The 129,501-nt window shown below is 48.5% G+C and overlaps 4 protein-coding genes across 11 annotated transcripts; 3 read left to right on the top strand and 1 right to left on the bottom strand.

Annotated features, from left to right (window-relative positions):
- Positions 1-5,261: 5,261 nt before the first annotated feature.
- CLDN5 (claudin 5) lies at positions 5,262-8,951 on the bottom strand. The gene has a single exon (XM_087754821.1). The coding sequence runs from the start codon at positions 8,871-8,873 to the stop codon at positions 8,223-8,225; it is 651 nt and encodes a 216-aa protein (XP_087610947.1). The 5' UTR covers positions 8,874-8,951; the 3' UTR covers positions 5,262-8,222.
- Positions 8,952-18,418: 9,467 nt separating this feature from the next.
- LOC104020060 (septin-2) lies at positions 18,419-57,717 on the top strand. Of its 4 annotated transcripts, none has more exons than XM_087754877.1 (13): positions 18,419-18,523; positions 24,097-24,148; positions 25,272-25,371; positions 26,433-26,519; positions 27,145-27,268; positions 32,107-32,241; positions 32,707-32,824; positions 38,466-38,567; positions 39,395-39,540; positions 40,608-40,691; positions 41,715-41,772; positions 48,779-48,872; positions 56,912-57,717. In XM_087754877.1, exons 2-12 carry the CDS (start codon positions 24,122-24,124, stop codon positions 48,845-48,847), a joined length of 1,050 nt encoding a protein of 349 aa, XP_087611003.1. In that variant the 5' UTR covers positions 18,419-18,523; positions 24,097-24,121; the 3' UTR covers positions 48,848-48,872; positions 56,912-57,717. The 4 variants fall into 4 exon arrangements, with proteins under 4 accessions (XP_087611003.1, XP_087611006.1, XP_087611002.1 ...); XM_087754880.1 differs by lacking the exon at positions 18,419-18,523 and adding an exon at positions 18,540-18,632 and having other exon boundaries at positions 56,915-57,717; XM_087754876.1 differs by lacking the exon at positions 18,419-18,523 and adding an exon at positions 18,540-18,632.
- Positions 57,718-60,655: 2,938 nt separating this feature from the next.
- Positions 60,656-106,327, top strand: SEPTIN5 (septin 5). Of its 3 annotated transcripts, none has more exons than XM_087754875.1 (11): positions 60,656-60,678; positions 95,328-95,424; positions 95,967-96,053; positions 96,615-96,738; positions 96,911-97,045; positions 97,341-97,458; positions 97,821-97,922; positions 98,830-98,926; positions 100,291-100,426; positions 102,276-102,378; positions 102,716-106,327. In XM_087754875.1, exons 2-11 carry the CDS (start codon positions 95,415-95,417, stop codon positions 102,770-102,772), a joined length of 969 nt encoding a protein of 322 aa, XP_087611001.1. In that variant the 5' UTR covers positions 60,656-60,678; positions 95,328-95,414; the 3' UTR covers positions 102,773-106,327. The 3 variants fall into 3 exon arrangements, with proteins under 3 accessions (XP_087611001.1, XP_009471694.1, XP_087611000.1); XM_009473419.2 differs by lacking the exon at positions 60,656-60,678 and adding an exon at positions 90,770-90,934; XM_087754874.1 differs by lacking the exon at positions 60,656-60,678 and adding an exon at positions 90,971-91,065.
- A 133-nt stretch (positions 106,328-106,460) lies between these two features.
- Positions 106,461-110,454, top strand: GP1BB (glycoprotein Ib platelet subunit beta). Of its 3 annotated transcripts, XM_087754881.1 has the most exons (3): positions 106,461-108,088; positions 108,790-109,621; positions 110,202-110,454. In XM_087754881.1, the coding sequence occupies exon 2, from the start codon at positions 108,958-108,960 to the stop codon at positions 109,570-109,572; it is 615 nt and encodes a 204-aa protein (XP_087611007.1). In that variant the 5' UTR covers positions 106,461-108,088; positions 108,790-108,957; the 3' UTR covers positions 109,573-109,621; positions 110,202-110,454. The 3 variants fall into 3 exon arrangements, with proteins under 3 accessions (XP_087611007.1, XP_009471684.1, XP_087611008.1); XM_009473409.2 differs by having other exon boundaries at positions 108,790-110,454; XM_087754882.1 differs by lacking the exon at positions 106,461-108,088 and adding an exon at positions 108,118-108,433 and having other exon boundaries at positions 108,790-110,454.
- The last annotated feature ends 19,047 nt before the right edge of the window (positions 110,455-129,501 follow it).

Raw genomic sequence — 129,501 nt, 5'->3', positions numbered from 1 at the left:
CTTACGGTTTACCTCCCCCTGCCACCCTGCCTTTGCTGTGGACTTGTTTTCTACACGCCGGTGGAGCTCAATACTAGCATTGCGATCTACCAAAGGGCCATTTCTGCGAGGCTATGAATACCTTTTGCAGACAGCAAGCAAGTAAAATCTACAATTTTGTGAGAGAGGCAGGAGACAAAAGGATTGTTCTGCCCACCGGTGATGATCTGCCTTTGGGACAGATGGCAGTAAGCGCTTCAGAGCGTGAAAGGAGCCCATACAGCCATCCAGGTATGAAGTCAGGATTGCTGTGCTGAACTGAAAGTGCAGGTTATAAAGAATGTAATCAGCCCTGGAGGAATCTGGGCAGGATGCCATGGATAATAGCTTTCCTTTTAGGAGGGACACTATAACGATGATATGGATGTCTTGAATAGTTGTGGTCATTAATAACCCCAAGCAGATGAGGTCTCCTTTCCGTATTATCCAACCAACAGCATTTTACCTCTACACCCGTAGTATGGTGTTGGCTGCTGGGAAAATCCAATACCTATTGTTGCAGAGCAACTGTTTTAACAACGCCTTTGTTTAGTTTCTTGCTATACAGCCCAATGGAACTAATTCTTTCTCTAAAATGGTGCTTAATCCACATCGTTACAGTAGACTAAGATTATATTTATGGGGAAACTAATTTCCATATATCTGAAAAGGTACTCTTATTAATGTGTTTTATACCTTTTTGAACAATAGCAGCTCCTCTTCCGGGGCACATGCTGCATATAAACACTGTAGGAGTTAAGAGTTTTCTAAAATTGCCAGGTAATGGGGCACATAGACATTCTCAACTGGATAAGACAATAAAATCAGGAGAAAATGGGAAAGTTGAAAAATAATTAGGGGGTCCAAGTACCTAATGGAATTCAGAGTAGATGTTAAAGTTTTAAAAATTTAACGTCTTGCATGTCAACATTTTTAAATGTCAACAGTATAACAAAAATAAAGTAGATGTAAATAGTGAAATGTATTATGTTGCTTGGGTCTTGGCAGTCACCTCCAATGAAATAATAGCAGGAAATTATAGAGAAAAAAATGGTGAAATCATTCTGCAGTCATTGGGTATTCATGTGAGTCTTCTGTGTTGAGATAACACTTGGGTTTATTTGTGTTATAGAATGAAAGATTGCTGTTATAATTGGAAACTGTTAAAGGTTTTGTAGCTCAGGCTAAAGGTTATCCAGGCTGCTGCAGCAGATATCCTAATTCTAACAAAAGATATGCAGTAAGGACAGAACGTTATAACTGGAAGAGTAATCTAAAAATATACATAGAGCAAGAATTCTGCCGTGCTAAGCACTTGTTAGAGCTGATAAGAATTGTGATTGTTGTTTTTTTCCCCAATCCTTCAAATACGTGAAAGTATATTGAAACTGAATCGTACTGTTTTGAGATTTCACATATGCTCTTGTCAAGGAGTGCCTGTTTTTCTTTCCTGAGTGATCTCTTTCGTGCCCGAGCCTAAACTCACTTAAAGTTTAACCTTCTGTGGAAGTGTTCTGATTACAAGTACCGTTAACGCTGACGAGTTGTGTATGAGTGTAACAGAGGGGAATCGATTCAGGTCAGAGTGTGTTTGGGAGCGGGAGCAGAGCCCACAGGTACCTACATACAGTTTGATTAATTGCTATGGTGCCTGGTATGAGATCGAGATGAATGTCACTCAGACCTCTGTCAGCTAACCTGGTTGGTCGAAACTTTAGGAACATGCATAGCTGAAATCCAAAACGCATTTAACGTTGCAAACTATTTTTGCTACCAGATTAAAAACATCATTGGAGGATCTGTTTTTGTGGATCTCCTAGCTTTTGGGAAATTTGCACACATGTAAATTACCTCCTTGCAGGGCTTAGCCAGCAATGAATGGTGCATAGCGATGTTGTAATCGGCACAGAGTTCACAACTTGCTCATTGGCTCAGAGTCACTTTAGAGAGGGTTATCAGTTGTTTGCCTGTAAAAATCGGCTATTTTAAACATTTACTTTTGTTCTCTGCTGTAAATAAACATGAACTGGCTTCATCTCATCTGTTACGTTTGTGTATACCAGAGCACCTCCCTGTGTCATGCAAACTCTCAGCCTGGCCGGTGCAGCCTGGAGGATCCACCAGCAGGGAACCTCCCTGGACTGGGAGCTGGGGTGTAGGAAGGAATGGATCCACCACTACTGCTGTACCTAACAGCACCGAGGCACTTCAGCCTGTCTAAACTAAGCATATTTTTGTTCCAAAAGAAATAATAACTTGTGTGAATTACACCTCAGCTGGGCTTCAGGAGCATCTTGTACCTGCTATGAATACTCTGTCAGCTGCTGCCAGGGTTTTAGTCAATGTGAATGGCCTTTGCCATTCAAGATGCTCTGAGGAGGATCAGAGTACAAGATGTAGCTTATTTTATTTTCTGCCGGTTTTCTAGTTGGTCAAAGTCCTTTTGTACTGTTCTGTACTGGGTGGTGGAGGAGGTCTTCTCTTAATTTACTCTCCTATATTAACGTCATGAGATTGGTGTGCCTTGTTGACAACTCTGTTGGTCGTGGAGTGAGGTGTATTTCTTTTTCTTCCTTTTGTAGATGGAAACCAAAACAGCTAGATAGTAGTTTCAAGGCTCACTCTTCTTTTGCTTCAAGAATATCAGTGCTGTATGTACCATTCCCCATGCTGTATGATCCCGTTGCTCTCAGAACAAAAAGCTAAAGCCTAAAGTTCAGTAAATGCATCAGTTAATTATATTCAGGCTGCTTAACATTCAAGCTCATTGATATATTCATTTTCCTAGAGAACTTTTAAAACAGACCCTTACTGATGAGTATTTTCACCATAAGTGGTAAAGTTTGTGTGATATGCTCCCCCGTTATCCTGAGCTTATTTATGTGGTACTGGTGAGAGCGACTATCGGATCTACACGGTTCAGGTGTCTGTCAAAATATGGATGTGCAATACTGCATTTATTTTGCAGGCTTGTAAAGGACTACCTGAATCTCCCTGTCTGTGCATGTATGAGTAAGGGGCAGAGAGGATGTTCGTGACGGTGCATTGAAGTAATCAAGACTGTAACATGTATAATCCGTTGTGACAATTCCTCTGCAGTTTCTGTGGGATAGGCTCGGCAAACCTTCTGGGTCCCGAGTATCTTGGGGCGATCAGCAACCCAAACAGTGGGTGCCGGTTTCAGTCAGGCAAAGCTATACTTCAGGGCGACCTCAGAGTGGCTGGGGTGCAGGTGGCATCAAGCGTGATGAGAAGATTGGCACCAGCCTTGGGCAGCTGCCTTTGACATAACACACGTGCTTCCGCGTTAAGTCCCACTACTCGCTACCTTTGCGTGCCAGGTTTTGGTTTGAAGCTACATGGTGAGCTTTGGAAGGAGGGGGAAGCTGAGTGTTGTAAACAAAATCCCAAAATGCCACAGGCAAATTGATTCATGGTAGCATGTCTCAGTCGGTGGTTAAGAAAAAGAAAAGGTGAAGCAAGGCTTGTGTGTATCCAAGCAACTGTAAAGCCTTCACTGTTGCCACGGGAGGTTTTATCAGTGACGCAGTGGTTGAAATTGTCCTTTTCTTATAACTGAAGGTTGTGGTAGGAGGAAGAAGGGGTTTTCTAGACAGAGAGCCTGTTCCTGCAGAGAATCTGCAAGAAACAGTCTGGAGCAGTCACACCCACCCACAGAGACAGGCACAAAGCTCTGATCAAAGTGAGAATGACAGAACTCGGTTACTTCCAAAATACAAATATGAGGTCCCCTTGAGGCTCTGCTTTTGGAATGATTTATCCTACTACAATCAGTCTACAGGTAAAACAAATGCAATATTTGACCTGAAAAGAGAATTCACCTGCTATCTCCCGATTAATCTAACACAGCAGCAATATTTGCTGTGTCTTACCAAGCAGACTTACAAAAGCAAATCCTCAAACACGCGTACTTAATTAATGATTTTCTTCTTTCGTGTACAAAACAAAAAAAGGATGCCTTGTGGGTATCATCTGATGCCGAATACTGCATTAATATATTGATGAATATATGTGCGAATACGGCACTTACATGTGGCGTGTGGCGCCTGACAGGCAGGGTTCTCATTGAGCGTTACAGATGTATGGCTCGGTCTCGGTTTGAGGAAAGTAGGCTTAAGAGACTATTTACCTGCATTTGTGGTTTGAAAGACAGCCAAGGAAAAAGAACGGTTTCCTTGCATAGTATTTGATCAGGGAATAGATCTACAAATAAAAATCTGGAGTTACGCTGGTTTGTCACTCCAAGAGTAAAATGTTTCGGTACGTTCCAAAGAGCAGATGCCCAGCAAACATCTTTGTACAGGAAAAGGAAATATTTCCTTAAACATCCTGCAGCAAACGTGACTGACTGAGCTTCCTTTTCCCCCTGCCTGGTGCATTTCCCTTCTTTGCACAGACAGGATCTAACCAGATTTGCAGGGTATGAACTGCAGGTTACTTTCAAATTCATAACTATGAAATGGTTCGTTTAGCAGGACAAAGGCCAAGCCGGCAGACACCCTTTTTCCAGCTCAGCATGTGCATAGCAATGGGAGGGTGGCAAGGAGCTTTTGTTAATCTCAACCCAGCTGGCAAGAATGCTGCAAAATGAAGTCTTTGAAGATGTGTTTTCTTCATTTTTAAAGCAACAGGTTGTTAGAAAAGCTTGAAAATCTTGCAAAAAAAAAAAAAAAAAATCTGCAAAATATTGAAAGACCTCCCTGGCAGTCCTATAACTTAGGCAAATTTCCCCCGTAGCAATTAGCCTCTACAGTTTCCTTTAACGGCCATTTTTTTCACAGGTTCCATTCCAATGCAACTGTGAAAGTGCTTTTCCCCCAGCTTGAATGCAGTTCTTTAAAAAACCGGGTGGCAGAAAGGATTAGGGTATCAGGTCAGGTTGGGGCTGATCCAAGCTGCAGTGGGATTTTTCTTCCTTTTAGTTTAAATGTGTAGGAATTGAAAGCTTAAAGAGCTTCATGCTTAGAGCTGTTCTCAAAATAGTTGGGACTCACAGTCCGCTTCCTAATGTGCTCACATCACAAGACCAACCGCTGCTCCTTGCTCTTTTGGCTGAGGCTCCGGCGGAGAGCTGAGGTGCTGACCGCTCTGCAAGGGGAGTCCTGGCTTCCCCAGAGGCGGCCCAGGTAAAGGTTGCCCTTTGGGCACCCATGTCCCACCCCACCTTCTTGAGCCCAAACAGTCCCATGCCTTTCACAAAAAACAGTAACCCTGTTCAGGGATGGGTTTAGATATTTTTATTTTTATGTGAAATCATAAATACAAAATAAAAATAGTAAACAAGTGCTATAGATTTCTCTTTTCATGGGGATGAGGTTCAGGCCTGGTCCTGAGCGCTTCCAAGTCTTAAAGTTCAGGACTAGGTCTTTGCTCTTGGAAAACAAAACATAGCAAAAAACAACTTAGACTTTTACCCTGAAGCCAGTGACATCAGTAACGGCATTCTCTCTGGTTGTTTTTTAAAGCACAGCCACAAGTAAGTATACTGAAGGATGAGATTAAATATAACTATTTTTGAAAACGGGCCCCCCTTCCTGCTAGTATTGCTGGGCGCTGCCTCGCTGACCTCAGCAAAGCTTTGTTACATCAGCAGCGAGTTATGTTGTTGGTAGGATGACGCTGTGTTTACGGGTATGCACGCACTTAGCACTGGCTTCTTTCAAGAGGTCTTGATGTGCAATTGTTTCAGATTTTGGTTAGAAGTGGATCCAGCCCTGCCGTGACACAAAGCTATCTGTCAAGAAGTTCGGCTGGTTAAAAAAATTTCCCTTCTAAGGTGTGGGTTTCCCTCCCGCCCCCCAAGACTCCAGTTTTGATTTGATTTTAAAGGCTAGCGATGAACTGCCCAGAAAGATTTCATCTTTCGGTCAGAGCCCAAGGCCTGCAGCACTGCTGAAGGCTCTAGGATACCTGCAGGCACGTCTGGCAGCGGGGGCTGGGTTGTAGTTCTTTAATTTGAGACAAAAGAGAGTGAGGTCCAGGATTTGGGCTAATAGCTGTTGACTTGTTTGCTAGACACAAGAGGGCTGAGTAAGGGTGTAGCATGTCTGTGGGCTGGGTGACACATACAGTTGGAAATTATCATTTAAAATAAAGTAACTGTGAAACAAATAAAGGCACCAAACCACATAACAAGCCAACTTTGGTAGATTTCTTGCAAAATAGATGCATTTAAATACATTTACAGGGTTACACTGTTAAAAAAAAAAAGTTGCAATGATGAAATACAGACTATTTCATTCTTGTACCAAAACTACATATCACATCGGAACAACATTATAGCTTTAACTTAAATGGAGACAGTATAAGAGCTGCACCTCTTTATAGAGCAGAGCTAGTTCTAGACACACTGCTCTGCTTTTGTATTGTCTGATGGGCTCAGACCCTGCAACGCAGGTGTTTAGAAAAGGAAAGCGGTTATCTTTAAAAGGGTAAATCATGTGCTCAATATTCAACACCAATATTTGCAGGGGCAGGGCTTTAGTCTCCCACTCAGGTCTGTGTGCACATCGATACCGCTGGGGCTTTAAATTTGCTAAGCAAAGCAAGAACACAGTTGATGTAAATCTGTCACAAACCTGTGGTTATGATTAGTCCATAAGTCTCGGCGTTACCAGAAACTTTGAAGAGTTAATGCTCAGGTTAGGTGTGCCCGCTATTGCTCGGTGGTTGTGAGGGACCCACGAGGTCGTAGCGTTGGCCTCCGAGGAACAGAGCCACCACGCTTCCTCACTAACTCTCGGCAGAAGCCTCCTCATGGCGACACAGGCACCGCCGCCGTCTGTAGCACAATTCTGCGTTGATTTAGAAGTACAAGTCATTCGCGTGGAAGAGTATCGCACCACCCCTTAAGCCCTCCTTTAAAAAAAGTCTGTCTCTGCAGCGGAACGGAAAGGTGGATGCCAGTGTTCCAGGCTGTGGCGAAGTTCAGCAGGTGGTGAGCTCAGCTAATGAGAGTTGTGTCGCCCAGAGCATCTTCCTTCAGTCCGCACAGCGTTACCGGGACAATAAGGAGGAGCTGGGAGCGCCGTGACTTCACGTCTCCTGATCAGCCCACATGAAGTCTCAGTCCAGATATTTGGTAAAATTCTTCTAGCAGTTTTTTTGCCCGATTTGGTAAACGAAGGAAAGCACAAGTTAACAAAGTTATGGCGGGGAGCCAACCAAGTGCACGTCCAGCTGAACACACAATTCAAAACTGGCAGCAAGCGGGGCTCGGCAAGGCGGGCACGAGAGCCGTCCACACCCCGGCCACCGGCATCCGGGGCAGTTTTTAAGGTTTCCAGTCTCCTGTAGTGCAGAGGGATGCCCCTGGAGCCAGGGCAGACGAAGATCTCCCGGGTCTCTGAATCTAGCGCTCCAGTAATTCTGGCAAGGAGTTCATATTCAAGTAAAAACAGAACAGAAGCTGATGGAGAAGCGATGAAGAACCTCAAGGGGCAGCCTAGTATAACCTGGTTTGTTCTCCACTAAAGGAGAGCAACTACCCGAAATGCCTTTCAAAGGCCTCAAAGACACACAGACCCATGCACTGCTCTGGGGGACCGAAACAACTGAAGAACATCCAACAGCCTTCTCCAAGCAGTTACCGCCTGCGGGATTAAGGACCGAGGCTGGTGTCGTGCTTTAGGTGGCAGCCCTAGTTCAGCTGCCCCGCCAGAAGAGCAGGGAAGCCCCGGCGGGAGGAGCCGGGCGCGGGGTTTCAGGAGAGAACGGAGGAGGGAAGCCGCCTCCCGGCGACAGCGCCCCGCCAACGGCCCGGTCCGTGCCCGGGGCCCCCGCGGCGGGAGCGGCCGGGGAAGCACCCGGGGGTCTCACGGCAGCGCCGGGGAAGGGCCGGGAGCTGCGGCGGGAGCCGGAGCCCGGACGGGGCGGCCCGGCAGCCGCCGCCGCGGCTCGGCCGGGCTCCTCGGTGCCCGCGAGCGCCCCGGGCCGGGGAGACGCTGGCTCGGCTGCGCCGTGCGGCCGGGGCGGGCGGCACCGGGGCCCCGGCGGCGCCGAGCGCGGCGCGGCCCGCAGCGGAGCGGCCGGACCCGCCGGGGAGCCGGGCGGCGCGGCGCTGCCCTGCCTAGGGCTGCCGCTGTACGGGGGTCCCCGTCAGGGAGAGGCGCTAGGCAGGGGAGCGCCGGAGCTCGCAGCCGCCCGCCCGGGTCCCCGCAGGGCCGGGCGGCGGGGCGGCCCGCTCAGACGTAGTTCTTCTTGTCGTACTCGCCGTTGGAGGTGGGCCGCCGCGGCGCCGAGTACTTCACGGGGAAGGAGGTCTCGTCGCGCTGGGAGCAGGAGCAGCAGCAGATGAGGCAGCCCCCGAAGAGCAGCAGGGCCGTGGCCGCCCAGCCGATGTAGAGCGCGGCCCCCATCTCCCGCTTCTGGGACGGCGGCACGGTGGGGTCGTAGAAGTCGCTGATGACGATGTTGGCGAACCAGCAGAGCGGGACGAGGACCAGGACCCCGCAGAGGATGTAGATGGCCCCGCCGGCGACCACGATGCGGGACTTGGCCTTGCCCGGCCGGATGCAGTTGGTGCACTGCGCGCCCACCACGGTCACCATCAGCGCCACCAGCCCCAGCAGCGCCACGATGACGGTGAGCGCCCGGCCCGCCTGCACCTCGGGCCGCAGCGCCAGGATGGAGTCGTACACCTTGCACTGCATCTGCCCCGTGCTCTGCACCACGCAGTTCATCCACAGCCCCTCCCAGATGGTCTGCGCCACCACGATGTTCACGTCGATGAAGGCCGACACCTGCCACATGGGCAGCCCGCAGGCCAGGATCACCCCCACCCAGCCCAGGATGCCCAGCCCCAGCCCCAGAATCTCCAGCGCCGCCGAAGTCATGCCGCTGCCGCCGCTGCCCCACCGAAGCCTCCGGAGAAAGGACGGCGCGGTGGATCTGCACCCCTCGCCCCGGGCGGCTGCCTACCGGCTCTGGGGCCGCGGCCGGCGGGCAGCGCTATATGAGAGCCGCGGGCCGCCCGCCCCCCGCCTGGCCCGGCCCCTTCCCGCGGGCGGGGGCTGGCACGGCCGCGGGCGGGCGGCAGCGGCGGGGCCGGGCCGGGCCGGGGCCGGGAGCGGGGCGGGGGCCGGGGGCTCCCCGCTCCCCGCTGCTCCCGCCGGAGCCGGGGAAACGTCCCCCTGCGCGCCCCGGCACCGTGCTCCGGGAGGAGCTCGCAGGCACGCTGCCCGCTCCCGGGAGGGTGTGGGGCTGGAGGAATCTCCTCCAGGAGTTCAGCCGCTGAGACTTCTTCCTTTTAGCGCCGTTATCTGTGTGTTTCCCGTTTACCGATAAAGTCCACAGCCAGACCTTCGGAGAGGTGCGTGACAATGCAGACACCCAGCAGCGTGGACGTCCAGCATGCTTATCAGAGCCTAACTGATCATTGCCCAGAAGGCTGAGCACGCTGACTGACCTGCGCATCTCTCGCTTGCACATCGTGACAGGCAAAAGTGTCAGCAAGCACCACCAAACGCCTTAGGAACCACCCTGAAAATGGAAGAGCTTTGAATATGGGATCTGCACATCATCGCTCAGTACCAACAGACAGAGTCTTAATTTGGTCCAGGAAGAATAATTGCTATTAGCTTACACCAGGCAGGAAACTCTGTTTGTTTTGATACTGCTGCTGAGAGCAAGACGTTCTATTCAAATATATTGCCACAAAGATTTCAGACTTCACTTTACTGTTTAATTGCTCAAGTACATTTCGAATCTTTATGGTGTGTCGATGAGTTAAGTGCCCGTATCGAAAAGAGTGTATTTGCAAGAGGTTTCGTCATCAAGCCATGCAGACGTCGTAATTGCCACCATCTCTTCATGGACCACTGGCCTCTTGGATTGTTCTTGCAAAGACACCTCGGTTCAACCCCTGCAGGCCAACAGCAGCTCACACCCCTCCAGGCTGGCGCCGGTGGTGTGAATGCTGCTGTTACAGCTGCAGCGGAAGGAGAACAGACCTCACCGGCTGCCTCCCGGCACGCGCGAGGAGCTGCGGTCCAGCGGCTTTCCACTGGGTGCCCTGAGAAACGCTCCTTTTGATTTAAACCGGGATTGTTTGGTTTATCTTAAATAAGTTTAGATGTTTTAGACAAAATTGAAAGTTATGTTCACACTGACGTTTGAACTAGTTTGGCTAGGTTTGGTTTCAGTTAGCCCAAAGTATCCTTCTAGTGTAGCGGAGATCACAGAGTTGAAAATAACACATTTCCTGCCCCTATGTAAGCGGTTTTCTCTGTTGTACGGTAATCTACAGCGTGTATTACGGCATGCAGAGATTTGTGATGGAAATGCTAGGACTGGTATGAATGCAGCGTGAATGGAAAAGTCCATAGGTGAAGCAGAGGCAGCAGAAGAAATGATAAGCAAAGGCTAAAGGAATCACATGCATCGAGAGCTGAGGACGTGACTGATGGGTGCCCTGCTTACGTCCTGGCAGAGTCACCGATGACTCTTCTGCAGAGGACCCCAGCGCTGGTGACAGGAGGGTGGCAGCCAGGGCGCACCACACCAGATGTGGCCTTTCACTTCTCTTTTTCCAACCAGAGGAAAAACTTTAGCCACAGGACACCCAAAAAAGAAAGAGAAGAACGTCAGCAGCTTGGGGAGCATCACGGTGTGGACATGCTGACATATGATGACTGCGGCCTCCCATCGATTATCTCTGCCTGAGGAGCTGTAAACATTTCTAGCATGGAAAATGTCTTCCTAACAGAGGCTGCCTGGTAAACGGAGTTAAGAGGAGTTATCTCCTCTTCCAGCTGTATGTGACATACATACAGTTTACTTCAATTATTTAAAACTGTAAATTCCAGTGTGCATGTCCAGGAGGAATGTGTGACTGGGGCTGTGCAGTCTGTCAAACTGGGGCTGCTTACAATCACTCAGAAAAGTCCCTGGTGTCAGGGAGAGGAGAATGTGCAAAAGAACCAGCCACAGAGACAGAGATGTCTCAGATGTGAACAGGAAGAAACCCAGAACACAGGCTGAAACTGAGTAACATCTGTATTTATGATGATAATAATGATTATATAGAAAACAGCACAGAAGAACAATTAAAGAAGGGGGGAGAAATGCCAGTTATCTTAGCCCGTAAGCACAGGAAAGCCCCACCCTTGCCACTTGCCTGGGAGCACGGAACTCCGAATTTCCTCCGATAAACGGCCTGTGTGTGCTGCTGTGCCGGCCGGGAGGCACTCGTGGGGCCTGCGCGGCAGCCCGGGGCCGCGGGCTGAGAAGGGAAACCAGCGCATGGCTTGTGTTACCTCTGCAGCCCTCACCCCACCTTCCCTTGCTACCTGTTACTGAGCAACTGAGTCCTACAAATCACTTAATCCAAAACAATTCTTTCTCTGGGGAAGTACATCCTTAATAATGGCAGGGTAAACCAACCTTTCTGCTTGGAGGCATTTCCATTCCTGGTATTTCACCTTTGGCTGTTTGTTTCTTTCCCTTACCCCAGATATTAGCTTTTACCCTGGCTACTGGCAACAGCCTCCGTTTTTAATTACTCTGTTCCCTGATCCTGAAAGCGAGCACTGGTGGCACAGGCCGCCCGTAATGAGCCCGTCGGTGCGAGGTGCTCGCCGGTCTGCTTACTTGACTTGCTGCTGGCTTGACTGACAGAGCTGCTGGGGCCTGAGGGCCCTGCCAGCTCCGGCACATCGTGCTTCTGGCGGTGCTAATGTCGCAACACCGGGAATTCATTTAAACTCCCAGAAATGAAAAGGTTCTAGTTTCTTAAAAGGAACCACCAAGCAGCATGATGTTTTTCTTGGGGTGTTAAGTAAAGAAAACACTACTTAATAAATTAAATCCTTGTTGGTAAAGTCTGGATTCCTTTCAATTCAAAGGCATGATGGTCTTGCAGCAAAGTAACTCGTTAACAAATGACCGTTAATGTCATTACATCTATTACGGCTCCAGCTATGTATTTATTAAATTATTCGGGGGGGATAGGTAGGGGGGCTTTGCAGCCTGTGAAAATGGGCGGAAGTGGTATTCAAGCTGAGAACAATGGCACAGAAGCCATGCTATAGCAAGAGGGGCTTTGGGATTCGAGGTGATTGTGTTTTCACTCTTTTCCTGACATAACCAGGACAAATACCAGGCGCAGTTACTGGGAGGGCTGCGAAGGGGGGTCCAGGCTCTTGCCAGCTTTGCTTGTCCTGGAGTATGAGCCCTGTGCCGTGGCACAGAAGAACTGCTGTGCCCAGGCCTCCAGTCTTGCTAGGGCTTTGCTCAGCCCCGAAGCATCCCACCAGCGATGTTTAGATAGATTTGCCTTCTGGGACCTGCAATGTAGGCTGCAGAGCACACTTGGTTTGTAACTTTGGAGTGTCGCCTACCTACGTGCTTCTGCTCCTTCTCATCCCTAAAATGTTAAGCATCTGGAAGACAGAGAAGAAAATGACATTTGGTATCAGGCTTACGCACAAACCTAGTATTGTTCGTGGGAATAAGACAGAGTACGAGTCAAAAGATGAATTAAAAGCCCAGACATCTCAAGACAGCTTACCATAATTTCCGGATCAGACATGAGCAAAGGTGAAGAATCAGGAATCCTCTTTAGAGATAGCTTTTGTACCATATTTGGTCTTCTAGTTAGTGCTGAAATAAAGGCAAGGAGATTTACAAATGCAGGGGTGTTAGGGGCTGTTCTTCATTCAGCTTAAGTTTGCTCAGTGAAGATTACTCCTTCCTGAATTATCCTTTAAAATGCAACTATTTTTCCCAAGAGAAGAGGTTTAGCTGGAGCTTGAGCGCACATACCATCTTCCCCAGTGAGACAGGCCTCCATGAAGTTCCTGCATCTCAGCAGGGCCAACATGGCTTCGGACTAGTGTGACACATCAGAAGCCTGGCACGTAGGCATGAGTCCTTGTCAAATGAGCAGGTTATTACAAAAGGAAATCGCACAATTTCACCACAGGATTTGTCTCAGGATCATTTCATTTGGAAACAAGCTGAAGTGGTTAACATGAAATTGTCACTTCCTCTCTTAGTTCATCTTTTGAAAAGCGAGAAGCAATGATTTAAAAGTCACACCAGAATTTTGCAAGACGGACCAGTAATGCTCTATGACTAGCGCTAATGATGTAGGATCCAACACCTTTTTTAGTACAAGTGCGTTGCTGCCGTTCAGGATTGAGAAGTGGATGCCCACGCTACTCCTCCCCCTCCGTGGCGAAGTGACGAGACTCCTGTAAAAGAAAGGAAGGAAACACAGTTCTGTAGTTGGAGAAACAGTGAAGGGGGTTACAGATCTGCTTCCAGCCTTCATGTATTTGCTGCCGTATATCCCTTTCCAAACGCAGTTGCCCTGGGCCTGTATCAGTCTCTGCACTTCACCCCCCCCCTCTGCCTGGCGTTTCCGTGCGAAGTGCCCGCCGGCACTGCCGGGGAGCCGGGGGCGCGGGGTGCTGCCTGCGCTGCGCACGGGGGGAATGCCGAGACAGCTTTCCTCACATAATGGGGAAATTAACTGTGCTAGACTGTCAACAGAACTGAGTTCCACACCTCCCTGCTCGAATTCCTCGCCACACCGACCTCTGGATCAGCGTTCGAAACTTCCCCTTGGTTGGAATTGATCTTCCCCTCTCCATGTCTTACTAAAGCACCCCCCTGATGGGAACATATCCAGTCACCGCCGTCAGGACCAGCCGGGCTGCGCTGGTGAGCTGCTCCGCACCTAACTCCTCAGCACCTCGTTTTCTGAATGTGGCTTTCGAGCGGATACTGCAGCGTCACCGGACAGCCATAACCCTGTGCTAACGGCGTTTCAGGGCAGTTAATGCGGTGAACGATGGCCCTTTCCCAAAGCTTCGAATGCCCCGGCTGTCGACGAGCATCTGAACAGCCTGACCATCCCACTCGCCAAGAGATCACACCGAATGTACGCTTAGGCCCTGTCACGTCCAGTGCTTCTCTTAATGCTATGGACAGCTCTTGAGAATGTATTAAGGCCTGGACAGGCGGGGGGAAAGCTGTAGGAAATATACATTGTTTCATGCCCAAGGGTCCGGTCTGTGTCATGTTTCCTATCAGGAGAATCCTAGTTTAATTTTGTCCTCTTCCGAAGTTAGCCTCCTTCCACAGATTGTGGTGTACCAGGAGCCTAGTAGATCTCTTTCCCATGTCATTGTTGGGAAATCACATCAGATGTCATTTTGTAAAGAACAGCGTCAGCAAGGACAAATGCCATTGTTTTAAATATACATTGCAGATGTTGAAAGTAATTAGTGAAGACACGACCACGAAGTTACTGAAAACTGTTCAGGGCTAGCGATGGGAAACCTACTATATTTATCTAGTGTCACAGGAAATTTGCGTTCTTGAGAACACGAGAGGTTCGGGACAACTCCTCTGACGATGAGAGCGATCAATTCTCAGCAGTGCTGTCCCTATTCTTAACGAGATACGTCTGAGACAAGCCCAGTCTTTGGGAATAGCACACATCTGTTTTGTCAATCCTGATTCCCTTCTTAAAAGTGGTTTCCAGTAAGAGGAAAGGATGGCCGCTACTGGTGAAAAGATGCAAAAGGTCTCTTATTCCAGAGAAAATTTTTAGGTTCTTCTTACTGCTTCTTCATTGCCATCTTGAAAAGGTGGTCTCGTGCGTGCTTGTAAATGCAAAAGAAACATTTCTATTCCTCTGAGACTGCTATTATTCAAACATAATCTTCATTTCCTGTGGTGTGTCACGAAAAATGTGTTTGTTTTTTTTTTTTTGCAGCAAGGGAAAATACTTATCTTTTGCAGTTTTTCTTACGGATTACTAAATAACTTGTAAAGCAGCTTGTGTCAACAAAGCCTGCTGCATCCACAGATACTGCCTTCCTGTTCGTACGCTCCCAGGGCTCCAGCTCTGAGCTGCACGCTTGAGAAGGGCGCAGCAGTGAGAGCAGCTCTCCGCGGGCCTGGCGTTCCCGATTCCCGGGGCAACATGTCTGCGAAAACACGGAAACTTTGAGACGTCAGAGTGGTTCACCCCAGTGGTGATTCCACAGATAAAGCGCCACACAGAAGAGTACATCAACCCACCAGTTTACTAAATGCTAACAGAGAATGGGAAGTTCGCCCTTAAATTTCTGTCTGTCACCACACCCAAATGCTAAAACTTTGCCCGGGGAATATCTAAATGATGGTATCCGACATTCACACCAGTTATGTTGGAAGCACTTCTTTCTCTGGTAATCCTTTAAAAGAGGATGTCACCCACAGTGTGCAGCTCTTACACAGGGATTTCTAAAAGGTTTGGCCCTGGAGCCATGTACTGTAACTTAGCAAAGCAAACACAAATATTCTGAATCAAACCAAACTCAAATTATATGGAAATGAAAAGGATTTATGCATACGCTTAAGTTGTTTAATCAGGACTTGAGTAATTTTGTCTCCAGGGGATATTGGGTGCCCAGCGCCTTACAGCAGTGGGCCAGGGTCCCCATGAATTGCTCTTACAGCGCAGCCGTTACAGCAATCGCATAATTTTAGGCTCAAATTCCACACACTCAGCTATGTGAGGAACAGACTCAACCGAAAGAAAATCAAGTTGAAAGGGACCTCATAACTGAAAGGAGACAGTTTTATTTTGTCTAAGCAGCATATCTTCTGGTTTTTTTAATGCAACAGAAATAATGCCAAGGAACATGGGTTTGTTTTATCTATCAGAACTCCATTTAGTTTTCAGTTATAGGGTGGTATTTATTTTATTCTAATCAGTATCATACCATTTTTTCTGTTGAGGAGCAGAACAAAAGATACATAAAGTCTTTTGCTGAATGGAGGAGGTATTTCTAACTTGCTAAGGCGTGACTCCACACAAAGTTAAGATTTGGATTCAAGGAAGGACACTAATTGTACTTTTGATGATGTAGCCCTAGATGTATCAGGAACTTTTAAGAAAGGCATTTGAGCTTCCAAGGGAGGGATAAACCAAAATTCTTTCAGAAATAATAATTACGGCAATGAGTGGTTCACAGTCAGACTGCCATTCACTGCATTAACATTTCTGGACTATTTAACGATTTAGGAGGAAGAGTGTTCTTCAGTACGATTTCTTTTGTTTGCACCTCTGCTAATATCAGTGCGAGAAGTAACAAATAGGCAGTACGCCTTTTGTGGGCACGCATTCTCTGGAGGCCTCTGCAACGCGGCATTTCTCAGGTACGTGCCCCGGGTAGCTCCAGTTCTGCTGCTCGCTGGTCCTGCATACTGCCGTTTCATAACCAGCTTCATAACGGGTTTCAAAAGTAACGCGAGTACATTCTCACCGAGCGCGTAAGGCACTGTAAAACTCGCTGTCACAGGATGCCCTTTAATGCCGAGAGTTGAGATGCGTTCAAAAAGCAACACGAAAAATTCATGGAAGAGAAAACCATCAAGATAAAACTTCTGGCTCAGGAAGCTGCCGAGCCCCAGATTGCCGGAAGCTGGGAGGATCCGCAGACACGGTGCTGCTTTTGTCTTCCCAAGCGCCTGCTGCCGGGCACTGCAGAGGTAGGCACTGGCTAGGACTGGCCTTTGCTCTTACCCAAAGTGCCCTTCCTTAAGGGACTTCCTGGCACGACGGGGCTGTTTTGGGAGGACTGGGACCTCCCTGGGCGTTCTGTGTGGCAGCTGGTCAGCCATCTGATTCAGCCACGGCTTGGGAAAATTACTGGTATGCCTCAATAACGAGGCGTTTGAAATTTCTGGGGAACGTTTCACCCGTTGCACTAAGCCCTGCCAAAGGAAGGAGCGACAGCCATGGGAAAGCACGAACTTCCACTAGGCTCCGTCTTGATGCCAGCCTGGAGTTTGGCATCGTCCATGCTAACCTCTCATCATTTCTTCAAGTGGTAAACAGTTATTTGTAGTAGCGGTTTATGTGTGTAAAACGCTGCGTGCGTCACAGTGTTCTAATTTAGTGAAAGAGAGAAAAATTGCCGCTGTTGTTCCTTTGGTGATAGTACAAAACACCTACATGGATATCCGTGGAATAATTTAAAGTAAGACTTTAATTTCTAAAGGCGACCGAAATGCCATCTTTTAACTCCTCTGAGAAGGTAGTGTACAACAGTACTTTGTGTTATAACATCACACTTTGTCCTAGGAAACGGAACTTGGTGGCGCTTTCATTGGCTTTTATCTTGTTCTTCCTCAGATCGCATCAATGCTGGGTTGATAATTTGAGCACAATGCGAGTTAGCAAACGGTGCCAGCCTGCCTTCAGCAGCATTTGTTTCACTTCCACGTTTTCCTGTTGTGAGCCGCAAGCTGTTTGCCTAACGGATGGACATACAGGCAAAGCCGAAATGTGCTTCTTGGTATTGAGACTGCAAGTCAAAAGATTTGCTGCTAGGTCGCACGTGCGAGCTGCCCTCTGCAGAATGTTCGGATGGATTCTAGGAACTTCCCTGAACCCGGTTCTTGCAGCTGGAAGGTGGGGAAAGCCTTCCCTGAGCTTCTGCTGACACTCCGTTTTACTTTGGCAGTGTGGTGTTGAGCGTTGGAGCTACGTAACGTTGTTTCCCCATGAGAAAGGGATCGGGTTCTGTAACCTGACTGCAGGTATCCTTTACACTCTAGGTTTGCGTCCGCTGGGGTCCCGGTAGCTCGGAGAACGTGCTGGCGAGCGTCCCGCTCACCCCCCAGCGGCGGCCCCGGCCCAGCAGAACAGCTCTCGTTAGCCAGAGGGAACGCCGCGATGACGGAGAAGACCGCCACGGTGTCGGTAAAGCGAGTACCTTGGGGTTCTGCACTATGTTTGGGAGAGAAGTTTGCCTCACAGGTGGGCGAGCAGCTGAAGACCAAACGGGCTGGTGTTACAGGCCGCGTTAGGCAAGCAGCACCAAGGCTCCCCCCGGCCCTCACACCTGCCCCGCCGACAGCCTTTCTGCGGTGAGGGCCGTCGCTGCAGGCTGCTGTGGCGGGAGGCAAGCCGCGAGCTCAGCCGCATTTGGGTAGGGAACAGGACTCCGTCTGGGACGGGGGTGTTTCAGGCAGGCCGGGCCCTGCGCTCCCTTCCCGGGGCTCAGCTCCGCGTCCCTTCGGGCGGCGGCTGCGCGGGGGGACGGGGGCCCGGCGCGCCGCGGCGGGGTGCGCGGCCGGGGCAGAGGGCAGGCTGGCCTCAGCCGGGCTCCGGCGGACGAGCCTCTCCTCGGGGGAGGCAGCGGGGTCCCGGGATGCTCGGTGTCTCGGAGCGGCGCGCCCAGGGGGCTGCGGGCCGCGGAACGCCCGGATTCCCTCCCGAGGGGACGGGGCGGCGGCGGGCGGGCGGCGCCCCGGGCAGCGGCGGAGCGGGGACGGCCGGCAGCGGCGGCGGCCCGGGGCGGGGGCAGGGAGACCCCGCGCTCGCCCGGCCCCGCCACGCGCCGGGACGCGGTGTCGCCATGGCAACGGCCCGCCGCGCGGGCGGGCGCGGGGAGACGCTCTAGCCCGCCTCTCGCTCGTCCCCGAGCCGCGCCTCGCCGCTGTGCTGGGCAGCGGCCCGGACCATAGAGTCGTGCGGAAGGTAGGTAGGCGCTCGGCCGCGGTGGCGTGTGGGATGCGGGAGGGCTCGCCGGGGGCGGTGGCGGATCGAGGCCTGGCAGCCGGCGGAAGCGGCGCAGGCTCAGGCTCAGGTAAGGGCCGGGGGCGGGCGGGCGCCTCCGCCCCCGCACCGCTCCGCATGGCCAGTGCCCGCGGCCCGCAGCCCCGCGGCCCGGCCCGGCCCGGCCCGGCCCGGCCCTGCCCTGCCTGCAGCCGCCAGCGGGGCGGCGGCACGGGCTTGGCCCAGGGCCCTGGCTCCGGCCTGCGGCCTCGGCCCGGGGCGAGGCGTTTGAAGCGGAGGTGCGAGGAGGGGGAGCCGTGTCGGGGCAGAACCCGCGGAGCCCCGCAGCCGGGCGGCGGGCCGCTTGGCGCGCACGCCTGTCTGTCTGTAAGGCCAGGCCCGCCTGGCTTCCGAGGCGCGGGGGCGGCCTCCGTGCCGCCGGGCTCAGCCCGCCGCGGTGCCGCCGGGGGTGCGGGCTGCGCGGGGCGTCCCTCGCCTTCCTGGAGCGGCAGCAGCGAGCGGGGCCCGGCGCGGGGAGCCGCGGCCGCGGGGGGAGGCAGAGCCGCGGCCGGTGGCTGGCTGGGCAGCGCGCCGAGCGGGTGCTTTACGCCCTGGGGCTTGTAGCTCTTCCATGAGCGCCCATAGGCGGGTTAGAGCCTGCACGGGATCGGGGGACTGAAGCGTGATTTGGGGGTGACTTAAAATACCGACTTATCGCTGCTTGCTATGCGTCGCCAGAACCTACAGGGTTATAGCTAAGCTTCGTGGGTGTGAGCAGAGCTGCCTGTTTCCTATGAGCGATCATGGCTGATACGTTTAGCTTTTTAATTTAAAAAAGCCCCTGCTTTTCACATTTACAGGTCTGCTTTACAGTATTTTTCTCTGATACAGTAACTCTGGGAAAATACCGTCAAAAGCTGCTTGTGTAGGAAGCATGTAATCACTAAAACTGATCATTAACTTGAGCAGTTTCATTGCTGCCTTTGCGCATTTAAGTGATTGCATTCATTGAAATAAGAGTAAGAAAGGAAGTTGTCTAGGGTAATATATTAACGCTGAAATGGCACTCTAGATAAAATCTTTAGGATTAGAGCTCTAGATTCACGCATTGCTTTTCCTAGACCTTTTGCTTTTAAGAACAGTGCTCATGTGTGGTTCTTCTCTCTTGCTTAGTCCTTGCCTCCCTTTGCTGTGGATGTGCGTGCTGTTAAGTCACAGAAACGTTGCGAGTTTTGATGAACAGCAGTGCGTTCCCAGTACTGATCTGTATGGTGCGTCATTGGTTCGAATACCTTACCAAAACGAAGCCTGCAAAACTTGTAACACTGAATAGCGATTCAAAGACAAAGCAGCGGCGTGCACTCCGCTCGGTCTATCTGCAGGTGCCGTAGCTGGGGTTTTGTTGTTGTTGCGTTCGCTGTTAAATTCTGTATTTGGTGGAAGCAATACAGTCATTTTCCTGAATAAGAGTAATGCAGGAATGTATTCAACTGTTGATGTGTAAAAGAGGATTCCTTCAGTTGGTAACATCCGTTTCTAATGAGGAAAATGGAGTCATCTGGGATTGTTGATAGAGAGGGAGTGACGCTTCTCCCTGGGAGCTCCTGGGAGGGGGTTTCCAGCCAGAGGTGAGGGCCTGCTGGAACAAAGCCTGACACACAGGACAGGCACCGCTGCACCCGCTGTTGTTTGGTAGAGTGGGGTGATTCATACACCTTTGGTAGCGTAAGCTAGCAAAAAAAAAAAAAAAAAAAGTTAACTGCTTTGCATTTGAATACCCCTATATCCAGTTTCGAATACAGCAAGGCAATTTTTAATTTTCACATACCTTCCTTGTGTCTCTGTGTGCAAGACACTTGGAGAGGTTGTAATTTTTTTTTAATTATTTATTTATGTGCCTCAGTACTTGAATCTGACATTTCTTTGTGGGTTTTTGCAGTTCTTTTTGTGAGAAACCACAAATATTGGTATTTTACTGAGATACTCTTGGTGTTTCTCTGTCTGCTTTAAGTCTGAAAACGTGACTTCAGAATGCTAATGTTGTTAGACCGTTTCCAGCACTTGGAAACCTACTTAAGTCTTTACTGCCTTCTGTGGTTCCCTGTTAGGTTATTAAATACTTTTTTTAAAGTATCAGATTTATATAATCTCAGATGGAAAGAAAGAGGCCTCGTTTGATAAATCAGGAGAGCTGTTGTGCCTGTAGAGATGGTTTGTTAAGGTCCCTCTAAAGTGATTATTTTGAAATGTTGTGTAATGTCCTTATATGGAAACACTCTTTGTACATTTTTCATAGTGTTTTCTTTGTGCTAGTTCCTATTGAGAAGCTCCCAGTCTGCCTGCTCCTAACAGTTTACTTCTCGCATCCTGACAGGAACAAAGGCAATGACCCATTTTCCTTCCCCCCTCTCTCTTTCTCGCTGGAATACTTTCCTTAGCAGGAGGCGGTAGGATGGCATGTTCCAGTCCTCTGCCTTTGCAGAGGAGGCAACCGTAGCTGAACTTGGTGGCCATCTGCTCCCTTCGCTTGCCCAGCAGCAGGTTGATCGGGATGGGAGTTTGTTGGGGTCCGAAAAGAAACTGTTAGGTTATCCACTGTTCAAAAACCGATTTGAACACCCCTGTAGCGTAGCATAGTGTCCCTTTTTTCTGCTAGACCGGCTAAATGGGGCCCGCAATTATCTACAAATAAAGTTTCACTGCTTTTTGGAAGTTAATTCAATTGTGTCTTATCTGTTCCTTTTTCTTTGAAATATTTTACGTGTGCTGCTTTGCTCATCTCAGAATGATTGAAATAGTCCTTTGAAAATCTGAAGGAAAGAGAACAGCTACGGCTTGCTCTCTTTTGCCTTAGTTGTTTTTTGTTTGTTTGTTTTTAATTTTGTTATGGAAAATTGATGAAAAATGAAGCATGACGATTTCCAGATGTGTGACTATCCAGAGTGTTGTCAGACGCTCAATTTCACGTGATTTTAATGTTTGACTCGTGTATGCAGGCGGACTTCAGGATTTCAGCAGTCACGATGCACAGTGTAGGCTGGTCCATCGACAAGTTATCACTTGTAAGCGATGCTGTAAGCGCTGTAGTTATTTGGTGCTGTAAGAAGATGTAACGTATGGTATTTTGCCAATTCTGAGGTATTGATTCGTAACGATACGGTAAAGCTTCAGGAAGACAGCTCGTGGTCATCTGGGGAAGTCGGTTGGTTGAATAATTTCCTAGAAAACCTCGTGAGGGCAGTATTATGAATTGCAAAATGCATTGAGGCTGAATAACTGAGGATTCATTTGAACCTCAGCGCCTTATTTAAGTGTTGTGGAACAGCAGTTTGGGTTGGGTTTTGGTTTGGTTTTGTTTTGGTTTTTTTTTTTTCAGCTAACTTTTAGTTAGAATATTTCTATTCTAACAAAATACAGTGGGAAATAGCTACCTGGATGCTTGTTGCACGCAGACATTTAAGCCTGCGCTGCAGTCACGATGTGATCAGAGCAGCTGTCCTGCAGCTTTGGCTACAGCAACTTTTTGGTCAGAGTAAGACACCAGGTGAATGTGGTTTGCCTGGTAGGAAACAGGCTTTGTAAGTCATTTGTGGAATGATTTATTGTAAATTTAGCTTTTTATGAGACGACAGACTAATTTTGAAGCCAGATGTGTCATAATTAGTTGACAACAATTTTGACTCTTCTGCTTTTTAACCAAGTAGCTTGGGTAATGCTACAATGGATGTGACTCTACTGTCAGTTTAGAGCAGAAGTAACTAGAGAATTTGCCGTACATATCTAAATCTTGAGTTGTTCCCCCTTCTCACCTTGAACTCTGGGCAGCTGCTCATCTGGCACTACTGTGAGAAATGGGCCGGAGGGTTCATCTGCATTAGCGCTCAGACAGTGACTGTTTATGAACTCTAAACCCTTCCGTTATGTTACTGATCTTATGGACAAGGTGACAACAGAAGTTGCCAAACGTAGAAGCAGGCTGTGGACAGAGCAGTGAGTTACGTCCGTCAGTGAGGCTGTGACTGTCTGTAAGGATCTGTAATGCTGGCTGGCTGGCGGCTGGAATGAGCCCTTGCATCATGGCCAAAGAAAAATAAGCTCTGTTTTTTCAAAACCGTTCTTAAGGGATGTTTCCCAGGCTGTTTTGAGGAATACCCAATTAGAGGCTGTCAGAAGATGATTAGGATCAGGACCTCCCTGTTTTCCAGGCAATGGATGCATTAGGCTTTCATTAGCAAGCAAATGAACTAGGTATGGGGGGAAAGTAGTTGGAGGAGGAAGAAAAACTTCCCTTGCTTACAGGGTGGCTGGTGTCTGCCCAGCTGACAGGATTTGAAATGCCTGCCTGCTTCAGGGCAAATGAAATGCCATGTGAGCTGAAGACGTGTTTTCTTTAAAACTCCGAGTTGCAATTATGCTAACTTCGACTTTTCCTTTAGTCCAAAGCTTAGTATGTCTCTGCTAGGGTTTGACCGTCAGACTGCCGGTGTCGGAAGCGGGGCTGTGTCCTGCTAGAAGGACTCCCGCTACCCAACAGGAAAGCGTTGCTGTCTGAACACGCAGGTGCCTGCACAGGTCACGTCCCCGCTTTCCCAGGGCAAGAGCTGCGCTGTCAACAGACCCAGCTGTGAAGTGCTCCTGCCACTGCTGCCTTTCCTGGCCGTGCTCTGTGGTTGCCTCACTATTGCCAGGATAACTAATCTGTAGCACAACCAACATCCTTGAGTAAAAAGATAAGGGCTTTCCAAAACCCAGCTGTTCTGGGTGTCTGAAACTGAAGAACACAGCTTTTTGATAGTCCCTGAGATCAGGGTGAGTTTTCACGTCCAGCATGGGTTACCAAGTGCCAGGGTTTGGCGGCGTTTGGTGTAGTGTTCACGTTCAGCTGTAGTACTTTGAAGTGACTGAAAATGTTACAACCTTTACCTGGAAATCCCATCGGTGTCCTGTTCTTGGGAGAATTTTTGTATGTGGTCGTAATTCTCAGCTGTCACTTTTGGACAACAGTTACGTTACAGTCACCTATTTGTGAACCATCTTTAAGAAACATATAGTTCATAAGTGGAAAGGGTGAAAATGGAAGGACCTCTTTATGCTATTCTGTATAGGGGGTTGGGAACAGAGAATATTTGAATTTCAGGTTTTATTAGCTAATTACAGAATCGGAGAAAGAAAAATTACCTCAGGAGTACCGTGCATACTCAGCATTAGCTTTCAGTAGGTATTTTTGCCTTCTTTAAAGATAGGATGGATGAAAGATCCTTAATGATACTGAATTTTAGTATTTTGAGTTTTAAAGAAATCTTTCTGTTTTAAAACTTTTAAGTATTTCAATGTAGTATTCTGGTTCTGATAATCCTGTGTAATTTCTTTCCTGTGAATAGCTTCACAGAAGCAGCCATTTTGATTATGGCTTGTTTATTCTGGTAATCTTGGAGTATGTGGCATTTCATTCTACTATAATAAAATGTGATTATTGTATGCAATTGATCAGTTTAAAATTAAAATGAATGTAATCTTCAAGTCGGCTAACATGCGCTGTGGATTTTATTTTCCAGTGTCTGAAACTCGGAGTGACGAGACATGTCTCAGTCAGGTGAAAAAGTAAAGGTAAAGAGATGGCTGCGTAGCCAAAATTTTGTTTAGAATCCATTCAACTTCTGAAAATACTTGTGGTTTTACTGAAGTGGTAAAATAGTGAATAAATGATACCTTATGGATTCAGACATGTTCCTTAAAATGAACTGTTTAGGAGAAACAGAGCTTGCATGTGATTCTAGTAACAGGCTTTCGGATGTTTGCCAGACCTGCAGTGTTTGCTTAGACATTTAGAATGGTGCCTTTACCGAAGGAAATTTCATTTGACAAACCTTCATTTCTAATGTTTTTGCCCATCTGTGTGGGTTTTAAAAGGATTGTTAGCAAATAACTAATGGCTTTGTAAGTGATTTCCCCTGTATCCCCCCACTGGAAGTATGGCATTGTGTAAAAACTGTTCTCATCAGAAACTCATTGGTGAAGAAAACATTTGGTTCCAGCTAGCTCATAGGTCCCTAAATCAAGTGGCTGCAGGTTTTATTTAGGCTCCTATTAGGTTTTCAGTCAACTGATAACAGATGGTGAAGCAGACTGCCCTTTTTATAGCCCAAATCTCTTTGATAAGTTTTTCAGACACATTTCTTTTTCCTGCTTTTGTGTTAGAAGTTAAACATTGTGAAAATAGGTGAACAGCTTAAAAAGCAGAAGATAGATCTCTGTGATTGTATCTTGGTAATCTCTGCACTACCATACAATGTTCTTGTTTTTCTACATGTGAGTGTATGCATTTATTTATTTTTATAGGAGATAGTAGCAGCAGGATACCAAATTTGAACAGATATTTTTGACCTCTAGCTTAAAATCTTTGGGATTTTTAGCTATGTTTACAGCTTAGGATTAATCATAGTCTGTTCTTGCAAGCTTGCGGATTTTTATTTTTTTTTTATCCAAGGAGAGACTTTTGTTTATGTGTAGGCCAAGGTACTTATCAGATTTCTATTTATATCAGACTGCTTGGTAAATGGGCCTGTTTCAAGGTCTGCCTTGCTATAGCAGCAAAAAATGGTTTCATTCTCTATTTTTCCATGTGCTTTATATACCTCTGCACTTTATTGTATAGAATCAACTGAACTCTGTTTCAACTTTTTAGGGGGAAGGGGATCTCATTTACACTCCACTTTTGTTTCCTTGTCAGTTTTCCGACTCAGCAGGCTATGTGGGATTCGCTAATCTGCCCAACCAGGTTCACAGGAAATCTGTGAAAAAGGGCTTTGAATTCACACTGATGGTGGTTGGTAAGTGACTTGTTTAAGTATTTGTCACTGTTAGACAGCAAGAAAAAAATTTCTTGCCCATAGACATGTATGTCTTCCTACTTAGCAACTGACCGTTACACAGAAGAAAAAGCTTTGAACCTCTATGCACTCTCTAATTAAATCTCTTACTATTTTGTCATGTGTGGTAGGAGGGAGTATTTGTAGTGATTAAAGATGATGACTTTGAGCCAACAGGACGTTCTTGTATTCCTGACTCATCATCAGATGGTAGGGATAGCTGCTTAGTCTTCTTTGACTCCCAGTTCCTCAGCTGAAGGCATGAATGCACGCGGCGAATATCTTGCTGTTGAAACGGTGGTGCTATTCTTGTGTTTTCCGCTGTGCTATACTGACTCACTCTGGTGTTGTAACTAAACTTTTGATTTGCCTGTTCTGTGAATGAGCACCTGTAGGAGTCTTTGATGGACAGTCCTTTAGGCACAAGGCTGGTTTAAGTTTAGAAGTTCTAGAATTACGGAACTTCTCAGGTGAATTTTGAATAATTTTCTTATGATTTTTCTGTGTCGTGTTTCCCAGGGTGTAGGTAGCCTAACTATAAGGGTGCGAAGCTCAACTGTTAGTTTGGGATTGCTTTATTCGTTCTCCCTCCTAACAGTGTTCTGGCTTCAATTTCTAGCTTAGGAAAATCTTAAAGCGCTCAGAAATTTTCAACAAGAGAGTTACAGCTCCTGATTTTGTAAGTTTAAGTGAAAAAAAGCTTTTCTTTCCCTGAAGTAACCTAGCTATCTCTAGATCTGTAGTCAAAGTGCTGTATGACCTTTCAGCTTTTATTATGAATTCTATTACAGTAAACCTAGCATATTCATGTAACATTTGTAAGAACACTAGAGGCTTGTTTTTCCTGTGTTTTTAAAGTGCTTAGCTGAACCTTTGATGTTTTTATCTCAAAACCTAGGGTGGATCCTGATGAACAAATTATTTTTCCTCCATCACGTGGGCTTGGGGAAAAAGGAGGTGCTTGAAAAAGCCTGGAGTAAAAGGTGTATATACTTAATAACCTGAATTGTTTTGTTTTGTAGGTGAGTCTGGCTTGGGAAAATCCACTTTAATTAACAGTCTGTTCCTGACTGATCTTTATCCAGAACGTTATATTCCTGGAGCTGCAGGTAATGTGGTTTTGCAGTTCCTCCAGCACATACCCTATGAAATTTCATGTTATTTCAGTTAACATTGCTTCATTCTGATGATAACTTCACCCATGAGACCCTTTCTTCGTGCTGTCTAGATGTATTTTAATCCTCCAAATTTTTTTTTTTTGAGCAATCATTTTCTCATTTATATTTCCTTTCAAAGACTCAGCTTTTGTTGTTTCTTTGTCAATTGTTATTAAAAAAACCAACCCCCCCAAACCTTTTAGGTGTCAGTATACCTAAATGTGGTTTTGCTGTAATCCCCATTTCCTCGAATGTTTTTTGCCTGTAATGCCTTAAATCCTGGTTAGAGGTGTAAATACTGTTTGGCAAAGAATCTAGCATGCTTCTGAGTGTTATAATTTTATTTTTGTATATTGTCATGAGTAAATCCCCTTTTTTTAGTTCATTGCTTCTTGTTTATTTACAAAAATGTGGTGTTAAATTTTTACTAGCTTGTTTGTTTTTTTTTTTTAATATTTTGTGTTATGTAGGTTACAGTACACTTCAGATTGCATTTCCTCCTCTGTTGCTCTCTCCTGCAGGGGTTTCTGCAGCAATTGATAGGCATAACAACAATCAAAATTTTCCTTTATTTTAGAGAAAATAGAGAGAACAGTTCAAATCGAAGCTTCTACAGTAGAGATAGAGGAGCGAGGGGTGAAGCTGCGTTTAACAGTAGTTGACACACCAGGATATGGAGATGCCATCAACAGCCAGGACTGGTATGTGTGTAAATACTGCTTTACTTGATAGAGTTTGTATCTTACCCAAACGCTGCTCTGGCGTGTCTGTCTCTCTGAACTGAAGTGATTCAGCTGGTGGTCTTTGCATAACTTTGATGTACTAAAGGGAAGCAACAGGTTCCTTATTCTTAACGTTAATGGGGTGTTATCTTGAATTCATGGTAGAGGGTCTTTTCTGAGCCCTTGCAGTTAAGCACAATTTTCGAAGCACTTCTGCATTCTGGGTGCTCATCTTCATATCATCAGTGCCATGATCATTTAGTTTGTGTGAGCTTTCAAATCAAGTTTCTCTTATAATTTTTGTTGCCTAAAATACATATCTCTAGTAAAACGGTATTACTTTGTACAACTTCCTGTTTCAATTTTCTAACCATTTTGTAATGTTTTTAAGGGTTTGGTTAGTGTTCTCTAGGCTGTCTGTGGTTCTCTCTCAAAACTAGTGGCCTTTCCTTCAGTAAGGTTCTCTGTGACAACTGTGGTCAACTTTGTTTCCATAGCTGTTCTGATGGGGCAGAATTCTGGTGAAGGCTGGTTTTTTTTGTTTGTCTTTGCGCCTCTGGCCCATCCAGTTTCCATGTTTTTAAGACAGTACTTTTCATTCCCTGTTCTTTATATGTACTACTAGCAATTTGGATAGAACTGCGTGGGTTTTTTCTTTATGATGGAGTTACTACTTAGCTCTCTCTGGCCTAAACATCGCTGATAATCTTTAATAATTGAAATGATTGTCTGCAGATACGCTGGACAACATACGTAATTGCTTTAGCGTAAAGATCATGAAGAAAGAAAATGGTAAAATAGCTATGAAGGAACTGGGCAGTTTGTAACAAAATTAGAATTAATAAGTTTGTTTATAAATGTAATTGTCAAATCATCATCGTCATGTACTTTAACTGTGGAAAGCTGAACTTGCGATAACATTCTTCAAATAAAGATGAGATATATTAATGTGCTTACTAGGAGGCCTGAATTATTCCAGTGCAACTAGAAGCTAAACTTTGAATTTCCACGTGGTTGTCTGTTAAGAAGTGCTAACAATGTTTGTTTTGCTTATCCATTAATTTTTGTTGACACTTTTTTTGTGGTGGTGTTGGTGGTAAGCCCAGGGCAAATGAAGTGTCACTGTGCAGAGAAAGGGAGCATAAAGCTAATGCTGGTTGATTTGAGTTCTTCAGTATAAATAAAAGATCAGGAAGGGGACAAATAGCTGATAAAATAAACATCTATAACGCTAATAGAATGTTTTGTCATCTTTTCTTGACAGAATGCTGTGTTATCTGGAGCATTCTGAAGACATTGTTATAAGACATGGGTTTTCTTTGCTTTCTATGGTGTACTGTAGAAACAGCAAAAAATGGAGGCAGTGAAGTTGTTCAATACACTAAATGAAAGTTTGAAAGTGAGATTTTTATTTTCCTCCCACTTTTCTTACTTTATTAAGTTGAAAAAATTTGAACTTTTAGAATAACACTAAGGCATCTTTCTGGATTGCAGCACCGTCTTGCTTATTTTGTGCACTGTTGACTAGAGCTTCCTTCCGCTGGAGCTCGGAGCTGTGCAGTCCGTGTATTGTGTTACATAGAGCTCTTCCTGTTGATTGTGTTCTAATGCTCTTTGTTTATTCTGCTAAGATGTTTCTTAGAGACCTACGTGTTCAGATTTTTCCCCTTTCTTTTTGGAGGCTTGCTAAATAGAGTCATTCTGTGATGATTCAGACCCAGCAGAACAATTTACTGGTTTATACTTAGCTTTCTGTGACAAATCTTAAACATCAAAATACATGACAGGAACAAATACTTACATACCAGAAAATAAAAAGATGCAATTAATTTTAATTGTCTCTCTCCAGTCCCATTTTCTCATGTCACGCAAAACGACTTCGTTTGAGGCACGACGAGCGTCATTTTGACAAAGTCTGTTAGTCTTCACAGGATGTCGCGGGGGCTTGGATGGATAGACGCTTTGTTTCCAACTGTAGTCAAGACTAACCCAGTGCAACTGCCTTCCTTCCTTGTCAGTTCAGAGGAAGCAGCAAGTTCATGTTCTTGAACTTGTGTTTGTGTTTACGAGCATTTACTGCAGTTATGGTTAACCGGTAGATGGTGCTGATCTCGATCCAAGTTTTATAAAGCACTTTTCTGGGGAAAGCTGCAATTTGTGCAGACTACCTGTTGTTCAGGATGATGTATTTTACTAAGGTTATTTTTGAACGGAGCTAAATCAAACTGGCATGATGTCCCTAGGAGGCAGCAATTGCTGCTCCTGTTTCAAATATCTTTCTCCTGAGTAGGTTTCCTAATGGCTTTCGGTTTCTGTCTTTGCATTGATGAAAGGGCTTAATTTTAGAGTTTGACTTCCAAGAATGGGAGCTGGCGTCAATTTTTGTTTTTTCCATCGCAGAAGAAGTGCTGGTAAGGAGTATGCGGTGTCAAGAGTTTGTCCAGGGGGTCTCCTGAATTGGAAGAATAACAGTGTTGGATTGGGAAATGAGTTGTTATGGGTTTAGTACAACGCATTCTTTAAAGTAGATTATTTTTTGTTTTCCAAATGCTATTGTACTTAAAACAGCCTCTAAGAAAAGGTGGATGCTAACCAAAGTTAACCATAGTGATAATTTTTTAGAGTCTGTGTGAAGCTTTCGTGCTAGCTGGAGTTCTGTATTGTAGAATCAAACTACGCCTAGGAATGCTCTTGGCATCAGCTTGGGGGTGTGTTTGGAGAATAGCAAAGTTCTTGATGGTGGGAGATTTGAAGCATGGAACGGCTCTTCCATGCGTAAAGACCTTGGGATCGCGAGAGAAGCATGTCCTCAAAGTAACATCTTTCATCAGACGGAAGAGAAAGGATCTAAGGAGAGGAGGGAAAAAACTTTGCTTCATGCACAGATTTGGGATCGAATTTGGTCTCGAAAGGATGGTTGACAAAAACAGTTTACAGATTAACTTGTTAGATATTGCTGATCCTACGCCTCGTTTCATCTTGGTTGCAGTGTCGCAGGTCATTCTTTGATAACTGCTTTCTGGCTGCTGCTAGCTTTCTTTTTTTACTGGCTTATGTTAAGTTGTATTTTGTGGTTTTTGGCAGCTTGGTAATATTGTTCATTTTCCCCCAATGGGCTTAAATGCAACGGTTGTGTTGTTTGCTGTTACAACACAGGATGTGCTATCTCCTAAGTAATGACACCACTGTGCTACAAGCCAGGTGTTTCCCGGAAGCCAGGAGGTACAGGACACTAATGCCATATTTATAGGGAAAATCATGGCTATTAAAGCTAGAAAACTGCACGTAAACTAATTACATTGCCAGAGAAATGTGTGATAGTTGCTTTCCCATTGTTTGTGCTTGGTTTCTGTCCTAATATTTGTACGTCTTCAGTCTCGTTACCTTTCACCAGCTAAGAGGAGGGTATCTAAGATCAACAGGGACATAAACCATGTTGTTCTTTTCCAACACATTTAGGTATTAAGATACTTGTTCTTAGACTTGAGTAGCTAAGGTCAAAACCCCGTGAATTTCATGTTTTGCTGTGTCATCTTCTGTAGTATGACTTAGAACAGTGCAAATCTTGCAAAGATATAAATGGGTGTATAGATACTCTACTATGATTTATTCCTCCTAGATCCAAAACCTTACTCAACTTTGGAAAATCAAATTCCCTCTAGGATCTCTTCCGTCATTCTTGTTACTTTTTCATCATCTTCATTACAGCCACGCAGCCCAGGGTTGAACTTCGCTGCCTGTCGCAGTATTTGCCAGCATTCTGTGTGTTCGTTCTCCAGATTACTGATTCTTTTTCTGTGTTCTCTTGTCTGTTTCCTCCTTAAATTTCTCTAGTCAAATTTGCAGTTTCTCAACAACAGAAATACTATTTTTCACATTAAGCTTTCTGCTCAGTCTTTCCCCAAGTAGTTTAAGATATGTTCATGACACACAATCATCTGCCTAATCTCATCTTCAGCAACGTGTTCCCTTTCCTTCCCCTGCAGTACTTAATATAAAGTGTCCTTTTATATCAATGTTGTTTGCAGGTGTCTACATGCTCTGGAATATCTTAAAACAATCTTCTCAGTAATGCATTGTGTTTTCTGTTCTCGTTCTAGTCACTGCTCTTTGTATCTGATTAATCAATTAATAATTAAATATGATCAAATTTTGTGTTCCTTTACTTCTTTGCAGGGCATATTTTAAATTGCCTTGAACTAAGTAGGAATTATTTCTCTTTGCCAACAGAAAAGGATTGTGTAAGGTAACAAAAATAGCTTAATAAATCATGTGATGCTTTAGTGCATGACTTGCAAATGTATTTATACTTAATTCAAACAGACTAGAATACCAGAAGTTTCATAGGTAACTATAGAAACCTAGCTCTAGGGTCAGGGTTGTAAATCAAGAGGATATCCGGGATATGTCATTTGTCAACTGCTTTAAAAACAAATCCTCGCCCCCTACCCCCAGAAAAAAAAAAGCAGAAGAATCCTCAGTCTTCTGTTCCCGTCTGTGGTGTCTCAGCACTAGGTGCTTTTTTTCTGAGCTTGCACTTGAACTTTTTATCCAGTGGACGGAGTAACACTTGAAAGTGGCTCTAGGCATAGATAGACACTTGGTGCTTGCTATGAAAATATCTTTTTGCAATCTCAAAATACTTCTCCTCAGTAGTAGATACAATGCTAGGAAGTTGAATTTTTGTAACAGAAATGTTCTTAATAAAAGTGTGATTCTCCTCCTTCTGTTCTTATCTTTTCATAATTCTGTTTTTATTATTTTAAAGCTGATCTAAGATGCCTCTCTTTCTGCCCCTCTCCTTACCCCCACTACAGCTTCAAAACAATTATCCAGTACATTGACAACCAGTTTGAAAGATATCTTCATGATGAGAGCGGTCTCAACAGGCGCCACATTATAGACAACAGAGTCCATTGCTGTTTTTACTTCATCTCTCCCTTTGGGCATGGGTAAGAAAAATCTCTTGAGCTCTTGTATTTTAGGGTGTTACATTGTGTTCGTAAGTCTGTTCATTGCGTGAACTGGAAACTTTAATGTTAATTGAGTTACTTCCTACACTGTCAGTTAACCGGTGCAATTAAAATGGTCTTTGGGGATTAATGCTCTCCTCCGCTTTGTCCCCTTTTTGGCATTTAATGTTCTTTTGAAGCAGTCAGTCTTATGTTGTTTATCACCCAGAAACATAAAAGCTTATAATGTCCTATTTATCTTACAGAGACAATTTAAATTGCAATTCAACCTTTACGCAACCAAGCTGATAAGCAAGTGCTCTGACTTAATTTATTCTGGAAATACTATTTATGTCAATACTTGAAATAAATAATTTTTAATACATTTGGTCTGCTAAAAACAAACAGACAAACAAAACAAACCACCCCTTTTTTTTTCTCCTTTTATTTTCCACTTGTTGGCAGGCTGAAACCATTAGATGTGGAATTCATGAAGGCTCTTCATGGAAAAGTCAACATTGTCCCTGTGATTGCCAAGGCTGACACACTGACGCTGAAGGAGAGAGAGAGGCTGAAGAGAAGAGTAGGTCTAACACTTGATCATGAGAACAATGCAACCCATACAATGTTAAAGCCAAATGTAGAGTAAATTCAAACTGAAGAGGGGTGAATGATATTGGCCAACGACCTAATCTTGAGGAAGTGTGAGGTGGGAAATCTTCACTGCAGTCTGATGTGCTTTACCAGTTACACTTGCTGAGAATCTGGCCGTTTGTGGCTTCATCTGTCTTGGCAAGCAGTGCGCCCCAAGAGAGGAGGTGTTGAGCAAAACAGTTTGTAACACGGGCTCAAATCATCCTGAAATGCATGCAGTGTTTCAGACTAGCTCTCATTTAGCCCAGTGGACTGAATGCCCATTAGTGGTGGGAGTGCCTCAGGTGTGTTCTGAGAGCGTACCTTTAGGTTTAGTTTCATCCAAAAGAAACTTGGTTTGCATACTTGAACTGTGCTGCGTGGTTTGTAGCAAATTGTGGTTAAGTTGAGGTGATTGGAAACTTGCTTAATAAGTGCACCCATGATACAAACTAAAACCCTCGTACAGAGGCAGGACAGTTGGGCTAATATATTAGCAGGATGCTCTTTGTAGCTATTGTTATGGAAAAATGTATGTTGTCTTGCATACGTGTTTTCCTACTAGGTTATCTGTTCATCTGAAATACCAGGACATACTCAGGACTGCATTGGAGAAAGACTTGCCAGACAGTGGTACTAAAATAAATCTTTTTGCATTGTAAGATTTGCTTGCTGTCTTGAATTCCTTTTTTTTGCCAAACTTTTCCAAGACAGGCCAGCCTCTGCCAAATACGACATTGTAGTGAATTCTGCAGGAATAAAGCACATATTTGTGGTTGTACAAGTCTTTTAACTTTAAATCTAACTTCCATTTAGTCTCATCATAGAATATGGCCAATGAACGTAAATATTTAATCTTTCCTGGTTTATCCTCTTTGATTCAGAATGACTTCATGCACCTTCTTAAAGAAAGAAATGGGTAGGTGGTGAGATCGTATTATGCTGAGAGGTGGTTCAGTAAAATTTGTTGAGATCACAAGCTTTTTTTCAGGTTCTATTGACTCTAACCCAGTACATTCAGTTGTAAAGTCTAACGGATTTGAACCCTACAAAGCCTGCAAATTTTTACGAGTTGGATAACTTATGCCTTGAGTAGTACAGAGATAATTAGTACTTCTAAAATGTAGTCTATACTTTGCACCAGAGATGCAGACTTTTTTTCCTGGTAAGATTATATCTTAATCTTTTATATTAATGTTAATATCATTTTATACTACCACTTTTTGATTTTCATGGAGGGCATGACAGGTGTTTTGACTGTGATGCTCTGGCTTCCGGTAGTCCTTTAGAAGGGTTATTGGATCTTTATTCCAAGGGCTTTTATGTGGGGGTATTTTTCTGTTTTGTTGAAGAGGGAATGCAGCTTTATTTAACTGGGAAAATAGTATAGTTAAAATCATGCTTACAAAACAGCACATTACCTGAACTCAACCTAAACTCAGAGGATTTGATTGGGGTTTTTTTGGGTGGGCCAGTGCCACGGTCAAAGGTGAGATGTGAGCTGCAGAGATGTGGCTGCTGATGCTGGCTTTACCGCTTCCCTTTTTCTGTGGCTGTACTGACTTGGTGAAAGATTTTTGTCTGATAGTAATAATTGTTGTGGAGCTGCTACTTTTTATAAAGAAACTGTATTTGATCTTTCAGCAGTGTACTTCAGGCTCAGTTTTCATAAGTACTTTTTTTTTTGGTTCAGCATTTGGTGGCAGAATGATGTTGAAAGATTTGAAGCAAGCATTTAAGTGGAACGTTAATTATTGGACAATATAATTCACTGGGAATCTGACTGTTCTGCTTTGTCAGTTCGAATACATAAACTGATATAAAATAGGTTCTAGCTACAGTCATCTTTCACAAAAGCAGTTCTTAGGTGAAATGCAGATGAACATACTCTTACCAGGTTTCAGTACTTGCTGTAATTGTTTTGGGACTCCTTCTTCTGTGCGCCTTTTATCTGCTGCTTGGTGGCCTCTCTGAGGGTCAAGCATAGCGTGGTGCACGTGCTGGTTGACATTCGCTTCTGCGTGTTGTTAACACTGGGTTGTAGCTGAAACGTGGCAGTAGCACAAGCAAACGTGTTTCCCAGTGTGAATTTGGAATTGCTTACTTTTCAGTACAATTGTGTAAGTGATGTTAGATTGAGCGTTTATGAGGTATGTTTATTCTGGAAGGTGGAGATGAATCCCAGTTTACATATCCTGTGATGAGCAGATTAATATACAGGCAACCTCTCTTGGCTGTATTCAGTGCTAACCCATGTCTAGTTCGTTCTAGTTTGAGCAAAGTTACTTTTAACTAACTAGTCTTTAAAGCAGTCTCGACTTACGTATGTGGACGCCACATTTACGCATTGGCTAAATATAACGAGAGGAATGGCACCTATGCTGCAGTCTGAGGGAGCGGTTAGGAAACAGGTAAACAAGTATTCGTTATTTTAGTACTGTTGGCAAAGGTCGCTCGACAAACTGAGTTTATACTAAGTCAAATGTATAATGTGGTTCCAAAGCTTTGAAAGCCTAGCTACTGTATATTGTTCTAACTCAAAGCATCTTGGCTAACAGAATCTCTAATCAAGAATAAGAATCAAAATCCTGCTTTGCTGACGCAGCTTGAAGTCTTATTTTTTTTAGATGTTTCTGCCATTTGGCCATCAATCTAAAGTAAAATGTTTTTGTTTTGCCGCTTTGGACTGAGCAGCAAGATCAGTTTGTGGTGCTTGCAAAGGAAACCCAGCTTGCAGTAATTCCTGTTTGGTCTTTCTGGAATTCAAAGTTATTTTTTAAAACTCTTGAGTGGGAAGAAATGCAAGGCAGTTTCACAAGCTGTGCCATGCAAGGCTGCTAAGGAAACCTGCTCAAAAGAATGACTTCATGAGAGGGGAACTAATATTTTGACTTTTTTTTTAATTTCCCATGGGAAGGCTAATCTTTAGGAACACAGAATCCTCGGAGGCCAATAAAATTCAGATTTGAAGAAGCAAAATGCTGTTTCATTGTTAGGACCATAAAATACAGTTTGTTTTTATTGCAATTCTTTTTCCTTTCAGGAAAGCACTAGGTTTAACAGCTGTAATATATTATTCTAGCACCCCTTGTTGTTGGCTTTCCCGTTATTGTTTCACTTGCATTTTATCTTTAAGATCTCAGCCAGGTTGAATGTGCTTTCTGGCTTCACGCAGCTACTTAAAGGCATCGCACTGCCGCGCTGCCCCACCTATCCCAGCTGTGCGTCAGTTATTATCATTTGGTGACAATTTAGTTATCTTCCATTTTGCAAAACAATAACAACATGCATTGATTTAAATGGAATTGTGCTGGCGTAACTGTTAATTGCCTCTTGGCAACACTTATTCCCAAATTTCTTTTTTCTTTTTAAAATATTGCTCTCCGTGTTGGTGGGGGCGCATAATATTTTATTCAGTGCAGGGGATGTTTGTATACCTGGCAGGAAAACGTTGTCCTGGGAATAACTGTGGTTCATACATGGTCATTCCTCTTCTAATGGTGTGAGGGATTGTTTTATTTTCAACAGCTGTTTAATAATCAAGCTCTGGTTGGACAAGTTTTATTTAAACCGTAGCTATCGGCTGTCGTCACAACAGAGGATCGGAGGAACCCAGCAGTACTAGGGGAAGGCTCGTAAGCCCTCCTCTCCTTTGGAAGTCTGGCTGCGTTTGTGTGATCACGTGCATGTCCAGTTATATCTCTAGTAGTGACAGCACAAGTCCTTAGGTGGGCTTTTCTGAATGTTTTTATGATTCCCTCAACGCTCGCTCCCCGATTTTGCCCAGACTTTGTCTGCTGTAAGAATTCATTCCTGTCGTCGTGCTGCTGCTCGGTTCGGGTGCCGGCTGTGGGCTTCCAGTTGCACTTGTTAGGGAATGCTAACCTAGGAAGTTTGCCTGGTTAACCTGCGCCTGCCGAGGCATCCAAGATCCCTTTGAAGAGAGTTATTGCGGAATCTCGGCATTCTTCATGCTCTCCTCGTACCACCACACTTTCTTTAGTGAAAGAAAATCTTGTCAGTGCATTTGATGGGATTTCTGCCTGAAATATTTTTAATAGTATGGCAGTGGCAGCATTCTCTTCAGTTTGGAAGAAAGGATTGACTTGTACCACCTTTTGAAACTGCCAAAGGCCTGGAATTATGCTAGCTGCTTACCCCTGCCGTGATTTCATTATGAAAAGAATGTATACAGGAGTACAGACAATGTGGTTTTTATGTTAATCTCGGACATTAGGGACAATAAAGAAAACTGTTTATGAATGGGTTTTGTCTTAGTGGATTTTGAATAACTTTCTCCAGTTTAAGTGGATAATAAACTTTTGTCTTTTTGATTCAAGAGACAATAGGTACTGTCTTTTAAATTTTTGTATGTATCAAATACGTAAAATATACTTGGATGTGAACTGCATGGTTTTGATGCTGTAACTAATGAATCCCTTCTACAAACTTATTGCTTTTACTTATTTTCTCATATTAACTTCACTTTGGTTTTATCTGCTTCTGTATTATGCTCCATGTGAATCTGGGTTTTTTAATTATTTACTTGCTATGTTTTTCTAAAAATCTTTTGTGCCTCTCTAAGTCTTCAAGCCTGTGTTATTTGGCACTTTGGACGTCGAGTCGAGTGCACATTTGTTAGCCTTCAAAGGGTGCTGTGCAAGAGTGCATTGTATTACAATTATTTTATTAGTTATGCAGCTAATATTCATAGCAAATAGTGTTCTAATTCTGATGTTTATTCCCCGAGTACGGCTACAGATTGTTGTCTGAAGGCCTTGATTGCATCTTGATGCGTTTATTTTAAATATTTATTTCTGCATCACTGCACAAATATATGCCGGTTAAGGTCATGTGCAAAGAGACATACATTAGGAGTGTCGCGCAGCGCATTTAGTCAGCGAGTCTGTTCCTGTGAGTGGACAGAGAGGTGAGCTGCTGTTCGTGTTCAGCCGTGTCTGATTTTGCGGACAAATAGTTTAATTCAGAGGTAATCTCAGTAAATGTTTTGGCTTTTTAAAATGCCTGTTAGTAAGCTCTTTAAAAGAGAACCTCTGTGGTCAGCAAATCTCAGCAATGTTTTTAAGATACTTCTTTTGCAATAGTAAAATAAAATCTTTAAAACCCAGCCGGTCTAGGGTAGGCTGGCTTCCTTCATTTTAAGGATGTGATTGATTTCCCGCTTAGTATTCCTTTCTTACATCGCGGAGCACGCGGGTTGCTTGCTGGGTGCTTTTATACCTTGAACTGTTCTCTCCAGGGTATTTATGGACTTGAGGTTCAAGTCTCTGTTGAATGAAGAAAAATGAAAAATGCTGGGTTTTTTTTTTCTTCATAGGTAGAATGAAATTAAGGCCATGTAAGATAGTCTGGTAGGACATAAACTAATTTGGTAGGACGGAAACCCAAAGCGCAAGTAATGGCAATTTCTGCTAATGGCTTTTTCTAAACATTGTCAAACTACTTAAAGCAGAAAAATGTTTTGAGTTTTCTAGATGTGACAGAGTAGTAAATCAGTTGTATATATTTTTAACTTATTACCTCTTCAGTGAAATACGAATTTATTATTCTTCCTTTTTTGTAAACTTCAGGTTCTGGACGAGATTTCTGAACATGGCATTAGGATTTATCAGCTCCCTGATGCAGATTCTGATGAAGATGAGGAGTTTAAAGAACAAACCAGGGTTTTAAAGGCAAGTTTCCCTCCTAATTTATTATTTTGCTGCAGTAGTTCTTTAAGCCTACGGTATGCTTACAGGTACTTTATTCCTTTATAATGTGTTGAAAATTCAAGTTTTCTTTGGATGTTGACTCTGAATTATAATCCTTTTTTTTCCAGTCTCTGCTTCATCAGAATTCCAAATGTAGCTGTGTCGTGACTTTCTTTTCTTTTCTTTTAAATGTAAGCAACTCTTCACCGAGAACTGTGATTTGCAGTCTGTTTTCTGACTCAGACCTTTTAACGTGCAAGCAGAGGGAGTGTATGCGTATTATGGTTACTGTACTAATTAACAACTTTCCTCTCATTAGAGCAGATATTAAAGGTTTTACTGAAGTAATTTTCTCTTTGTGCTGTGATACTTGCAAAGGTGCTCGAAGAACGTATCTGAAATTCTTTCTCTAGCTACTTTAATCTGTATCTGAAGTATGTTTCTGTTGGCCGTTTTCCATGCATGATGTTATGTCAGATGACACGTTATGCCCAAACTGTACTTCAACAACAGTCAAGTGTTCCTAAAGCAAAGCGTCATTTCCTTTTGTGCCTCTGTTAAGACAAACTGATCCTAACAAAGCTACGGGTGTTAATAATGGAGGTTGCATTGCCTAGAATAGGATTTGTTGGTTTTCCGATGTGGAAGGATTTTAGTAGAGGGCATTTGTCAACATTCCTTTTCCCCCCTCTCCTGTCTGTTACTTAAAAGTCTTTGTGCTTTCTTCTAAAAGAAAAACAAAACAAACCACAAAAAAAGTAACCAGTCAAAAATCAAAACAGTAACTTGTTTTGCTGTGTCTCAACTAGGCTAGCATTCCTTTTGCCGTTATTGGATCCAATCAACTTATTGAGGTGAAGGGGAAAAAAATCAGAGGCCGCCTGTATCCCTGGGGAGTTGTTGAAGTTGAAAATCCAGAGCACAATGATTTCCTTAAACTGCGCACAATGCTGGTGTGAGTAATGGTAGAATTATCCCATCTCCTGTGGTGACGTAACCGGTACAATGACTAGAGAGTTACAAGAAAATGACCTCCTTAGTTCAAAACTAGCTCTGATGGCAGTGCAGAGGGACTTTTTATTGTCTGTCCACCCCCTAAGCTTGGTTGGGTTTGGTTGTTTTTTTTTTTTTTTGCTGTAGCACTCTGATCTCTGACTTTAGAAAATATTTTCTATATTTTACGTTGTCAGATGCGTGTTTTTATGCCTTATGTGCGCTGATTTGATGGCTTTACATATAAATTGAAGTTTTCTTATAGTGCAGTGGGTGGGGCAGAGAGGCTTTTAAAATATTTCTCAAAGTGATTGATTAAACTATGAAGAGTATTGTAAAGGCACAGCTCCGTTTTCTTGGCAGCATAGGAAATCCTATGTTAAATATGATACTCTGCCCCTTTATGATTTTAGCCAATACGGATATTCTGCTTGTGTACATGGTTTTAAGTGATTTTTTTTTTTTTTTTTAATGACATCTCGGTATTGTTGGAAATGGAATTCCACTGCGTATTTCTGATTTCAGTCTCTGCTGGGCAGGGATTGCCCTCTGCTGGTCGTTGGTAGCAAGCATTTTTTTTTTTCCTTTTTTTTGACAATTGAAAATTATCAGGCAGCATCAACTGTTACGTGAGCCAAGGAGCTCCACCTAGTTCTCAGTTACAAATTATATTTAATAGCACTTTAGAGTAAAAAAAATAGTTTAGGAATTAAAGTATCTTCCTGAATAACTGTCTTTGCAAGGTTCTTAACACTGCAAAGACTGGCGTAAACAACTCCCATAAAGTAAGAGTGAACAAGAGGAGGACAGTATTCTGTGGGTCTTTGAAGAATATTGGTGGGAGGGCACTTAAGTGTGAATTAAAGAGCAATAAACATGAAAGCAGTGTTCTGGCTAGCTATATGGCGGGCTTGGTCCACAAGGATTACTTTTCCAGTAAATACATCCATTACATAAAACAAAAATAGAAGACTGTTTTTCTTCCCTTTGACAAGGACAAAGTGTTCAATAGCCCTTTGCATGTTCTAGAACACACATGCAGGACCTGCAGGAGGTGACCCAAGATTTGCACTACGAGAACTTCCGTTCGGAGAGGCTAAAACGAACTGGCAAGTAAGTGTGTGCATGCCTTTGGGCTCTGCTGCCTGCGAGTCTCTTCTTTTTCCACTGTGACATTGAACTTGCTCTTCCTCCTAACTAATCCCACCTGTAACTAATTATTTCTCATGAGATTGCGATCTATGGAGTTACTGAAGTTTGTATGAAGCACTCTTCTTGAAGAGGAGTCATATCTAGCGAAGTGCCATGCTTACAAACAGCTGTTCTTGGTTTTGTATCCGTTCCCTCTTGTCTGTGCTTCTAATTGGAATTGCATAAAGAAGTAGTGGGCTGCAAGCACAATAGGTTTTTATTTAACGATGTCTACTTGGAAAAATAAACTCTAGTGGGCACATTTAAATAGGCCCCAGCCTCTCCGATTAGGTAGGATGCTGTTTCTCCAGTTATTGCAGGACTGCTGTGGTGGCTGTTCTCTTGCTCCTTCATGTATGGCTAGAGAGAGGAGTTCAGACCAAACAATCTTTTTCTTGGTAATGTGTGTGGTTTTTGTGGGGCTTTGTTTGTTTTTTTTCATTTGTTTTTGTTTGTGTTTTTTTTTTTTTCCTTGGTAAGGTTTCTGTCCTTGGCAACTTAATGCAGAAAATCCCCATCTACCTGTGCTGCGTCTTTTTTGATAGCAACTTATTCTTGTCCTCGTTTTACTTGTTCTTTAAGTATTCAGCCAAGCATTTTGATCTTAAAGAAGAAAGGAAATAGCCTGCGCAGCTTTTTAATGGTTGATTTTTGTAGCGTGTATAGATAGTGGAGGGAATCTCTTGGTTAGAGTAAATGACAAAAAATCCCCATAGCAGTGAAGAAATCGAATTGTAAGAAACAGTGAATAACGGGAGTCCATGAGGTGAAGATGGTGTTTTACGAAAGGGAAGCATGGGTTTAAGAACATCCTAATTTCCTCTGTGCGGAAGCATGTAGACTTTGTTGTTGTTGTTATATTAGCTGAAATATGAGCCTTGAATCTGTTCTTGGAGATTATTACTTCTGTATCTTATACCATCGATGCGTTCTTTTGTTCAATAGGCCCGTTGAAGAAGAAGTGGTAGACAAGGATAGAATCCTCCAGCAGAAGGAGGCTGAGGTAAGAGGGAGCTTCTAAAACTCTTGTTCTTTAATATAACATGTTGTGTTCCGATTTCAGTATTCTATGTCAACTACTGCCTACGGAGTGTAAATTGGAATTGTGAAAAATGACAGAGCTAATCTGAACGTACGAGTTGCTCATACAAAGTGTTTTGTTTATAGTCGCTCGCGTACTGTGGATGATAGGTAGCATGTGGACTCTTGGTTGTAGGCAGGGTATTTATCACATCCAGTTTGTATGCTAATTTTCCATAAGGGTAGTTGCTATTTTTTAAGTATTGAAATCAGTTTGTTTGTCAGCTACATATGCTGCTTTAAACGTAGTATGTTGGGGTAGATTGATAGTCTAGTGTCGTTTCAGATGTGCATGGCTTACTACAAGCATGTTACCAGTAAATTTCTTCTTACGTCTAGTGGCTATGGAGTAGAAAAAGGTTGTTGAGTCTTAAAAATCCCATGTGATATAATTAATGTGTGTATTTTTTCATCTTACTGTGAATTTTGCTGTAAGTCAATATTATTTCTGTTGTACCAGTCAACTTTTGGTTGTTTTGGTGTTTTCAGTCTCTGATGTCTTGCTCTGGTTTCAAGTTATTACTAGGCCTTTCAACTTAACATTTTTATGCTGAAGTTCTGAAGATTCAGAGATTTTTAGCCTAGTATTTAAATTCTAGTAGTACACTGCCAATGCTTATGACTGCTTGCATTGTGAAAACTTAAGACTTGCTGCCAATTGGGAGATAGTGTTTTTTCTGTTTATCCTTCTTTTATCCAATTCAGCTTGGATCCAAGTCCATAAATACAGGAAGGCATGATTTAAAAAGATCAATGCATATATGCAGTGATTTGGAGTAAGAAATAAAAAAACCTACAAGCAGTTTTGTCTGCTTCTGTGGTGAAAGATTCAGACTCCCGTATATGGACATTTTTGAAATATAGTTACTTCGGTCTGTGCATTTTCTTTTTCCTTTATAGCATCAGTATTTAAAAATAGCTAACCCTGGCTAGCTATTGGCTAACTCTGGCATGTTGACATAAATAGCAAAAAACTTTCCTAAAAGGAAATGCAAGAGCAGCGATTATCACCATAACTAGTAGTTAATAATATGAATTACTGGAGATTAAATGAGTCGCATCTTTAGCGCTGTATAACTTCATTTCAGCAGCATAAGCTCACTTGATGACCACGTGCTTACGAGACTGGAACTTCTGCAAGTGTTCTGCGCGCAGGGTAACTGCCTCACATTGACTGATGTGTGTGCGAAACACAGTAGACCGTCAGCTGATAGCCAGGAATACCAGATGCTTTGAAAATGTCAAGAACGTTGTTTGCAAATATTTTGTCTTTTTTTTTTTCTTTATGCCTCCAAGATTCAGACGGTAGACTTGGAGAACTTGTTATAACCATTTCTCCTGTTGTTTGAACTATATAAATTGCACGTGTCTAGTAGTTAAGTAGAAACTTGGGTATCCTTGTAGAACAATTTGTCTTAAGGCTTACGTCTGAAAAAATTTTCCTAGAACTGTTTCCCCTGGAAACTGTTGATATGGCAGGCACATTATTATATACTGGTCTATTCTGACCCCTCTGTATGAATGTATATATAGCGTGTGTGTGTATATATGCGTGTAATGTATTTTTTTATATAATATGGCTAAAGGGATGAAGTCTTGAATTTCTTGGAGGACAGTCTCTGAAAGTTTCCCTCCGGGAGTAATAATCTCTGAATAACTGCTGCTGAAGTTGCAGAGGATTAGGTTAGAACTGGAAAAAACAAATAGGTTTTTAACTTCTGCGTTCTATTGTCCCAAAGAGATCAAGAGGCTTTGGTGAATCTTCTGTAGATAAGCCAGTATGAAATCCCTTCATCTCCATATCATCCCTAAGGTTCAGACTGGGAAAAATCTGGGGAGGGAAGAGGCACAGAGGAAATGGGCTTGCATTCCACGGCCTTCGCAGAGAAAACAAATATCCATTTCCCCTCCGGTTTTGCATTCCCATCAGTAACGGTGCTTGAAGTTCTATTTACAGTTTTGCGAGGTTTATATAACCTTGGAAGGAATGAATGCTTGGGCTAGTGCCAGGATCATCTTTATCAAGGCATCACTTTTGCTAAATGATCTTTTATTATGCCAAAGGATGTGGTCCCCAGATCAGCAATTTGGAATTGCTGATCTGTCATTTTGGATTTATTGCTCAGTCTGGTTGTGCTTTTTGCTCATTTGCAAGTGATGACCTGTTTTTCTGAGCTGGGAAGTGAAAATAAGAGTAAAGGTATCCATGTTCCTTACTATAAATATGCTGCAGTTTGGATTATTTTGATGTTGTAGTGTAAATGGGTGCGAACTTAAAATTTGTAGCGTTGTGCCATATTCTTCCTACTCTGAAAATATCTCATAATAAAAACCTTTCGAAGTTTTGAGAGGCAATACTTCCAGAAAAATGTTAAGGCCGTGATTACATGAAAACAGAAAGGAACGAGCTTCCTCTGGTTTTTCTCGTGAGCCACCCTGAGGCTTTGGCCAGATCCCTTTGCTCCACTGCCTCCGGTGGAGCTGCTCAGCAGAAGGCTGAATGCGGTGGAATTAACCCGTGTTTAAATTGTTCTCTCGCTGTCCTTCCGCTTTCTGAATGTGTTTAACCCCTTGGCAGATGAGATTAAGCACCCTGGTTTAGTATGGGAGCCAGGGGCCAGCCCGCGGCGGCGGGGCTCTAGCAGCAGCCCCATGGGCAGGGGAGGACACGATGGAGGTTGCCCGTAACCGCCTGGTACCGCAGGTATTTGCCTAAGTGCGTTCTGGAAAGAGACGGTGAAAACTCTTATGTGGAGAGACAGCATGACTGCTGACGAAGGCCTGCAGACCTGGGGAAATGAAAACAGCTCTAAGGTTTAATTTGTGGTGTGGAATGCCGTTGCCTGGTGCAGGGGGAAGGAGGCATGCTCTGTGCAGGGCGCTTCAGCCTTCCTCGTGACATGATGTAGCCTCAGTCCTGGAGACCATCATGAGGAGAAAACCCTTCGTAAGCAATTAGCAGTGGGAATCCCTTGGGAGCTGGAATGAAGAACAACTTTTTTTTTTTTTTTGTAATTGCTTTTTTTTTTGGTCCTTTTGAGTTGTTCTTTGAAGGAACAATGCTTGCTGCCCATGTAGCGTGGTGGCCGTGGCCACAGTGACTTCTGCTATTTATAATGTCAGCGTGTCCTGTGAAAGGCATTTGTCTTGATGGTAGCCCCTTTTCCAGTATAGTAGCTTTGTCAGGAGTATTTTTCTTGTCTTCAGCTAACGAGATTAGTTATACTCTTCGGTATTGGAAGTATTTTTAACCAACCACAACTGCCATGGGAACATCCTGGTGTACTAGGAAGTCCCCTGTCTACAGTTTTCCATCTTGCCCTGTTCTGTAAAGGCATGGGCAGAAATAACCATGCTTGGCGTGGGGAGGGGAGGCGTGTCGGTGGGCAGTAGATACTGTTTGGGTTTGGACGTTTCTTTTCCTGGGATATCTGTAGAGATGTCACTGAAAAGCTGCTCACCTTGTTCAGACAGGAGTAGTGCTTGTTGGTATTTTGGGCAAAACGTGCTACAGATGAAATCTTGTGGGTGAAGCAAAGCTGTGTAGCCGTGGTTTCTGGTAACGGCGTGGAAGCCATTGGGAAGCTGTATGGTTCGCTTTTAACTCTGTGACCTTAACTCCCGTTTTAAATGTTTGTTTCCTTTCTGCGTTGCTGCCGTAGCTAGTGTGTTGCTAGTGGTGTAGTCACTACCCAGTAGTTGCATGAAGTTTGAAGTGAATTTTAGTCCTGACATGGTAAGTAAGCTAAATGGAGTTTATACCAAGGTTAAGTTTACTCTTTTGATTTTTGTTATCTGGGAATTCACAGGAATTGTTTGTTTTAACAGATTTCCAAACATTGTTTCCTAGCTTCCTTTTCATCATGTGCATTGACCCTCTGCTACTACGTTGTGGTATCCTTTCTTCAGGGGATGAATGCAAGTTCCCTGCAGGATATGTTCGTGCTGCTCTTGCAAGTGGGAGGGTTTACTGCCGAGCAAGATCAAAGTCATGGTGTGCCCTTGATGCTTGCAATCCCCAGCAGCGAAGGGAACACAGATGTTGATGTGACATGAATTTCAGTCTTTTGTGTGATCTTTTACATTCACCTTTATTAAGAGGAAAGATTGTTTCTGTCTGTGCAGTAGGTCTAGTAAGGTGAAGACACACGAGTGGTTTTTAGCTTGTATTGTAATGTGTAGGAATGGTTCTTATGTCCTGTCCTCCACTTGAAGAGTTGTGGAAGAGACTTCTTAATTTTAATTTCAATGTTACACTCCAGTTGACAGCATTCTTACTGTGCACACGATTACACGATTTTCTCTCCAAGATATTTGTGTGCATTGTCCCTAAGTTCAGTTCGTTACCTCTAACTTCAGCCCTGTAGTTATGCAGCCAGGTTTTAGTGTGCAGTATTTATCATTGCTCGTAGGTTGTCTGCTACGAATTCTGTTATAAAACTGATAGTTGTGAGTTTGCTTAGAGCTCTTGAGAAGCCACAGTTTTACAGCAGAAAGCATATCAAATGCTCAACAAAAACCAAAACAAAACGCTGATGCAGCCCAGGATGCAGTGAAAAAGATAGGTGTGCTTGAGTACCTTTTTATTTTTATTTTCTTTACTTTTTTTTTTGCCAACGACTTCCCTACTAATGGCCATAGGAGACAACAGTGTGCCTAGTTTCTTTAACAGGCTTTGTGCCTGAAAGTTTTTCTGCTGAATTATGCTAAAATAGCTTCAGAAACTTTCCGCTATTTAGCTAATGGATGAGACTAACACTCCACCAGTAGATCTCAAAAACACCACATGAAAATGGAAAAGGAAAATCTTCTTACAGTCTTAATGTTAGAGCAGAGCGGGTCTCCTAGCGCTTCTGTCCTGCCTTACATTTGAGTCATGTGCAGCATCTGATTTCTTTCGTGGTGTGGGCATATTTGTATCAACTAACCTTAAGAAAATGCGGGACTCGATGCCGTATTTAAGTCTTAAAATATGATGTTGTCTATTAGCAGAATGCTGCGTCTGAGCAATCACCGTAATAAATGTGCAGCAGTATCTTCCCCTGTGATTACTGAATGGTTTCTATTTTGGGAATGTTTCATGGCTCAGCTTGGAGCGCTCTTGGGAAAGCTCAAGTAGGCGAGCTTCCAAAAAGCTAGTGTTATTCTGATGGTAAATCTGCAGAGAGGCAGTTCAAAAGACCAGGTGTCTTACATTTTTACAAGTTGGTCTTTGAAACTTTTCTCTTTTCTTGGACCATTGAATCATTGCAGCTCTCATTTCTGAGGCTTTCTGCCTTTTTTTTTTTTCCCCTCCTCCTCCCTGCCACATTATGCCATCTTTTTGGTCAGAAGCTTTTTGTTTTAAGCGTTTAGCAGAAAGACGTAGATGGGTATGTAATAATCATTACAGAGGTAGCTGTATCTCCCACTGTTCTGTGTGAATCTCCTTTTGTCGGAGCGTATCCATGCTGCAGCCGCAGGAACCTGGATTGGCCTCTGCCGAACCCTGCGGTGCACCAGCAAGAGGATGGGTGCCCGTGGCTAAGCCGCTAGCTGTAGGCAAGCTCTCCTGTCTCTGGCTGTGCCGCAAGCTCTGCGCTTCCGTTTCTTACTCTTTCCCGAGTCTGTGTCTGAGGCCAGGCAAGAAAAAGTGATATTTGCCCCTGCAGTTAGTTTGTCCCTGTTCTGTGATGTTTCTTTCAGCTTTTTTTTTTATTTTAAAAAAACAAAGAGCTCAACATCACATACGTGTAGTCAAGCATTTATCACAGATTCTTTTGTATTGAATCTGATGGAGTAACCAGTACCACAATAGCTGATGTGGCTGACTGGATGAAAATACAGTATACTTGTTTAAACATAGCAGTTCTTTTTGAGTTGAAGAGTTTCTTTCTACCCCCGCCCCGAAAATAAATGAAGGCAATTCTCTAACTACTTTTTCCTACAGGGGAAAAAAGCTGGCTATATTAAAAACTACACAGTTATTAGAATAATGAAAACTTGCTATACAAGCCTCGGATTATTACATGATCTCCAGTTTGAGATGGACTCGTGTTTTATACAATGTGCGTGGAAATTGCAGCCTATTTCTTTTCTAGTTTGTAAGATTGGGCCCTTGCAATGGTGAATGTGGGGCTTCCCCACCTGCATCTGGAAGGAAATACCTAGTCATTTGTAAACTAAATTAGAAGTATTTGCATATACATTTTGAAAATCTCTATTAGTGTTTCTTATTCTTTCTTAGGAGCATTTATTTAAATTAATGTTATTTTTTGGGGGGGAAAAAGCGTTATATATAACTGGCCTTTTGTGAGATGGAAATTAACTTTTAAGTGTTATAAGAAAATGCCTTTAAGAAAACAGTTATTTCCAGGAAAGGTCATTGTTTAGATGTAAAAATATTGGTGCTTAATATGTTTAGTCTGTCTTTCCAAATTTTGTAAACACTTTCCATTTTGCTTTTGAAGTACTTTTTAAATTCTGTCTGCATCTTCAGCTGTTACTGTTGCTAAAAGTTTGCAGTTATCTGGTTAGCCACAAGATGAGCGTTCATACATGATGATATGCTTTGAGCACTTGTATGGGAACCAAGCTGCTTCAGCTCACTCAAGCAGTGTATCTCTGTACACACGTAAAGGGCATGTTTTCTTTATTGTAGATTAAGTGTTAATTCACAGGTCTGCAAGCTTCAAAAGACTGGGATTTTATTGCTTAATTTTCATTATAAGTATTCTTACAAGTCTTTTGTGAAAGTTAGATCTAATGCATTAAAGAATCTGAGATGGGAAAACCCAGGTTTTCAATCACGTGAATTAATCTAACATTTCCAGTTTATGAAGAGGCAAATCAGATCTGCGTTCTACCATGGAAGAAAAAGATTTAAAGTTTCCTGGATTTTGGATTCCTCATGAAATTGTTTTAAACATGTGGGTGTTTTTCTCTTACAGCTGCGCCGCATGCAGGAGATGATTGCACAGATGCAAGCCCAAATGAGGATGAAGCCTGGTGATGATTAAGATGCTTAACATCTGGATGCATCAGGTATGACTTTTCTGACTTGTTTACTCTTACATAAGACTTTCACAATTATTGTTAATTTCGCACTTTGGACCTGCTTTTATGGTACTTATAGAAAAAATGGAGTGATGTTATGGGTAGACTAGAAAAAAAAAATCTATGCAGATGTTACCTTTCCAGCTGTTTTTAAGACCCGTAAACACTTACCTTCAGTGCCTTATATTTTGATCATCTGGCTTTGTTCCTGTTAGCAAAAGCGGCTCAGAAAATTAATTTGACTATATATAAACAAAAGTTAGGGTGGTTTGGGGTATGTAGGCTGCTGAATTTATAGCAGTTTTTTCAAAGAACCAAACAACATTTTGGACAAACTGGTGGTATGTACTGAATACAGACTCCCTTGGTGTCATATAGGATGTATCAGGTGGGATCAGAGTGAGAGAAGAAAAAAAAAATCTTGTAGCAAATATTCATGCTTTCTACAGAATGCAGCTCTTTTGGGATAGCTTTTCTTTTAAATGCAAGAACAAAAAAATAGAAGGATATGAGGAGTCTTATTGCTTAATACTTCAGTTTAATACTCTAGTTGTGATTGCTGGTCTTCTGGAATGTAAAGCTTGAATAAAATGGATTATATTATCCCTTATGACCTTGTGGCAGCTGCCAACATTCCAAGCCTAAAATAAGGAGATTTTTTGTTGCCTTTATTTGAACCTTCAGTCTTCCTGTTTATATTAAAAAAAAAGAAAAAAAAAAAGTCTCCTAAGGAATAAACTTATTCACTGGGTTCCTATTTAAGCAGATGGTGACGGTTTTACTGGTATGTGCACTGTGATCTTTGAGTGAAGTAGTTAAGGGGCGAAAAAGTAATTACAACTCAGGTTTCTTACTGTCACAATTCCAAGTCTTGCAGATAGAGGAGTCTTCACGTCATGTCTTCCAACTTCCATGCTAAGATATATTTTCCCAGAGTTGGAAATCTAAACACCGAGGATAATTTTGTGGCTGACCATGCAATGTATGTGATAGCAGTGTCTGACATAAAGCTCTCCCTTCCCCAGACAGGAGCTGGTAATTATGCAGCCTGTTAAATATTTCAGTCTGAACCGAAGCTCCCAAGTTTTCATGGTTGTTATCATATGGTCAAACTCTTGACCACTTGTGAAAATGGCTGTTTGCTGCAGGAAGCCTTATGTAGCGTAAATAATTATTACTATTTTTTGCAAAGGAGCTCAATTCTTTCTGTGACTTGCAAACCACATTTAATCACACGGCATCCTTTAAACTGATACTCGGTAAGAAAAAAACACCCTAAATCCAACAGGCTGGTCCATAGGTGTTGCTTGCAGAGCACGGGGTGGCAAATGATACCAATACGTTGAGAGCTCTTTCTTCAGTTCCTAGATACTGCACTTGCTGTGAAATCAGTATCTGAGGGCTAACAGGACGCAGTATTCCCACTAATGGTTAGCCAGTAATGGCGCCAGAATTCCCTGTGCTTCGCAGCTTCTGGCAATACTGGATAATGGTGTTTATAAAAACAAACGGGAGGATGGTTTGTCCCAGGCTGAATTTGCAGCCGTGGATACGTAAGTAAACAGAGTTCTGAGCATACTCGTGTGCATCCAAGTGAAATGGTATTTCGTAGATCCTTTACATTGCTAATCTGGAATACGTCTTGGACCCCTAAATGTGTTAAGCAGAAGAGTCTTGCAGATTTAACTAAGCGACCCCATGATCTTGTTGTGATTAAGTTTGAACTAAATCTTAAGAAAGTTAGTTGGTCTGAAATATTGAATGTGAACAAATTTGAGAAGGATTTGAATGAGATCATCGTATGTGGAGGTCCTGCTGTTTCTTTGGAATCTGCTAAACTACATTTCTGCAGCTGCTATTGAAATCATAGTTTGACAGATTGCTTTCAGGAAAGAATTTTGAACTTCTTTTTTGTTACCCTTGAGAGATTGATTGATAGACTTTTAGCGTAATTTGTTGCCTAATATGCACAGTCAGAACTGCAATTGCAGTCCTGCTAAACCAGAGTGGTGCTGTGTGATCCTGGCAGCATGCTGAAGTGAGTCCTCGCCTAGAACTTAGCCGTAGGGAAGTTTCTCTCATGCATGTTAACTGACTTTGCAGTTTAGGAGGAATGATGATTTCAACCTCCAGCATTCCCATCAGATGTATTTGCTGTATTTTACTGAACTCACTATTTCCAGAGAAACCAGGAAACTTGTAATTAAGACAGTAGTTAACAGGACAAAACTGCCAACAAATTTAAATACACTTGATATCAATCTTTTTGTTCTATCACAGCTTATTTTGAGCATCTCAGGTTCTAGTTTTACAAGAACTTGAAAGGATCGGCACTGCTACTGAAAGCACAGTCTCTCCTCCAATTGCTCTTTTGCACCCTTACTTTGTGCTGAGAAAAATACATAACTTTATAGATAATCTGTGTAAAAATTAATGTTTTCACTCTTTTTATTTTGGACAAATACATATTTATTGATTTTTCTTCAAAAATCCCTTAAAAATATTTTCCCCTTCATAAAGCACAGATACAAAGATGTTTTCAGGTATTTTGGGAAAAGAGAAGTATGGTGTACATACCTTCGTAGGTAAGAGCTGGAGAGTAAACAGTAGGATAATGAAATGTGGTAAGATCCAAATAGGTGAAATACTCACTTCTGGTTTCAGATGTATTTCGGGATGGGGGAAAGACTGCTGAATCCTTTGGGGTTTTCTAGAAAGAGCCTGGCATTGCATAGTGATTAAGAAGGGCTAAGCTCAAATCCTTGCCAGACAGACTGATGAGTCTGTATTATCGTGAAGTGCTACACAGATGGGGTGACTGGAAGGTCTGGTTTGCCTGATCCCTTTTGAATAGGGGCATCCTTAAAGGTTTGATGGAAAGAGCAAAGGGGAAAACGACTTCAGGCAGTTTCGTTTACTTTCAAGGCTAGAGTAAGAGAAGCATAAGGGGAGTGACAAAGGCAAAGATTAGACGCAGGGAATATGCTCAAAGTTTCCAAAGAGGATGGACAGATTTCTTGCTGTGGAGAAGCAGAAACCTGAAGGGGAATGAAGAGCAGCACTGGTGGAGACTGGGCTAGTAGTAGGAAGGGAAGATGATTTTGGAAGCAGTAGTGACCAGCGTGCCAACTGCAGTTTTTGACAAAGGGCTGTGAGTGCAGACCCGCTCTACGTGGTGGTGGTGATTAAGAGCTGTTGGGAGCAGCCCTCGCAAAGGTGTGCTGGCCTACGCTTTGGTCCGCTTCCTCTACGCGTTCCATAGCTTCTGTGTACAACCAGTGCGTGTGGAGGGGTTTGTAGCCGTCTGTGGGAAGCCTGGTGATGACTTAAGGACAAGCTTGGTTTTTTCGGATTTTTTGCTTCTAAAATGCAAGATGCTGAGTTCAAATGAGGGACTGGAGAGGAAGGAGATGGAGGGGTGGAATAAGTTACCAAAAACTAAGAGGTTTAGTTTTATTTGGATACTCCAGTACCAAATGCTTTTGAAATAAGCCTGCAGTAATTCCAACAGCATATTTACTAATTTCTCAACTTGTCCGCCTCAGATGAGCAACTATTACGAAAAGCTGGAATTATTTTTTCAAATGAAATGGTTATTAAGATGGGTGTTTCTTCCCTTTCCTTCTCTGTTTCTGAAAGTGTAGCTCTTTGCAATCTGTTTTCCTCTTGTTATTCTTATGAATCTGGATTGTCTGTCTTCCACTCAGCTTCAAGATCATACTGGGACAAACCAGTAACAGAAGCCAGGCTATGGAAAACAAATATAGCCAGCTGGAAATGTAGTTACGGTTAGGGAACTGTGTTCAGCAAAAAACCCAAGCATCTTGCACTTAAAATATCTATAGGATGTTGAAAATTCTTTTAGTATAGCTCATGATTTCCACAAGTATTTTAAAGCCTCCTGACCTCACTAACGCTGTTCTGATTCTTGATAAGAACAGCACTAAAGGAACCCAAGAGCTAGCTCTTTCTACCGATGAACTGACATCATTTAACCGAACAACACAAAGCATTGCCATAGCAACCAGCCCTCTAAAGCGGTGCTGCTGAATGCTGAATTGATCTGATGAGAAATGTCATTTGAGGAAGTGAAGATCATGTTGTAGTTTTTGGCAGCTGAAACTGAGAGCCTAGAGAATGCGAAGCTTGGGCAAATTTGTAGCGTTGGGAACAACTGCCTGGCGCTGCCAGCGGATGTTTCTCTGGCCAAAACCAGGCTAGAAGAGCGCCATCGTTCTCCAGCTCTTCTCGGCTCTTCCAGCTGTGGAGTTGCTCACCAAACCCTGCACTGATGGGCTAGCACAAGTTTTCGTTTCCCTTGGAGGGTAGACTTCTGATAGAAATAGTCGTTTTTCCTCTGCTACTGTACAACTGAAGTGCTGAACCTGTGTGGCTCCATAGGACCTCGAAGGTAGCTCGTATAGAAAGGTCTTAGCAGGGTCCTCAAGAGCCACCTTGTAGCTGGTGCCCACCTGCCCTCGTGTATAATGTGCAGAGCGCCAGATGAGAGAGTCGTGTTATGGCTTTTAATCCTTCATGACTAGAACGATAGTGCTTTCATTTGAGTTTGTTCGTCTAAGAATAGTATCTTACCTCTCCTCATTAGTCCATACTGCTCTCAGTTGGTGAAACAGTCATGTTGCCGGATTGTAAGTAGAATATAACAAAAGACGATGTTGTACTTGGACTGTGACCCTGGCTGTTCCGCGGCACCTCTGCCTGTGGCCTTTGACAGAAAATAAGTCGTGTGACTCTTCCCAATAGGAAAAATGTAGCGCTTTGTTAAAATTGTAGTCTTCAAAGCGTTGTACAGAAGAAATATGTCATTAATGTGATATGCAAGTCTGAAGTATTAGTCAGGTCTGTAAACCTCCTGTACCTAAATATTATCTGTCCTCTGGCTCTTAAAGAATCTTGCTTGGATTCTTATCTGTCTGCATTTTCTGTATGCAAAATTTCCAGGAGTTTGTCAGGACCTATTTCTATATGGAAAATTCTCTCCTAGAAATAACTGTGTATCACTTCTAGCACTGCAGGATTTATGCGTCTTGAAAAGCACGTTCCCATCGAGACCAATTTCCAGAACTGCTGTGCTTACAGAGGAGAGAGAAATGGTACCCCCAACTCCCCAAAGCCAAAACACTCTCTACTTTGCAGACTTAAAAGCTTTCCAAGGAATGACACAATGTTTGCAAAACATAAAATGAAAAAGACTGAAACACCCAACAGCAAGTTTTTCTGATATTTTCACCCAATTGCCCAAAGTGTATCTCAATAAACTTTGTCAGTAATGGCTTAATGCAAATGGGTTGAGTTTTTGCCAGGTGATCCCAGAGAATATAAAATAGAATATAAAATTCCTAACGGGTCACTGCAGAGACCTTGTTTTGTGGAGGAATGTCAGGGGTTGAGTGGACATACGTTTATCTGCTTTTCAGTCATGTGTCGATGCCTTGGGAAAGATGAAGTCCACAGTGCAGCGGCTACAGTGGCGTTCTCGATTCTTGTGAACGCGTGCGGCGGTGCCTTGCACTCTGAGAGGCTTGATTGCCCCCCAATGACCCAACGGACGTATTCCGCCTCTTCCTCTATCTCAGTGACGCGCTGCTGCGTCCAGTACGGCTGTTGGATGCACGTGGGGTGCAGGGGGCGAAGGGAGGTGCTTGCTGCCAGAATTTCTCGGGCATTAGCGGGCCTGAGGAGTGGAGTGCTCGGACCTACCAGGTCCCTGCCAAAGCCTGCTGGTATCACGGGGGGCCTGTAAATGCTTCAGGCCACCTTTTGCTAAATAATCATTTTTAGAGGAGTGTTTCTTATAGTTCTAGACCTTGGAGCCTGGTATGTATATGTGACTCAGTGGATATTAACCCTATTAGCATATTAAATTAACTGATAAGCCATTCAACTGAAAGCCATTCAAAGGCCAGTTTTGTAACTTGGCTGATGACATTTGCCATGGGAAAGTATAAGGTGCTACAGACCAGCAAAAGGAAAGGGAGCAAACTTGAAGCAGTGCAGTCAACGGAGGATGACTGAAACATCAGAAACCCCAAATATCAGGGGGGTGAGTGACAAAATGAGTCAAAGCTAGCTAACAACAAGACATCGGTGTCACCCAGTACTCTTTCTCCTTGGAAAGACACCATTTCTCAAAGTTGTTGCTAATGACTGGACACTCAAAGGGCTGGAGCTACAACACAGAATGGGTGCTGTTTGAAGAAACAGTTTAGGTCAGTGAGAAAATGTAACTGCTTATAAAACAAATTTCTCTTATTAAGAATGCAAAAGCGTACAAGGAGAGATGCCCGGTTGCCCCGCGTTGTAGCGGTGTTCTTGGAAGCAGCTGCGGGGGAGGCAAACCCGTTCCTTCCCAAGGCTTCTGGAACCTTTACAGATGCAGGGTTCTGAGCTGTCTGACCGTGAGCATCGCGGTGCAGGCGTATGGAGTGCTAGTTGCGCTACTGACTGAGCAGGCTTTGTTTTAATGGCATGCTGGAGAAACGTATCGTCTGTCTTAAATAATGGTATGAATTCCCATTGCAGATGGAGGCGTTTATTAAAGCTGTGTATTGGTGAAGGGAGTATGGGGGACTGTAAGGTTAGTCTAATAAAACTGGAGGTAAATTTGTAAAGAATGGCATCAACCTAATGTATCACAGAATATTGGAGATTAGGAAGAAAGAGAAATGAAACCAGAAATGAATCCACGCTGAAAATGCACAAAGGTACTTTGCCCAAGTGTGTTCTACGAGCATATAAAATGTGGATATCGTGTTGCTAATGCCAGTACTGTCAGTGCACAGCTGTGCTTGTAACCCGAGCCTTCATTATTTCTTGGAAATGCCAGGTTTTTCGTGAGTCTGAAACATCAGTTACCCTTTCCTCTTGAGGTGCCTTCTGTAGCAGATTAGAGTTAGGCAGGCAGTGGCAGAAATTAATTTCTCTTTCATACTCGAAGCAGCAGTGTAGCACAAAAGGTTAATTTTGAGTTTGAACATCGGATTTGGTTAGCAATGTATGGACTCTGGCTTTAAAGCCTTAATGCTGGCTTGGTTGTTCTGGGAAGTGATGGCCTCCTTAAAACGTTAAGTAGCGGTGTATTGAACAGCATTCCCGCTGTGAGAATGGCGAGGAGCAGGGGACCCTGTTGTCAGCCTTCCTTGCTCCTTGTCCCAGCTGTAGCCAGCAAGCGTAGGCTGGATGGGTGTTGTGCTGTCCCTTACAAATGAGTTGGCACAACAGTGGTTTCTCGGGTATTTCTTTCTGCCATCCAGATGCATGGTTGGATTAAGCGATTTGTTCCTGTTGGGAAGGGGTATTTTTGGGACTGGAGGATTTGAGCTGTCTCCCGAGTTCCACATCTGACCCAGCTTCTTAAGCAGGGCCCAATTTTCAGGGAAAGCTGGAATTCTGCTTTCTTTGTAGCAGCCTTTTCAATTGGCAAGTAGCTGTAGAGACATCCAAAAGGGGTAGTTAATTTTGAAATTACCGACCCGTATCCCTTCTTTCAGCCGTATGAATACTGCTGTAGCAATGCTTGGAAAAGTCTGTTTGCTTTCCTGTTTCACCTAAGCAGTGCCATGAGAGTTTGTGCGCGACATCAGGCTTGCTGCTTACCTGTAGCCCTGTTGAGATAAGTGGGTTTTGTTTTCCCCACCAGAAGGAGCGCTTCACGTACCAGGCTGGCTGAGGGGGTTTCTTGTGCGCTTTGCTGTTGAGATGAGCCGCAACGCAGTTCTCGTGTTCTTGCAGACAGAGGGGGGTGTGGGTGCTTAAGAAAGTATGTAACTAAAAATAGATTCTCATTTACGTGCTCTTATTAGGCATTTGTGATAAATATTTGGGGCCAAACTGCATCTGACTCAGCTGATGCAGTTGTAACGCAGGTCCCTGCGGTGCAGTAACTAAACGCTCTGTTCCCTGGGTTACCCTGCTCTGCTCGGAGGGGCTCGGGCTGCCCCAGATGCTCCGACGGTGCTGAGAGTTTGTCCTTCCTAATGCTCTTTGTTTTCTGCTTTTGTTCGCAGCAGCACACAGTTCTCTGAGTGGATGGGTGCTCTCTTTTCTTTGACCGAAGGGTAACGTTCAGTGCAAAGCTGGATGCTGCAGATCAAGACCTGCGCTAAAACAAACACAAAGTCTGAAGATCGTGTTGTAAAACGGCTTGTTTTATATATTCAATGTTAATCAAGTTATATTGTATCTTTTTTGATTCTTTTGGTAACACTGTCTTCATACTTATAAATGTGCTTTTATTATCCTTCCTATACCCTTTTATACCGAAACTGATGGCGTACGCTGTTTGGACTGGTCATTGTGGTGGGTTTCAGGAGTTAATTGTGTATCTGCTAGCTTATTCTGAACAGTTTCGTGGGTAATACTGCACGACTTTGTGGCCTGCTTACGGTAAAGGTATGTGTGTTTGCACGGTATCGGAACTTTCACTTGCTATTTGAAGTCATTGTGTATCGTATCAGTTTTTCCTAATTTCCTCTGTGCTTTGGTTACTTCTGAAGCTGCATCTCTGGTGGTGTATATCTGTGTGATGTATGAGAAAACGTACAAAGCACTGATGACCCACCAGTGATGCGAAGAAGCTGACTTTTCTAAATCATCGTGCCTTAACATACCATAAACACTACGCATGCCAACAACTTCGGTGGATGCCTCTGAATATTTGTCTGCAGGTCTCAAGTATCGATTGCAAGAATTTCTGTCACAGGCATTTTTATCTGTCAGCTGAGCAATGGCATGTACTGAACTTTTTATATACCATAACACTAATTTTCATTGAAGTTTTGTAATAAATTGTACAAATGTGGCAAACGTTGAATTCTGGGGCGTGTGGTGTTGTCTTTTGGATTTTGGCTTTTTTAAGCTATTCTATGAAATGCTGTAATGGTGTTGTGCACAGTGCATGTTCAAGGGAATCATGGTATTTACCTTGGGGCATGAAGGCGTTTTCTAGAATTTGTCTACATACAAACTGCTTTGCTTTCATTTCAAAACAACTTTAGAAGTGTTTTAACTGGAAGTTAGGTAGCAAGGCTTTGCACCCACTTTTTTTTTTTCCCTCAAGTTCATTAGGCACCTCCTGACATCTTTCAGGTGTGCAAATACCTTGGAAAATCTGATCGCACACCCTAGTTTATAAATTCATGAATGTTGCGGTTTCCTTTATGCCATTACTGAGCGTGTCGCGCTCTTCTGCATGCTTTTGTAGTCCTGCGTGTATTTTATATGCATAAGCATAAATTATTTTGCAGATATGGGATTGAGACACTTTGTCTTCTGTGCTAACTTGGGGTGTCTTTCATGTCATGATTAGCCCTAATTTTGCTGTCTAGCAATGAGTGTTTAACCAGGACAGGATTAGCAAATGAGTCGCATCACAGGGATGCGTATTTGGCTTGCGTTTGGAGTTGAACTGCGTACAATGGATGTCACATTGTTATCTCGGTGGCTGCCATAATGAATTTGGAAGAAGAAATGGAGTGACAGATCTGTGTTCATACAAAGTCTCTTCAGGTTTTCTGAAGATTTGAATTGTAAGCATGTCTGCCAAGAGGGCCAAGGTGAGAGATTTTACGGTAAACGCTTGCTCATGAATTGTGTGCCGTCACGTGCACCTTTCTTGTTGGTTTTCTTCCAGACTTTTGCATCATATTTTGCAACCTTCTTAAAATGGTATGCTGTCCGCTTGTGCTTGTGAAAGCCGGGACAGCCACACCCCTCCCGAGAAGCCCAGACTTTAGTTACGTACGTGAGTTACGCACTGGGCTGGCTCTCTGAGCAAAGGCAACGTGAAAGGTTCATCTTTCAAAGCAGACTAGGACGATGGGGAAGCAGGCTTTCACAACCATGGAGTCTTTAATTTTATTAAAAATGGAGCTTCCCCCCCCCCTTTCAAAGCAAGGCACCTACAGTCACTGTCACCGCTCTTGTGTGTGAAGGCTCAGTGAACAGCCCTCACTGGTGGATACGATGATTGATCGATAGACGCTGCCTCCTGCTGGCTTGGCAATTCCAGCTGGAGCGTTTCGGCTCAAAACCTGAGATCTATTTGAATAATAGCCCAAGAAGGGCTTGCAGTACTGCTGATACCATACCTGAGTGCTTTCCTTTCAACATAAGCTTACATTTTATGTCTTCTACCACTTCTTTGATGTTGTCTGATGTTAATCTTCAGTTACATTTGAACTTGGTTTTGTTAAAATATTTCACAGCCTAATGGGGGAACGTGTATTTGTTAAGGTGAGTCTTTGTTCCTGTGAAGATCTCTGGAGAGAGGACTCTGGCTAGAGCCTGATTCCTGGCCTTGCGTTCCCACTCCCGCCTGTCGGCAGGGCCGGGCCGTGGAAGAGAAGTCCCTTTGCCGAGTTCCACCCCGGCCTTCTCTAGGCTGGCTCTTTCCAGCACTGGGACAACGTGCCCACGTGTAACTCTCTTAGTGACGCTTCAGCAGGATCAAGGAGCAGGTGACTGCCGTCCTTGTGGTCTTCATCAGACTTAAAACCCTGGGGCGGATGATAGAACAACTCCTGAAAGGTTGATGGGCTTGTCAGTGCCTCTAGTTGTGGTGTGGCGTCTGTCATGGTCTGTGCCGCTCTAGCATTTAAAAACAAGCAAATACGCTGACAATGGCCCGATTTCTTTTTTTCTGATGCTTTGAATCAATGGCTAAAAGTGAACTCGGGATGAGTTAGTGGGGTTTTGAAACAGGTGCCTGGGATTGCCAACCTCTGGTCTTGGACGTGTCTCCCTCTTTTGATAAGAGGGGTGTTTTGAATGAGAAGGTGGAAGAAACGGCAAGAGAAATGCTGTGATGACTACAAGGATTTGAGACGGTAGTACTGTGGCATCCGTGTCCACGTTTTGTCCGAAGCAGGGGAGTGTCCTCGTGCCTGTGCAGCCATCGCCTTGCCAAGCTCACCCCGTCCTGTATTCAGGAGAGGTTCAAGTCTGATTATTTACCAGTCCTTCAAAGGTGGAAGACGGGACCCGCCTGTGGCTGTGGGAACGGGGGGGGGGGAGCAGGACCGGGCTGTCCCGAGGCTTCGCATCCCCCTCTCCTTGCTCCTTTGCTGTTGAGTTGAGGTTCCCATGAGCTGTTCTCAAATCGTGCGCTGCTGCTGCCTTTGGAGTGTTTGTCCTGCCTTTCCTTAAGAAGCTATACTGACAGCTTTTACCTAAAATAACTCCCCGTATTACCTCTTTACAATATTTTAATGGAAAATTCCTAGTTCGCAGGGTAGGGTCGCAGTATGATTCAGGACCTCGCCCTGCATTTTGAGATGCTGAAGCTGGAAGCACGCTTCCCATCCCTTCCCTTTGTGTGCGTTTGTGAAACGGCGCCTTCCTCCTCCCGGCTCGGGAGCGGGGGTGCTCGGGGCCCGGCTCCCCGCGGCCCGGCGGGGCTGGGGCTCGGCTCCCCGCGGCCCGGCCGGGGCTGGGGCTCCCCGGGGCTCGGCTCCCCGCGGGCGGGCGGGGCGGGGCGGGGCGGGGCGGGCTCCCGGGATGGGCGGCCCCGGCGGCGGGGCGGCCCTCGCCGCGCTCGCAGCCCCGCACAGCCGCAGCCGCGGGCAGGGCGGCGTCGGCGGCTGCGGGAGGGCAGCGCGGCCGGCGGCACCATGAGCACCGGCGTGCGGTACAAGAGCAAGCTGGGCAACCCAGGTGAGGCGGCGGGGGGCGCGGCCGCTCCGCCCCGGGGCCCGCCGCCGCCCGCGCCCCTCACTCTCTCCTCTTTTCTCTCCCCGCCGCCGGCCCCGCCGACCCGCCCGCAGAGGAGAAGCAGGTAGGTGGGCTCCCCCGCCCCGGCGCTGATGCGGCGGTGGGCCGCTGTCCCGCTACCGAGGCGCGTCAGGCTGGGTCCGTCCGCGAAACGGGCGGTTTGCCTCCTTCATCTCCCCGGGTTTGGGGCTGGGTTTCTTTTCTTTCGGTGCCCTTGGGTGTGTCGAGGGGGTTCGGATGGAGGAAGGCAGCGCCGGGGCTGGCGGAGGCGTTTCAGCATGAGGAGCACGTCTGCCCATCGCTCGCTCTTCCCTCCGCAGCACAGATGCGCAGGCACAGACCCAGTCCTGCCGCTCGCCGCTCCTCGCTGTAGCAGATCACGCCCTCGCAGGCGGCCAGGATCTGGGCGTGAGGGAACATCTGTTTTGCTTTGCAAAGCAAATAGCTATTTGGAGACATGCCTTTGGGTCCTGGAGAGAGAGGGGGGTGATGCAATCGGACGACATCGACAGGTTTTTTTGTTCACTGTTTGGTATTTGGAGGGGTTTAGGGCGTTTGGCAGGAAGAGGAATCCTTCTCTGCTGAGCTTGAATGTTTAGGTAAGGGGATATATCAGCAGGGTCCCATGCGTTCCTTAGCACCCATCATCCTGAGGTAGGCAGCGTCTGCTGCACATGGAAGAGCTTTTTTGTCTGACAAAGGTAGGAACGGAGGCGACGGTGAATGCAGCAGGGCAGTGCCGCGGGTCCCTGCAGCAGGAAGGAGTCCACCCATTCCCAGCTTGGCTTGCGCTTGCCTTTGGGTCCAGTCTTTCTCTGTTTGGGGCTCTAATTCCTTACGCAGCCAACACCTGACCTGCCGAGGCCGTGGTACCGCACAGCCTTTCTGGACCGCAGCAAAGCAGACTAGTTTTGTAGCAGCTTGGGCGTTCGCCTGGCCGCTGCATAGGTGTTTCCCTATATAATGCAGGCTTGGGCACTGTGCAAAGGCACCTGTGCGTTTTTGTGAGCTGCTGATTGCGGTGATGAGAGGAACAAAGTAAATCCAGGGGTAACAGGATAATGGGGTCATCGGGTGCATTTTTCCCAAGCTACTTAGAGTTTTGCTAGTATTTTGTAGTTATTTGTGAGTATTGCTGTTAATTCTTGTTTTATTTCTGGAGGGAAACAATCCAGAACGTGTTCTGAAATTGTAGAAAATTCAGTGTAAGCAGTGAACTGGAGAGGAGCTTTGTGACCCCCCCAGAAACGTGCTGTTGTTTAGTTCATTTGCTTTTAGATAAAGAAGGAAGCAGGTTATGTATAAGGCTCCTTTCTGCTCGTTCCCCAGAGGGAAGAAGCGCGGTAGAGATCAGAGTAGTCTGTTGTAGATGCTGTCATAATTCCTGAAGGCCCTTGTCACGCTGCATAGGCGGGAGCGGGCCGGAGTCTGCGCCCCAAGGAGTTCGTGGCTGCGGGAGGGCGCAGCGTTCTGCGGGGGCAAGGGAGGTCCTGCCTCGGACGCGCGGGTGCCGGCCCCGGCGCCCGCCCCGGTGCCCGCCTGTCTTGCGCTGAGCGTGGCGCGGGTCTTGCATGACGGAGCACAGTTCACTATGGATTTGTGCCAGCGGTGTTACTTGTGGATGGTGGAGGGAAACCAAGCTGTGAATACAAGCAATCTGTTAAAATTAAAGCGAACGTACAAAAACACAAATGATCTTTATTTAGCATCCTTTGGGAGCAGGAATTTTCTTCCTGTGCTGCCTCGTTCTCATCTACTCGCTTCTAGCAGTAGGTAACAATTGAAAAGGTTTCCTAAGGCTGTAATTCTCGCCTGAACCAATTTTTCAAAATGTATTAGAAAAGCTATTTTTTATGAATAGTTGGGAAATGAAGTGAGCTTCTGAGAGCGCAGTACAATAGACTGCATGTAAGTAGAGTAGCCTTCAGTAAAATCTTAATAATATTGATGACTTACTGAGTCCAAAAAATAGAACGACGTGGTGTCAAAGAAAGTGTCTTCAGTTTCCCTCATAGCGTAGCCGGGGCTGATGCCTTGTCTGGGTCCAGGGGATTCTGGTTTGCTGGGTGGACTCCTAAGTGCTACCATTTATGAAGAAAAAATAACGGTAGATTCTCCACCTCTCAGATTTCCAAGGAATGACCTCTTAATTGGTGTATTCGGCACCGAACTCGCGTGCCGTTGAAGTCAGTGGGGGTTTGATGCTGGTCTCCGTGTGCAGAGCATCCAGATTTCCAAGGGGAAGGGCTGTGGTTTAAGACCCTGGACTGGGGGGAGCCAGTTTCTGGTCTGAAGCTCTTTAGCAGGTTGCCTGGCTAGACCAAGCTCCTCAGTCTCACTGTACCTCAGTTCAGCACCTCTCAAAGAGGGATGGTTTCTTTCCTAGCAGTTTATATACCGCTGGAGCACTAAGAGGGATTCTCGTGGTGAAGCTGGGGAGGCCAATGAAGCAGTGAGTAACGTCCCACTTGCAGAAGAGTAGGCCCCGTGTGAGGGAAACCTAGCAATTTGTTGAAAGAGTATTGACTTGAGAACCAAACAGGGCAAGTGCAGCAGAGGGACGCTCTGCCAAAGCCCGATGCGTGGCTGTGGGAGGTGAAGCCTCCCAAATACCTGGTTGAACTGGAGTCTCCTGGCACGCTCCTGCAGAGCATGCCTCCTAGCTCGTGGTGGTGGCGTGCGTTTGGTTGGGGTGTTACCTTGCCCTGTCTCTGAAGCTGGCTCCTGCTTATTCGGGCCCGTGTCTCTCATGTTCTTTGAAGTCATTGTTTCCTTTTAAACCAGGAGGATGGGAACCTCTCCTTCCCAAGCTGATCTCTCCCCGCCCCATCCACTTGCAAAGTTGTTTGGGTGTGGGAGCAGAGACTATCTGGTGGATCCAGTTCCTTCAGTGGGTTTGAAATTACAGGGCTGTGCCTTTTGTATTAATCTTGGTCCTTTTTTCTACTTCAGCATATTTTGAAGTGGTCTGCTTGTCAGTAAAAATACATATTGGGGGGTACTCTGTATAGAGAAGATGCTGTGCAAAAGGTAGTGTGGTCAGAGGAATGGTTTCAGTGCGATTCTAGGTGTTGAGAACTCCTGAGTTCGTTCCATTTTTGTCTTAGTTTTAGAGAATCTGGGTTTTATATCTTAAAAATTTATATTCAAACTCCTTTGCTTTCTTCTTAGAAAAAAAGAAAGAAGCACAGATTTCCATCGTTCCTGGAACAGTAGATATTACAAGAGCAGACATGTCTTCCATTTAAAATGGCAACCGTGCCAACACAGAGCATCATTTTAAGGTCAACCTTCAACGCTAGCCTCGCCTGCCAGAGGACACTGGCTGATGGAAGTCCCCTCGTTCCCTGTTAATGTGCGCTGAACCACCTCCTCCTTTGCTCTCTTGTGCATATGGAGAGAGAAGCCCAGGGGGACTTACAAGAAACGCGTAGCCCCCTGAAAAGCCTATGCTCTGCGCAGTGCAGGGGTACCCAGGGTATTCCCAGATGCTGCCCTGGGCACACTGAGGACCGCTCCAGTGCAGGCAGCTGCTGATGAGAAAGAGCAGGTTAAGAGGAGGAAGGAGCGGAGACTCCTGTGTCTTGAGCTGGTTGAGGATGACCTTAATGCGACCCTCGATTTCTGTGTAGATACCTATGTGGTGAAAATTGATTAGCTGAGTTTTGTGAAATATGTGATGAAAAGTATCATGTGAGTGACAGGTTCCCTGGTACAACTGTACAACGAAGACCAGGTCTTTACAGAACCCCCTCAAAGTCTGTGCTGGAGCAGCTTGGAGGATTTAACAGCATTGCCATCTTTCAGCTAACTGCTTTTCCTTAAATTAACAGTTCTTGCAATCCTGTGACGAGGGGAGAGTTCTTCTTTCTTGTGCCTAGGCTTGTGCAGAAAAGCATGGAACCTGGAAGGCAAAGAGAGTACCACTGACTTTTAGTGTCCTCAGAGTTACTATATTCGTGATTCTTTGCGTCATCAGGAGTGGCAACGTGGGTCTGCGTTCCTGTGCTGTCTGTCGTGCTCTGCATCACTTCAGACAGGGTGGTTGTGGTGAGGGTTTTTTCGCTAGGAGAAAGCCAAATTGTGTTTGCAGCTGGCGAGTGGGATATTTCCCCACAGCTGGAGAGTCTCTCACTGTGTCATAGATCGCCCTGGGTGAGGCTGTTTCTCTTTGACTCCCCATGTTAATGTTTCTTCCAACCCCTGTGTTTTCCAGCCCTGGTCTTGCATCCTGGCTACCGCGATGCGCCTGCCAGAAAGGGAGTAGCAAATTAGTCACAGAATCTGGAGGTAAATACTGGAAACACTCTTAAAGCAGCACATCTCTGCTTGTTTTTCTGATGTCCCAGTGTATCTTGGCCAGACGTAGCATAGGAGTGGAAGCTTTTACTTCTCTCTAAAAAGCCTTGTGTCGTTCGTTAATTTTTTTTGGCCCATTTCAAAAGACAACGTTGGTCCCTTGCCCTCCAAACTGGTCAAGGGCTCAGTGCTCAGAACAGCGTGTCAGGAGCTGGGTGGAACGGCAGCAGGTCAAGAGGTTCAGCCCTGCCTGTCCTTCTGCTGCGCATCTGTCCAAACACTCCTACTGCAGGAGGCCCGTGTCGCACCGATGGGCTGTTCTGGGCTGGGGAGGGGAGTCCATCCTGGGCACTTTGACTTTTTGGTTTGTTTTTTTTTCCCGTTCTTTGTCTGCTTGGCTTCTTGGAAAAGGGCTGTAAAAGGAGGTCAGCACATGGACTGCATGGTGAAACAGAACTGCTGGAGAGCTGGGCACAGAATCTGCCGCCTGCTGCTGCTGCTGCTGCTGTCTCTCTTCAATTATTTATGCTCCAAATGGATAAAATGGTCGTTAGCGCAGGGCAGGGGAGAGGTTCAGCCCTCTCAGTGCGAGTGGCAATCTGCAGTTTATGAAAAGGAGAAGTGAGTGTTTCCTGCACAGGGATTTTCATCCCTTGAATTTCCACAAACTGCTCAGCTACTTGTGTGCGAGTCCAAAATTCTGCTGCTCTTGCCTGAATTGCGCAGGGCTGTTTCGGGGACGTTAGCCAAATGTGTAAGTGCAACAGATGATGTGGCCTGATCCTTGCTGCTGCTAACAAAGTAGGAGCAACCTTCATTTAACCCCAAGACATGCTTGTGACACTTGCTCAGCTGCTGGGTTGCAGCCTGCTGGGGCATTGCAACAGGCAGCTCGCAATTGCAGAGGTAAAATGTTGCTGCCATCTGAATGAAGGAGAAACCCAGTCCCTGGATGCTTTTAGTCTCCAAAGTCAAGGAGTCTCTTACAACCTCTTAACACTCTCAGAAATGATCCCAGCTTCACACTGATGCCATTCTTCATCTGATTGTTCTAGAAAGAAATATAAGAGGGTTGTGCCAGTTCCCTGCAAAAGCTGAGGAAAGGCAAGTCTAGAGGGAGAAACAGCTGGTGGAGTTCAGCATCTTCTAGAGCCCGTATCGCCCGCCCTCAGCTTCAGCCTAAGCTGCTCTTCATTACATACCCAATAAAACGGACATCTTGGGAATCCAGGGGAGGTTCCACGTTCAGCCAGCTGGTTGCTCGCTGTGCCAGGCCAGGCTGCGTCCCTGCTGTGTATCTTCAGAGCTTTGCCAAATTAGTTTTAAATGTTTGGTCCGAGGGGTTTCCCCAGCAGTTTTGGGACACTGCACTGCCCACAGTGGTGGCTCCTATAACCACGCTGCAGCTACTGCACTCGTGCGCTGAAACCAGGCCTGGAGAGCTCTGCCCCATCTTGAATGCTTCAAGCACTTCTTGCTGAGGTATCTCTTGGCTAAGCCAAGAGGGTTTCTCTCCTGTTGTTTCTCTTCCAGTTCAAGTGGCTTCTCTGTTGTTTTTTTCCTGGATAGCAGAGCATGAACCGGAGGGCACCTTCTTTGCTTGCCTGACCGACACTAAGACTTTGTCCCCTTCTTGCCCAAGGCGGAGATTTCCCTAAGAAAGACAGTGAAACCACACAGAACAGTCCTCTAATACTCATGAACGAAACATGTGGCATCTCTAATACGTTGTGCGCCTGCAGATTGTCGTGAAGTGTATGCAAGTTGTTTCATAGCATACTGGAGTAATTCCCATATGGGATGGATTTTGTCTGTGTGTGTGTATGTCTACAGTGTGGTTAGCCTTGAAGCGCAGGAAAAAATGTTTGTCTGCTGTTACACATTCCTTTTCTCCCAAAGAATTGTCCCTGGAGCTGTGAAGAGGTCATCTCGTTCCCACAAGGGTGTTCAGGAGCTGGATTTGTGTGTGGTGCATCACAAGAGCTGGGATCGGATCCCGGAACATGTGCTCCTTATCAGCCTGGGTGCTGCTGTTCATCCACGACTTGGTATCCCAGAAGCAGTGTCGAAAATGAACAGTGGAAGGTGGCACCGAGTGTGCAGAGAGGAAGGGTTTGTATGTGCAGTGCTGCCTGTAGGGGCTGGGCTGCAGAAAGTGGGAGAGACTGTCTATCCCTCCTGACTCCAGTAGGAGTCCTTTCCGTTTTGAGGGCTGAACGGGTTAATATTCTTAATTCCTTCTCTCTTGCGTGAGTGTATTTCCAGTGCATTAATTGAAATCTATTATGGCCTGCTAGCATTCCGTTCGAGGCTGCGGTGCCTCCCGTCTCCCAGCCCCTACCCATGCGGCTGGTACACCCAGCAGCGTCACAGCGGCCGCGTGCTGGAGGCTGCAGGGACCGGCTTGCCGATGAGCAAAGCTTGGCAAAGTGTTGGCCAAGAGCTGAAGAGGAAGTGAAACCCTGCACAAGCATCTGCAAGGGTGTGATGCCAAGAGGAGGAGAATTGTTTCGTTTCAGGCTTTAGTACAACTGTCCACTCCTGAAGTCAAAAGAAAAAAATTTTAAAAAGGAGAAGTTGAGGCCGAAGTTCAGCTCCGGAAGAGGGATGTAGCTGTGCTGTGCAGGGCAGCACAGGGCAGGGATGCTGGAGATGGCAGACACCTCTCTGGATGCAGCTGTGCAGCCTCCAGATTGCATCAGCTGGGTGCCATGCTGTGGCAGCGAGGGCGAAGGGGGGCTCAGAGCTAATGCTCAAGTGCGGCGTGCTGGAGGATCTCGGGCTGTGGTTCGTGCTAGCTGAGGACGGGGGGATGTGAGCCAATGCAGCTGTAAGTCAGTCAGGGGTGGGAAGCTCTCAACAGAAGTTAACTCCAGTTCTTCTCTCACCCCTTAAATTTGGGCTGTTTTTCTGCACAGGGGCACTAGCTGACAGCAGTAACAGCTGGTGCCAAGGCCGAAGTGCTCACCCTGAAGTTAGCTGATGGGGAGAGAGGAGCAGCGCGGCGGCTGACCCGTCCCTGTGTGCCACTGTCTTGGCTGTACTGCGCGGCTGCTCGGAGCCAAAGAGCAGGAGAGCCGAGGGCCTTCGCTTGCCAGCTTTGTTCAGCCTGGCTCTTTGCTCTTCCTAGGAACTTTGGGAGTGCCCTGTTTGTTTTGAAGCTCGTTATCGAGCGTGTCCAGGGTGTGCGTATGGAGCCGGGATGGCCTGTCTCTGCCTGACCCCACCCGGGGCGGCCGGTGCCGCTCTCCCAGAAGGGCTCCTGGCAGGGCGCACCGGGAGCTGGGAGCGCAGGCTGAGCAAATAAACCGCGGGATCATGAGTGCTAGCTCCTGGAGAGTGGCCACGGGGAGCGAGCCCATCCCGCCGACCTCTGGACATTCTCAGTGCAGAAGCAAGGGAAAAAAGATCCACTGAGCTTGTGGGAAAAGAGGCTCCAAGAGCTTAACGTCTTCCTTCTGCTTTCTGGGAGGCAAAGCCCGTGGTGGTACAGCTGTGGTCGGGGCTCCAGTGGCTATGTTTCATTTTTCCTTGCAGTCCCCTGGTGCTTGGAGCTGTGCGAACACACATGAGAGCACAGGCCAGGCCTTTTACTGCTTTAGTTTCTATTGCAATTATCTTTAAGATTACTTCCCAGGCAAGTCACTTCGCTTTCAGCCTTTTTAACGTCTCCTGGCTATTTCCTCAGTGTGGGAACTATTGTAACCCTGCCTGCCGCACTGAGCTCGTTCTTGCTGTGATACACACACATGAGGTTCTCTTTAGATCCTGCAGTCTTACATCCACTTTTATTTTCAAATAAATTACATACTGCATAAATTATATATTAAGGTGAAATATGAGTCACAAAGGCATCTGCTATCTCCCTGTCCTACCTACGTTGTCCCCTTGGCTGTGCTGTCTTTGTAGTTTAAAGCTCTCCTGAGCCTCTGCATTGAGTATGAAGTCGTGTGAAGTCCTGGAAATGCAGATGAGCGGTATTGGAAATGCCCATCTGGACCAATGGTAATTTCCCTCTGCCCAAGGCCTGCTGTAAAAAACGTCTGGGAGGTTTATGGCTTTTAGGATTCTGTCGATTCTTAGAGGCTCCTGCCGCTCAGAGGAGCTGATGCCAGCTGGGACCAGACAGTAATGGAAGAAGCATCGCAGCCTTCAGGAGCTGGTATTTGCCCTGTTTTGTAGGCAGCGGGCTGAATCACGGCAGCGGGGGTTAAACGCCAAGTGGTGCTGCTGGCCTGCAGCAAAGCCTTGCTGCTGTGGTTGCACAGTGCTGAGATGAGCAAGAGTGTGTCCTCACGACAGCAAGCGAGATGCTGTCTGAGAGGATCTCTCGGCTCCCGGCGGCTGCGCTCGCAGTCCCGACTGCATAGCTGGTTTCTGCGACACAGCCGGAGCAGCGCTCTGCAGCCCTTCGCTGGAGCACGCAGACGGGAAACTGCTCCTGTTTCCCTCCCGAGATTAATACCTTTGCTGTTTGTCTGCTTACTTTAAAGAGCTCTCCTCCCCTTGAAAGGAGCCCTTGGCAGAGCGTGTATTTGTGAGGGAAGTGGGTATTGGAGAGGACAGTTATTTAACAGGACTTGGTGCTTTTTCTGAGCAGTTAATCCAGGCACGTGCTTGGGAAGGACTCCAGGTCCACTGAGCAGCCGAACGCTCTGGATCTGCTCTAGTCTGCGGCAGCCCTGGGGCTGACGCTTCAGAAGCTCAGACCAGGCCCACGGAGCCGAGCAAGTTAGAGGTACATTTTCTGTGGGCACTCCAATCCAGTCCCATGGATCTGTTTGGGATCCTGCTAACCATCCCTGTGCAGCGGGAGCGTGTCCTCTCCTCACTTGGGTAAGCCTCATCTGCCCTGCCCCACCTCGCTCAGCTCACACCAGGTTCGTGGCATTTGACTTCACAGCAATTTAAGTAAATCAGAAGTGACTGGATGGAGCCCAGCGTTCCTCTTCCTCAGTGCCTGCTCTATTCAGCCTGCTGGTCCTTGACCAGAAAGGCTGCATGCCATCTCATAGCTGTGTGATGGCATTATTTTCAGCAGCTCTCATTCATGTCAGTGAAAGCCTTTCTGTTTGAGGTGGTAGGGCCGGTCCTCAGCAGCTGCTCGGGGGCTCCGGCCGGTGCCAGGCGTTTTGCTGCCCGGTTTGAATGGCCAGTGTCATCTGAACATCTGCCTGCCCCTCCCGCGGTCGTGCTGTCACGGGCAGGTGTCAGTCAATAGCAGAATTGTTCTCTTGGTAAACAAGTGATGGTGTTATCGGAGCTGCCCTCCGCGCAGCAGCAGCCCAGCGTGTGCGTGGGGTTGCTAACGAGGGAGATCGTGGGGCTTGTTAGTCTGAAAGCTTAATGAACCATCCTGTGTTCCTTTGCAAAGTGTGTGGATGCTTCTTCACCTGTGCTCTTCCTCTGCTGCGTCTTGCACTCGGGCCTGTTTGGTACCGAAGTGTATCCCTGCGAATTAGAGCTCACGGCACAGATGTGGGCGTTTTGGAGGGCTCGGATCCCACCTATCGTGACATTAATGACAGCGGACGTCCAGGAACCGTCTGGCTGAGACCCCCGCTCTTGCTTCCTCAGACACCCTGCGTGCGCCCGAGGGCTGAGCTAACTTATGGCTCCAGTGAATCCATGTGTATTGGGCACCCAGAGCCTGTCCCCTGGAGGTTTAGGGCTTTCCCTTCATGACAAATAACTATTTTTCTTTCTTATTTTTCAAAAAATAAAATAATTAGGGCATCCACCCACCTCTTGGCTGGCATCCTGCAGTAATAGGCCAGCATGTGTTTTCTCCAGTGGAGGAAAGCAGGTCTTGCTTCGTGTTCGTAAGGCAATGGTTTATAAATGAGCCTGAAAAGAACACTGATTTCCCCACTTAGAGCAAAATTTCTTAAAGCTGAGCCATGAATTTGGCCTGATGCTGTTGATTTGGTCATGTACAGTGGGAATAGCCTGTTCCAGAGGTGTGCAGGTGAGGGAGCGTGTTCCCTTTGTGCACGTAAAACCAGACTTTCTCCGTCCTTGCCCTGTCCCTCGGCACTGGAGGTTAGAAATCCTCATGTTACAGATTTTTCTTTCCCTTCTTATCCCCCTGAGGCTGGAGATAAGAAAGGAAAGAACTTGACTTTGTGTAGTCTGAGGGCACGCGAGGCTACTGCGGGCCATGGGGACAGCCACGTCGGGGCAGAGCCGTGTCTCTGGGTTAAGCTGGTTTTTTTGGGGTTGGGGACTTGGAGGAGGGCTGCCGAGTCTGGCCAGTACACCGTGATGTTCAGCATGGCTGTGAGGGGGTGGCACGTTTCTGACAGGCCTGTGACGGGCAGCGGGCGAGATCCCACAGCAAAGCATGGCTAGAGGATAAATCCCAGAAAATAAATCGCAAGAGATCGCTGTTTGGCCTGGCAAGTCAGAGCCCAGTCTGGGAGCTCAAGAAAATCCCTCCCCGTTCTGCATGTGACACTGGTTCTGGGATTTGTTTGGAGATGGTTAGCCTTGGAATCTTAACAAATACAAAGGTTTGACTTCATGCTCTGCTGCAGGTCCCAAGAGCTACTCGTGGGTATCTAATCTGGTTTTGCACCCTGTTCTCGTTAAAGGGCTGTGAGTGCCAGGTTACCCTTGGCCTGCTGCGGCTGTCGCTTGGGCTGACGTTGCATGGGGTGCTGGCTCTCCGCTGCCCTATCGACTGGGCTGAGTGTTCCTCATCCTGCCCGCGCCTCCGCCTTACCTACGTGGCTGGTTCCGTTTTGTCTGCATTGCCTCGTAGGAAAGCACAATCTAGCAAATGCAATTTTTCTACTCCATTGCTTCCAAGTTCTTTCTAGCGTTGGGTATTGCTGCGCCTTGTGTGTCCAACAACCGCAGCGTTTACAGTCGAATGACTTTCTGTCTTGTCTAATATCTTCTTTAGTCCAGTTTCGTTTCTCTGACTTCCAGAAAGCCATGATAATAATTTCAAAGGTGACATTTCCATGAACTCTGCTCTTCCAGCGCCTGCTGTGTTAACATCTCCCATCTTACATCTCGTGCACTGTACCATTCTTATTATTTTCAGGTGGAGCCCAGAAAGAAATGGATGAAGTTGGCAATACCACTAAAAAATCCACAGCAGCGAGGAGTTTACAATTAGCTGTTCCTTCAGCTCAGGACTGTATTAATGAGTCGCTGTTAACAGTTTTGCTACAGGGCAAGTAGAGATTATTGATGACTCTAATTGGATAAACTTTATGCTGGAAATCAAGACTGAAATAGCAGCAAGACCAGCGTCACAGCAATGTTACCTGCAAAGAACGGATGTTATCGAGAACCCGGTTTGTTCGGTGGGACCAGGCTGTGTCCCTGATGCAGTGACATTAGTTATTCAGCTTGGGGCACGAAACTTTTGTGATTGCTTTCTCACTCAGTTTTTCAGGGGAGAAATTGTTATCTTCAGGTGGGAAAGACTTTTAGGAGGAGTGGAGCAATATGATTCAGAACGTGTGTCCTTTAATGACCCTCTGCAAGATGTAGGGCTTTGGTCCCCATCTCCTGCAGTCCAGTTGTGTGCTAAGGTTTGTTCCTAATGCTGTGATTTTTGATGAGGAGAGAGGAAAAATGGCGTGCTCAAATCCGGTGAAAAATACCATCCCTGAGACTTTGTCAGGATGATACCAGTATTCCAGGTCTGTCCTGGTCAAACTGGGTTGCCTGGTGTGGCTGCAGTATTTTATACTGAATTATCACTGGTGAAACTTGCCAAAATGGCAGACTTGGGTTGTAAACCCCATGCCTTTTTGGGAGGATCATAACAGCAGCTCTGATGTTCTCGTTCCTAGCGCTAAGCTCAATGGGGCCTCGTGGCACGATGGCAGGGTTATGGGTGTTTGCGTGGCGATGGTATCTGAAGCCCTCTCCTGGGCCACAGCCCTGCAGTTTCGCGTAGTGCCGGCCCAGAACTGCGGGCTCTCCCTGCCCCAAGCGAAGCGATCCCGCTTGCAGTGCCTCTCAGGCTGTCGGCATATTCCGGATTCACCGAGGGGCTGACACGTTCCTCTGGTCCGGGTTGGTGGTGTGGAGATGAAAGACAATAGGATGAAACATCGGCCTTTCCACAAAGGCCATTGTGCAATATAGTTATTTTAAAGGCAAATTTTTTAGGCAGTTTGCACTAATGCAAACCAAGGGCCAGCTTCCTTTAAATATAAATAAAAGTGCCCAAGTCCTTTGAAACTGAGAGGTGCTAGGCGCCTCCTGTATTCTTATAACTTTGGCTCTGGTGAGCAGCCTCGCCGCTCTTCTCCCCCCCATCCCTCTAGCTTACTTCAGTGGCTGCGTAGCCAGAGCTCTCGCCATCCCCCATGAGCAGGCTGCTGCAGAAGAATTTGCACACCTGGTGCCAGGCTTACAGTTGCCTTTCATGTGCTGTGGTCCATGGATTAGGTCCAGGAAAGGGGCTAGCAAAGGAAAACAACTGGGAAAATACTGCAGGAGGTAGGTTCCAGGCTGCTCTGAATGGCCCTTTCATCTTCGTCTCAAAAAAATCAGTAAGAGCCGTAGCTCTGTGAAAATGGCTTTGAAAGGATCACAGCCATGCTCAGGCATGATAGACCCGTCTAACATTTTGGTTTCTTTATTGGAACTGAAACTTTTACAATGCTGCTTCTTTTTTAGGGACTTTGTTTGGCAGAGAGGCTCCATTGTGGATTAGGGTTTTTAACATCTCATCCCACCGTGTTTCTTTTGAAATTTGTCCTCTTTATCCTCCTCCAAACTCTTCCTTAAACCCCTCCTGTGTGTGCGTTGCAGCAGGTCGCTAGCGGGCGAGCACTGTTTATCACACTAGCTGTGCGCCTGTTAGTTTTCTTGTATGCTTCTGATGCAAGCCCTTTGGGGCCGGGACTGCCTTTGTGCTCCGGTTCCGCGCCCTGCACACGGGGATGTGCTCTCCCGGAGCGTGTAGCTGACTGCAATCCGCTCCCCGGATGGCAAATCAGGGGCTGAAGGGCTAGGCAGTGCTTTACCCTGGGGCTGGATGCTTCTGCATCCCCTGGGCCAGTCTCTGCTTCACTTACACTCATCACAGCGTGAAAAACTCACACAGGCTTTGCCATCGCAGATCTCCTCTTCCCTTCTGCAGTGTTGATAATTGAGGCCATTCTTGCCTGGTTGAACTCCTCCGGTGCCTTGCCCTTTCTGGATGTGCCAGTGACAGCGAGGGTGGCAGGGCCAAGAGTCTGAGAGCAGTGCAGCAAAGCAGCTGTTTGCTGTAGCAAGAACATCTGTATTGAGCGGGCTCCCAGCAGTTTGGGAGTGGGTGCTTTCACCTTTAAAATCCACCTCTAAGGCTCTTGTGTAAACAGTGAAATAGGATCTGCTCCCAGGGGAACAGTTTATATAGTTAAATCTAAGTATTCCTGGAAAAGGAAAATACAACCTTCGTCATCCCTAACTCCGCCAGGGCACTGGTGTCCTTACGTCTGTGGAATTCCTTGGCATAGAGGAAGCCTGGTTTGCCTGGGAAGAGAGTTTTCTCTTGAATTAGGCTACTTTCTCTTGCTCTTCGTATACTAATGATTTCACATCGTCTCTTCCGTATCCTCAGATCTTGCTGTCCAGAATATTCAGCGGTCCCTCAGTGAATCTTTCCAGCCTATAGTTTTGGAAAATATAGGGTGTGGTTTTGTACGTTTACCTGTATCTTATCTGTGAGTTCCTCAAATACAGTACAGTCTGATTCTTATTAAGCTGCCCTGAGTGAAGCCTTTTCTTTCAGTCTGAATGGCTTTTACCTGTATGTTGAACAATTTAAACATTAAAAAAAGAAAAACAGAAAAACAACGACATATATGAAAACTGTGGGAGCATCAGTGCATGTCTGCTCTCACTTGCAGGATTATTCGTGTACAGTTGTTTGTGGGCAAAATGGTTGTCCCTTCCTGCACACAAGGAGCAGCTGAGTACTGGAAAAGGGTGAAGCTTATAGCAAGCAGGAGTCTCCTACAAACGGTGTTGGTGGGGTTTTTTTGGGCCAGAGAACGTGGCTCAGAGCTCTCCAGGGTGTCTGGGTGCAGGGTGAAGAGCACGACCCTTCCTGAATGCCTTCCAGCTCGGCAGGCATCGCTGGCCCAGCCAGGGCCAGTGTGGGCGTCCGTAGGGAAGTTCTCCCCACTGCTGCTTTAGAGGTGGCAGAACTGAAGCCCAGGACATAACACCTCCGTCTAGAGGCATGTCTGTTTGGAGGCCACGATTTTTAGGGATACACAGCAGCTACTTTGATGAAGGAGTGGCTCCGTTCCTCTGTGAGTCAATCGCGCCACAACTGAAGCTTCCCAGAGGCGTTTGAGCCTTGGGAATCCCCTTAGCCCAAATGTTCAACTTCAGACCTGTTCCCTCCATGTAGGGGCTGGCGTTGCTGATGTGAAGCACGCCCTGCTCAGCTCCCTGCCGTTGGAGCTCTCCCATGGGAGCCAGCAGGCGCTGCCCTGCGGGAGGGCTGTGGCTCCTCATCTCCCCGACAAGGCAACCTCTCTGTTGGATGTTTGCTTCCCCACCGTGTCCTCGCTGTATTGATGACTTCTGCTGGCATCTCGCCGAGTTACAGGTGTGAAGCCAGAACTGGCAGAAAGAAGCTGGTGGGAGTGCAGCCAGGTGGGAACAGCTCGCTGCTTCCTCTACTGAAACGTGTCTGTCCTGCAGCGCGTTTATTCCTGGTCCGTGCTGAAGGGGAACCACCTCTACAGCCCAGGTCTGTGCCTGGTGCCAGGATCTGAGAGAGGTTCCTTTCGCTGGTGCCCACTGCTTCTGGAAGGGCTGAAGCCCACAGGGAAGAAAGCTCTTGCTTTCATTGTGTTTTTGGCTGGTTCGTATCCAGGGCTGGCCTCTGGAAAGAGGCTGGGCAGCAAAGTGCTCTCTGGGAGAAGGAGTCGTGCTGTACTTCTCCCGCTGTTCAGCCCCAGGGGCGCTGTGTGATCCAGAGAAACCAGCACAGGATCGGCAGCGTGCATGGTCCTGGGTTCCAGTCTTCCATCTGCTTGAAGGAAGTCCTAGAAATATGCAGCACGTGATCCATAGCTGTGCACACAAGCATACTGTGCCCTTGCTTCTCTACCTGTTGCATTTGCAATAGCTCCCGTTACCCCATGGTGCTGAGAAGGTATCGTACCCAGTGTTGCTTCGGCCAGTTGCTGCTGCGGCACATGGGAGGCCAAGGCCATGTGCATGGGCTGCAGTTAGATTGGGTCCAAGCAGCGTATGGATCGCAGCAGCTGTATTTGCTGACAAAATGGCCCCATCCATTGGCTGCCGTTGCAGTGAGACTGGGAATTCTGGAAGAGACCTGCAAAACCTCAGTGCCTTCCTGTGTAGAGCAAAACCTGGGGTGAGGGGAAAAAACCATGAGCGTGTAGGAGGGAACTGTGTGACAGTGATGTGTCTTGGCCGTTACTGCTTGAGGCACTGTTGGGTACTGCGGTCGGTTTAGTGCTTCCAAGAATGAGACACTGATTTATCTGTGGTCAAAGTGTTTTTTAAATAATGCCACTAAACTGTCAGTCCGGTTTCTCCTGGCCAAGTGTGGCCATTGCAAGGCTCTTTTTCTTAGGACTCCCCTGTGCTGGTGACCTGAATTTCCATCCTCCTTGCTCAGCCTGGTTCCTCAGGCGTTGGGTTAAGTACCGCCTGATCCAGGTGGGAGACTCCTGCTGCCACCTTGGCCAGTGTGGCCACCTGGAGAGGCCACAGGGTTGTGGTGTCGGTGCTCAGTGCTGCGTGGATGGGATCAGCTGCCAGTACAAACCATTTCTAACACTACGCGCGTGGGGAGGAAGACTGGGCTGCTGCAGTGCAGGCATTTGAAGGCCAGCAGTTGGAGCTGGGCACAAGGTGGGGCGGCGTGGCTGAGCTAGTCTGATGGCACCAAGCTGCGACTTCTCCCCACTGCTCTGCTTGGGTTGGATTCGGGGAGCTGGGGGTCGAGCGTAGCCCTGTACAGCTTGTGCCATACCCTGCTATTAACTGAAAGCAGCTCGTGCCAGGTTTGTTCTTGCAGGGGAAGGAGGGAGGGTGGAGGCTTCGGATGGCAGCCGACGGGGAGGCAGAGATTGATGAAGTCTTGAGCTCTTAATGGGGAACATGCCCCGTTGATTTGGGTTTCCCTCCCCACCCATCCCGCTCTTTTTAATCTGTGGCACAGTCTTGAGAGCAGCTTGAGAACGGAAGCGATTTCAGACTGGAGGTGACCTCATCCGTCTCCAGCTCCGAGGTGGAGCAGCGTTTGGAGCCGCGGCCGCAGCTTGTGCCGCTCTTTGAACAGCGCAGGCACGAGCGGCTGAGGCTCCCGGGAGAGCCCTGTGCTTCCCACTCAGCGGAGTGCTCTTGGGGTGTATGGGGCAGGATCTCACCCCGAGGCCTCCTGCAGTCTGCCAGCCCCCTGAGCGTGGGTGTTGGTAAGACGCAGCTCCAGCCCTGCGAGGTCCTGGCATCTCACACCAGTTGCCGGGATTTAGGGCTGCTTGGTGATGTCTGAGCTGTTGGGCTGCTCTCTCCAACGGCTGTGACCTCTGTGGGGATGGGACGGGGCTGCGATGTGGCCCCTTTTGTGCTGGTGGAGGGAACGGCCCCGTGGAGGAGCAGCACCACCACTGGGAACCAGCCCTGTGCGTCTGCTCGAGGAAAGGGCTGTACCTGGGTGCTGGGCTCAGTGCTCCCCAGCCCCACGACTGAGGGGCAGTGCCCCGCTGCCGGGCAGTATGGCTGTGCAAGTGGGGTGGGAAGTGGGGATGGCCGTGGGGGTTTTGTCTGTCTGTTCTTGTCTTTCTGCATGCGAGAGGCAGGGGGAGGTAGGGAGGAGAAGACAGAGCAGAGTCCAAAAAACACAGCTGGACAAGAGGCATTTCTGGAAACGGCAGATATCGGAGCAGTTTCCTGATGAAAAGTTCAGGCCTGTCCTGCAGGGTGCTGAGCCATGCCCAGCTGGAAGATGTGCTCAGTGTGATCGTGTGTTGGTGCAGGAAGGTGTTGAAGGTGTGTGCGTGGATGGAAGAGTCCCTGCTGGGATCTTTGTATGGGAGGGCCCTGTGGGTCAGTGGAGAAGGGGATCAGAGCCCTCCCAGAGGCTTTGCTTTCTAGGAGCGGGGATGTCAGTGGGAGTGCTGAGGATCTGGACTGTGGGGTGGGAGCCAGCTGGGGTGTCAGCTCCAGGTTCCAGGCGGTGGCAGGGAGCTCGGGAGACCATAGGCAGGCGCTGCTTGCAGAAACTACCAGAGAATTCTCCTTCCTGACATGGCAAAGGGCCCTTCTTCCTCCTGCCCTGATTTCTGCTACTCTGAGATGGCCAAGATTTTCTCTTGCACAGTTGGAGCCTGGAGTCCTTCGACTCTGCCGGTGTCCAGCAAGCCCAGCTCTACCCTGGCTGCTGGAGCTGCTCTGCCAGGCGCAGCTCTGGACTTCAGTAAATGGCCGTGTGCTCCAGCAAGGACAGCTTCCAAGCGCCGTCTCGCAGGCCGTGTGGGGGAGTCCAGCCACTTCCCCTTAAGCCCAGTTGTCTTCTGGCTCGAGCTCAAGCTGAAGAGATGCTGGACTGTGGTAGGCTCTGGGTGGGAAAATAAAAGCAGTCTTTTCTCATGTCCCTGTGGCTGTGTGGCTGCGGAGGAAATTCCCTGTAGCTGGGTAGGCAGTGTTGGAGGGGGATAGGTTCACTGGAAGAATTTGCTTTTCTCTTGGCCTCATCCCAGGTGGTATAAAGACTCTTGCTTGGAGATAAATTCCCTCCCACTACTGCTAAATAGGGAGAGTTTAACCAGTCATGGGATCTAGCAAGAGACTTCCCCCAGCCCTCCTGCCTCTCTTCCCTGTTGCACTGGGAGCAGGGAGTGGAAACAGATGCCATCAAGACTGTCACAGTGAGGACAAGAGTTTACAGTCCCGTTTTCCTCCTTCCTGCCTCAGAGTTGTCTCCATCTCTGTGCATGATGGAACAATTTGAAAGTACATGGACAGGCAGGGATTTTGCACAGAAATGTCCCTTTTGTCCTCTCTGCTCAGCATCCCACAGCTGCACCCACGACACTGGAGTGCGGTGGCAGGTGACTGGCTGGCTGGGTGACAGAGGAGCTCTGCCATGTCTGTGAGACGGGGTTTGGGTCAGCGGAGCCCCATGGGAGGCTTGTGCTGCTGTCAGTGGTGAAGGACACGTGGTGCCGGTGCTCGCCGCTTGGCAGGGCTCAGGACCTTGGCAGTCCCCTGCCATCTGTGTGTGAGCCCCAGCAGCATCCAGAAAGGGGCCACTGAGCCCTGAGCCATGCCTGTTGCCGGAGTCAGGAGGGCACAATAAAGAAGATGTGTCCGGGCAGCAGCCTGGAATGGGCTCGTGTGTCGGGAACAAATGAGCCTTTGTACCAGGCGCTGCCTTCAGCGGGAGGTTTGTCAGCTCTGGAGCTGGGATGCTAATGCGGGGCTCTGTGCCCAGCCCCGCTGCATGGCTCGGGGCCTGCTCCCGGTTCAGGGCTAACCAGCAGCCTGGTGGCAGGGTCGCTGGTTCTGCCTTCGCTGTGGGAGGTCTTTGCAGCAGGTCCTGCTTGCCCGAGCACAGCTTTGCCCGTGGGCTGAGTAGCTGCAGGAGGCAGGACTCTGCTGGCCTCTCAAGTCACAGTGTTCGGCAGCCTGGCTGCTCTGTGCCCGGTGTGTGGCCTGAAGCCGAGTGTGAACAGGCTGTGTGTGTCCCCTGCAATGCGTGAAGTCCACGGGAGCGGCCTCAGGGTGGCTGGAACAGGCCTGTAATGGACCTGGATGGCAATGTCACTGTATCTGGGGCTTTGAGAAGTATCTCTTGGGAGCAGTTCAGCAGAGCAGGGCTGAGTGGGGCTGCTTGACAATATGTGACAGCAAAGCTAAGTCAGGTTGGAGAAGAAGTGAGGGAAACTCCTATGCTTGGGCCATTACACTAGGTACACTCGTTACAGGAGGATACGCTTTAGAGCAAGCTGTCTTTTCTGGCTATTGAGAATGGACTTGAGGTCTGTCCCCTGGGGTTCCTCTCCCCTGGCCAATCTCCCGCCTCTGGTTGCAGCATCGGTGCTGCAGTGCTGCGGAGCGGAACGTGGCCGTGCCTGCGGGAGGTGCTGGCTGGGTGATTCAGAGCTGCCCTCTCCAGGGGGGGTGAGGTTGGTGGAGGGGTATGCGAAACTGCAGATGGGCTGAGAAGCTGGTGATGGGACTGGGGCAGTAGGACAAGATCATGTTGGGAAGGATCCCCTCCGTGAAGCTGCGTAGGATGCTCTCGGCTTTTGATTTGGTGGCAGTTTTGTCCGTCTGGTTGCTGCTACTGCAGTACCACTGCCACTGCTGTTGCATTTTGTTCATGGTATGTCCTGATATTTCATCCTTTCTCACCTAAGAGCACTGTTCTCCAGGAAAACTCGGTTCAGCTCTCTCCAAGCAAGACTATGAAGATGTTGTTGGGAAGGAAAGGAGAACTTAGTGCACGTTCTGCTGCTCTCTGCCATGGTTGCGAATCCACCACAGGCACCAGCTCTTCCAAAGGGAGGAATTGCTGAGGGGAGCGTAATGTCTCTTCTGGCTCTGAAAAACACTGTGTGCGCTCAGAGAGGAAGCAGCAACCACAGGAAAAGGGCAGTTGCCGAACTCAAATTGCCAAGAATTAAGCAATCTGTTTCAAAGCATGAAACCTCCTGTTGAGCAAGAGGACTGTTTTCCCTCCCGAGGCAGGTGTGACCGGTAAAATGAGGTGGCAGAGTCCTTCGGCAGTTCAGCTGCCAGGCAGGGCCAAGGCTTCCTTAGCTCTCCTCACACAGGGTGTCTCCCGTTTTTATCCCTTTCCTCCTCTTGCTACCATTTTCGGAAGCTGCCTAGATGCTCCCATGCTACCCGTTGCCATTTTTATCTCCAGTCTGCTCTGTGCTTTTGTGCTGGCTAGGACTGCGCACGCACCGCTGGCACGTCTCACCCCTTTTTGGGACCGGTGGGTATGTGGTTGCCCTAAGTCGTGCATACGTAAAAATGAATACATGAAAAAGGAGTCTAGGTAAAGATTTCTCTGTGCAGCGCGATCTCTGCAGGACCCTGATACAGAAAGAAAGAGGGCCTGGTAGCTGTTAATTTTGGGATCCTGGCTTATCAGTGGCAGATTCCTTTTGGCTTTGTAGAGGGCAGACCAAGAGATATGGGGACAGCCGAGTCAACCCCTCCTCTGCTGCGGTGCCATACGGAGCAGTTGTGCTGCCTGCTGGGAGCAAGTTCTCTGTGCCCGCAGGGAGGTGGCTTGTGGGTGGGTGTATGACGGAGCCTGATAGCAAAACCAGAGTGGGAGGGCTGCCGTGCTTCCCAGGTGTGTGCTTTGCACAGAAGGGAGGTATGAGGTCACTCTGGGGAGGGCGAGTTTAGGCTGTGTCTGTCCCAGGCGGCTGGCTGTTCAGTCCCTGTGTGCTCAGGAGAGCGGAGTCTCTCTGGAGTCCTTTGCTCTGAGCCGCTCCTGCGAGCCAGCACCTAAGTGGAAACAGATGGCATCATCTCAGCAGTTAGCAGGAATCTCCTCACTGCTGCAGAACTGCTAATGAAGTTTGGGGCTGGACCGAAGCAGGCTGAGGCTGCTGTGCTGACGGGGCATGCCGGCTCAGGGCTCTGCGCTGGGCTGCCTGTTGTCACCTCTCTGCTGCAGAGCGCTGCGATTGCTGAGCCAGCCTCCCAGCCTGGCGAGCTGTGGTGTTCCCTGCAGCAGCCTCAGACAGGGTGTTCATCTGGGTACCGCACAGCCAGCAGGACCTGTCAGTGTCCGTCAGTCTTGGTAAATAATGCGTATGGGCATCCTTACTGTGAGTTCCAGAGCCTGCATATCACACCTGCATTATGGAAGGGCATGGGTAGCTCTCTGGTACCCAGCACAATCTCTGCTAAGACTGAGCCAGATACTTCTCCATCCAAGGAGGTCTTTTGCTCTGGTTCACTACAAACTCAGACTAACCGTTCTCATTTTTTCCCTACTGGTCAGCATCTCTGATCAGGAGAAGCAACACTCAGCAGTTACTGTTACTCTTAAGCTTGGAAGAAACTTTGTTTAAATAGCACAATTTGATGTAGATATTCAGTGACTTGAAGTTTTCTCCCGTCATCCCAGCATTTAACAAAACATGAATCTCCAGTGATGCTGCAGGGCACAGGGAAGCGGCGAGTTGTGCTGCAGAGGTGTAACCAGGCTTGGTGTTTGCTGGAGCAAGTAGATGGGGGAGAAGGGGAAAGAAAGGTGTCGGAGAGCATCTCTTGATTCCCTTTTTGATTATTCTGATGGCATCCTCCCCAGCCACGGCCTCGGTGTCTGCGCTGGCAGGGCACAAGGAGCGGTGTGAAGGCTGGGTGGCTGCACAGCCACAGGGAACTGCCGAACAGTCCTGGTCCCCAGCCTCCCTCCGTGGGCCTGAGCTGCACCAGCCTTGGGCTGTAAAAGTACTTGACAGTCTTTGGAGTGTAGGGCTAGTGCAACCATTTGCTGCCTTGCAGCTTTTTGTTCTTTCATGCAGCAAGCTGCCAGGCTTTCTGTCTGCCTGGCCGGTCCCACAGCTGCGTCGGTGGCCCACAACGCAGCTGAGCCGGGGACCTTTGGGTCAGCTGGGGCTGTACATCTCCTGTGAGGGGGATCTGTGGGGGAGCTGTAAATCCCAGCAGGACAGCTCCTGCTCTGCTGTCCTCTGTCAGGTGGAGATGGTGTGTCTGTGCATCTCTGCGGGTCCTGGGGATGCTTTTGCAAACAGCAGGGCTTCAGGGACCAGCACGGCTTCCCAGAGAGCCACTGCTTGGTGGCAGGGGAGAAGGACAGACATCCCGTGTGCTCAGTGAGGATCTCTGTGGATACTTCATCTGGGCACACGCCCCTGTGACAGACAGCTCTGTGTTGATTTACCCAGATTTCATGGTTGCTCTGTCTCTTCCTTGGGTGTCGTTTCCCGCAAGAGAGCGTTATGATCTTTTTCGGAAGGCATCTCACACCGTTGCTGATAATCAAGTGTGCTTTTTTAGTCCTTACCCGGAAGGAGTGTTTTGCACCGCTGCTCATAAATTGCGGTGTGCTGCAACCCCAGTGCAGCTGATTGATTGCTTATTCCTGCTGATTAGCTAATTGCTTCCAATTGCCAACAACATCACACTCATTTTCTGTGTCACTCGGAGAGAAGGGTGCAGGTGTGGGAGGGAAAGCCGTGTTTGCCAGGCTGAAAAGGACAAATGCTTCTGCAACGAAATACTCAAATGGTTGCGCAGTTCCCTCTGCTGTTTATATTGAACCCAGAGCAACATCCAGGGGAGGAAGGGAGCAGAATTTCCCTCTGACTAATGCTGCTGGATCGTGCAGGGCTGCGGGGGAACTGCCAGCCAGAGAAACCATCAGGAGGAAAAAGGAAAGGGAATCTAATTATCCATCTGCAGATACAGACACTAGTCCCGATGCAGGGCCCAGCCTCGGGCAGGCTGATGTGGGCAGCCAGGCTTGCACAGACTGGTCGTATGGCGGGCCTGGGAAATGGCCTCCCGGGGGTCCCCTCTGGGATGGCAGATGGTCAAGCACATGTCACAGGGAGCCGGTGAGACTGGAAGCCGCGTAGCTGCGTTCGCCGTGGACACTGCCCCGTGCTAGGCTCCGAGGGGCAGCACCTTGCAGCCAGGTATGGCTGCGTTGCATCCCGGTGGAGCTGGAGCATGCGTAGAGCTGCGCAGGTGCAGAGGGAGGAGGGTAAATGCCTGGCACCCTCTCGGCAGGCTCCTCTCGGTCGGGTGGGCTGGTGGTGCCAGTCTGAGGGTGAGGGAAGGAAGGTGGAGGTCGCTGCGCGCCTCTGCCATCTCAGCGAGCGTGCGCAAGGACGGTGCTTCGTGCGGCTGCGGAGTGACTGCGTGGGGGCAGCTGGCAGCAGGCGGGGAGGGCGAGAGACTGGAGCCTGGGGGTCTGAGCGCTGGATGGAGGCCTGCAGGAGACCCCGCAGAAGGAGGAGGTGCCTCTGCCTCTTTGTCATGGAAAGCAGCAGTCTGTCTGGCTTTGAAGGGTGCAGTCGGCAGAGCTTTATGGGGTTATTCCTCACACAGGCTGGGGCTGGCTTTCCTCTCCTTGAGTGCCTCCCAGGACTGAAGGTTGCTTTAGAGAGCTGCCTTTTTTCCCCCTTAACTAATGGAATTAAAAATGATCTGGTGAGCTAAGAGTGAGCTCATTCTCCTCTCTTGCGGGCATCAGCTACTCCTAAAGTTACGTTAATTGTAGCCGGGAGACACAGACAGAGGTTGGGAGCTGTCCCGGACAGTTGGCTTGTGTTCTCCCAGTATTGTTTTCAGGAGGCTGCTGGGAGGACAGGAAGGTTAAGAAAAACCTCCTTGCACAGCTGGGCATATGCATGAGATGGGCATACTGGGGATGAACCAGGAGCATCCCTGCTTGCGTGGAGCATCCCTTTTCCAACCTTATTTGCCCCCTGTCCTGCTCTCCGTGGTCCCTGCTCAGTGTGCTGTTTGCAGATGTGGTGTCCCAGCCTGGACTGTCTTCCCCAGCGATGCCCTTGGACTAGCCCCCGCTGGACCAGGCGTGAGTGTCTCGGGATGCTCAGAGGCCGTGATGTCCTCTCCGGTTCGGGATTCAGCCTCTTTGGTAGACAGGCCTGATCCTGCATCCCTTACTCACGTGAGCAGTCGTCTCTATTTCAATGGGACTACTCGGTGAGTAAGGATCGCAGGATTGGGACCACTACCTGTAGCTTTAAAGTGGACCTTCTGTAGGATCCTGTCCCCAACATTTTTCTGTTTATGTGTGTTAATGTGCATCAGGAGCTTCCAAAACTGCTGATGTTCTTGTCATTTGGATGGAGAACCTGAGAGCTGGAGAAGCAGTGCCCTTCCATTTCTGAGGATAAATCACCGTTATTTTCCACCCTCTCCCTCCAAAGGGCTCCCAGCCCAGCCAGTTTCCATGATATGGAGCAATGTGTACCTGTTTGTCTCCCAAGCGTTCCTGTTCCCAGCTTCCCAGGGCTGGCAGGGCTCTGCTCTGCCTCTCTCTGGTTTTCCCAGCGGTGGCTTTGAGATGAGAGGCAGGGAATCTATTTAAGCCTGATTTGTGCTGCAGAGCTGGAGGATGAAGCAGAGGGAAATGTGAGCAGTGGCAGTGCTGAGAGACTGCTGCAGACCTTCCTGCACCGCCTGGTTTCTCCTCCTGTCTGAACAGGCTAAATTTGGAAAGCTCTGTCCTTTGCTAAGGTTTTGAATGTGCTCGCAATTAGAGGTGCCAGTGCCTGCGACCCTGCGTGAGGCGGAAGCAACGAGGGTTGCGGATTTGATCTGCAAATTGATTTCTGTCTGGCCCTGGACAGGGGAAGCCACCGTGGGAGCTCCCTGTACAGACACGGAGCGCAGCCCTGTCCCCCGTGGGACCCGCGCTTCTGCGGGCCGGCTTCTCCCTCACGTGGAACGCCTCAGTACCGCACCGGGAAGGCCTGGCTGGAAGTGGCTCCTCCTGGGCTTCTGCGGAGAGGAGAGCAACCGAGCGTTTCGTGGAAGAGTTCCAGCCAGCTCCACATCTGTCCATTTTGCAGATTATCCTAAATGATGAGCAGAGGAGCTGAGTGTGACAAGAGCTGTGAACTTGCTCCAGATGGAGTCACGAGTTTAAATAAGTGGGAGGCAGTTCGTGGTCGTTCGTCCTTTTTCAGAGCTGGAAGTGGAGGCATCACGAGTCACACGGTGCCTCTTGGGAAGGGTGAGGTACTTCAAGTGGAAGCAGGGAGCACACATACCTTTAAAATGGAATTTGATAGATTTCTGGAGGGATTACGTGACAAAGCAGCAGTGATCCTTGAGCGGAAATTAAAGCTTGACCTGCGGGATAGGTGAAAGAAAAGACTGGAGATCTGGCTGCTGTGTTGATTGTTCTTGTGGCACTGTATGTACAGGAGATAAATCCAGTGCTTTGGGATTTCTGCAGTGCGGGTCTGATTCTTGCTTTTCCCTGGGCATCAAAGGATGAAGCCCGGCTAAAGTGTCAGGGCTCTGATGCTCCCGGTAACCATAGAGCCTTGCTTGCAAGTTCAAGGTTAAATTAATCATCAGAGTTTAGATCAGCAAGGCATTTTCTCTTGGGCCAGGTCAGCAGGACCATCAGGGTGAGTGTGCAGCACTGCTGGTGATAGAGCAGCAGAGTCCAAACCTTGTGACACCCATGAGATTCACAGTGCCGACGTTCCGCGCAGTGGGAGAGGAGGCAGCAGGAAGAGAAGGTGGGAACCGAGCCGTGGAGGTTCCCAGCTGTTTGCCTACAGGGAAGGCACCTGCAGCCTCTCAGTCTCCATTGCCTTGGTCAGAGCTGGGAACGGGTTTACTGCCTGCTGCTGCTCCCATTCAACTTGACAGCTCCTCTGGAAGTGCCCTTCCCGTCCTGGTAAAAAGTAGCCAGGAACCGAATTTCCCTCCTGTGGGGAATTCTGAAAATAGCTTTGTCTGCTTCAGAGAAAAAACATAAATGCTGTCATGACATGACTGCGCTGACATTGCTGAGGCACGGGTATGCAGAGCTTCACCAGTCCTCTGCAGAGGCCAGGCTGGCCGGGTGCGTCCCTGAGGGGACCCTGTTGCCTGGCTCTGTGCTGCTCAAGAGTGTCCGTCTGGACCACGCTGAAGATTCTCCTTCCATGGCATCCTGCTTGTTCACCAAGGATGGAGCCTGGGCACTGCAGTCCTTAGGCCATAGCATCTCTGCCAGAAACCAGCTCCCCTGTGGGTGGGGGACCTCTCCTCTGAGCTGGCGGGGGCCTTGTCTCCCTGCACCATGCCGCTTCCCCTTGCTCCCCTTCCCCTGGGTGCTCTGGTTGATGGGGGGGAGAGCTCTCCACACCCGGACCTCTGGATCCAGCTCCCATTTGTAAGATCGTTGCTGCTCAGAGCTGCGCCTCTTGGCTAAGCCCAGGCAAAAGGCCGAGCGTGGAGGCTGCCAAGGAAAAAGCCCCGCTTTGATGGGAGCTGGGGGCTGCCGGGAGGAAAGCGTGCGGGGCTCTGGTTGTTGTGGCTGGAGCCTGGCCAGGATGGTGTAAATTTAGCTGAGGACAGAATTTCCTCTCCCTGCCCCCATCCTCATCTCTGATCTGTGCTGGTGTCTCCTCCTCCAGAGAAGGTCCCATACTCATCCTCCGGTTGTTTCTGCTCCTTGCTTGTCACGTTCGCAGCCGCCTCTACCCACCGCACTGAGCTCCACGTGGCTGATCTCTGACCGTTGCCAGGTCCTGGGTGTTTTTCTTAAATGGGCGTATCGCTTCCAGCTCCGATGACTGTGCGATAGCGCAGCCCTGCGTCTGCCTTCAATTAGGGCTGTCGGCGAAGCGTGGCTCCTTCTTCCCTGGGCTGCTGCTGTGGGGCACAGCCTGGGGGCTCACCCCCACCTGCCCCCGCACGGCCGATGGGCCACTCCTGGGGAGAGTCTCTACGCTCCAGCCAGCTGCCCCGTGAGGAATTTCGCCTTCTGTGAGTTTACATCTAAATACATGAAATCACGTGTTTTCTCTCCTCTTCTCAGAGCCCATCTTTAGCATTGCAGGCTAGAAATCCCCCTTAACAAAGGGAAAAGTAGGACATTGCTCTGTCGCTGCCAGTGCACAGCCACAGCTCTTCCCAGACGTGCTGCGTCCCCTGCCCAGAGCAGCCCTCGAGGCTGCGCTCGCCCCGAGCCGGCTTTTACAAGCGAAAGGAGAGGGACGTTGCAGAAGGATGCGTGCGCGGTTTGGCTCTGCCCTGGCTCCGTCAGTAAGCAAGTGCTCAACACAGCAGCAACGCGGAGGCGCAGGGCTGTGCCAGACAGCGCTCGTTGATTCTTTTTTGAATCACAGTTTGACAAAAAAGGGCTGGTCCTTGAGGTGGGGTCGGCTTGGTGCACCCCAAGCCTGCCTTTCCCTTGATGAGAGATCGGCGGGTTGGGGCCGAGCAGAGCTCTGCTCTGACAGTCAAGAGACCTGGATTCTGCTGCCAGCTTCAGCCCTGAGGTGCTGCTGCTGCCGCCTGGCCGGAGGGGAGGTTAGAGGCGCCTGTGGCCCACAAGCCAGTGGAAGAAAACGCTTTGGTTTTGCTCTAGATCTCGAAAGGGCAAAGACGTGCATTTCCCTGCCGAGCTCTGCTGCACACTGTGTGTGAGATGTCCTGTGTGCTATTTTTCCTCTTTTAAGGGTGTCGTACGTCGGATTTCTTGTTGGAGGAGCAGGCCAGGGTTTACGCTGGGCATTTCCAGGGGCTGCGGGGAGAGGGAGGGGGGCAATCAGGAAGGACAGGGGCACAGTAAGGTTGGCTTGGCTCTCCTTGGGAAGTTTGTACACGGAGCAACCTGAGCCAATGGCCCTGCGTGTGTCGTGGCACATCTGAGGGACACAAACGTGTCCCCACCTTGGCCCGGCATTTCTGGTTTGGTGACTCTAGGTAGGAGAGCAGCCAAGATCAGCATCTGTAGGAGAGGCAGAGGAGGCTGAGTATGGGACCAATGGAGCCTCATTCAGCATCTTGAAAGCCATAGCACTGGCCACACAGTCTTAAGATGCTCTCTGTAGCCAAGACCTACCCTTCTGGGTTTCTTTTCCTAATCTGCTGCCTGCGTTCCCAGGCATGGCCTCCTGCCTGGAGTTCCTCCCTGGCTGCGAGTCCTGAGAGCAAGTGTGATGTGTGAGAGCTCAAGGCGCTCAGGAGACAATAGCTCCTTGTTCCTCCCTGCACTGTCAGCACGGCTCCTGGGGCCATGAACAACACTGTGGTTTTGTTGCGACCAAACCATTGTTGACTTCAGCTGTGATCCCAGCTCAGAAGAATGCTCTGATTTGGTGCAGTGGGCTCGTGGGGACACAGCATGCCTCCATGTGCCCATGGAAGATGCTTGTGGTTGGTGGCCATGTGGCCTGTGGTCCCCAGACAAGGGTTTATCCAGCCATGAGAATTCATGGGGGTTGGAGAGGGTTTGCTTGCAGCTATTGTGGTTTATGGTATGGAAGGACTGGTGAAACTTCTGTGTTATCTCAAGTAAGTTTGGATGCATCTTTGGTCTGCCCAGTGCAGACAGTGTAGTACTTGATTGCTCCTCAGTCATGCACAACCTGCAGACCCTGGTGGTGGAGTCCTCCAGTCAGGAAAGCAGGGATTAGGTATTGTGAATCTGGGAGAAAAAAACAGTGTCGTGAGCATGCCTTGACCTGCTGCTGGGCTGGGAGGACATTGCAGGATCATCATCTCCCTGAGGAACGGAGCAACGCTGCAAAGCAGGGGCAGAGCTGCCGAACAGGGACATGTTCTGAGAGGTGGCAGTTCTTGTCACACCTGGATCTCAGTCCAGGCCTTCCGCTTGGCGGTTACATGCAGAAACGATTGGGAACAAAACCCAACAGGTGTATTTTAAGGATGCTGCTGGCAGAGCAGAGTGGTTTGGAAAAGGGCTTCATGCATGCAATATGACAGCTGCTGTATGGCAGGAGTTTTCCTGCTCTGGGAGTGTTTCCCAGTTCTCTCCCATTTTTCTCAGCATTTAGGACCATGTGCCTGCAACTTCTGAGGTCGCCTTCCCTCAGCTTGCAGGATGGCAGCATAGGTAAAACGCTGTTCTTTTTCCTTCTTCTTTCCTTTTCTTTCAGCAGCACGTGGTGCGTTTCTGAGGCCTTTCCATTCTCACAGACTTCAGGCCACTGGAGACCTTGCAGTAACGTGGTACCTTATAGCAGGACCCGGTGTCAGCCACGCTTGGGGTGCGCGGCGAAGGCCCTGGGTCGTGGCCTGAGGTGAGCAGGGCAGCCCCCACTGATGAGGTGCTCTCTGGAGCCGCTGCCAGAGACCTGCGGTTCCCAGAGCAGCGGCGGGAGCTCTGGCTGGGGGCGAGGCGGGAGCATGGCAGCAACCTGCCTCCTTCCCCGTTGGCGAGCAGAAAGCTGCTCAGGAACCCGTGTGGCAAGTGGCAGGTTCCTCCAGCACCACCAGTGTTGCCATCTCGTGTGACTTGATTATACGGGCTGTGATATTAACCCCCCAGTTTCTGGAATCATGTGATTATATGAGATTATCAGCTTTTGTCTGTTTCAGATAAGTTCCTGTTCAGCTTCTATGGCTGCGTAGAAAAGCTGGAAGGCAGGTCTTATACATAGGTTCAGAATCCAAACTTGAGGTTTGAATGATTTTTCTGTGCATGCTAGGCCGTTGCTGGGATGGGTACTTGTGCTTAACAAATATACAGATACTTCTTTATTTTGAAATGTCTTCAAAGCTTAAATGGTTGTTGTAAGGTCCAGAACACATCAGCTGCTATTCCAGTTAGGTTCAGAGATGAGGCTGCAATGCAGACAGGACTAGACAACAGATGGACCCGCACCACGTGGAGGCAAATCCACATCAACCAGGACCAGGATCTGGGGGTTAAGTTTGGACCCAGCTTTTTGAGGGCTTTCTGGACCTTTAGACCTTCACACACGCAACCAGAAGCAGCACATTTTCACCAAGAGCAGGTTTTCTTGTGGCAAACCTTTGTCTCGGCTGCCTCAGTCAGGATATCTAAGAAATCCTCCAGCTGAATAAGCCCGTCTGACAAAAGGAGTCAGACTCATGGCTGGAACAGCCTCCGGTACGTGCACAACCGCTCCGCAGGACACTGGCAGAGCGAGAGACATTGCCTCTGGCCTGCGGCCGCGGTGGCTTTTGTCCTGTCCTTGCTGGCAGGCTCCTCCCGAGCACAGGCGGAGGCAGGAAATCCCGGGCAGCTGCCGCGGGAGCCCGCTCGCCTCTTCTTCCCTCGCCTCTCCTCCTCGCCTTGCTGGGCCGCCGCGCCGAGGCGAGCTGAGCCAGCCCTGCGTGTGTGTGCATGCGTGGGCGGGGGGGCTGCTGCATGGATTTAGCGAAGGCTGGGAGGGAACACATGGGTTGGGTTTTTTTTTCTTGGCCCGCAGCGGCTGTCCGTCCTGCCGGCCGCGGTTATGGATTCGATCATTATTCAGGAGCGGTTAGTGGAGCGGCTGCTTTCTCCCCGGACGCAGGCACAGCGAAGCCACCCGGCCAAGCTGAAGGTATGGGGATGTATTTATAGCACTGCGCGAGCCGGGGAGCAGCAGGGGCAGGAGGGGGGAGGATGGTGCCCGAGCAGACGTGCGCAGCACAAGATGAGACCTCTGAGGGGCAGAGGAGCGGAAAGACGCTGGTAAGGGAGAGATGGTGGGGACAGAAAGGAGGGGAGCAGCCCCCGTGGGAGCAGGGCCGAGGGGCGCAATGGACAGCTGGGAGATGCGCGACATGTTTTTGTGTGGTTATCTGATGCAGTGATTCCCTCTCTGAACGGCGTGTGTGTGCTCGGGGCGTTGCGTGTGTGCCCAAACGCAGTCTGGTTTGTGTTACCATGTTAACGCTGTCCTTTGCTAGCCCGTTTTCTTTCTGCTGCAGCGAATGCTGGTGGGCGAGTGGTTTTGCTGATACTCCCATGCTCAGCCCGAGGCAACAGATGTACATGGGAGATGCCCCAGGGGCTGTTGGCCTTATGAATTTATGCAGCTTTCTGGCAATGAAAGGAAGCGAAGGGTCTGCTTCTCCTCTGGGGCTGGGCTGTGCTGTTCCGTGCAGACGTGGATGTGGCGGCCGTGCCTGGCCAGATGGGAACGGCTGGAGGAAGGGCTGCCTGGGAGGGAGCTGGATGGCTTGCGCTGGGGGCTGTAATGCAGAGAGGGCCCCCCCGAAAACGTGGAGGCAGGGGCACCAGGATCATCCCCCATCATTTCTGGGGTTTGCTGCAGACCTGGGGTAGGGGCTATCCTTCAAATTTTCCGTGGTCCCTTGGTGTTTAATTTTAGCCCTTTTGAATATACCCAGCAAGGTGCCCTTTATCCCCAGGCTGAATGGTGAAGTCACATGAGATCTGGATTGGTTTAAACAGCACGTCCAGCAGGTTGGTGAGGAGGGAATCAGCAGTGGCAGGAGCGATGGAGGCCATGCTGCATACCCTCCCTTGGAGGTACAGACAGCCCTGCAGACACCCTGGTACCAGGGATGGCTTCTTCTCTTATGCAACAGATCCCGAATGTCTCTGCCCCCGACAGGAACAGGACTTGAACCCACCAGTGCTTTGTTCCTTGGCCTGAACTCCCAGGGAGAGCACTGCCTGCCAGGGAGCCTTGGCCACCTCGGCCGGGTGGTGGAGGACGCGAGGACACGGTGTGTTGCTGTGATGTCCGGTGAACTGGGGAGTGTGTGTACAGATGTGTTTTGCTTGGCTTGGGGAGCTTTGGTTTGTAACAGGACCCCAGAGGTCGGCCACATCTCTTGGTGGCCTCCGCTGCGGTGTGTAGGGCACGCTCCCAGGCGCGGGACGCCAATGGGAACAAAGGCAGCATGTGGAGGAGGCGGGGAGGGGGGCTCCTCGTGCCGGAGCACCGCTGGCTTGGCTGGCCGGGGGCCTTTGCTGACAGCTGGGGCTGGCGAGGGAAGCGCCGTGCAGCGACCGGCTGTCCCAGCTTGCGTCAGCTTGATGGGAGCTGGCTCGTGAGGGTCGGGAGCATGCGGAGGGGGCTGTGATGCCTCCAGGAACTCCCTCAGTCCATCTCAGTCTCTCATCTAATTAATGGATTTCAGCTTTTCACAACCCAGCAAGCCACCTGCCTCCTTCAGTAGCCCTCCCAGCCCTCTACACCCACTTCGGCGCTTTCCATCCTGTGGATGGTTGCTCTGCAGATAGCGTCCGTGTTGGGTCCTAACAAAGACAGTGAGTGGCTGCCTCCCACTGCGAGGGAAGCTCTTCTCTTGGCCTTGTGCTCAGCACTGACCTTCCTTTATGCAAGGGAAATGACCACATGAATCATGAGTAAAGGGCAGCGTCCTGCGCCAGCTGGGATTTGCTCATTTCAAGCGTCCTGATTCCACCGAGCTGTGGGGAGGTAACCAGAGGTGCAGTAAATCTGCGCTTTCTTGGTTGGGCTGAACAGAAACGAGAGATCAGGTTCAGCCAGTTACACTTGGCTGAAGTTAGTGGAGTTGCACCAGAGCTCAGCTCCCCAGCGTCTCCGTTGTCAGCCCTTAGTCATCTAGGTTAAAAAACAAGAAAATGAGAAGCACACCCCAAGCCTCAGCTATGGTTTTATTAGTGCGTTACTAGGGCTGTTTCACATGTCAAGGCACTGGAGAGAGCAGGTGATCGTTGTCTTTCCAAAGATCTTGCCATCATCACATTTCTCAGCCTGCCTTGCACACCTCGTGTTTACCCTTACCGAGCCTTTTGGGTGGCAGTTCGCAGTGTCCCCAGGCAGGAGTGGCTTTGCTGCGTACAGCTCCTCAGAGCTGTCGTCAGTTTTCACCCTGGGGTCTTGCCGCTGCTTGTGGCACTGCTGCTTTGGGATGCCAATGCCTTTTAGCTCAGCCATTAGAGCTGTCAGTGGAGCGCTTCGGGCACTCTCTCCCCACTTCTCTCTAATTTCGTTTGCTCCGTCCCTTCCTGCCTTTCTGGACTGTGGGGTGGTGGAGCAGCGTTGCTTCAGCTACGTTAGCAAGGGGGCGAGGGGAGGGAGACCGGAGACCACAGTCACTCTGTCTGTCAGGTCTAAAGTGACCAAGTCGGACACCCAAACCTAACCTAAATTTCTAGAAGGCAGTGACCATGCTAAAGAACAGAGTCCTTGGGCCACAATGGCCATCAGCCATGTCTGTCCTGTCTGAGTGGGCAGCTCCAGAGCAGCCATAAATTGGGAGGAGGGGACTCCATGTCCTCCCTGCGGTCTGTCGCCACCACGACTTCGCAGTCTGCCCAGCTGAGGACGCCTGAGGATGCTCACACCCGTGGACACGCGGCTGTAGAGGGCTGCTCGGGAGCTGCGTTGCCCACTTGCAGTGTGGAAATAGGTGCAAGTCAGCATTGCCCTAAGCTCAACACACCAGATCGTAATTTGTGTTTCTTTGAGTGTGTGCCCCAGGAATGGAGACAGTTAAACATAGGAACAGAGGTCTTCCCTGCTGTGCCTGGAGAACCAGGGCCAGAGAGCTGCGGGGGGAGGACAGCCGTATGCTTGAGGGCATCCATGGCCGGCTGGGCGCTGGGGCTGGTTTTGGGGAACTCTGGCTCTGTGGATTTGCCTGTGGTGTGAATCCCAGGGGTATGTTTATTTTACGTGATGTTGAAATGCAGAGTCTATGATGGCTCTAGCTCAGGCATTTGTGAACGGCTGCTTCCGCTTGGGTCTAAAAAAGTGGAAAGTATGTGAGAAGGGAGGTGTTTGCCAGGGTCCGTGCCCACTCTCCCTCTGTGACAAGGCCTGGGGAGGGGAATGCACTGCCCTGGGGGTGCGGGCTGCGAAGGCCCAGGGGTGCTCAGGAGGCTGGATGGATGGAACAGCCGGGCTGTGTGGCCCACAGGTACCTGCAGCCGCCCGAGCTGCAAGCACCAGACGGTGTGCTGAGCACCAGACCGTGTGCCGAGCCCAGCCTGAGGGCAGGAGCTGGAGCAGGTCTGTGAATCCTGTGGATGAGCCGTGTTGGCCTTTCAGGACGTACCCTGCATGAGCAGGGTGTGCGCCCTGGGACGCAGCGCAGGCTGCTTGTTTGCTCCTGGCTGCGGGATGCGTGCTGTGCGCTTGTGAGACCCACCATTGGTCATGTCACTCCTTGCGTGCACTTAGTGCTCATGTACAGAGCCTGTGCTGCGCTTGTGGGGTGGCTGCAGCTTGTACGTGGTAAGAGAGCACTTAGTGATGGGGGTCTGCATCAGGGGGTGGTTAGGCAGTAGGTAACGCTCCAGTAATACTATACGTAATACCCTCACTAAAAGCATCTCACCTGTGTTCTCAGTGCATTTGTGTCTTCCCACTTCCTGCACTCCCTGAACTTCTGTCTCTTCAGAAATAACACTAGAGATTATTCAGGATTTCCTCTTACTCAGCCAGGAGTGGCTGTGACACAGCAAGAAATAATCCCCGCTCAGGTCAAGCTCTCCACCATGTACCGCACGCGCGTCTGGAGGGAGAAACGCAGAAATGGCTCTGAAAGACCTGGGGAGAGGTGACATTTGATCACCCTGCTGTGAAGGGAGCCTGGGACTGTGCAGAAGCAGCAAAGAGCTGGGAAAGCTGTATGTCAGTAGCAGCCCCAGATGTGCTCTCTGGTGGGAATGGCGCGATGTGCCTTTTCCCTTGGGCCCTCCGTGCTGGGAGGCTGCCGTGAGCTGCCGTGTCTGCTGGTGAGAGCAGCTGAGCAGGGCTGCAGCTGAGGGGAGGTGGCCCTCCGTGCCCACTGCAGGAAGGGCAGAAGTCCCTGAGCCTAGAGGAGGTGCATGCCCTGCCCTACCCCACTGCCAGGGCAGGGACCGACCTCTCCTCTGCCCCTGCTCTGCCTCAGGGGCTTTTTGAGTCTGACTCCCTGTTGCTGTGTGAGGCTCGAGCAGGAGGGGCGGCACCCCCTGACCTGCTCCCACCCACCTCTGCCCTGCAGGACCACGAGAAGCAGTATGTGGGCTTTGCCACTCTGCCGAACCAGGTCCACCGGAAATCCGTGAAGAAGGGTTTTGACTTCACCCTGATGGTCGCAGGTGAGACTACCCGTGGGTGGAGGTGGCTGGGCCACACGGTGGGTGCCTGGAGGGGACCAGCTCTCCTCGCTTCCCTTAGGTGCTCCCTTAGCGTCTGGATCCTTCCCTCGCTCTGTTCTGGTCCTTGTCTCAGACCTTGCTCTGCTCCCCAGCCTGTGTCGCAGTCGCACTGTTCCCACAGGAGGAACGGGCCCCTCCTGACCACTCGTAGCCCGCTCGAGCAAGCACTGAGTGTAGCTTCTCCTCCAACTGAGTGGCTGGTCTGGGTGGTGAAAGCAGGGCCAGCCAGGGACTGAGGGATGGGAAGGGGAGGGAGGATGGAGGAGCTGGGAGATCACATTTGAACGAGGATTGAGACATCTTGCAGCAAAAGTCTTCCCACTGCTGGAAAAATGTAATGCCCATAAACAGCTTCTGACAGCTCATCTCTCTCACTTCCTCTCGCTCAGCATTCAAAGCCTTGTTCAGAGTTTCATTTGTAAGTCAATTAGTGGGTCATGTTGCTTGCTCTTCCCTCCTCCCCTTTGCGCTCTGTCAATCAGGAGAGTCGGGTCTGGGCAAATCCACGCTGGTGAATAGCCTGTTCCTGACAGACCTCTACAAAGACAGAAAGCTCCTCAATGCAGAGGGTAAGTTGGGGACTAAGGGGGCAAATAGTTCTTGTGCCCACAGGTCTGGAGTGTCCTAAGGACCAGTACTTTGGTTCCTTGCTTCAGCAGCAGCTACAGGCTTGACGGGATCCCAGCCCTGTTGTGTTTTGCTTTGCTCCTTTCCTGGCTGCTGGGGCACTGGTATTTGAGCAGGAAAGGTTTGGCTGTGGGTTCTTCTGTCCTGTGAAGGGAAGACAAGGCTGCAGAGCAGCACTAGCCCTTTGGGCTGAGACGTTGATATTTGTCTTTTGTTCTTGGGTGCTGGAGTGTGGTAGGGATTCCCCTTACCAAATGAGTGGACAAAATGTTCAGAACGGCTGGGCTACAAGCACTTCAGAGGTTTGTGCGTCTTCTCAGAGTTTGCCTGCTGCTGGCCTCCCACAGTACCACTCTCCTGAGGCTCCTTAGAGGATGATCAGGGTTTTTTGAAACCCATGTTACTCCCTGTGCTCGGTGATAAGGAGGGAGCCGGCTTGTCATGGGTGTGAATGGGGATCCCCAGTTATTGCCTGGCTTTAACTCACAAATTCCTGTTCAAAGAGAGAATCAACCAGACAGTGGAGATCGTCAAGCACACGGTGGACATTGAGGAGAAGGGTGTCAAGCTGAAGCTGACCATAGTGGACACACCAGGCTTTGGAGATGCTGTTAACAACACTGAGTGGTGAGCAGGCCACTGCTGCCTTCCTCCTAGTCCCTGGCCACATCTGTTTTCTGTGGGTGCTTCACAGGAAGGGGGTCTGGCAGCGGGAAGGGGGTGATACTGCCTCATGGTCCCTAGGAGACAGTGTCCTGTTAAACACATCATTTTGTTTTGGTTGAATTGCCCTTCCCAGCTGGAAGCCCATCACTGACTACATCGACCAGCAGTTTGAACAGTATTTCCGTGATGAGAGCGGCCTGAACCGGAAGAACATCCAGGACAACCGAGTGCATTGCTGCCTCTACTTCATCTCACCCTTCGGGCACGGGTGAGGGCCCCCGCTGCGGGGCCGGGGTATGACTCAGTCCGGAGGGGAGACCCTTGTGCCCCAGGATTGTCCTATAGCGGCTTGTACATAGGCAGGGAGAGTGAGACCTTCATCAGCCAAAATCTGAGACCGCTTTCCTGAAGATACAGCCCTAGCTGAGGGTTGTCCCAGTGCTGCCCCAGGTTCTTGTGACAGTGCTGTCCTTTTCCCTTCGTGCTCGGTGGGTGGGAGAGGCTGGAGGGGGAGCTGCCCAGTGTCTCCTTGCTAACCACGTCCTTCCTCGTCCCTGCTGCAGGCTGAGGCCTGTGGATGTCGAGTTCATGAAGGCTCTGCATGAGAAGGTCAACATTGTGCCCCTGATTGCCAAAGCTGACTGCCTGATCCCCTCCGAGATCCGGAAGCTAAAAGAGAGGGTGAGATGCTCTTTCTCTACAGAGGTATACCTGATGTGGTGGCAGAGGCAGCCTAAGGAGGGAGGGGAGATAGATAGATATACATAGATATAGATATGTGTGTATATATATAGTGTCTGTATGCGTGTGTGTGTGTGTATATATATACACACACAGAAAGTACCTGCAAATCTAATTGCAGCAGTGCTCTGCTGTGAGAAGGGAAGTGGTGTCTGCAGAGAGGCCAGCTCTAGAAGAAACATCAAATCCTTTCGCCATCCGGAGGCTATAGCAAACACATGGTAGCACAAACAGGGGATAAATCCAACATCTCTGTATTGTTCAGTGTTGTGTCCTTTTGTTTTTGTCTTGCATGGACACAGATCCGGGAAGAGATTGACAAATTTGGCATTAAAGTGTACCAGTTTCCTGAGTGTGACTCTGATGAAGATGAGGAGTTCAAGCAGCAAGACAGAGAGCTGAAGGTAGGGAACCTGCTCAGCCCCTGCTGACGGGGAAGTCAGGCTTGTGGCTATGTCGGTTGCTCCAGAAGGAGGAGAGCTGCCCTGTGTGTGCCAAAGGCCTGCGCTGCTGATACCCAGGGGACAGCCTACGTTGGCTCACGTGGTAGATGGCCTGGAGAAGGTGCTGATGTCCTTGTTGGTGCCATGAAGTCAAGTGTGGCATGAAGACATGGCACTTCTGCTCTCCCACCAGGCAATGTCAGTCTTTCCTCAGTCTGCCCCAGCCTGTATGTTTAAGATGAAGGCTGGGTTGTACAGCATTTGTAAGCACCTGTTTCTGAGTGATGCCACCAGCAAGGAGGGGCAATTTGTGACACATAAATTGCATGGGGGGAGACAACATGATCATACAGGCCTGTCTGGAGGCCCCAGCAGCCCAGGCCTGACCCTCTCCCAAGCTGAGCCAGCCCTGTGTGTGCATGCAGTATGGCCTTGTTTCTCCTGTCAGAGAGGTGCAAGGGGCTTTGACTCCCTTCTGAGCAGAGAGGAGCACAGCCTGTACATCCCTGCCTGGACAAGCTCTTGGCCTACATTGTCCCACTTGCTTGGTGTCCCAGCCTCTCTGCTCTGGCTTCCTTGTGGAGTTTCCCCTCCAAGAAGGGATGCAGGCATCTGCAGAGACACAGCTTCCCTCAGGACAGCTGAGAAGGTCAGGCTGGGAATCAGGCTGCCTGCAGATCTCAGTGCCTTAGGCTTTTCTCTGCAACTGGGTTGTGGTGTCCTGTGCTGTGGCACGTGTGGATGTCCCTGTGCTTTTCCTACCAGCACCTTCCTCCTCCTGTTCTGCTCTGCCCGAGCTTGGCCCTTGGAGGAGAGATCTGTGGGCAGCTCCAGGCTGAGCTGGGCTCAGCGACGCCTCTCATTCCAGGAGAGCGCTCCCTTTGCCGTCATCGGCAGTAACACTGTGGTGGAGGCGAAAGGCCAGCGAGTCCGTGGACGGCTCTACCCCTGGGGCATTGTGGAAGGTAAGCGTGGTGCCTGGGAGCCCGCACTGTGAGCAGGGGACAGGCAGGGACAGGGGAAGGACAGGCAGGCACTTGCAACAGGGATGGCAGGGGAGAGCTCAGCTCTGCACAGCTGTGACTGACCAGGCCATCTTTGGCACATGGCAGGGGATGAGGTAGGGTAGAGACAGAGGCACTGGGACCAGCTCAGGAGGTCTGTTACTGGGGGTGTAGCAATCACCCTGCCTCTGAAGTCATGACAGACTGAAGAAGAGAGGCTCCAGTGTGAATGGTAGAATGCCTGGGCTTTAATGCACTAGGATATGGCTTCTTATTAAGGGGGTGGCTGGGTGTTGCCAGTTTAGTTTCTGGGGAGAAGCCATTGCCCTCAGCCAAACTGAATCATAAACCCTCTAGCACCCCCTCCTCTGCTGCTGCTCCTGTGTGGCTGGAGTTGCCAGGCTGGAGGCTGTGCTGATGCACAATGTGTTTGTCTCTAACTTTCTTTCTTTCTAAAGGGAGAAATTTCATAAAGGCTGTAGGCAGAATAACCCAGGAATGGCTTTTGCTGCTGTTGCTGACTCCCCCATGCTGGTGCATTGCTTTAAGGTCTTGCAGCTTTAGATCCCAAAAGCTTGCGTGTGCACTCATGGGCTGGTGCCGGCTGCTTGGGCTGCCCAGATGCGGGCTGTGCTCTCTCGCTGGCTCCGGAGGGGGCTGTGCCTGTCGGGGTGCTGGCATTTGGCAGTGGGATCAACTTTGTGAAATCCTGGGCCTGGCACAGCCGGCTTCCCCCAGCCCTGCAGAGAGGTAAATGGAGATCACCACAGCAGGTACGCAGCTACTGAGCACAGCACTTCCCTGCAAAGCCCCGCTGCGCTGCCTGGAGCCTGGCTCCTCGTGGTGACAACAGCTCTTTCAGCTCTCCAGACCATTGCCTGCTCATGGCTTTGCCCCTCAGGGGCTCATTTTGCCTACAGGGGCCTTCCGATCAGTCCTAAATTCGGAGGAGACAAGCAGTTTGCCTCCAGCACTGGCTGTGCTCACTGTGGTTATAACAGTGACATCCCATGTACCTGGGAGCAGCATCCTCTTTCAGGGCTCTGCTCTACGTGCTTAATTAATCCTCTTACCCAGAAAAAGGCCTGGGAACACAGTGACCTCAGCAGCCTGGCCTCCGCATCGAGAAGCACAGAGCATCGTCGAGGCCTGTGCCAGCCCCATGGGGAGAGCCCCAGGCAGTGGTGGGAGAAGGGGGGGGAGGACGAGGAAGGGGTCCTGGGGGAGTTTTAGTCCAGCCTGGGTGCCAGGAGGCAAGAAGGGGCTCCCTGGAGAGGGCTGGTGAGGTGTGACATCCGAGCACTCTCCTGTGGTTGCTTCTGCAGTGGAAAACCAGGCACACTGCGACTTTGTGAAGCTGCGGAACATGCTGATCCGGACACACATGCACGACCTGAAGGACGTCACTTGTGATGTCCACTATGAGAACTACCGAGCTCAGTGCATCCAGCAAATGACCAGGTAGGTCCCCACTACTTCAACCGGAGGTGGCAGGGGTGTCTCGCTCTCTGCGGAGCTGGGGTTGCTCTCAGAATGGCTTGTTGGTCAGGAGGCTGTGGGTCTGCTGGGGACATGCTGGGCTGCAGCCTGGGGAATGGCACTGGGAAGTAAAATAGCAAAGCCAAGTGTGTCTCTCACAGCCTGAACCCATGGTGGGGATGCTTCTGAGAATCCATGTTCATGTCTGAGGATTCCCCATGCAGACCTTGGGAGACAGGCCTGGAGATTCTTTTGAAGAGCTGTTCCTAGCACTGGGTGAAATACATCCAGCCTAATGAAACAGGGGATAAACCATGTTTCTGGTGGGTGATAGCTGTGTGCATTGCCAAAGAGGAAGGCATTCTGCAGTCTGCAGTTCTGTCCAAACGACAGCGTGACCCTTGGGATGCTGCTGTTTCTCAGACAACAGAGCCCAGGCAATTAGCAAGACTTAACAAAGCTCCAAAGATTTCTCTGCATTGTCTTCCCTTTGCATTTGATCCTCTGTGGTTTTAGTCACAATGATCAGAAAATAAGAGAGAGAACACTCCTGGGCTTCTCATTTGAAACCTCTTTTTTCCCTTCTCCCTTCCATGACTGAAATATTGACAAATTTTAGGTTGAAGTAGGCCTTGGCTCATCTGCTGTAAGCCATCCCTTCCCTTCCTGCCTGAGCTGGCCGGGTAGCTCTGTGCTGCCACGCCGCAGAGCAGAAATGGCTGTGCTTCACCAAGGACCAGTCCTGCATGTGTGCAAACAGAGAGTTTGGCACATTCTGTTCACACACAGTGTATCTCCGTATTTTTGCATAGCAGATGAACCTGTCTTTTTCAACAGTGAGAATGCGGAGTCCCAAAATAACTGTTAAATGCTAGAGATCTGTGAGAAGTGTCACAGCTGCTATTTAGGTAGGCTATGTATCTATTAAAAGAAGAGCATGATGAAAAAGCAATTGCTCAGCTTAAGAAAAGCTTAAGTTTGGTACCGTTTCTCACGCCATGGCTAGTTCAAGTGAACAAGTCTCAGAAAACCAGAGCGTGGCCATTTCTAGCAATGGGATAAAGGTCCTTGTCTAGAGAGACATTTTGGGAGGAGATCCCAAGCTCCAGGCCTGGAATTGACTCAATAATGAGCCAAGGGTGACTCCAAGTGGTGAACGCCTGCAAGTGGCATCTTGAATTCCCAGTTTCAGCCCAGACGTCCGGCTACTGCCACCCCCCCCTCACCTACAGAGAGCTCCTCCGACTTCTGGAAGAAGGTCACCTCCTTCCTCTGTCCCCTGCCTGCACCCGTGTGCACCCCCAGCCCTCATCGCACTGCTGCCGTGCTGTGCCCCTTGTGTCTCATCTCTCCCACCTCCTGAATATGAGGGCAGGCTTTGTTATCAGACTTGGGGCATTTAACTGCTCCCCTGGTTTTATCTTCCTGGAAATAAAGGGCTGTGGTGAGCACGCGGTGCCCTAGGGATGCTGATAGTTTTTGCTGATGCTATGTGTACACACCCGCACAAATGAGCCAAAGCAGAGCAGATAAATTGTAAATGTCTCTGCTAAGCTTGCCAGTGGGGTTACAAAAGGTGGTCAGAAACATCAGCCTTTTCTGTGTTTGCTCTCAGTGTAAGCCTGGTTTGGGTTTTCTCTGCTAGCTACCCACAAGCTTCTATTTTGAAAACTTTTATTGACTTTGGTCTCATTCTGGACCTGAGTGCATCCCACCCCTCTGGGCTAGATTGCCCCACTGTGAGTGACAGCCATGGCGTGGTGACACCAAAGCCAGCCAGCCAGCCTGAACCACGACTGACTGTGTTTCTTCCCTCTCTCCGTCTCTCTAGCAAGCTGACTCAGGACAACAGGATAGAAAGTCCAATTCCTATCCTGCCTCTCCCAACACCGGACACCGAGACAGAGAAGCTGATCAAAATGAAGGATGAGGAGGTGAGACACATTTCTGCCTGGGCCTCCTTGGTGTTGGAGCTGGAATCTGAGGAGTTTCTCCAGGATTGCCCCATAGAGGCTTTCCTGGGGCTTCCCACTCCTGCCTCCCACCATCATGGGCTCCTGGTGTGGAGGACAGGGTGTGAAAGCTGTGGCTTCCTCTGTCAGGGAAACGTGGCTCCGTTCCGCCCCAGACACAGATGCCTCTGTGCTCAGGCCAGAGTTAATACTCTCGGAGGGATCCCTTTGTCAGCCCCAAGGGACTGCCCCCAGTGCAGATCACCAGCTCCCGGCCACAGCAGATCCATTTTGACTCTCTCTTCTCTGTCTCATGCAGTTACGGCGGATGCAAGAGATGCTGCAGAAGATGCAGCAGCAGATGCAGGATCAGTGAGAGGCAGGTACTCGGAGGGCAGAGGGAATCCCCCAGTGACCATCTGAGGCCTGGCAAGAGCTGTGGACGTTTAGAAAAGGTTTCCTGTTGTATAGAGACTTGTGGGCAAGAGCTGTACCCGCACCCTCTAATTTATTAGCAGCAATGCTGGCTTTGCGGTCCAGCTGGATTGTGGAGGAGGCTGTTCACTTAACAGTTTACTGATGTGTATTTCTTTTATAATAAGTATTTTTTCTTTTCTTTTTTCTTTTTTTTAAAAAAAAAAAAAAAAGAAAGTAGCCTGGGAAGTCTCTAAGGCATCCTAAAAAAGAAAAAAAGAAAAGAAAAAGATCTCCCTTTCCCATGTACTAATCTCTTGTTTGGGAATGCTCTGGTATTTAAAGTCCTGGTTTCTCTGGTGTACGAACTTGAAGACTATCTGTGTCAATGCACGTAAATGTTTACTCCCAGCTGAGGTGCTGTGCCCCCTCCCTGTTCCCTTTGCCTGGGGCCAGCACAAGCATTGTATAGGCAGCCGTACCCTCCCGTGAGTTTGACCTGCACTGCTTGGGCTGCTCAGCCTGGGGCCAGCTCTGGCCCAGAGAGCTGGGGCTGGGGCTTTCTCTGTGCACTGACCTGCTCAGGGGTTCTGATGGTTGCCTGGTTTCCTGCCTGGGTTTTTCTGGGGTTTTTTGTTTAGTTGGTTGGTTTTGTTTTTCCTATCAGGAAACCCCAGCATCTTTGCACTGAGCAGCAAGGGACAGTCTCTTGAGGTCAGTTAGAAGAAAATGGCTTCTGCTGTTCTCAGTTGTTTCTTTCTGGCAGAGAGGATGAGTTGTTGACTGTGGGAGTGAGCACCTTCCCAGCCGTGGTTTCCTCCCATGGCAGGCGGGAGGTGTTGGTAGAGGAACCCCAGGGCCCTGCAGTAGCTGGGTGAGGGTGTCTCCTGGTTTAGCTCTGGTCATCCAGCTGCAGTGTGTCTCCAGCATCTGCTCTGAAAAGCACCATGGCAGCCAGAGTGCCTGGCCGGGACTGCTTTGGGGGGGGTGGAAACCCTAGGGCTGAAATCCAACCCCAAATGCAGAGCTGTGCCCTACCCCCAGGCTTTGCGGTCCCACAAGCGCATTGCTGGCTCTGAGCTTCTCCCGGGGAAAGGGGCAGTTTTTGTAGGCTTGTACCAGAGATCTGCAAGCCGCCTGTCCAGGCAGGTGTTGGGTCGCCATGGCAGGCACAGGAGTGTCCCGGCATGGGGCTGAGCGCAGCCCAGCGGGGTTGGCACTTGCTCCCCTGCCCTTCCCCTGGGACTCAGCCCTTTTTCCCCTCCCGGGTCCGAGGCTCTTTCTGCCTCAGTGCTGGGAAGCCTGGTGGATCTGCTGGGCAGAGATAAGAGCACGGCAGCTTCTGTCCTGTTCTTGCTTCCTGCAGTATTTTTAACTTGAGTCCAGCCAGAGCAGAGCCCCGGAGTGTGATGTGCCTGACCGGGCAGGCCTCACCAGCAGCACCGCCGCGCTCGCAGGGAATCAGGGCTGTTGGGGGGAGAGACACTTGGCTCTTCCCGCCGACTCCAGGGAGTGCTGCCACGGGCTGGGCCCTTCTGCTCCTCTGGCTCCCGGCCTGATTCCTCTGTCCCCTTTCCCCCTTTGTATCTGCCCCTCCATCTCTGTCTCTCCCCAGTAGATCTCCCCGGGTAGGAAGCACAGTGTTGGCCAGGAATAGCCAGGCCCTAAATTCTGTTATTAGGCGCTGCGTTTGTCTGATTTCCCCCATGGGGCTTTGGAGTCCTGATCAGGGCTTGTCCAGGTGGTGAGTAGGTTGGCTGGTTCCAGTTATTCACTGTACAGAGCCTCAGCTTAGCCAGAACACGGGCTGCAGAGGCAGGGGAGAGACCCTGGCGCAGTGTGGAAGGACGGAGTGAGGGTGGAAGCCCCTTGGCAGAAATGTGCAAGCTGGGCAAGAGCAGTGTCCAACAGTGGTTTTTTTTTCCTTTCATTCTCCCCTGTCGTGGGCTCCTAAGTGACGTGGCAGTGCCAGCCTAGGAGAGGGGAAGGGTTCAGCTTGTCTTCAATAACATGGAGGACCAAGGTGCTTATGGAGGAAATACAGCCTTTCTTTGTGCGATGTGCTTAACTGAGCAGTGGAGTAGCCTGAAACAGGAGCTTCCTCCAGGTTTTCTGGAGCTGGTTTGCTGCTGTCCGAAGCAGGAGGACTGCTGAGTTCTCAGCTGAGTTCTCAGCTTTATCCGTGCTAGCATAACGGGAAACACCTTGCAGTACGTGTCCCCTATTTTCTTACACTAGTCTTGTCTGTGAAGAGGATGTTCTGTTGCAGATGAGCCCTGTCCAGCTAGAGGTATTCCTCTTTCGAACACATTAATTCCTAGAAGATAAAGGAGACTTTTACCCTTTAACGGGGACATAAGGAGCTGACAGCTTTTATCCTGGGCTGCGTGCAGAAGGGCTGTGTGCTGGTGAGAGCACCGGGTGCTCTGGGCACAGGCAGGCAGGATTGCTGAGGGTGGATCGCCCCGTCCCTGGGTGAGGAAGTCTCCCTCAGCTCAGCGCACATGGCTCCTACACCAAGCCGATAGTCACAAGTCTGTCCTCTCCAGAGAGCTGAAGTCTTGGGCTACCAGCTGCCAAAGATGGTTCAGGTTGCACTTAGAAAAAATGCACAGGAGCAAGGCACCAGAGATGGCTGCTACAGAGGGGCAGTGGTACTGCTGAAATCACCTCTCTGTGTAGGAGGCTCCCTGCCCAGAGCACCAGAGTTTGGGGGCTGCCTGGAAAGGGTTTAGAGATTGACTTTGGGGGGCACCAGGGATTCAGACCCTGTCCTGGGAGGTAGCAGCTGTTTATCAAAGTTTTGTACTGCTGCGTTGAGCTGCACAGCATGCAGAGAAGAGACTCCTGAACAAATGTAGTTTGGCCATTTGGCTCTGGCAGCAGAAGTGTGGATATGAAAGTAATTTAACACCTCCCATCGTGCAACCCTCCACAGCCTCATATGCGACCCCTGCACCCCCAGGCACATTCCCGCGCCTCTGCCAAGCCTTGCCCTGCTGAGCAAGTGGCTGCAGGGGTGGTGTCCCACTCTGCAGAGCTGTCCCAGGCTGCAGCTGGGGCTGTCGGTGCAACATCTCGGACCTTGTGCCTGACCGGGGAGGGAGCCGTGGCGTGAACTCCTTCTGTGCCGCTGCTGTGCTGGCCCTGCCTGTGCAGTCCGTGCTGCCTCCCCGCATGCCTCCCCCAGAGAAGGAGGGGGTCCCGCTCCTCATGCTCTGCGATGGCGTTCCCTGCTCCTCCTCACAAACCCCGCTGCGCTCTAACGCTGGCTTGCTCCCGCCATGCGCCTTCCTCACCCCCTGCTCCATTCCTAGGCTCTTTGTTTCCTGTCCATCTGTTGGGTTATTATAATATATATTTTTTTGTAAATTTCTGTTTGAACATTTTGTCATTGTGAACAAAGAAAAATGAAACCTTTTAAAACATATCCATTTTATTAAATGATTATTGTTATTATTATTAATAATGTTTACTACCTGAATTGATCAGTGAAATAAATATATTCAAAAAACAACCTCTTTCTGTTTAATTTCAGTCCCCTTGAGCAGCATTGGTGATACGTTATGGGCAAGAGAGCAAAACTGACGCTGTTTCTCCTTTTATCTAATTCTGTCGGAGCAGGCTGCAGGCTGGGCTTCCTGCATAGGATTTCTGGCCTGTGTTTATGTCAGAAGCTAGACAAGATGATCCTGAAGTTCCTCTATCTTTAAGCTTCCCCTAGGAGTGGTGTCTAAATTAGCCATGGGCAGCTGGGCAGGATCCAGTCCCCGGAAATCCATTTTGTAAGTAGCCAAAGGAGTGTGGCTGAGCCTGTGCTGCACGCAGAGCCAGGATGGGTCTGGCTCTAGATCAGCTCCATGCCACACCTGGCCTGAACACCTCCCTGTAATAAACCTAGCACCAAATGCATGAGATGAGGCCGTTGCTGAGCAAACTTACGCTGCGATAGTCAAGCTGCTCCCGTGTGGAAAGCAGGAAAAACTGGGTTGGTTTGTTAGCCTAAGATCTCTTTCCCACTCTGCCTGCCACAGTGAAACAATTGGAATGGTCTTCTCCAGCTGACTAGAAATTTAAAGCTTAATTGTTTTGTTTAGAGCATGAGAGATTTTCCCTTGGTTAGGGCTAAATTCTGCTGTTGTTTACACCGTAATTCCTCTTTAACATCAGCACATTCAGGGCGTTCATCATTTCTGCTCTGTACAGTGTGCACAGTATGAGGTAATGCGGAGTTGGGCCCAATGGGGCAACAGTTTTGCAATGTAATTCTGGTGGCCTTATCCTACGGAGCATAGCCAATGCCTAGAGTCAGGCTGATGGCAGACAAATGTCTGTGAAGGTGCAATGGCCTTGAGAAGACAAGATTCTACCTAAATGTAGTTTTGACCCTTGGATTTAACTGTTCAAGTATTTCTGTAATGCAACTTCTGAATAAAGGATGTGGTCAGTCTTTCTCAGTAACTGCAAGCTGCCCTCGTCAAGAGCTGCCGACTCACTTGGCTATCAAAAGAGCAGTTCCTCGGAGCGCTGTCTTCCTCAGTCTGTCCTCCTTCCTGTGAGTCTAACTAGTTTATTTTGATGTAGACAGTGAAATGCCAAGAGTTATATTTTACCCTGATAACAGTCATGAGAGGATGCAAGTGCCTGGAGGATCTTTCTCCTTGGCTCGACTCTTGACACCAGTGTGGTCACTGGAAGTCCATTTCTTTCAGCAGATCTTCCACTGCTAATTAGGAGTAGATTTGTGTCACTGCTTCAAGGGAAACCTCAGGGTCAGCATGCTGCAAAGTGCGAGGTTTCACCACTCTACCAAATATAGTCTTCCTGATGGGAAGCCCAAGGCCACAGTCCTCAGGGAGTGCAGTACAAACCAGTAACATCACCTTCCAGGTTGAAATGCACCTTGAGTTACTACTTTGCAATTGGGGCTTCGCGATGTTTCTGTTGGACTGAGCGTGTGGGCCCAGAATGACAGTTATCAGTACTGTCAGCATCTCTCCCAGCAAACGTGTTCTTGCGAGCAGTGTCAGCTCCCATTTCTTGAAAGACTTGCTCAAGGAAGCCTCAGCTTCTGGTGACAAGCAGCAAACTTGCAGGAAGGCCTCATGTGGGAGGTGTCCCTGGGATGAGCCTGACCCTTATCTTGCCAGCCAGCTGCAAGGGGATTATCCGGGAGCTCAGCTACGCAGCTGCACACACTCTTGCACTGGCTGGACTGCCTTAAGACCTTCCTCCTGTGTTGTAAAGCCAGCAAGAAAGCAAGGATTGAACTACTCTGGTAAGTCAACAAAGCCATCTTCTCTTTTTTTTTTTTTAATTTTTATTTGGTTGACGGATTGCGCAGAAAAGCACTGCCTTGTTGCAGGTATGTGTAGTTGTTCTCCTAAGGAAGTTACAGCAGCTCACGTGTTCAGCGGTGGCATGAGACTGCAATACAAAGACAGCTCATTGACCCATGTCTCCCAGCACAGCCACAGCTCCAGAAGATTATTCACCTGCTGGAGCAATGTCTAGTATGGAAAACTCCACTGACCTCCACCCTGGGTGGTCAGCACCCTCTCTGGCTGGCCAAGGACTGTTTATCACTTCTTTTCAAAACTGGAAAGGCTATTTTTCACTTGTGGTAACAGTAAATTTATTTCTGAATCTCCTCTTGCAGCTTGCGTGAACAAAGCTTTGCTTACAGATGTAATTCAGAGCTATGATAAGGCATGAGCAGTTTCATATTCTAATTTTTGATTCCTTGACATAAATTTTCTTGGCTACTCTAGTAATGCGCCTCCAGTCATGCTGAAAATACCAGCAGCTCTGGTACACTTCTGAGGGCTAGTGAAAATGAATTTGGTGGCTGCAGCTAAGCCTCCCAGTAGCCATCTGTTCATATCCCTCCCCAAATCCAGGGTTGGAAGACCAGGAACATTCCCTCTCCTGTAATGAGACTAAGAATTTGCACATCTCTTTTAACTCTGTTCTTTTCAGAGCTCTCGCGTCTCCTGTGAAGGACACCAGATTCACCCAACTTTAGAAACATCCTGAGAACAAAAGAACAAAAGACCTGGGCTGTGGTGTCAGTCCCAGAGTGTGTGGTGTCTACTTGCCTGGTCTCCACCTCATCCAGTCTCACCAGGGGAGTGTTTGCAGGTGAAGATGAACAGTGGAATTCTCTTCTTCTCCCTCCTTGGCTTCCTGCCACTCGTGATACCCATATGCCCTGTGCCATGCAAGTGTGCCACCAACATTATCGACTGCACATCAAAAGGCCTAACTGTAGCAAAACTACCAGTTACTTTCCGCTCTTCAGCTGAAATTATCCACCTTGGTTACAACAGGCTCACCTCTATTCCCAATGGGCTCTTTGACAACCTGAAGAGCCTCCAGGTAGTCTACCTGCAGGGCAACCCTTGGGAATGCAACTGTGACATCCTCTACTTGCGCTCCTGGCTCCAGTGGCAGCAGAACCGGACCTTATACAGGGATGTGAGATGCAGCTCCCCAGCTCACCTGCAGGACCGGATCATTGCCTATCTGACAGAAGACGAGATCATCTCCACGTGCCAGTACTGGTACTGCAGCCTGGCTCTCCTCTCTCAGCTCTGTCTCTTCATCTTCCTTTTCCTCCAGGGTATCTTGGTTATCTTCATCATTGTCTACCTGCAGAAATTTCGGAGAATGACCGCTGAAGCCCAGAGCACCACCCGAGATCTACACCAGCATGTAGACACCTGGATATCTTCTTCAAGAAGCCCCTACAACAGTGATTAACATCACAAGACTGAAGACCCTCCTGCCCCTTGGGTGTTGCTGTGCCAAGGTCAGGCGGTTTGTGATATCCAGATGGGACATTTCAGTGCAGCCCTGATCCTGACTGCAATCCAAAGCAGGACTTGAACTGATCAGACACTTGCTCTATTTCCAAAGGCCTGATGCTGTGTTTTTTAATGCTTTAAACTCTTTAGCATGATCTTGATTGCTTTGCTGAGCTGGGAGTGGTTCTGGTTTGGTAGAGGAAGGAAATCACAAACTACGACCACTAAACTGCTCCTAAGCTCGTAGGGGCTCAATCCTTCCTATGCTAGAGAGTTTCAGCCATACTTTCCATGATGCTTCTGGTTGCATTGGGTGAGGTGGGGACAGAGGTGGGCAGTGAGCAGTTAAGGTACTGGACTAGGAAAATGGAGAAATAGTTTCCTCGGTGCTACCACAGATTGCCTTAGTAACTTTGGACAAGTGACTTAGTCTTCTCCTGCCTCAGTTTCCCTGTCAGTAAAAGGGAAAGGAGGTTTCTTCTTGCTTGATGCATCTTTTCCAGTGTTCTTCTGGGGGAGGGAGGGAGGGAATGTTTAGAAGCCTACCCATTTACCCTATCTTCATTCCTTATAATCTACTTACAGTTTTAATACTGACTTCAACATGTACTGAGTCAGACTGGGGGCCTGAACATTTATGAGAAATTCACCCTGAAGCTGAGAGCTGTCGAGACCAGAGGCTCTTTCTGGCTGTGCTTGTGTGGCACCTGGCGCCAGAGCTCTGCTCTTCTTTAGAGACTCAAACTGCAAAACCCACTGATGTGCCCGCTGCTGGTTATGGTGTCCCTGAATTACTTCTGGAATGGAGCAAAACTGAAATAAAGTAATGATGCATGATGATGTAAATGGCGTCTTTTTCCCTTCTACGCTAGGTATTTTGCACTCTGTCACACTCCCTGGCAGTTTCTCACGCTCCCTTATGCTCAAACTTTGTTCCAAGCAGAACCGATACAGAAGGCAGCTGGAGGTGTTACCAGCAGCGCGCCGTAGGGCCGAACTTGGGCAGCTGCTGGCTTCCACAATGGGCCGCTCTCAATGTGGAGTTGCTGCTCGTTCCCCTGAGTTCCTGCTTATTTTTATAGGATGGGGGTGGAAAGGGAAGGGTGTTCCCTGGCGCCGGCCCAGCTGGAGAGCGGCCCCCGAGCCCAGGTCGGGGGTTCCAGTGCTCCTCCAAGGCCCTCGGGTCGCGCAGAGCCGGAGCTCGGCCGCGGGAAGAGCCTCGCGCCGGCTCCAACGGTCGCTAACGGCCGCTAACGGCCGCCGGACGCCCCCTAACGGTCCTGATTGGCCCTGACCGCCCTCACCTGCGGCCGGCCCACGCCCTCGGCAGGAGGCTGAGGAGGGACACCTGTGAGGAGGAGGAGGAGGAGGAGGAGGAGGAGGAAGAAGAAGAAGAAGAAGAAGAAGAGGAAGGAGCTGGTCTGGGCGCTCAGGGGGCTGCCTGAGGAGAAAAGGAGGGTCCCGGGGCTTCTCTGCCTCGGGTTGCTTCACCTCGGCTCAGCTCACCTCAGGGGTCCGTGCTAGCCCACAAAGCACGATGTATTGCAGTGAAATAAACCCCTGGTGCTTGGATGGAGGCTGAGGCAGAAAGATGGGGTCCTCTGTGCAATGTGCGTGCCCCTTGCCACGCTGAGGGAGGGCTGGCGTGCGGCGTGGCGGATGGCGTCGAAGGCTGAGGAGGACGTTCACCATGCGGCGTGTGGCTGGGCCAGCCTGATGTAAGTGATGCACGGCTCTGCCTTGGGACGCCTCTTTCTTCTCCCTGCCCCTTGTCTCTCCAACACCAACCCTCTATGTTGTTAGCCTGACTGGATGTTGCAGTGTAGCACCCAAGGAAATGGAGTTCTAGCTCAGATTTGTTTTTTTTCTTCTGGGGATTGGAGCTTGCTGGACTTTGTAGCCAATGCACCTCTTGCTAGGGGCTGCAAGATCCCCTGCAATGTCACCAGTGACCATGACCTCCGAGGGGGGACACAGCTCTGCTGAGGAGCCTACTCTGTGGAGATGCCTGAATTGGTGCTCCGTGAGGTCCCCCAACACTTTCAAATCTCTGATTTTTAAGTACTGTTGTATTGTTTCCCCCCACCCCACCCGAGGAACAAACTTTCCATAGGAACAGAAAGCCTGTTTTCTGGCTTGTTCTTCCCTGGTGACCTTTCCGCAGAATCAAGATGCAGATGTGTAAGGCAGCAGCTCAACCCACCATCTTCCCTTCTGCTTTCCCGGTACTATTGCAAAGTGTGCTAGTGTGGCAGAATGAATTTCTTGTCTTGCCTGCAGATTTTTAGCTGAATTTACCTGGGTTAAAGGATGTTGCTAGTGCACGTGGGCAGGTACTGACAGTGCTATGGGCACGGGCTCGGCTGCTGGGAGAGGCTGGACTGGGAGCAGGCACGATCCCAGCCCTGTGACTGCTTAGCTGCCTGCCTGTCAGCCCTGCTGTGGCGTGCTGGAAAACCGTCAGGACTCGGTGTGCCCACAAAGACAGAACAACTGCCGACTTTGGTTTCACTTCCCCGGGGAGGCAGGAGGGGTCCTGACTCTGCATCGTTAGGTCTTGGCACATGAAAGGTAAAAAGCCTTTTTGGTGTCATTTGCACCTGTGAAGAATGTGACCGGCTGTAGCAATGTGATAATGAATTGCACTGAGCGTGGAGTGATTTGTGCGCCATGGCAGCATGTCTAATCCATAAATCTAGAGCCTGCGTGTCTTGGCTTCTCCTGGCTCAGAAAGCTGCACGTCACAGATGCTTTCTTGCTCCGCTGGCCTGTGGAGGACCTGCTGTGCTGCTGCTGAAAGGAGAACTGGCTTGCTTTCTGAGGGGAAGGACTGTCCAAGCCTGCACAGTGGCTTCAAAGGGGAAGCAGTGGTGAAATATGGCAAAGATAAATGCAAGCTATTAAGCTGCTTTGCAAATCACTTCCTAGTACCAAGGGCAATCCAACACCTGGGCATGCAGGATTGGGCTGCCAGGCCTGCTGGACAGGCTGCTGCATTGCCAAAGGTTCAGGCTGCTTCCAAGCAGCTCCTTTCTCTGAAAGACACCAGTTTAAAAAAACGTGGGAAACCAAACCAAAGTGTGTTTGCAAAGCAGGTCAGCACTTCCTAAACGAAGGACTAAATGGTTGGTAGGTGACTTCGGGGAAGGCACCCTGGTTCTTCCTTCTTTCAAATGTCCTGTTTTTCAGTTATCTGCGTGGTGACTCTTGCATGCTTTGCAGAGTAAAAGAAGTCTTGAAAGCAAAGCAAGCAGATTTTGGAGCCTAGAGAATTTTACCCCAAAATCCCACAGAGAACCAGTTTTTCAGTCCCTGTACCTTATGGTGATAGTGGTTATGTTTTGCTTCAAGGTTGCTGCAGTTGCTTGTTTACAGATTGTCTGGGTTCATGCCACACCTGGGAACCTATCCCTGTTGTTTTAAATAGACTTTCATGGTTTCTGCACCATTGTATGTGGGATGAAAATATCACAATTGTATACATAAAGAACACCTTGTTATCACTGACTGCAGGGCTTGGTCACTGAGACAGGCCAATTCTATGCGACAGTTGGCGATGAAGCAGTGATTGGAGATCATATGGAGGAGGAAAGTCCTGCAGGAGCATGACTTATCCCAGCCTCACGTAGTCACAGCTATATGCTCTGTGTGTGCCCAACTGAGAACGTTCAATGGATGCCTTGGTGGCAGCCTGATGTGGGATTTGTTACATTACTTACAAATTGAAAAAGACGTTTTTCATGGTCATTAATATGAGGCTACCTGGTCTTCTTCAAACCCCTCATTTCCCTTCAGGATTTAAGCATGCAGTGCATCCCAGAAAGAGTGCCAAGAAAAGCAGTGTTGATTCCACATCATGGACAGACATCTTGTCTGTCCTAGGCTACATGGGAGAACAATTTTAGAACTGTTTAGAAATGGTGTTTACTTTTTTCATATATTTGCATATGAAAACTGAAGCTCCCTCAGGCTCATAAGCCTGATTTTAGGGGGCTTTAATGGAGAGCAAATGGTCTAATTTAGCAGGTTTCTGCAAATGATTAGTTATCTTGGATAAATGCCTTGAAAGCAGCAGGTTGCAGTGTTAAGGTTTGTTCTGAAGATAGTATGTGTGTACACGCTGTATGTCTAGATAAAGGTGTATGTTCCCTGGGAGGACAGGATAGAGCACTGCTGGAGGACATAAAAGATTTAAGTGGTTTTAGCAAAAAAACCCAAACAAACCAAAAGAAAAACCAAACTACCCTCTTAAATTTACAAGTAATTTTTTTTCCTATTTCTTTACATGTCTCATGGTCTGCTGCTCTGAAATGTTTGTGACTATTGAGAACAGACTATGCTGGGAGGTATTTCTTTATATTTCCACACAGGAGGATTAACCCGAGAGTTATGAAAGCAAAATGCCAGGAATGCCCTCTATGGGTACCTAATGGTTTAGGCTGCATAGCACTCATCTGCCGTCCTCGTCTGTAACAGCTGATGATCCCCTCTAACCTGCCCTGCCGCAGCTGCTTGATGCCATACCAGTGCCGTTCATTTTGCATGCAAAAAGACCTCTGCTCATTGAATGAAAGACTGTCTGCAGGGCCATTACCCATACTGACATGTGCTTTGGGTTTGCTCGGAAGAGGGCAGCAAATAGCTTTTAATCTCCTGTTTGCTTTTACTAGTAAAATCAACGTGAGATGTGGGCCTTGGGAGAGGATGAAGGCGAGTGTGATGTGTGTCTGCCCAAAGAGACTGACAATGATGCTCCAAAATTAGTTGCCCAAGCAGCAGACACTGCATTTTGAACCCCTAACTACTAGTTTAAACAGTCTTTTTCTTATTGGTGTTCCAAAACATCAGACCGAATCGGAGAGGGGAGGAAGGTGGGCAAGTATGGCCATGATGGAAATAAGGTGGGTTCTCTGTGGGGTGTTGAGCCTGATGAGCCTTGGAGGGCTGAAATCCACCCCTTGGCAGATGGGGGGAAAAACTTGCCCGTCATCACTGAGTGGGGAGAGCAGTGGGTTTCTGCTGGTGTGCCTGGAGGATGGGTGGGAGGTAGGTGCTCTGAGACTACCCCAGGGCTAGGCAGGACAGAGGTGCAGAACAGCCCAAAGTTATTGGGGTTGATTCTGCGCATCCCTGGGACAGAAAATGCAGAGGCTGAACAGGCAAACATGCAAGCACCCAGGGAATTTAAATGCCCCTGCGCTGGGCAGGAGCTGTGGGGAGCTGAAGTCTAGATTGAAGTACTGTGAAAGACTGACATCTCCTGTTATGAATCATAGCCCTTAACTTGGTTGTCTCTCATGGGATACAATAAGGGCTGTGCCTGTGTTTGGGGAGCTTTTTCCACCAGGGACTTTTACCTCCGGCATTCTCAAGCTCACCAAGAGATGGTGCAGGTGCCCACACTTGCTCGGCATCTCCATTACCTGATCTTTCAACACAGTGTTAGCAAGCTAATTTTTTTCCCAGGATGAGACTTTAATTCCCTCCCATTGATCAGGGCCAAAGAAGAGAGCTCAAATGGAGATTTTATTGCAGAAACAATGGCCCTCTTATGTGCTGTGTCGCGCGCTCTGTGAATGAACCTGCTGGTGAAATGAAGGCGTTTCCCCAGGCAGTTTTGTACCTTTCTCAGGTGAATCTTCATATTAGATCAGCTGCCTGGATTCCTGCAGAGAGAGAAGGGAGGTAAAGCATGAAATCTTTGTTCCGTAGTGACATGAGACAAAATGACAGTCAGTGGGACTTGGGCTTCATATTTAGTTTCCATAAATCCCCATGTGCTGCAGCGAGATTGTCCACATTAAAACCTATGAAGCGGAGGGCAGTTTCCCTGTGCAGCTGTACGTGTTTTTCTGCCTTCTAATGCTTCTCTCCAGGTCCAGTCCAAAGGCTCCACCCTGGGCTGGCTGTTCCCTTCAAACCAAAGCTGGCATCATCCTTCTTGCCTCATCTTCAGCTCTGCTGTGAGCTGCTGCCTATTCTGTTGGTACCTGCTCTTCCCCACCCTTCCCAGTGATGTCAGCATTTCTCAAGTTGTGCATAAAATATAGCTTGCTACTTTCCCATGTTTGGTCCTTTGCCAGCTGAGCTGCACCAAACCCATCAAACTGATTAATTTGATGATCCAGTGCAGAAGGCTTTGAAAGCAAGACATTGGTGTTCTTGATCGCTTCCTCTCCTCTCGTCCCCTCTGCCACTATCTGTCAAGAATGGCATTTTAACGAGCCCTTTGCTGCTTTTTCTCTTTGCCCGAGACTTGCAAAAGTGCAAGAATCAACATTGTCATTTCAGTGCTGCCCACTCCTAAAAGAAGGGATACTCCCTCCAAGTGCTGTGCCTGAATTTCAGTGTGCAAATCCCCCTGCAGTTTCCTGCAGTGCTTCAGGTAGCGTGGTTTATACCTATCCATTGCTGGTTCTTGGCCTGAGCAAAAAAAGGACTGTAATGTTTTCTGTTTCTGTGTTGAGCGAGTGAGGCACACAGAGAGGAGGAAAAGAAATACGCTTACATAAGGTAAGGGTGGAGAGAGAGGGAATTGCATCATCTGTAATTTGAAAATATATCATGAGATTTATTTTCATGTGTGGGTCCGAGAGAAGGCTCCGCATTAAATGCAGCGTGGTTTGAACTATGTGGTGGTGTTCGCACTCTGGGGAAGTCACACTTTGGGTAAGTTGCTGTGTGTTGCAATATACCAGTGCCCTAGTTTCTGTTCTAGACGTACAGGGAACAAAATGATGTGGAGATGCAGCTGCTGAAAATGTGTAACTTGAAGACAGTAGAGTGAAATCCTAGCCCTGCTCTGTTCTGCCATCGACTTCAATAAAGGCAGGGTTCACTGAAGGAGCCGTTGGAGTGTGTGCTAGGCCATGCACACAAACAGCCAAGGTGAATCTCTTATTTGATGAGATCCAATGCAGGAAGGCACAGCTGTGGGGCAAGGACACTTAATTATGCATCTTTGTAGTGTAACATTATTTATGTACAGTAAGGCGAGTATTTCTAAAATCGCCAAAAGCATCTGAGTCCTGTAAAAATGAGAGGAAATTGGGATGAAAGTTGGGCACTGTATCCCCTAAACTTGTTCCAGTGGTTAATTAGCTGTGGAAAAATTAGCATGTAATTTCAGTCCCTGTTGTCTGTGAGTTTCTAGCATTCCTACCTTGCCTTGCCTTTATCTGTAGATGTCTGTGGGGCCCCATGTACTAGGCACTCTATGTTCCCAGGAATGGGAAATTGTGAAATCCATGTGGGATGGGAGATTCTCATGTGTTTCCCATCTTAGACAGGGGAAAAAGAGTCTATCTTGGAAACAATTCAGCTGAAACCCAGGGCATACAACTGGTGCATTCATCTTCCTGCTCATCCTCCTGCCTACTAGCAACTCACTTGACTTTCTAAACAAAAAATTACTCTAATCCAAAAATTGGAGCTTCAGTATTTGTGAACTGGAAAACAGACATCTAAACAAGTCCACTGATTTATGTATTTTTTTATCCATGTTTTAAAAATAGATACTTATACCAACTGTTCCTTGGTCTTGCCAAGTTGGGGGTTTCATATTAAAATAATAATTCACTGAATGGTTTCCACCAGCTTTGTATCTTACACAGTAGAGAGGGTCTGTCTGCTGAAGTGTCTTTCATTGCATGTGGTGAGGCAGCAGAGGAACAGAAAGAGGAGGATGGGGTAAATGGTCTTTGTGAGCAGGACTACCAGCGACCTCATGGCCTAGTGGGCTGCTGCTGTTGAGGAGCCTTGGCTTATGGTTCCATCTGGAGCTAGGCTTCTGTGGCTTGAATCTTCCTGCAAGAGGCTGGATCCTGCCTAAGTTACAGCTTTATTTTTGCTTTGCTGTGCAAGTGGATCCACCTGATGGAAGCAGTGCAGGACTGACAGTGTTTGGGGCTTCTCCCCTGGAACGCAGAAGGCTTTTGTTGCTCAGAGGCTGAGAGTTTATTAACCACAGTGATCCAGCAGGTCTTGGAAGGACTCCCAGGACCCCTGGAGGTGCTGAGCTGCACGTGCTGACGCTCTGGGAGTCCAGCGCCTGCTGTGTTGCTCTTATTTCAAAGGAAATGTCAGTCAGAGAGGGAACCTCTCCCCTATCGGGAAGCAGCTTGGAGTGCATATCAAACAGGAGCTTTTGCTGGGGTAGAAGCGCAGGGCAGGAGGCAGCCTCTTGCGTGGAAGGGAGCAGGCGGGGATCCCGATGGCTGATCCAGCACAGGGTTGTCCTGGCATTAGTGTAGTCAAGGGCCTTGGGCTCCCTGCCTGCTGTGAGCAGGCTGCAGCCCCAGCGATGCTGGGGTGACGTCTCCTTGGACTGTGCTGTGGTGGCCGGCGGGGGAAGCGGGTGGGATGTGATGCTGAGCTTGGGTGCTGCACAGTTAACAGCTGCACCCTGCCAGGTCCCTGCATCCCTCTGCACTGACACCGGCAGGGCATAAGGCAGTGCTGAAGTAGGCGGGTATGGAGATGGAAAGCTGTGCCCAGGACAAGCAGCATGTAAAGCTGAGAGGCTGTGTGGAACTGCTCTCCTTCCTGCTGTTAGAGCCAGCAGGAACCTTGTGTAAACCATGCATGGTTTTAATGACTACACATTAGAAATGATAACTTACTACAGTATGGGGCACTGTCTTGTACCCTTCTCTGGAGCACTTCTGAATCCTTGGGCCACGAGTGGATTCACCAGTGTTCCCTGTATCAAATGAGACGGGCTGTTCTCCACCTGGCAGTGGCAGGGTTGGACTGATGCCACAAGGAGCTCACCAGAGCTGCTGGAGGGCATCGTGGCTGGGGCATCCTCATGAGCTGCCCAGGGTGGCCAACACTAACCCATCCTCAGAGGCGTTTCCCCTCGGCTTCCCTGAGCAAGGAAGGTTTGAGCTGAGCGCTGCAAAGATGAAGAGGTCCCTGGCAGGCATGTGGGAGCATTCACTGCTGGCTGTTCATTTGCTGTTGTGAGCTGCCTGGAAAAGGTTTCCTCACTCAGCTGGGGAGGAAGAACCTCACTGCAGGGTTTATCATCAGTGCTACTGATGCCTAAAGCAAGCTGACAGCAAACAGCCATCAAGATGAAGTCTGCAGACAACCAGGAAAACGACCAGGAGTGAGCAGAAAAAAGGGCTAGACCTGATGGGCAGTTTCCTGGCAACAAGGAGCTTGGTCTGGGCCGATTACAGAGTATTTACAAATGCTGAAGCAGTTGTTGCCTACTGAGCTGGCCTAGTTGCATCCTCAGCAGTTCCTACAGGTGGAGAATGAGTGGCAAGAATAACAGAGGAGGGGGGATCTGGTTACAGGCTCAGAGAGGAATGCCAGGATTTCCTTGCCTGTCTTGACGCTGGCTTTCTGCTCCTCCTGCCCTGCCCTCCTTACCTTACTGGCTAATCCAGCCCTGGTTCAGAGTCCCGCATGGCAGGAAAAGGAGGCTCTTCTATTGGAGTTGCACCCAAGTCAGTGTATGCCAAGCTGTATGGAAAATAAAACATAAAATACACCAGAACTGCTCCATCTAAGCTTGCAATGGAGAGGAAAGTAGTAGAACTTGTGGGCTGCCATGAGGCACCCTATAGCTTCACAGCAAAGCAGCTTTTGCAGGGACTTTGTGAGCAGAAGGAAAAAGCTGAAGTCTGTTTTATTGAGTAGAGTTATCAAGAAACTTAATCTAGAAAGTTAATCTCGGAAGTATGCTAAATTTGAACATCTGTAAGTGCTTTGAGATTGGTGAGTGAAAAATGCTGGGCAGAAGGAGAGGGTGTATCTGTGGTTCAAAGCAGGGGCAAGGATATACCTCCTGGCTACAGCTTGGCTATGCAATAACTTCTGAAAAACTATTTCTTTGCTTTTGAAATACATTTGACTGCACTAAGTGGCATGGCGTTCTCAAAATGTTTTCCTTGGCTTGTCCAATACCTCCTGGCCTCTATTCCTTCTCTTTTCCTTCCCTATTCTTTGCAAACAATTCAGTTTGAACCTTACTTTACTTTGTTTAGGTTTAGTATTTCCCTCAAATATTTGAGGCTATGATACTTATCTTGAGCAGCAAGCCAAGGAATCACAGAAATTCTGTGTTAATGTCTCACCTTCCTTTTGCTACACAGAGGCTTCCCTGAGCAGATTTGTAAGCTCCCCAGCTGCTGCTTATTCCATCCTAACCCAGCATAGAGGATTTGGTCTGTTACCTTTTGGATGGTGAGACACTTCACAATAGCTGCAGGCACTATTCATCCTTTTACCTACCTTGTGATGAACCTGCTGTTTTAGAAAGTGTGGGGAACGTACGTAGTAAAATAAAAATATGTCTCATAGATACTTCTCATCAACAGATCTCAGAGGGCTTTGTCAAGCTAGACACCGGTTACACCTATTGCAAAGATGGTGAAACTGAAGCACAGGAAGTTTTGGGATGTGCCTGCTCTCGCAGAGCACATCAGCAGCAAAGCTGGAATTGAACACCCCTGCATCTTGCACCAGCTTCCTGGGAAGCGGGAGGGAAGGGTGCGCAGCCCAAGGTGGCTATCTTACATGTAGCTCTTCCTTGCTTTCTTCTCAATAATTTGCATACTGCAGAAGAGGGACCATCTTCCTCTCTTCTTCACAGTTAATCGTCAAGTTCCCTCTAGGTTTCAGTAACTCTGAGGCTGGAAAAGTTGGTGTTACAGGCTGACACCAGGGTTTTGAGGGTAGTGTCTGCCTCTAGGCCCCGTGCTTCGATGGGCAGCTGCTGCCACCTCACAGAAGTATCATAAAGTGACGCCATGAGTCTTTTCAAAATATTCAAATCCTGGGTGTTACAGGAATGACAGAGAATAAGGGCATTTTTTGTGTGTGTGTGTGGTGCAGTTGGGAGCTGCTGCACTGGGAAGAGATCTCTCTAACTTTGGTCTTGTTGAGCATGAAATGTATCCTGCAGTCTGGAGGTCTCCAGTCCCATCACTCAAGTGTGCACAGAGATATGGGACAGTGTCCTCTTTCAGTGTGCAAGGAAAGCCAAATCCTGCTTTCATCAGGTCTGCGTGGCCTTAAAGTAACTTCCTTTCTCCCTGCTATGCCGCCGTGATGCACTCAGCTCCCCTACTTGTGAACCGCAACACCCACTGAGGGTTGTGTCTTCAAGCCCTCAGACATTTTTCCTGGAGTCTGAGATACAAAGGCACTTGTGATGCTCAGAGAAGGGAGGGCAGAGTGCATGCCTGCCCCATAAGACAATGCGTCTCCACCTACGCCTGGCATGGCTGTGTTTTTTTAGCTCTTTTGTGGTTTTGCTGTTCTCCCCTTGCACCCGCAAGACCCTGCTCTGGCTATAGCAATTGGCTAAATCTTTCTTGTGTTCCTCCCTCAGGACCCAGGCACAAGCCCAGCCAAGCTTTTCATACATGTCTGCAGATGGACCTTTGCCCCTATGGTTTGCCTGGCCCCCTCTTCACCCGTGGACAGGCACTCCAGTGCATGAAGTGGACATTTTCCAGCCCTGAGCTGCCAGACTTAATTAACCTTCTGCTAAGGCCAGGCCAGTCTTTCTGGGAAACTAGATCCATTGGGCTGTGCATTCCACAAGCCTCTCTTTGCCTGGCGTCTTGTGTATCTGTACAGGAAAAATAAATTTCTTCCTCCATATACTTGTGTTTTGGGATTGGGGGGGGGGGGGGCAGAAGCCTGGGGAAGAGAGAAGAGATCGAGTTCCCCAAGTCTCTCTGCAGCTGCCAGGAACTCACCATGGGAGAAAACCAACCCAAAGCTGCTGGAGATGCCTTGGCTCTTCCTGGGCGGAGGATGAACACATGCAGTTTTCCCCGTCTCCTCTGAGAAAGAGTCAAGTCTCTCCTGCTTTGCAGCAGGGCTGTCTTTGTATAAGGCAGCTGCCATATTTTCCTAGGAACTGCTTGGCATGACTGGTCATAACATTGCTCTCCAGCTTAGTCCTTGTCCTCTCTCTTCCAGCAGGCTTGCCCCGCTTTCAGACGAAAGCACAAGGTTTTCCTCTGGGCTCTGTTTAAATTTATGTGGTACTACTGGTCAAACCCCTGCAGAATAATGTTCTTAATGCCATTACCCTTTTGGGTCTTGGGGCCAAATTCGCTTCTCTGCCTTGAGGTTTCAGAGGTCCTTGAGGTACTGTTCTCCAAACAGCCTGTGGAGACAGAGGTCAAGGACTGACTGGACTCACTGAAACATGCTGGGCTCCAGTGGCTGAGTTCTTGGAGCAATCTGTAGAGATAAGTGTTGAATTCTTCCCTGGCTGATCTTTATCTTAAAACAAAATACCCCTTTTGCACTGTGCCCAGTGCATCTGTGTGTTTTCAGGCTCATACCACCTGTGTCACTGTGCTTCATCTTGTGATGGGTTAGTACTGGTGCCAGAAGGAACAAATGCTGGGTTGTTCAGTCTCCCAACGCGTATGTGCCTGACTCCCATCGGTATCATGCTGTATAAGGCCATTTATCTCCTTCTCTGTGGGGCAAACTGCTCCCTTCCAAAAGGCCTTAATCAAGCAGAACGTTGGTTAGACCTGTTCCCATTAACTGAGCCCATCTTTCCTTGTAAGAAAAAGAAGTCTAATCGTGCTGTCTTCCAAAAATAATAATTAAAAAGTATAAGCTTGCATGAAAGCGCGTTATGCTCTGCAGAAAGAAAGATAGGGACCTTTTTGACTGGTGCTGGGGGCAGCATACAGAGAGTTGTTTGCTTAATGTGAAAAAAGCCAGAATTTACCTGTATGGTCCACTCCTGTTTGGATAGAGGCTGCAAATCCCCCCTCTCACATCTAGTACTGTGAGTGAATTGCAGTAAATCAGGACAAGCTGAGAGGTTTTTTTGTTGTTTTTTTTTTTTTTAAAGGGCCTTGATTGTCCAGCTATTTTTCTCCCCTGGTGCCGCTTCACGCCACTTCTGACTTTGATTAATAGGTCTCTGAATAAAATGTTAATCTAACTAGGGGTCCTTGGCCCAGCCTCCCCCGCCCTCCATGCCATGCTCCAGAAATATCGGAGAAAACACACAGAGGTTTTGTCTCCCTGCAGAGCACTTGTAGCTTTTGATTAATGGGTGGAAGGGCCCAGCTCCAGGTTTGTGGCATCTCTCCCGACTGCAGAAAAATAAGCAAAAAGTCACCAAACATGACACAGAGAAGGAAAGTCCCAGGAGCTGCAATGAGAAGAAAGGAGAGAGAGAGAGAGAGAGAGAGAGCGAGCAGCTTATGATTCAAGATGTACCCCGCTGTAAGCCTTGGTATTTGTGAGTCTGAGTTCAGACCCTCATCTCCAGTCCAACCTTTCTTTATAATGAGCTCAGACCACATTGCTGGATTCAGCAGTTTCCAAGCTCTGGGATGTCTTAACTTCTAATATCTGCATCATGAACTACTCTGCACATTGCCCTGGGCTGACACTTCACATTCATGTGTTAAGAATGGCTAAGATGGCTTAATAAAAAAACGAGACCTTACATTTCAAACAGGGCATGTGTTTCCCCTCTTTCCCTTGGAACTATTGCCCATTCTCTGAACCAAACTTCTTTTGGCGCTTCCGAAATGATCAGAAACATGTGTTTCATTCCTGTTTTCTGGCCAGTACTGAACTCGGAAAGGCTGTTCTTGTATTACTTTCATGTGGAAACCAGACCTGCTGGAAATTTGCTTGCTCCCTCAAGGTGGATGATTTGGTGGAACTACATATATAAGAAGATACTCATGTGAGGGCTTGTCTACACAGGGCAATTAGGCTCAAGTGGGTCGGGAAGTCAAACTGAGCTACTATGTTAGTCTGAAATAAGAGTATTCACTGAAGGTGCTCATCAAAAAAACTGTTCCTGAGGCAAGCCTTAAGTAATGGTGTAGGATATGCACAAAGTGTGAAGGAGAGTGAAGACTGACACGTGTACCACCTTACAGCTTCCTTCCCTTGCGACCCTTCTGTCAAAGAGTCAGTGCCCTGCTATGTTCTTCCATTTTGTAATGGAGTAACTGGAGCAAAGCTTGTATCACTTAGGTGTTGGTCACAGAGCTGGAAGAGACAGGCTGGGCTGTAACGCAGGTGGTGTTTCTTGTATGTGTGCTCAGTGTTACAGCACTCTAATTAGGGAAAGGCTCACACCATTGAGAAAAGAGAAAGAAAAAAAATTTCTGTTTTGAGCCTGGATTTTCTGATCAGAATATCAAAATAGAGCTTTATTTTGTGCAGTTGCAATACTCCCTTCTGCCAAGGAAAAGGCCTGCATCCTCAGCCACTGGAGAAAACTTTCAATTAAGCAAAATCCACCCTGATACCAAGAGAGATTTATGCTTTCTTCATCTGGAAGGAATCTGCGAAGCAGTGTGGCCTTTCCTGGTACCGGTGTGGAATCGTGACAGTTGCTGTATGGGCTTTCTTCTCCTCTTGGCATCTCCCTGGAGGCCTCGTCAGTCCTTGACGAGCCTGTCATCCAACTCACTCGACAACTGACATGCCTGGAGGATGCAGCCGTCCCTGCTGACAACAGCTTTGTTTCCCATGTGATGGATGGCTTTGTGGCCCAAGCCTCACCATTGTCCCCTCACCGGTGGCTTTGCTTCAGTGATTCTTATCTCTGCCCTGGGTATCCACTCCCTGCATCGAAGGTGAGCAGTTGCCAGTGCTGCACCTTCTCCCTAGGTGCCTCTCCAGGACCGGGGTGGGGGGAAAGCCAAGGGGCATCCCCTCCGGATTGAGTGAAGCCAAGCTGTGCTGTTTACCCGGCCCTGTGTGGCATTCTGCTCTTATCAGCGAGGGGAATACGAGGGGTTCTTTTCGTTAGTCAAACAGGCAGTTGTATAGGCAGTGTGGAAGCTCTTGTGTAATTACCATTCCCTGGCGCTCACACTCCTATCTTGTAAATCACCAATCCATCACAGCCCTCGTCCGCGTATTGTTCTATAATTAACTGGACAAACTACAGGAGCATTGTCATAGCTCCCCATTTACAGCGGAGGGACAAAGACTTGAAGGAAGATTTCAGTCCCCTTCAGCTTTTTTCTTCCTCTCTTGAACTCTTTTTTTCTGTATCTTCTGATCCATCTCATGACTCTAAAGATGTCTCACCTGCTTCTCTGAATGAGCACTTACTTGCAAACCTACAATCAACACAGAAGGAGTGGCCACAAAAGGACAGACCCAAGTGTTTTAACCCTTCTTGTTCCACTACAGATGTATGTACACGTGCTCACTCCCCAGTGCAAGGAGCAGCTCATTTCTGAACAGGCTTTGGACCCTCTGCTAATGAAAATGGACTGCAGTTGCCTCATCCATTCCTTCATGATAATATGCTGAGGATTTAGCTCCTAGCAAACAGTCTGCTTATGAGTTAGACACTCCCTGGGGCTGGATTATGAGCTACAAGGGAGATGGAAGGTTTCCAAAGGGTGTGGTAGTGCAAAGATTTGGGGAGTTACTGATGCTTTGGTGTTATTGACCCAGGAAGGTAGATAATATATTTCAAGGTTCCATATGGCTCTGAAGGCTTTAAAAAAGTTTGATGTGGGCTCTGGAGCATGGAGGGAACTGGAAGTGATTTGGGGTAGTAAAGCTGGTTTCTTTTCTGTAGACCAGATGACTGAGGCTGCTGTGCTGCTGGGCAGTGTGGAGAGTTGGTTGAGCTCTGCAGGAGGTGGAGGCAGAACTTTCCCTAAGTTGGGTCCTCTTGCTTTGAAAGACCATTCCTGACAGCCTTTGGAGAGGGTATCCTGCTTCATCGACCAGTGAAAGAACGCGGGGCTATGGGTGGATCAGGAGAACTGGGCAAAAGCCCTGGTCTTCTTGCTCTATCTTCTCTCCCCCTCTTGCCTACAAGGATTTCATTACTTCAGAGCAGGGTGTTTCTCTCACTTTGGCTTACAGCACCTGGCATGCTGTGGCCCTGTTTTCAGCTGGAAGCTTTAGACACTAGAGCACTACAAATAGCAATGGTTTATAGACCCTCTGTTGTCTTCCTCTGCAAATTTTTAGAAAAGGTCACAGTTCTCATGGCTGCTGCTTTGACAGCAGAATTTAGTCCTTTGTGTTGATAGTGTCACGCAGCCAACTTTGCTGGCCCCGGAGGCATCCCTTGGAGCAGATTTTGGCTCAGAGGCTGAAGATATACTTTTCTTCCTTATTTGAGGTGTCAGGTGGGTCTGTTGGATGAAATTTATGCCTTTATGTTCTGGTAGGCCAGACCGTATAATACACAGCAACAACATTGCTTATTTAACCTCCATCTCTAAAATCTTCGTTTCCAGCTCTTGTGAGCTGTAAATTAGACCTGTCCACCCCATGGAAGCTCTGGAGAAGTGACCTGACGCTGACCTCCAATCCATGGGGCATCTCTTAGTGCTACCTGCATCCCAGTGACCAGGTCACCTGTATTAATACCTGAGCACATTGGATTCCTTCTTGTGAGGCCAGTGAAGCACAGGGTGTCTAAGCTCCGCTTGGAAAAAGGCTTTGCCACTTCAGTACGTTTGAATGGAAAGGGGAAGACCTGTTCGTGTTTATTTTACAGCCCCTTTTATTGACTTGATTTATAGCCTGAGGCTGTGAGTTAATTGAGGTCTAGCCCAGGAGAGGGCACCTGGGAAGGGGAGGTGCTGCAGTGCCACCAAAAGGAAAACATGCGGGAAAGTGCTTTTATAAAGCACAATTAGTTGCAAGCTCTGGCCCTTGCTCTGTGACAGCAAGCCAAGCTCTTGCCACCAGAACTGGTTGTTCTGGCTCAGGGAACATCCTTAGCTCATTGTGGGTGGCAAGGACCAGGGGGGCAGAGGTTAACCAAGAGAAGGTGTTTTTTCTTGGTGTGCCCTTCATTAAAGCATCCTCCTGCCTATCTCTTATGGGTGAAACCTAGTCACCTGTATAAGTGTGACTGTCATCGCCTTCTCTAATGGAGACGTGATAGGCTTGTTCCCATAGCCTGAAAGCAGTTGCCTTTCAGCACACACCTCCTGGGCCTGCAGAGCAGCTGCTAAGGCCAGCTCTCCTCTTCAGCACCCAAAGTGTGGGATGCAGTGAATGATGCACATTTACATGCAGAGTGCGTGTACTGAGGCAGGCAAGAAAGCAGGGCTCCTACCCAGGTCAGCTGGCTCCCAGACAGGTCTGGGGAAGGGCTTCTTCAGCCCAGTGCCACCCTAACAAAGAGGAAATAATATTGCTGTGGGTGGCTGAGGGTAAGCCTGTTGTAAGCTGGACGGTGGCAAACTGATCTGGAGGGGCTGGTTCACCCTTTTCTGTGTGGGAAACAGTGTTGTGGCTGTGGGGTTTTGCACAACCCACTAATGCAGGTGCTCTGAGCCTGCTCTGGCTGCTCCTGAGCTGTTGGGTATGGGGACAGGCTGGAGCTGAAGGGATGCCAGCATATCTGATTGTTCTTCTGAGCTGGTGGGGCATGAAATCCGTGTGCTGTCCCCACTGAAGCTGTGCTAAGAGAGCAGTGTTTCTATCCTATAAAACCCCCTGATAGGCCAGGGGCAAAATTACAGCAGCTTCTCTTGCTAGGCTGGCTCTGCTGCAAACACATATGCCGCTCTCTTTTCAGCTATTTACAGCATGTGTGTATCACAAACAGTACTGTGCAGCCACTATGCCCTTCACAAGGAGACCCTTGCTCTGGGAAGTCTGGTTTGGGGCGGGGGGCAAAGGGAGTAATGATGCTGTCAGATGAACTGCAAGGCTTCCTTCCCCTTCCCAGCTTTGCGGGGAGCAGGCACCGCGTCTTCATTCCTAGCACCCAGTCACTCCTTGGATGGCTGGTTCAGTAAGTTCCAATTGAATGGGATGGAGCAGCCATGTGCTGCAGGTATGGAAATCAAAAAGTGAGCTTGTTGAATAATGAATATTCCCATGTTCTTGCATCTCAGTGTTACTAAAAGGGGTTACCTAGCCCACCTGTCTCTTTCCACATAATGCTATCCTAAAGCTTGGCAAGGAGGGCTGGGTTTCTAGGGAGAGGCAATATCCTTTTCCAGATAAACTGATACAGCCAGGAAAAGCAGAGAAGCTTTGGATGCATGAACTGTTCTTAAAATCTGAGTACAACCTCAGTAAGCTTTTCAGTCTGTAGGATGTGTGATCTCATTTCTAGGCCCCAGAGGAATAGTTTGGGGATTACTTTCTTTGTCTTGCACAGGCTTGGTACTGAGCACTGCAGATCAAATCCCTTTTGTTTCAGGAAGGCACATCTTGCAAGTGCCCCATGTCCTTTGGGCCCTAGCTGCATTTGCACTACAGCCCTGTGATGAAGTTGTGCCTTGGTTTTTTGTTTGTTTGTTTTAAACTACTTTAGGTTGTTTTTCTGAGGAGCCCCTTTAGAAAGAGGCCTTGCTAGGAATGAGAACCAATTTCGTAACTTAGATTTTGTCTGAATGGTGAAAAGAAATGTTGAGCTCAGCCAGGCCAGAGTGAGCAGTGTATTGATCTTGGCATATTGCTGCACTGGCACTTTCCCTATCCCAGAGGAAAGGTCCAGAGTTCAAAGGCTGGCACACCTTTAGCAAAGAGCCCCTCTTCCTCTCTCCTCATCCCCTTCATCAGCCTCATGGGGCAAGCTGCCCTGCCAGTCGTAGCGGCAGTCCCTAGGCAGCTCCTGCTCCTTCACCCAAGCCGCAGGGAAAACCCGAGCCCACAGGCAGCTGTAGCAGGATGCTGCTGGACAAGGCAGCCCAATGGGTCCCCGCACAGCTGAAGCCCCCAAATTCTCAGCCTACCAGTCGGCTCACTGGAGGTCTTCGGCAGGGATCCATGTTCCTAATTCATCACCAGCTGACATGAGCAGGAAATAAAAAGAGCAATTTACCCTTCGTTTCTCCTGGGCATGAGCCCTTTTCTTTAAGCCGTCAGCCCCTTTATCTTATGCCATCAGAGTGGCCACAGTATAGCTTGTTTTCATCTGTCTCTGGACATCACTTGAACTCTCAGGGCCCTTGTTTAGCCCCAGTCAGATAATCCCCTCTTTCACTCTGAAGAAATACAGTGCTCCTGGGCTGTGCTGCTCTTCCGCTGCCCCATTGTGGTGCAGCAGGAGAGGGGCTGACACTTCACTGTGTGCTAGGGGGCTGTTCGTTGAAGACGAACCCACAGATGCTGGTGATTTTTTTAAATACCTCCAGCTCAGCCCTGCCCTTGCTGACTGGAGAGGGGCTGGGAGTGACAGGGATGCCGAGGTTCAGAATGGCACTCACAGTCATCCCATGTCATGATTTTATGGTGACCACGTTGTCCCTTTGCAGATGTGTGGCTGCATGGGGTACCTGATCAGACTGGAGAGAGGGAAGGAGTTTCCTACACCAAGGGATGGGCTGTACATTGCATCTGAGGCCTTCCGACACAGGCTGGCAGGGGCCTGGGGTCTTTCTCCCCCTTGCTGCTCCCGTCAAGCTAATCCTCCTCCCGCTGGGCGGCAGAGGGCACCAGCAACCTGGGGAGGCCTTGGGACGCACTCACTCTGCTGCTTCCACTGGCGAGCAAAAAGGGACGTCCTGCTCTGGGGCAGACTTCTCTGCCACTTGGGCAGAAACGTCTCCCAGCTGGATCTCCCCTCCGGTTGCTCGCTCCAGTCTGGGGGAATGGCTCCAGCGGCTGCTCCTACAAAAGGATTCTCTGAATCCTGTCGCCTGCCCACGGGGCTCATGCATACAGGCATGACTGTCCTCCATGCAGCTCCGCTGCCCGTGGCCAAAGTAAATGTTGTTGACAGGGTCAGTGCTGGATCAGATCCTTCTGCCTTTCCTTTGCTTCATGCTTCAGGTGGTCTGGAGATGTTCTACAGGGAACGCATCCCTGGATCAGGGTGCAGCTCTTCTGCATTTCCCTGTGTGAATTTCCATTAGATCAAGAGACAGGCAAGTTAAGAGTTAGCAGTGGCTGTATGAGCACTTCCTACTTAACCTTCACC

The sequence above is a fragment of the Nipponia nippon genome, unplaced genomic scaffold (genome assembly GCF_047370975.1).
Source record: "Nipponia nippon isolate SJK-2023a ecotype South Korea unplaced genomic scaffold, ASM4737097v1 scaffold_18, whole genome shotgun sequence".
NCBI lineage: Eukaryota > Metazoa > Chordata > Aves > Pelecaniformes > Threskiornithidae > Nipponia > Nipponia nippon.
The sequence above is the reverse complement of the archived record's forward strand: the minus strand, read 5'-3'. Positions and strand labels throughout refer to the sequence as shown.

What these genes read in the sequence shown, in the direction of transcription:
- CLDN5 (XM_087754821.1), bottom strand. Translation starts at nt 8,873, where the DNA reads ATGACTTCGGCGGCGCTGGAGATTCTGGGGCTGGGGCTGGGCATCCTG.
- GP1BB (XM_087754881.1), top strand. Translation starts at nt 108,958, where the DNA reads ATGAACAGTGGAATTCTCTTCTTCTCCCTCCTTGGCTTCCTGCCACTC.
- LOC104020060 (XM_087754877.1), top strand. Translation starts at nt 24,122, where the DNA reads ATGTCTCAGTCAGGTGAAAAAGTAAAG. An exon ending in AAACTGCGCACAATGCTGGT is followed by an intron (nt 39,541 to 40,607) that starts GTGAGTAATGGT and finishes TGCATGTTCTAG; the next exon opens with AACACACATGCAGGACCTGC. An exon ending in TCCAGCAGAAGGAGGCTGAG is followed by an intron (nt 41,773 to 48,778) that starts GTAAGAGGGAGC and finishes TTTCTCTTACAG; the next exon opens with CTGCGCCGCATGCAGGAGAT.
- SEPTIN5 (XM_009473419.2), top strand. Translation starts at nt 90,845, where the DNA reads ATGGATTCGATCATTATTCAGGAGCGGTTAGTGGAGCGGCTGCTTTCT. An exon ending in GCCACCCGGCCAAGCTGAAG is followed by an intron (nt 90,935 to 95,327) that starts GTATGGGGATGT and finishes TCTGCCCTGCAG; the next exon opens with GACCACGAGAAGCAGTATGT. An exon ending in CCCCTGGGGCATTGTGGAAG is followed by an intron (nt 98,927 to 100,290) that starts GTAAGCGTGGTG and finishes TTGCTTCTGCAG; the next exon opens with TGGAAAACCAGGCACACTGC.